Genomic DNA, 121697 nt, shown 5'->3' on the forward strand with positions numbered 1-121697 from the left:
ATCTTGACAATACCTACGCAGTTCAAGTCATGTTGAAATGGGATCTTGTACCTACAAAGTTTTAAAAAATACATATCTCCATAATACTGAAAAGACATAGTTCCCCATATACGTTAAATGACTTCACATACTCAATGTCTCTCTCATCTGTGTATAAGCACATATCTCTTCTGTAATACATATGTGCACGCATATAGGAGAAGTCGGTTTTGAATGAAAAAGTCAAAGAGAACAAAGTGGAATCCCACTTCAAAGGGCATATGATAAGTACGCCCCTGTTAAATGTCTAGGAAAATAGATCAGACCCATTTCTCTTAATTATTTGCCAAGCGCCTAACAGAGCCAAGTATAGTACCAACACTATCTTGTATTTTAACAGCCCTGAGAAATAAGTATTACTGTTATTCCCATCTTACTGATAGAAAAAAGAATGCTCAAGGAGGTGAAGTAACTTAAAGCCCAAGCCACGCAGCTCTAAATAGCTTAAATAAATAGGCCTCGTTCTCCTGAAAAAGACATTGCTCTTTCCAAAACGGTCTAGTGGTTTGTTAGCTGTGTTCCATGTGTAGCTGGGCATTTTTGACTGGATACTGATGGTTTAGACACCATCCCACTCTCCCCACACACATTCATATATATATGCATACACACACAAGCACACACCTTTACAAACATATCTGTTTGACTTCATTTATTTGCTTTTTTCTTTTTTTATGAGGGTGAGAGACAGTAAAAGAAGTTATAGATGGATAGGATGGGATGGTTATCTGTTCCCATCTGGACCAGTAGACTGGATTTTTTAAAAAGGGAATAGCTCTAAGCAGATGGAACTGTTCAGATGTGCTTTGGGTTGTGGAGAAAGGTACGTCAGAGCATGAGAGAGAAGACCCTTATGCCCCCCTGTTGGACACCCCACACTGTTCTGGGGCCCAGCTTAGGGAGCTTGGAGAGTGCCCTGAGACAGTGCCCCTGGTGTGGACATTCGTGATTTCCTGGTAGCAGTGGCAGGTACACTTCCCACGTGGCACCGCCAGCAGCTACCGGAGGCAAAAGAGAAACAAGGAAAACCCACTGGGGAGTACAAGTAAGGAACTGGGGGACACTTTGGAGTGAGGCTGTGGATCTATGGTTACAGACCCACATATGTCTACATACAGATGTCCATTACACCTGGAGCCTTGGGATTCTCAGGAGGGGCCTCAAGGCCCATCTTGGGAATTGAGGAGGAGACCCTACAGGTGGGACTTCTGGCCTCTATGCCTATTTCAGCCAGAGCCTCTCTATCTTCTAATGTTTTATAAACTGGGATTCCACACAATATGTCATTTGAAAAAATACTCTGCTGCCTTAAACATGTAAATTACAAATCTAAACCATGGTACCTCTCTTTTTTCCAATTAAAATTGAGTTTGATTTCCCTTCTGCAAGTTATACAACAAAATGACAGGAAATGGGTGCAAGAGAGAGTGGTTGCTGTTGATATTCCCAAGCATATTTTCTTAAGCCAGCTATTTACTTACCTATAAATCTCAAAGGTGCTTCATCTACTTTGAACACCTAAAAGTCATCCATATCATTCCATCCCTCATTTCTCTGCTCAGATTCAGTTCTACATATGTGACTGCCTACTGGATATCTCCAACTGCACGTTACATTCCATAATTCAACATATATCCAACCCTCTTTAGCTTACCTAGTCAATGGCCCCAGCACCTATGTACCCATCCCTTCATCCAAGCTAGAAGCCTCAAAGCCATCATCAACTTCTCCCTCCGCCCACCTCCACAAGTCAGGAAACCAATACATTTAGCTTCTGGAAAATCTCTCAAATCCTCTTTCCCTCTGTCTTCTTCACTGCCCCTTTCTTTTAAAGCCCTTATTATCTCTCACCTGACCATCACAATAGTCTTCTACCTGGACTCCTTGTCTCCATCCTTCCTACCAATCTTGAGATGGACAACAGAACTATCTTTTTAACATACAAATATGATCATAACATTCCCTATTTTAAAGTCTTCAATGTGAAAAACATATTTGGCATGACATATGAGACCCTTCACACTCTACCCTAACCTTCCTAACTCAAACATGAGTGTTATTGACCTAAACAGGGTCATTTAGTTCCAAGAATTATGGCTGATAAAACAGGAAAGGAATTTATTACAGGATACTTTGAGGAGCTCACAGAAATTTTGGAAGGGTTGAAGAACCAGGCTCAGAAAAGGCAGAAAGAAAGGGAGGCAAAGCAGAAAAACCACAGCCCAAAGCAAACTATACAACCAAGAGAGGAGAGACCACCACTACTGCCACCACAGAACAGTGGTCCTGGGCTTTGAACCTCCACGGCAGCTCTCTCTAGACACTGGGCGTGGCACTGCCCCACAGCCACTGCCTCTGGAAACTGGAACCCCAGTGATGCTGTTAACACCAGAATGATTCTCCATGCAATGTGTTTTTCTGCTTCTGTTGCTCCATCCGACTGGCAGCGCCTAAGTTAGCTATCCATTCCTTGCCAAGAAAGGCGGAAGTGGGAAAGGCTGCAAAAACAAGAGGCAGATTTTTCAGTGTCATAGGGAGAGGCTGGCCACAAAAAGTGGAATCAGATGCTAGACAACAAAAAAATCGACAGAAGTACAATCCATGCTTCAGCTAGTTGGGCTGTGCAACCTTCTCCAAAGGAGACCTGTTCCCTTTGCCTCTTTAAAAATGCTGTTCTCAATATTTGAAAAGAGGATTCCCTGTTTTCTAATGAGGAAGCACCTATCTACCCCTGGTCTAATGTCACCTCCTCTGTGAAGCACTGGCTGGTGTCTTCAGGCAGAGCTGGCGTTTCTTTTGTTTGCGGTCATCACACTTAATTGGAGCACTTCTCACAGGTTGTTGTCATTATTATGTCATTTCACAATTCACATTATTATGTCATTTCACAATTCAATGTCCCATCTCAACAGTAAGTTCCTCATGGCAGGGACTATGTCTTGATGTCTGTGCCTTCAGAGCCAGGCATTGTGCCTGGGACAAAATATATTCTCAGTAAACTTTGTTGAATAATTGTTGTGGCTCCCCTAAGGAGAATGTTTTGGAGTCTATGCGTGATCCCTAGGAGACACTGGCCTTGACTGCCAATAGTAGAGGCACCATCTTCCCCTGGCCCAGAAACTGACAGTTCCCAGAACTTTTCAAGACAATTGCAAGCTGGAAGGCACTCCTGGCATGAACATTGCCCGTCAGCCTCATAATCAGCACTTCTCAACTCGGTTCTCAGCTCTAACATTCATTACGGTGTGGTCTTTGGCATAATACTAAGGTTACAGCTGTACCAAAACTTATATTCGGTTGTTTTATTGCCTAAACTAGTTATAATCTGGGTAGTATAGAAACTGTGAAAAGTTTTCCATTATTTCATAGGTGAAGGGTAAAGTAATTTCAAAAGTAATCAAATCCTGTTGGGTAGGACTCATACACACTAAAATTTATATTGTCTTCCCTCTGTTATAAAGACTGTAAAGAAACCATTTTCTCTGCCTAGATTTCAGATTGCAAATGAGATAAAATTCTTTTGACTTTTTTTTTTTTTTAAAGAAGGCATTGGGTCTTTTTTTTTTTTTTTTGGCTGTGTTGGGTTTTCATTGCTGCGTGCAGGCTTTCTCTAGTTGCGGCGAGCGGGGACTACTCTTCATTGTGGTGCACGGGCTTCTCGTTGTGGCTTCTCTTGCTGCGGAGCATGGGCTCTAGGCGCGAGGGCTCAGTAGTTGTGGCTCACGGGCTCTAGAGCGCAGGCTCAGTAGTTGTGGTGCACGGGCTTAGTTGCTCCACGGCATGTGGGATCTTCCCGGACCAGGGCTTGAACCCGTGTCCCCGACATTGGCAGGAGTATTCTAAACCACTGTGCCACCAGGGAAGCCCTCTTTTAACTCTTTAATGTTGCACAGTATGTCAGTATAACAATATAAAATTTGATAAATTTCAGCATATAGTATAGCTATTAAATTTCTAAAGGCAATAAACTTCATACTAAGTATTAAATTTTTTGATCAATAATATAACTAGAAGATAACATATTCTTTATACTATTAATATTATCTGAAAGGTATCAGAAAGCATTTGTGAATAATGTACATTTTTTTTAGGAATGAGATATTCTACTTGGTATCCACTTAGATGCTGGCCTGAAAGTAACATGTTTCTTCAACAAGCTGAATGTCATTTATCAGCTGAATGTCTCCTGGAGGAACAGAAAACTATTGTTCTTCAGGCATTTGAGAGATAGTGGTCAAAAACCATGGTAATTATTCCACCAACATGCACCATTTTCCTTTGCCAAAAGGAAATTAACCTAAATAGCTAACTGGAAAAAGAAATGATACCATAGTTGAAATGGGAAAATTGTGTGAGGAATAAGTATACATAAATTCGGGGGAAATGTAATTATTCTCTTGTCGTGAGACTGGGTGAGATACTGTTTTTACACATCTGTAAACTTATTTTTTTCATTTCACAGCTTACATCTTTCATCAGTGTGCTTGGGAAGATTTAGCACTCCAGCAGTCCTCTGAAATTTATTTTGATAGAATTTCTTGACCTTGGTTTTTGAGAACCTTTTTATTCCAAATGATCTTGCTTGGGTTCGGTCATAATATGTCGGGCCAATGTAGGTGTGAGGAGTATTCTTATGAAACTATTAACATGTATTGTTTGTCCTTTCCCTACCTCTGTCTATAAACTGCATTTGCTTCTTTACCCTGGGATCCTGTCTTTGGTCCAAGACGCCAAGAAATCAAGAAATCAAATAATATGTGAGTTTCCAGCTTTAAGAGGAAATGCTTAGATTCACCGTGACCTAGATAAACAACAATGGTAGGAGGAAGTTTGTTACAAGTCTCAACCCTCATACCCACCAGTCCTAGTTGAATATTTATTTATTTTGCTATTAGAGCATTATTAATTTGGACCCCTTGCACAACATGAAATCTTTACTACAAACATACAATAACTTACTTTATTTTCATTTAAACTATAAATACCCTTAAAAGTTTACTGATTGTTCAATCTTCTGTGGATTTTTTAAAATATAAAACTCTCACATTAGGAACTGCTCATGGAAGAGGCATAAACATGGGAAATGCAACCATGTTTACAGTAACTTCTCAGAAAATTAAAGCCTTGATTGTTTTTTTAATGAAAAATGTATTTTTAAATATAAATTAAACAGGAACTTTAATTTTATCTGATAATTTTTCTTACCAAAAAATCTCAATCAAAACATTCACAAAATATAAACAAGAGTAATGCATACTTGCATGTTTCATATTTTACTTTGTACTTTCCCTCTTTTTTCAAACTTAAAAAAAAGACTACACTTCCAATACAGATAATTAGAAAAATATAATAAAATACCTAGAAAATTAATCAAATATGTCCCCCAGCCCAGACAACTTTCATGAATGGCCTGTGCATTTTTTTCTATGAGGTTATATGTGTATGTATTTAACAAAATTCAAATTAGAAGTTCTAAATTTGATATTTGAAATACTATCTTATCCTCTGATTTCAGTCTTTAAAGATTAGAGAACTTTTCAAAATTTAAAAAGAAATGGAAAAGAAAATAGTCTTTTGTTCTTGAAGAGTTGCCAGAACTGAAAATGTAAAACAAATTCAGCTTAGTAGTATATTCTGGTTGTGTTACCCAGACTTTAAACGACTGTTGATCTGAGCCAAAAATATATACTTCTCTTCTAATGTCAGATGCTACCTTCTCAGTAGCCTGCCCATAATTGGTTTTCACTCCATTTCCTGCTCACCCTGCCAGCCCTGCCTCTCTACCCCTGTGATTCACCAAGCTTTGGCTGTGCTGCATAAGGCTGGGAGTCCTCGACCGTCCAGTTTCATCCTCCTTGATGGTAGATGTCTTGGCCATTTGTCTGCCATGTTGCCAGATGTTTGAGTTTAAACAAAGTGTATTTGTGATGGTGACATTTCCAAGGTCTATACAGGGTCTACCTCCACAGTTAAAATCATATCTGGGACTCTCATGAGAGGCCTTCCCCCCTAGTCAGCCTAGGGCCTCTTCTTAGATTTACACAAAAAGTATGTTTTTGTGAATATGTGACTTTATTTCTTCTTTATTTCTTGCAGTGTCCATGTTACGTATTTTGAAATAAAAAACTCAATTTCAACTAAAATGAACTCAGATGTGTCTCCTTTTAAAATAGTATCAAGAAATCAGAAACAACCTTGAAATGGTCATCATCTCATGTGTTTTACTTTTTTTTTTTTTTTTTAAGAAAAATAAAGCATTAACACCCCTCTTCCCAGTGGAGAAAAAGGAAGGGGAGCATAAATGCTGCATCTTTACCGATGTATTAGAAAATAGGTTCTCAGAGTAGGTGAACAGCCTAAATGTGTTTACAGTAAGTCCCCTATATACAAACCTTCAAGTCGCGAACTTTCAAAGATGTGAACATGCCCCTGTATGCCAGCTGTCGTACTGTACTGCTGTACTTTTCAAGGTACTGTACTGTAAGATTAAAAATGTTTTCTGTATTTTGTGTGTTTGTTTGTTTTTTATGTATTATTTGTGTGAAAAGTATTATAAACCTATTACAGTACAGTACTCTATAGCCTATTGTGTTAGTTGGGTACCTAGGCTAACGTTGTAGGACTTAACGAACAAATTGGACTTACGAATGTGCTCTCGGAACAGAACTTGTTCGTATGTAGGTGACTTACTGTATTTTTATAAGAGGAAGGAAATAAAACTGCTGAAGTTACTTTAACTTTTTACATTAACTTATGAGAAAAATGTGGCAAAAAATAGCAAAGCTTATTCAGACTTTTCAAAGACATTGGGACAGGGTACCTTATTCCAAAGGTCATCACCAATGGTCATCCTCACTCTAAGGACTCTGAGGGACCCTCTTATGGAGCAGTAAGCAATTAGTCCAGGTTTTTCATTTATTCCAAGTCTCTCAGAATTAAGACACAAAATGAAAGAATTTTTCCACTGATGCGATATTTATCCAGATTAAGAGAAACAATTTATTTATCCATTTACTAGACCCTGGGAGGGTACAGAACATGTGGGATGACTCTGAGCAACTGCTGAGCTGATAGAAGAGATTTTGCAGTTCCCACATCTCTCATTGTGCCTGGACATTTTGTTTTCATTGCTCTCTCTGAAATTAGAGAAAGTAATAATGGATCACCACATTTATAGTGTAATTGTAATTACTCCTACCTAGAAATAATGTGCTTGCCCATGCTCAGGCCAAAGGACAGTCTCTCTATCTAATACACAAGAGTGGGCTAGAAGGGTGGGGGGGCAGCATTACCTCCATACATATGACAGTCATTTTAGAAAAGTTTTAAGTTACAACTTAAACCATTAGACAATAGAATGGAACCAAGAGAATAAATCCAATAGTTTCAACAACTAGCTATTCTACACCTACTTGTGCAAAACATTAGTATGATACAAAAATTCATAACACAACAGCCACCCTCAATGAATTTATGATCTGGTAGGAGAACGAGAAAGAGCAAGTATTCAATAACTAAGTAAGTAAATAAATATTTTAAAACATAAATAACTTCTACTAGAAATATAAGCAAAGAAGAACTATTGTTTCCAACTTGAAGTATCAGAAGGTCACTGAAGGCTTGGGTGTGAGCATGAAATAAAGCTAAATTGGATATTCTTTTCCTCCATATGCAGTTTTCCCGAACTTAAATGGATTCCTTTAATAAGGTGGTGGTGTTATAGAACTAATGCTACTCTCAATATCGTTGATTATGGAATGTGGAACAAGGCAGATGGTGGATTATTCAGGATTTGTCTTCCTTTGGCTTTCACCATGAGAACCAGTTCATTGCTCATAAAAGCTCCTGCAGAGAGCAAACAAGGGAGGGGATGGAGATGAAATTCATTTTGGAACTTGTTAGAAGCATTGGTGAAAGGTTTGGTGGAGTTGTAGAAACAGTCTCTTTATATATATTTTTTCTTTCACAGAAACCTTGTGAGATTTATATGGTGACCGGAAAGTGGTATGTGTGCTTTGGCTTTCTGGACAAAGGAGTTCTTCAAAGAAGGACTTCAAGAAAAAAATTAAAACTTTCCCCCATTTCATATCAAATACTGTTATATTTTTCCTCTTAAGGTTGATTATATAACCCAAACAAACAAAAGACATAGTAAAATATTTCTCAACTAACAGAACACATCAGTATTCACACAAATAGCAGAATCTATTTTCATGTTAAAATTGATAGATGCTAAATTTAATAATGAATCAAGCAAGTATGAGCATCAAAAAAATCTAAAAACAAAATTTTTTTAAACCCAAAGAATGACTTTAAAATAATTATTATTACCAAGGAAGGAGCATGAGTTAAAATAATAAAATCTGTGGTGAAGATTTCTGAAGCTCCAGATTCTACTTGCCCTCCCCTGGCCACCACACACAGATGGTCATCGTATGTAAAGACGATTTCAGATATAAGCAGTATGGAGGCTTCCAGAATTTGAGAGCCAATGGAAGATCAGAGATTAAACCCAGTAAGATAGAACTGACTCAAAAAAGAGGACAAAAATGAGGGGAGGAACAATTGTATGGACATTAGTGAAGACTAACGTTTGGTTGTTTAAACAAATAATTCACAAAAATGAATTCCTCTGTTAGTCACAGACTTGTGGTTTTATTACTTTTAAGGCTTTTTGATAGTTCCGATGCCTCTGGAGCTCCAAGAGACAAATGAAAAATGTCTTTTTATACACTAGATTGAAAAAATGGAACATAATAATGGGTATCAAATCATCGTTGACCGCATACACCGTATGACGTGCTTCATGCAAAACATGACGGCTAACGTGCATTGAGCATTATGACGTACAATCACTGATGAAAATTTTTATATGTTTTGACTCCTTTATTCCTTACAACGCTATGGTGTAGATTCTATTGTTGGATGAATGAGGAATTTGGGATGGATGGTGTCATGTTTTAATCTAAATTTCTTGTGTAAGTCAAATACAATTTCTCTCAACCAGGATTTTGATTGTCTAATGTCAACTCATGTGCCACAGTATTTTTTAGTCCCCATTTTTTTTAATAGTGGTAAAATACACATGAAATTTACCATCTTAACCATTTGAAGTGTACAGTTCAGTAGTAAGTACGTGAATATTGTTGTACAACCTTCAGAACTCTTTTCAAATCTTGCAAAACTGAAATCCCATACCCATTAAATAATCCACAGACCCACCACTTTACATTCTGTCTATATGAACTTGTCTACTCTAGATATTTCATAGAAGTGGATTCACACAGTATTTGTCTTTTTGTGATTCACTTATTTCATGTGCCACAGAATTTTTGAAAACATAAAACTATGCCAATGCAAAAATATTAACAATCATTTTACAAGGAGGTTTTTCATTATTATTACTCCCCAAAAAGGGCAATGACAACTGATGACTTGTGTGTTTTATAATGCCAATGAAAATTATTTTAACTTATTGGTTTTTTGCATTTCTAATAGAGCAAGAAAGGTTTTAGGGACTTCCCTGGTGGTCCAGTGGTTAAGACTCCACGCTTCCAGTGCAAGGGGCACAGGTTCAATCCCTGGTTGGGGAACTAAGATCCCACAGGCTGTTCAGAGCCACCAAAACAAACAAACAAACAAAAAAAACAAAAAACAGGTCCAGCCACCTCACTACAAATAACTCAATTTCGTTTCTTTTTATGGCTGAGTAATATTCCATTGTATATATGTGCCACATCTTCTTTATCTATTCATCTGTTGATGGACACTTAGGTTGCTTCCATGTCCTGGCTATTGTAAACAGAGCTGCAATGGACATTGTGGTACATGATTCTTTTTGAATTATGGTTTTCTCAGGGTATAGAGTCTGTCATACAGAGAGAAGTAAGTCAGAAAGAGAAAAACAAATACCATATGCCAACACATATATATGGAATCTAAAAAACAAAAAAAAATGGTCATGAAGAACCTAGGGGCAAGACGGGAATAAAGACACAGACCTACTAGAGAATGGACTTGAGGATACGGGGAGGGGGAAGGGTAAGCTGTGACAAAGTGAGACAGTGGCATGGACATATATACACTACCAAACGTAAGGTAGATAGATAGTGGGAAGCAGCTGCATAGCACAGGGAGATCAGCTCGGTGCTTTGTGACCACCTAGAGGGGTGGGATAGGGAGGGTGGGAGGGAGGGAGACGCAAGAGAGTAGAGATATGGGGATATATGTATATGTATAGCTGATTCACTTTGTTATAAAGCAGAAATTAACACACCATTGTAAAGCAGTTATACTCCAATAAAGATGTTAAAAAAAACAGACAAACAAAAAGAAACGTTTTAAATCAATGCGTGCTACCTATGACAGACAAAACACATATCGATAGTAGATATTTAAAATAAAATTTATTATCACTAAGATATTTGATACATTTTGCATTGTCAGTTTCTCAGGTGAAAAGTTTATGAGACACACTTTACTATACTTTATGAAGTAGATGCTATGTGCACTAAGAAATGTATTCCTTAACATTTCTAAGTTTTAATTTTATTTCCTTTCTTTTTTTAATAAGTGGAATACTTTTTGTCAATTATAGACCCCACAAACCCAGATGAGATTAAAAATTATATATTCCCAAGACAAGTAGTCACCAACATTTTGCATTTAAAATTTTATTCTTAAACTAAAAATTGAGACCACCAAAGGCAAATAGATCCTCATGTTTTTGTAACCTAGTGGATAATTTTATTGTTAAAAAATATTTTTCTTCCTTCAGAAATGACATTAAGTAGATTGTGGTTTTTCCTTTGTAAAAAGCCTCCTAAGAATGTTACAGGTCAGATTTCAAACTTAAGTTTTTTTCAACAAAGCTCAAATTTTCTGTTCAACATTGTTCTTTCATGACCTCTGATGGTGAAAATGTAAACTGACATTACAAATACTAACAGAAATAATGCCACAAATTCCATTTACCTTTTAGTGATGATCCTTTCCCTTCTTTTCATATTTATTTACTTTGAGAATGTAATGGTATCAATTATTCAACAATACAAAAAGAGTGTTAAGACAATTTCCTACCACTTCAAAGCATAAGAAAGCCCTCTTATTCAGTCTATAAATCTCTGAATGTATGTATATGTATAATGTATGCATAGAAAGAACATTTTTAATGATATAAAAACTTACTACTGTGACTACTAGCTCTCAAATGGAAATGGAATAAAGTTTGGATAAAATTGAAACAATTATTTTAATTTACAAAACCATCACTCTTCCTAAATCTCTGTATATATATGAATAAGACAGCATAATTGCATATTAAGACCTGAATTATTTGGACTTATTACTTCAAGTTCATCAATAAGATTACTGTCTAGACCTGAGCTCCTCCCTAAAAAGCTTCCACACAGGTAATTTATCTGGGAATATGGCCCCAGAGAGCAGGAATAATGAACAGGGGAATCAAAAGAGGAAAGAAGGAAGAGCTGAAATAAGGATGCATTATCAAAATGATTATGGCCAACCTATGCCGGATTCCACAGGCCTTTTAAGAGGCCGCAATGAAATCCATGAAATAAATAGGAGAAGGGGGAATTCGCTGGAGGTCTAGTGGTTAAGACTCTGCACTTCCACTGTAGGGGGCCCAGGTTCGATCCCTGATTGGGGAACTAATCCTGTAAGCTGAGTGGCATAGCCAAAAAAAAAAAGGACAAGGATTTTTCAATGGGCTTTCATCCCCCATGGATTTAGTGGCCCTTGGACTTTGACTACCACATACCCACTTGTAGGTTGCACATGTGTGGCACTTCAGTGGGCATTCCACACCTGCACTTCTTGCCAGAAAATGTCCAGGGAAGGAAGCGGAGGCTCACACCTTGGTCAGAGGTGAGGCACTCCCCAGTTGCACCTGCAGAAAGCTGGTCAAAGTCTATGAGAACTGATTGTAGAAACTGACTTCAGCTGAATGCAGGGCCAAACGAATTTTAAGTAATGAACAAAGTGGTCACTGATGCACTAGAACCTTTGCACTACTCAGATCCACATTTTCTCTCCATTAACTCCTATCTGTCACTGCAACGTGCTAGCCAGCCACAACTTCTGCAAGAGGGTTTGTGAACTAGCTACCATCCCTGCTGCCACAGCTGGTCCCAAAGCCTTGTTGATAGTCATCAGCTCTCTTCTCCGCCAGCGATTCTAAATTGCTCTCATCCGTGGCCAGCATCTCAGCTGATCTAAGGTTGTTTGCCTGGTAGAGTGATCCAGACCTTCTTCCTCTAGGTTGATTTGCTTTGCCTTCATCAGGGCATAGTTGCTGTAAATGCTGATTCACCATTATCACCTGGCACAAAACACCAGGAGATGCATCAATCAAGCTGATGGATATTCCTCCCTGCTTCCATCATAGGGCAGTGACCCAGGCTCTTCGTGTTAATAAGGGTAGGTTAGTCTTGCAAATATACTAACATATTAATTCTCTTTTGCTCGATGATCCAGGAATGAGGAGCCCAAAGAGGTGGTGGTTAAGTTCTGTGGAACTCTTTTACTTTGTCCTCTGGTGGCCCTGGTGAACAGCTATAACGCCCTTTGTGGAAAGATAGGGAGAATGTTTGTAGCTATTCTTACGACATTACAGAGTCCTTCCTCAAGGGCACTCACCCTCCCTTTGAACACTTGGTATCTGGGTCTGTTGAAATTAAATAAATCCAGAAATTGGATGAAGGATCTGGATTTTCCATTGTGATAGCTGATGTTAGTATTCCACTAACTAGATCACTTTTCTTTGTTATACACACACAAACACACATACATACACACAATCAAGTAATCACTCAATCAGCTGTTCATGTATCTCATCCCTCAAAGCACCATGATTTATTAGCTATTGGCACAAATCCCTGCGGGTCAAGGCAACCTGATTGCTACTACAGACTTCTGCCCATTTCAGTAATTACAACCATCTTGCCTTTGATAGTTTTGTATTGCTACATGGGCTCTGCCATTGAGAAATCTCATAACCGCACTGATACTGGGGAGACTAGTTCCACAACAGCATCTCCTGTTAATAACTCTGACCTGTGGAGGACAGACATCACCAAGATTTTTCACAGATGCTGGCCTCTTCCTCACCAGTGAATTCCTTCTTGCATTACTGAAGGGAATGTCCTAAGAATCCTCCTGGGGAGCAAAGTCAGATGCTAGGTTCTAGATATCACAGGTATCTACTCTAACATTCCCATCCCTGTGAGCCTTCTGACATCTTCCTTAGTACTCTGCCAAAGCAATTTTAGCATCTCTACCTCATTTTCCTATTGGCCATTATCACATTCAGGCTTCAAGGAAACATCTCAGCAGCGGACGAGGACGAACGCCAGGTGTTCTCACTAGCATGTTGAACCTGAAGACGTGAGTGAGTGTTCCCATGTCAATAAATCCTTATGCAGCCTCATTTTATTCTCCCTACCAGTTCAACACTCTTCAGGTTCACTCCTACATGTGTTCCCCTGGTTCCTTTTGTATATATAACATGGGACCTGCACTTTCTGTAAACCATTTCCTCCCAGAGCAAGGATTATATTTCTGTGCTCAGAAGGTGTCTGAGACCTGACCTGATCACTGGCATGGAGATGGTGAATAGTGGCAGGGCTGGGTCCTGAAGAGGACAAGTGTCATCTTGTGAGTTGCCTTCTTCATATGACGGTCTCTAAGTCTTTGCAGGCTCTTCAGGCAATAGGACGATGCTGTCTTTTAGCAAAGGGAATGGGACTGCTTCTGCCAGTGAGGAGAGTTCAGGGAAATCTGAGAGTTCAAGAGTCCCAGAATCATTTACCCAAATGTCTATATTCCTGGTTTCAGGATTTAACTGTTTTCAACCAGGGCCCTAACTCAGGACACCCAAAGAGGCTGTTTTCATTCTCCTTTGCACCTATGCTGCAGACAATGATGATCTCCTTAAATGCTGATAGAGGCCCTTGGCATTTACCATGTGCCTTGAATCAATTTTGGCTGACCTGAGCCAGTCATTTTCCTGATTTCAAAGAATTCAAAGAAATCAATAAAAATCCAACCATCCTTATAATGACCACTGCCACCGTACCATTCAAGTATAACAGTAAGTATATGAGTCAACCCTTCACTTTCCACCTGTACCTACGCCCAACGAACCTCATATGAGAATCGTAGAGCTGTGTTCCAATGGTTATCACCACCCCATTTCCCATTAGCAGTGGGATCTTCATTGCCATCTGACTGTTGAGTTACTCAGTTCCTAAATCCCATCCTAATGGTCCATTTTCCAGGGCTAATCCTGATCTATCTATCTTTCCTAGTGTTTGCCTGAAAGCAGAACATGAGACAGAGCTATGCATGAGAGTAATTTACTAAGGAGTGGGTTGCCCAGTAGCAGTAGCCATGAACAAGGAGAATGACGTAGAGAAGGATGGAAAGCCAATACGAGAATGTGCTATCAAGTTGGTCTCTGTTGTGAACAACTTGTTCTGGATCACAGAGGACATTGTGATTAGTCTTATGAAACGAGTATCAACACTGACCAGGGTCAGTAAGGGGTATTGTTTGTTCATCAGCTCCAGCCCCCACTGATCAAGCTTGGGCCTGTAGAGATTAAGTCCCCCACTTCTAAGTTGCAAATGTTGAGTGCTGAATGGTTACCCTCAAGGATCAGAGAAGTCCCACGGATCAGAAAGCAAGCAGTTCACACTGCAAGCTCCAGGCAGGCACACGGAGGAGCTACACCCGTGTGTAGCTAGTGACAGCCTGAGTGGCAGTGGTCCCAGTAGCTGTGGCGAGAGTAAAAAACGAGGCCAAGAAGATCTGAGGCTACTACGTATGTGCGAATTAGTGGGAAGGAGGCTGAATTTGCAAAATGCTTCCTAGTAGGGATGGGTGGAGAAAACTTCCTAGAGGAAATGAGGGCTAAATTGAATCCTAAACCACCCAAAGGATGAGTAGAAGTCAGCAAGGGTTGATAAAGAGGAGACAGGCCATTTTCAGTGAGAAAGAAGCTTTCTCCATCTTCTCAGAGGTTGAGGTGGCTTCTAATGTCTTCCAACCACACCCTACTTCTTCTACAATAGCAGTGGTCATACAGAATTGCAATTGTCCGATCACTTATCTGCTCCACTAGACCAAAGACTCTGTTAGGGCAGGGATTATGACTGTCTTCGCCCACGCAGCACATATTAGAAACAAAAGTATAAACTTAATTGAATTGTCTTGTAGATTGTAAAGATTAAGTGAAGTAATGCATGCACAGCTCCTAACAACTAAAAAATCTCTATTATTCAAATCTTTATCATAGGGCACAGTTCTGGCATGTACACATTTGTATCACAATAAACACTTGCTGAAAGAAAAGCTCAGGCCGGACATGATGAGGTCCTTAACTATGTCTGCCAGCAGCAACGCTTTCAACTGCTGTCGCTTTTACATTTTGTATCCTAAATGCTGTCCTCTGAAACTCCAACGTGCGATGTGTTCTTATTTTTTTAGAGGAAGGAATAGCAAAAATAAAATAAAAATCCAAGAAAGTAATTGTAAGATGCCGCTATAGAAGGGGGGGAAAGGAGGGGTAATGGGAAACCATAGCGATGTTCTGATATGGGTAGGACTTGGGGTGTGTTTGTGTATTTTCAATTTCTTGTCCACTAGATGGTGGAACAGAGTCCCTATCCTGGCAACAGAGTTCTTCATCAAAGGTTACAGGTTCTCTCACAACGCCCACGCAGGGCTTTGCACGTGAAGGAAATCACCCAATAAGTTAAATTTTTTCAAGGCTTCCGCTTGTAAAGCAGAAAGATGAAACGACAAGGGAGGCAAATGTTAGGGAGAGGTGAGAAGGGATGAGAAATGCGGAAAGACAAGGAGCAGGGGAGCTAAACTACATTTCCCAGGAAGCCACGGGCGCACCTGCCACACCCACCACGCCTGTTACGGCGCTCGCGACCCTGTCGTCCATCCACTACCCCAAGGAGCACAGAGAAGGGCACGGAGTCTCCACTGGTGCAGCAGCGGCGGCGGCTCCAACCCGCCAGATCGTCCTGCTGAGCCACTACCACTCCACCCTGCGCTCGTAGAGCCGAAGAGACACTTACCGCTGCCCGTCTGCTCCCGCGAGCCACGTGACCAGCTCGGGTCATGTGACTCCAGAGCCTGGCGGCTGAAGTCAGTTACCCTGGTAACTGCTGGGTCCCCTCAGAACGTCCGGGAAAGCGGGGAATTCAGAAGCAAAGGTAGGTGAGGCGTGGATACTTGCTTTCCACTCGGTTCAGCAGGGCCCAGACTGTGCTCAGACCCGCTGCTCAAGGCTTTAATTTCGGGTCTCTCCCTTTCTCCCCCCGGCTCGGCTGCGGGCGCGTCTTTGTCTTCCCGCCGACTCCGGAGCCCGCGCTTCCTGGGGCCTGGGACCCTCTGAGTGGGACCCGCATTTGACCCACAATTTGGGGCCAAGCCCTTAACCGCCCACACACTGAACTGAACAGAAATGCAAATGAGGGGGAGGAGGTGTTACCGCGCAGGCTGAGCAAGGTATTGTCCAGATCTCCACACCTCCCGCCTCCACAAAAGGAAGCTGAGGTCGGAGCTGCCTTATAGAGTTACGGTCCAGAAGCTGGCGCAGATCCGAAGTTGGGTTCTTTAGGGAGACTGGGGAGAGTTGAGCATTGCAAGTCACCATTGCGTAGTTTTTGTTGACCTTCCCTCCATCCAAGAGAAACATAATGTGTTCTAATTTGCTCCAATGACTTTGTTTTAGGTAAATTCTGAGTCTTAAGGTATTAACCCAGAAATTTGTATCTGGAAACGCCCCCATATCAGGAAACAGTCTATTTTTCAAAACTTTTTAATATGGATTGATAAATAACTAGCTGAATGATAAGTTGGCACAAACTCTGTCCTGCGCTTTGCAAAAGGGAAACAGTCTTTTGGATTTGCTAGTTTTTACTTTTTAAAAGTTTCCTTGAGAAGCCCTGGTTTGTTTAAGGGATGTTAAATAACAAACACACACACACACACACACACACACACACGCTAATATGCATAGATTTAGGAAATATTCTTGAGGCCACTTTTTAACAACTGGATGTTAAGAAAGAAAATGTACTTCTCAACTCTAAGTCAAACTGTGAAAGCTGCTTTTCCAAATCAGTTTTATTAATGAGTTAGAAATCTCTTGTCCAATTTACTGGTCAGCAATTGTGTGTATATGCTAAATCATAAGAGAAATGTCTGAAGTTCAAGTCTGACAGTTTTTATAATGTGATTTGGATTTCCTTAAAGGATGTTTATTATCTCTTGCCATTTAGTGTTTCCAGTGTTGTAAATACTTTGGAATGTTTACTTTGGGAAGGGAAAATTATTGATAATGGCCCACTATTCCAAAGAAGAGCTGGATGAAGAGTTTGAACAGTTCATGAAAGAGGTAAGTTTATATTTTTAAAAGCTATATTGTAAATTGTCCCACAAGAAACTCATTCTTCTAGGATGATATCAGCCTATCATCAAGCTCTGTCATCTGTTTCCAAAATATATCTATCATCCCTCTAGTTCTCTCCCTTTTCACTGCAACTTACCTAATCCAGGACACCATCATCTCACTAGGCTACTGCAACTGTTCCTACGTACTGTCCAAGCGTTCCTTCACCACACTGCTGCCAGCGTGGTTTGTGACCATAACTCAAGACTCTTACTCCCAGTGGAAAACCCTATTGGCCTCCCCTCACATACAGAGTAAAATCCAGACTCCTTTCTGTGGCTTACAAAACCCTGGATGATTTTGCCCATGCCCACCTCACTGACTATACACTGCTCTTCCCCCTTTTCCATTCATGACTTTTTTCTCCTCCAGACACGCCAAGCTCATTTCACATTAGGAGCTTTGTACTGTTCCCTCTGCCAATAATGCTGTCTATTCCTCTATCCTTTACCTGGATGGTGAAGATCTCTTTTTAAAATCACTACCTAAGAGGTTTTTTTCTGTTGATCCAGTAAAAAAGTAACTACCAAGTTCCTTCTTATACCATGTACTTAATTCTCCATGTAGCTCATTCTCCATGTAGCTCTTAGAACCATTCATTATTCCACTTGTTTAGCTCTCTTTTCTGCCTCCCATAAGAATGAATGGTCTTTGACATGACAGCTGTATTTTTTTTTTATTGAAGTATAGTTCATGTACAATATTATATTAGTTCAAACAGTGATTCAATTTCTATAGATTATACTCCCTTTAAAGTTATTATAAAATACTGGCTGTACTCCCTGTGCTGCATGATATATACTTGTAGCTTATTTATTTTATTCATAGTAGTTTGTGCATTTTAATCCCTACCCCTACCCCTATTTTGCCCCTCCTTCCTCTCTTCCCACTGGTACCCACTAGTTTGTTGTCTATATCTGAGTCTGTTTTCTGCGTTGTTATATTCATTTGTTTTATTTTTTTAGATTCCACATATAAGTGATAACATACAGTATTTGTTCTTTTCTGACTTATTTCACTAAGCATAATACCCTCCAGGTCCATCCATGTTGTTTCAGCTGACAAAATTTCATTCTTTTTATGGTTGAGTAACATTCCATCATATATCTGTATACCACACCTTCTTTATCCATTCATCTGTTGATGAACACTTCCATATCTTTGATAGTGTAAATGCTGCTGCTATGAACATTGGGATGCATTTATCTTTTCCAGTTAGTGTTTTTGTCTTCTTAGGATATATATCCAGGAGTGGAATCACTGGATCATATAGTAGTTCTGTTTTTAGTTTTTTGAGGAACCTCCATACTGTTTCCATAGTGGCTGTACCAATTTACATTCCCACTAATGGTGTACAAGGGTTCCCTTTTCTCTGCATCCTCACCAGCATTTGCTATTTGTAGCCATTCTGACAGGTGTGAGGTGATACCTATTTGGGGTTTTGATTTGCATTTCCCTGATGATTAGCGATGTTGAGCATCTTTTCATGTGCCTGTTGGCCATGTGTATGTCTTGTGCCCATTTTTTAATCAGGTTGGGTTTTTTTTTTTTTTGATATTGAGTTATATGAGATGTTTGGATATTAACCCCTTATTGGTCATATGATATGCAATTGTTTTCTCCCGTACTATAGGTTCTTTTCATTTTATCGATGGTTTCCTTTACTATGCAAAAGCTTTTAAGTTTGATTAGGTCCCATATGTTTAGTTTTGCTTTTGTTTCCTTTGCCTTAGGAGACAGATCCAAAAAAATATTGCTACAATTTACGTTAGAGTGTTCTGCCTATGTTTTCTTCTAGGAGTTTTATGGTTTCAGGTTTTATACTTAGGTCTTTACTCCATTTTGAGTTTATTTTTGTATTGATATATGGTGTGTGAAAATGTTCTAATTTCATTCTTTTACATGTAGCTATCCAGTTTTCCCAGCACCACTTACTTCAATAAGAGACTGTCTTTTTTCCAATGTAAATTCTTGCCTTCGTTGTTGTAGATTAATTGACCATAAGTTCACGGGTTTATTTCTGGGCTCTCTATTCTGTTCTGTTGATGGATGTGTCGGTTTTTGTGCCGGAACCACACTGTTGTGATTACTGGAGCTTCCTAGTATAGTCTGAAGTCAGGGAGCTTAATACCTTTAGCTTTGTTCTTTTTTCTCAACATTGCTTTGGCTTTTCAGGGTCTTTAGTTGTTCCATATAAATTTTAGGATTATTTGTTCTAGTTCTGTGAAAAATGTCATACATGTTTTGATAGGTATTGCATTAAATCTGTAGCTTGCTTTGGGTAGCATGGACATTTTAACAATATCAATTCTTCCAATCCATGAACGCGAGCTATCTTGCCATTTCATTGTATCATCCTCAGTTTCCTTCATCAATGTTTTATAGTTTTCAGACTATGAGTTTTTCACCTCCTTGATTAAGTTTATTCCTATGTATTTTGTTCTTTTGGATGTGATTTTAAGAAGGATGGTTTTCTTACTCTTTCTGATAGTTCATTATTAGTGTTTAGAAAAGTAACAGATTTCTGTATATTAATCTTGTATCCTACAAAGCTACTGAATCCATTTATTAATTCTGAGATTTTTGGTGAAGACTTCAGGGTTTTCTATATGTAGTATCATGCCATCTGCAAATACTGACAGCTTTACATCTTCCCTTTCAATTTGGAAGCCTTTTATTTCTTTTCATGTCTGATTGCTCTGGCTAGGACTTCCAATACTTTATTAAATAGAAGTGGTGAGAGTGGACATCCTTATCTTGTTCCTGATTTTAGAGGAAGCGCTCTCTGTTTTTCACCAATGAATATGATGTTAGCTGTGGGTTTGTCATAAATGACCTTTTTTACATTGCGATATGAGTTTAGATACCAAATTTGATGAGAGTTTTTGTCAGGAATGGATATTGAATTTTGTCAAATGCTTTCTCTGTATTTATTGAGATGATCATGTGACTTGTTAATGTGGTGTATCACATTGATTGACTTGCAAATATTGAACCATCTTTGCATTCCTAGAGTAAGTCCTACTTGATCATGGTGTATGATTCTTTTTATATATTGTTGAATTCAGTTTGCTAATACTTTGTTGAGGATTTCTGCATCTGTATTTATCAGAGATATCAGCCTGCAGTATTCTTTTTTTGTAGTGTCTTTGTCTGTTTTTAATATCAGGGTAATGGTGACCTTGTAGAATGAATTTGGGAGTGTCCTCTCCAGTTTTTTGAAATAAGTTGAGAAGGATATTAGCTTTTTATATGTTTGGTGAAATTCCCCTGTGAAGCTATCCTGGACTTCTGTTTGCTGGAAGTTTCTGATTACTAATTCAATTATACTACTAGTGATTGGTCTGTTCAGATTGTCTGTGTCTTCCTGATTCAGTTTTGGAAGATTGTATGTTTTTAGAAATTAATCCATTTCTTAGGTTGTCCAATTTGTTGACATGTAACTGTTTGTAGTATTCTCTTATGATTTTATTATCTGTGATATTGGTTGTTAGTTCTCCTCTTTTTTATTTTTTTTGTTTGGGTCCTCTCTCTTTTTTCTTGATGAACCCCTGGCTAAAGGCTTATCAATTTTCTTAATTTTGGGGGGGACTTCCCTGGTAGAGCAGTGGATAAGATTCCACTCTCCCAATGCAGAGGGCTCGAGTTTGATCCCTGGTCAGGGAACTAGATACCACATGCATGCTGCAACTAGGAATTCACATGCCATAACTAGGGAGCCTGCATGCCGTGACTAAGGAGCTGGTGAGCCACAACTAAGGAGCCCACGAGCTGCACCTAAGGAGCTGGCGAGCTGAAACTAAGGAGCCCTGGAGCCACAGCTAAGGAGCCCGTGTGCTTCAACTAAGGAGCCCGTGACTACACCTGGGGAGCCTGCCTGCCACAACTAAGACACCATGCAACCAAAAAACAAAAAGAAAATTCTTTATTATTTCAAAAAAACAGCTCTTGGTTTCATTGATTTTTTTAATTTATTTTATTTTTTTGGTCTCTATTTTATTTCCTCTCTGGTATTTATTATTTCCTTTCTTCTGCTGACTTTGGACTTTGTTCTTTTTCTAATTCCTTTAGATGGTAGGTTATGTTGTTTATTTGAGATTTTTCTTGTTTCTTAAAGTAGGCCTGTATCACTGTAAACATTCTTAGAACTGCTTTTGCTACATCCCATAATTTTAGAAAGTTGTGTTTTTATTTTCATTTGTCTTAAGGTATTTTCTGATTTCCTCTTTGATTTCTTCATTGACCCATTGTTTTTTTAGTAGCATGTCATTTAGTCTCCACATGTTTGTGTTTTTCCCATTTTTCTTCCTATAATTGATATCTGGTTTATACCATGGTGCTCGGAAAAAATGCTTGATATAATTTCTGTCCTCTTAAATTTGTTGAGACTTTTTTGTGGCCTAGAGTGTGGTCTGCCCTGGAGAATGTTCTATGTGCACTTGAAAATAATGTGTATTCTGCTGGTTTTACATGGAATATCCTGAAGATATCTATTAAGTCCATCTGGTCTAATTTGTCATTTAAGGCCAGTGTTTCCTTACTGATTTTCTGTCTGGATGATCTGTCCATTGATGTAAATTGGATATTAACATTCCCTACTACTTTTGTCTTATTGCCAATTTCTCCATTTATAGCTGTTAACATTTGCTTAATATATTTAGATGCTCCTATATTAGTTGCATATATTTTAATGAATGTTACATCCTCTTTTGTATTGATCCCTGTATCATTATACAATGCCCTATTTGCCTTTTGTTATAGACTTTGTTTTAAAGTCTGTTTTGTCTGATATGAGTATTGCTACCTCTTGTTTCCATTTGCATGAAATAACTTCTTCTAACCCCTCACTTTCAGTCTGTGTGTGTCTTTATCTCTGAAGCGAGTCTCTTGTAAGCAGCATATAGATGGGTCTTGTTTTTTTGTCCAATCAGCCACCCTATGTCTTTTTTTTTTTTTTTTTTTTGGCGGGAGGCGGGCCTCTCACTGTTGTACTGTTGTGGCCTCCCCTGTTGCGGAGCACAGGCTCTGGACACGCGCAGGCTCAGCGGCCATGGCTCACGGGCCCAGCCACTCCGCGGCATGTGGGATCTTCCCAGACCGGGGCATGAACCCGTGTCGGCAGGCGGACTCTCAACCACTGCGCCACCAGGGGAGCCCCACCCTGTGTCTTTTGATTGGAGCATTTAGTCCATTCACATTTAAAGTAATTATTGATAGGTATGTTCTTACTGCCATTATGTTACTTTTTTCTGGTTTTTTACTTATTCTCTGTTCTTTTCTCCTTTTTGTTTCTTCCCTTGTGGTTTGATGATTTTCTTTAGTGTTATGCTTGTGCTCCTTTCTCTCTAGTTTTTGTGTGTCCATTGTTGGGTTTTGATTTCTGGTTACCATGGGGTTCATATATGTTAATCTATGGTTATATCTACTTGTTATAAACTGGTAGTCATTTAAGTTCAAACACATTCTAAAAGTTCGACGCTTTTTCTCCCCTCCCCAACATTTTGTGTTTTTGTGTCATATTTTACATCTTCATGTTTATCCTTTACCTTTTTATTACAATTATAGCTGATTATACAATTTTTGTCTTTGAATCTTTGTACTAGCTTATTTAAGTGGTTGATACACAGCCTTTACTATATATTTGTCATTATTAGTGGGGTTTTTCTTTTCCTATACATGTCTACTTCTTGTAGCATTTTCTTTTCCACTGAGAGAAGACCCTTTAACATTTCCTTTAGGGTCAATTTAGTATTGATGAACTCTTCTAGTCTTTGCTTGTCTGAGAAGTTTTTCATCTGTCCTTTAATTCCAAATTATAATCTTGCTGGGTAGAGTATCCTAGGTTTTAGGTTTTTTCCTTTTGCACCTTAAATATATCATGCCATTCCCTTCTGGCCTGCAAAGTTTCTGCAGAAAAATCAGCTGATAGCTTTTGGGGGGTGGGGTTCACTTGTATGCAACTCTTTGTTTTTCTCTTGCTGCCTTTAGAATAATCTCTTTAACTTTTAACATTTTAATAACACTTTAATTGTGATATGTCTTGGTGTGGGTCTATTTGGGTTCATTTTATTTGGGACTCTCTGTGCCTTCTGTACCTGGATATCTGATTACTCATTCAGGTTCAAGAAATTTTCAGCCATAATTTCATCAAATAAATTTTCAACTCCTTTCTCTCTGACTTTTCCATCTGGGACACCTATAATATGAATGTTGGTACACTTGATGGTATCTCAGAGTTCCCTTAAATTGTTTTCATTTTTTAAATTTGTTTTTTTTTCCATGTCTGATTGGGTGATTTCCATTATTCTGTCTTCCAGATCACTTATGCATTCTTCTGTATCGCCTAGTCTGCTGTTAATTCGTTCTACTGTGTTTTTCATTACAGTTGTATTCTTCAGTTCTGGCTGGTTCTTTTATATTTTCTAGTTTCTTGTTAAAATTCTCACTGTGTTCATCTATTCCTTTTTCAGCATTCTTATTGCTAATGCTTTGAACTTCTTATCTGGTAAATTATTTATCTCTGTTTCATTAGTTGTTTGTCTTGTTCTTTTGTTTGAAACAAGTTCTTCTGTCTTCTCATTTTGTTTAACTTTCTCTGTCTCTATGAAATTAAGTGAAACAGTTACCTGTCCCCATCTTGAAGGGGTGCCCCTTTGTGGGAGTGTCCCTGTGCAGTCTGCATGTGCCTGGTGGCTTTGGTGGGAGAGCTGGATCTGACGTGAGCAGGAGTTGTGTCTTTCTCCAGGGTGTGCTGGCAGCTATCACTTTGGTAAGAGGTGGGACTGGAGAAGAAGGGGCTCAAGGCAGAGCCAGGTGTGAGCCAGGGCTTCTTCTCGCTCAGTGGCCAACACCACCCTATGAGGGGTGGGAGCGAGTCCCAAGGTGCTGGAGCAGAAGCCCTGAGGGTTGGGTCCCAGCTGGTTCTGTTCCCCATAAGCATGTACTCTTTCCTCTCCTAGCACTGTCACATTGTCATCTTTGCCCCAGAGAGGAGTAGTGCTGGAGCAAGAGGGGCTGGAGTAGGGGTTTGGCTTGGGCAAGGGCTTGTGCCAGGGCTTGTGCCAGGGTGGTCATAGGAAACCAGCCAGAGTCCCGTGCAGTTTCATTCTGCTTCCTCCACCTTGTTTCGGGAGTAAGGAAATATGTGCACACTCTTCACAAGCAGAGTCTTGGTTTCTTAGAGCCCCACTGTCGGTCCCAGTGGTTTTATAACCAGTTATGTGGACTCATCTTCCCAGTGGCAGACCCCAGGGCTGTGGCCCCCAATATGTGGTTCTAGCCACCTACTCCCCAGAGTGGGTTTCCAAGCCTTTTAATCCCCTTCCTTTTCTGTGTCCCTTCCCTGGGGAACAGGTCCTGACCTGATCACTTTTCTTCCCTTCCTACCCGATTCCATATGGGTCTTTCTTACAGCTTGTTCCACTTAACGTAACAATTTCAAGGTTCATTTATGTTGTCATATCTATCAGTACCTCATTCCTTTTTTTATAGCTGAATAATATTCCATTGTATGGATTTACCACATTTTGTTTACCTACTTATCAGCTGATGGACATTTGAGTTCTTCCCACTTTTTAGCAATTATGAATAATGCCGCTATGACAATTGTATATAAGTTTTTGTGTGGTTGTATGTTTTCACTTCTCTTGTGTGTATACCTAGGAGTGGGAATGCTGGGTCATATGGTAGCTCTATGTTTTTTGGAGGAACTGCCAGACTGTTTCCTAAACGGCTGTGCCATTTTACTCTCACCAGAAGTGTATTAGTAATATTAGGGTTCCAGTTTCTCCATATCCTCACAAGCACGGTTGTTAACTGAGTGGCCAGCTGTTTTGTTTTGTTTCGTTTCGTTTTTAATGATAGTAGCCTAGAAAGCAGTGTGGAAGATTGTCAGAAGTGAGAATACCTACTATGTATTAGACAGTAGGATGGTCATTCTCTGTTTCTTTGCTGATCTTTGCCACAGCCCTGCAAGGTCAGTGTCACCATGCTTGTTTTATATGTGTATAAACTGAAAAGAGGCGTAATTTTCCCTAAGCAACAGAACTAGCTTATTTTGAAGTTAAAAGTTTGAACTCAGATCTGTCTGGCTCCAAAAACTTACAGTTCTTCTTTCACACTTTTACGTAGCCATGGGTTTAGGAGGAGAAAACTGAATCTGAGGCAGATTGTCAGAGTTTGGTAAACAGCGAGAGGTAGAAAGGAGAGAGAAATGGAACATTTCAGGGTGACAGTGAAGTATAAGACTGTGTGGAAGGCGATGCAACTAAAATTCAGATGGAGTAAAGAATACTCTTTCTTTTCTCCTCCCCTCATCCTGCTTGGTGGTCAAGGAAGACAGTGAGTTCTTTTTGAAGATTTAAAAATGGCATTCTTACAAGTCATTGGGGTAGAGTTGTTTGGTTGGCAGGTGGAAATGTGTGTGTAGTCATCTCAGAAGTTTAAGAAGTGCCCCAGGTACCAAGGTCCTAGTTGGGGCACCATATAGAGTACTTGAAAGTGGACAGGCCTTAGTTAGAGAAACCCAAGTTTGAATCCCAGCTCTGTATCACTTACTGATAGTCGCAACCTGGGCAAGTTGCTTAACTTCTCTGAGCTTAACTTCCCCATCAGTAAATCTCTGCTGGATTATTTAAAGACTGAAATAACCTGAGTATAGATCCTGACATAGAGCAGGCAAGTAATTAATAAATGTTGATTTCTTCTCCAGAAAAAGTGTGTAGAATAAGGATAAAAAGGACCAAGAGTAGCGTCCTGGGGAAGTCTCATGTTAAAGAAAAGGGCAAAAGGGCCAAGAGCTATTAGAGTTGGTTAGGAAAGGTCACAGACGTGAAGTATAGCCTGGAGGAGGTGGTGCTTTGAGGTCAAAGGGAGAGATTTGCCTGAAGTGAGAGTTGGTCACCATGTCAAACTTCATGGTACGATCAGGGAGATGACTGACAGTCATCCTTTATTTGTGGCATGTAGGAGGCCTGTGGTGACTGAGGAGAGCTGTTTTGGATGGGGACCAGATTTTAAGGGGTTTAACAGTGACCTGGAGAAGTTAGAATGTACATAAAGGAAAGATGATAGGTAGAATGAAAGGGAGGTAGGAGTAAGGAACTTTACCTATTTACTTTGTTTTGTTTGTTTGTTTTCGTTTTTTTAAGTAGGGTAGACTTGAGTGTTCATTCTTTTTTTTTTTTTTTTTTCTTTTGCGGTACGCAGACCTCTCACTGTTGTGGCCTCTCCCGCTGCGGAGCACAGGCTCCAGACGCGCAGGCTCAGCGGCCATGGCTCACGGGCCCAGCCGCTCCACGGCATGTGGGATCTTCCCGGACCGGGGCACGAACCCGTGTTCCCTGCATCGGCAGGCAGACTCTCAACCACTGTGCCACCAGGGAAGCCCAAGTGTTCATTCTCATACTATACAATTATGCCAGGTGCTGTGCTAGGCCCTGGGGATGCAGTGATGAGCAAGTTTATAACCTGAGGGAAGGAGGGCAAGGAGATTGAGGAGGGAGTGAAGTGCAGAGATGCATTAGGATAACCCAGCAAGGGAGAACTTGGTGAGGCGGGAGGTGGCCCTTCTGCATGTTCTGGGAATGGAGGAAAGAATTGCTCTTCTGAGAGAGGAAAGCAGTGTCTTAACGGGTGAATTTAGTGGTGGAGTGAGGGGAAGGAGGAGGGTGGTTTTTGACCTAAGGTCTTTATTTTCTCTGTGAAGAGAGAGCCCAAGTTATTGGCTGAGAGTAAGGGTGGTAGATCAGGGTTAGAGTAGGGGTTTAGAATTGTAGTAAGATTTGAACCTGAAGAGTAGAAAAGGACAAATAAAAGTTTATTAAAGTTTATTAATCATTGTGACAAATGCAAATTTCTCTGGTAAACACCTCACACTCAGTTCTTCCTGGTCTTAGAATTTTGTGTCCTTCTAGAGTGATGCTAGGTGATTTTGCTCAATCATTATTTATTCTTAGACCGGAGATAATGTCTAAAAAAGGATTATATCCTTTTATTCCTTCCTGATTAGGTTTCTTGATCAAGTTTTTTATTTCTTTGTTGTTATTGTTGATGTTTTTCTCCTTGGTTCGTCTGCTTGTTTAATTCTGGGTATGAAATCAGTGTTCAGAGATGTATTCTTGATGTTTAAGTTATTTTGACCCCATATATCTAGAAATATATGAATTTATACATAATTGCTGAGAATGTTTAGGTGACAACTGAAATATCAGAGAATGAAGAAACATTTTCAGTGATAAATCTGGGATTCTTGAATTTCAAATTCACTAGCTTATATCTGATTTAGCTTTCAGATGATTCTTTCGAAAGTTCAAATAAAACACCTAGACAACCTAAAGAAGTGAAGAAGAATGATACAATGCCATGGTGGATAACTGAAGATGAATTTGAAGATGGTGGTAAATATTGCTGATTTTTAATTTTAAATTATTTGTCCACAGGGGGGCAGTCAAGACTTTTAATTCTGGATTTTCTTACCATGCTTTTAATAAATATATAAGGAAAATAATACTGATGGTGTGAATTTTTGAAGTTTGACTTGATTTTCATATTACTTTATGATATATTTCTTATATAATAGCAAATCTATGTTTCTGCATTATCAGATTATTTTACATTGAAATAATTTATTGTTACTCAATTTAAGATGGTGAATAATATTAGGTATATTTATATATTATCATGTTTAATGGTAAATTGATTTAAAGTGATTTAATAAAATATTCTGACAATGTATTAATGTCACTGCATTGGGAAGATTTTAACAAATCTGTAGATTTTAGTATTGCTCTCTGTTAATGACAGTAGAAAAAAATAATTTTATTACCTTAATGGTAAATAACTCATTACTGATCCTGTCTAGCACATGGGTTTATCTTTTTTGGAACTATTCCTACTCACATCTTTACAAATAGAAAATTACTCTCTGGGTGTTTTCTTCAGTATAGCTACTATATATGATACTGCTGTACTTGCAAAGATCCTCAGACTACCTCTGTTAAGTACCTACGTTCACACTATTTGTGTTATCACTAAGCACCATTTGATGAACTGATAGGATTTCTATATCTCTTCTTTTTCCTTGTGCTCCTTGACCCTCAACAGTAAATAAGAAATGTGTTTAATAAATAAATGTTACTGTGAATTTGATAGTCAATTCTCTGTTCTTCTTAACACTTTACAGTAAGGAATGGCCTTATTGAGAAGTTCAGTGTGTTTTCATAAATCCATAAACCACTCACAGTGCTAAAGTTTGCATGTGAAGAATTCTTTTTTAGAATCTTTCCCCCATTGATGCTTGAAAAGGATATGATTAAGTGCTATTGAAATAATTGACAATGATTTGTGACTTATTTAGCATTAAAATCTTTTTCTAGAAAGTAATGAATCAGGGGTGGAGTATGCAAACTCACCCTAAAGGGAAAGAATAGGTCCTAGACCAACACTTGAATGTAACCTGACTAAAGCTACTAAAATTTTTTTTAAAAGAATGTATCAATCAGAGTGGATTTGATTAGTAAAGGATGCAAAGGATATTTAGGAAGGAAACTTTGACAGTGTCCATTTAAACACAGGGGAAGAAAGTTTCTCTGCCCAAGGGTATAACCTGGTCCCTGGTTCAGTCACAAACATTTATTGAGTTCATGTTATGTTCTGAGTACTTGGCACTAGTATGCAAAGACAAAATATGATTCCTGCTATCAAGAGTGTAGAAGCTTCTAAGGGAGAATTAATTGAACACCCCTTTTGAGAGGAATGCATTCCCAATCTTACATAGACGCCATTAAACATCAACATTGAGCTACTTCAACCTTATAATTTTGCTTTCTCTTTCAGTTGCCATAAGGACAAAATGTTCTGCCTAGTTAGTGAAACCGTCTAATTCTCCTACTGCTTATACTCTTCATTGTAAATAACTGAATTGGATCTTGGTTTCAGTTGTATTAGTCTCTCATGAGGTTGGTTAGTGTGGGTCACATCCCTGAGTCCATCTTCAGAGCCGGGCTGAGACCCTGGACAGATGCCCCGATGGCACCCTGACCTTGGCATGTATGTTTTCATTTGAAGTGCCTATAGATATATCTCCTGATTTTCTCCAGCTGTGTGGAAGTTATTATTGGATCAGTTAAAACCATTATTCACACAGAGCCATAAACTAATTTGATTCTAAAGCCTTTCCAATAGGATGCTAAGTAGGAAATTGAGATCACAATTTGTAACTTCTCAATAAGGCTTCCTTCTAAGCAAAAGTGGTATTTTTCTAATCTTATTATTTGTATCATATGATATAGTTATTTTTTCCATATATCGGTTTTTTACAACAAGTATATACTGCTAAGATAAAGAAATTTTGATATTGTATAACTTTTCCAGTGTTTTCTAGTGCTTTTAGAATGAAGAACAAAACCCTACCCCCAGCCTATGAAGACGAGCATGGTCTGACCATTGACTCCTGCCCTGGGATTACTTCCCCAAGTGGCATGGTATACTGTATTAAGTACTTGTGCTTCAAAATAATTTTTTAAAAATCTTGTCTCATTATGCAAGTTTTTGAAATATTCCACTGAATAAGATGCACTGCAATCCAACAGAATTGTAATTTTTGTTTTGTGAATTTTTGGTCTGGTGGATTTTTATTTCATAAACCAGATTTATTTCATAGCTACTGTCTACTAGTATAACTAATATAACAGTATAACTAGTCTAAGCTAGTATAACAGTACTACTGTGTTGGCATAGTAGTCAAAACAATTCTCTTAACATTAATATCCAACTATATTAAATCCCATCCCAGGACTACTTGGAACACATGTAAGCTATTTGAAAACAAAGAAGACTCCTCAGCCTATTATGGAAATAGAAGAGGAATCTGCTGAAAGGATTCAGTTTCTTAAGAGCAGTGGAACCTCTATCTTAAGTGTTGACAGCTTAGAGGCCAATGGTAAGAATTGTGAACGATGTGAGTTGACAGGTTCATTATTATGCTTATAATCAGGATTTTTAGAAAAGTTAACTCATAACTATCTTGGAGCCTCCTTTACTGAAGCGTGTAGACAGATTTAATATCTTCCTAGAAGGTTTAGAGTTATATCTCTGGAGAAGCTTCATAGCCTTACGTATTATAATGAATATAAAGCTATATTTGAGTAAGAGATTAAATGAAGTATGTTTCAAATTTTTTGAAGTCTGACTGTGTAATGTCAATAAATGCATCATTAAAATTAATTTTTTCAAAATTCTATGTGTTAATGAAATATATTTGTGCTTTCCATTTAGAGGTAGTAGTTCCTGAGCTCAATCATAGCATTCTTGGATTGGACACATTAGCAGAGCAAGAAGAAAAAGAGCAGTTTTTTGCCAGGCTTGAGAAAGGCTTCACATCTTCCATTGATTACTCAAGATTAAATAAAGAATTGGATTCTAATGACTCCACACATTTTAAAGCTTTACACAGGTAATGTAAATACAATATAAACTAATCATTGAGTGATTTTTGTGTCTTTATATTTTTGAAAGGCTGGTAGATGCATGGAATTGAAGAGGTAAACATATAACAGGCAAAATTTAAATCTTATTTTTAATTCTATTTTCTCTTCATTATTTTGGTCAGGGGTAATGTGTGTGTGTAGAATATGATTTATATATACATATATATATATGTATATATATATGTGGGCTGGAAAACGTTGATGTGTATTTGAGAGCTTCTAGAGATCTGAAATTTCATGCATGAGGTACTTTTGAAATGAATAGCACATTGCCAAATAGACCTAACTAGAAAGGTAATTTATTAAGTGATTTTCCAGAGATAAGGTCAGTAAGAGAGTCCAGGTAGCTATTATAAACTCAGGGGAAATAGGAACAAAAAGGGACGGAGGAACCAGGGAGCAAATACCGATTTGGTTTGTGTCCTACCTTTGTGTATGGTTGACCCTAATGATTATTAGGAGACCTCATTTATCCTGGAAATTCTACTAGTTGACTGAGCTGGTGCCTTGTAAGTGCCGTAGACCTTTGGTATTCTCAAGACTTCTGTGAAACCTGATATCTTTAATTTTCTCAGTTAAAGTTTTCCATTTAATTTTTTAAATTATAAATGGAAGCCAGATTACAATTTTAAGATTTTAAGAACACCAAACTATATTTAAATTAAGGGTCAGGAGACTCATAACCTCTGGTCATTAGAGTGCCTGGTCTCCTCAAGATGCTCATTTTCTTAGACAGTGGACAAAGCAGTGGCCCTTATGAACTGTGCAGGGTCTGAGATTTTTACCCTACTTGCAAGCTAACAAGTCAGCCTGCCAGTTTTATGAATGCTGACAATAGACACAAGATTCCTGGGTCAGAAACAAAAGGACTTTACTTCTCATCACAAAAGCAGGACCTGAGGGTCACGTTTATTTGCCTTAGTTTCCCATGACCCACAAGGTTCACGGGGTCCATGATGGCTGTTTGCCAGTGCAATGGGTTGCTTTACAGGAGAGGGTCACTGAGCTTGGGGAATCTTTGCTTTAGAGTAAGTGGAAACAAGCCTGCTTTGGGGGCAGAAACGTTGCCTCGTCTCTCAAAGTTGCTCACTGCACACAACCCTGAGAAATGACCTAGGAAGGAGGCTCTGTGCTTGCGTTCTTGGCATACCCAGCAAGAACACCTAGGGACCCTCAGGGCCCATGGTGGTTGCCTGTCCTAACAGTGACACAGATTAAACATACACAGGTTTGCTGGCCACAAGTTTTTGCCCCTTTGCAATATTTCTTAACATTTCTTTGTTCTTAACGGTATTCTTAACTACTGATATTTCTACGCAAGAACAGCCTAGTCAGAGTGCAGTAGCGTATTGAGTATGCAATGGTATTTTCTGCTACTGTTATTAGAGTTTATAGTTTCTTGGATCTGCTAATGATCTCACTAAAGACATGGTTGGGGGACTGAAAAAGGTAGAACTGATTCTTTGGTTTGAAGGAAGGCAGTATATGAACTAATATATCCTATATAATTAAAAGTAGCTCTCTTGTCACCTTGCTGAGTATTTACTGGCTCAAGGCTCTCTTTCAGCTTCCATTTCAGGATGAAATTGCTTCTTAGCATGTAAATGCTGATTGTGGCAGTTTTTTTCTGGTCTCCACATAGACTTCACTGATTTTTACAACTTGTGGTCAGCTCCTAATCTTTAGTGTAGAAAGGCTGGCTGGGCCCTGAGAGATGTAAATGCACATATTTTTGTATAAAATTGTGTATATTTGTGTATAAAATTAAGAAAATGGCATTTTTCCCCTTTGTATTACTTTGGCAGCTACAGTTAGTCTTAGATCTTTTATTTTCAAAACATTTCCCTCATAGCTTCCAAATTTTTAGCTTTTGCTAGAAAAAAAGTACTTGAGAAGAAATATGTAATGTTAGAGGTTTTTAAAAAATATACACAAAATATTGCATGGTAATGTATTATTAACATGTAATACTAAATTAAGTAAATATTTTTCCAGTAATCAAGCTAATGTGGAACTGACTGAAGATAAACATGAGGATGAATCAAAACATGAAGAACTGGCAGGTAATTTCATTGGTTCTAAAATTTACAGTATTTGAAAAGATAATATAGCTTTTAATAAAGACATTGATAAGAGAAAAATAAAAGGAAAATCATATTATCTTGGAAAGAGCTTGAACAGGTAGAGTGAGTTGCACACGGCACAGTTGGAGCTACTAAGAAATTGTTGTAAGCGCAGGACTGCTTCGTTTGTTGGGAGTGGGTAGTGGACCCATTTGGAAGACAGAAAAAGGACTTTTGTGCTAGGACCAGAAGAATGTCTGCAGTCAGGACAAATACCTCCAAAGCATGGTGAGGGAGGTGTGTCTTTTTCCATCTTTTGACTTTTAATGTGTCTGTGTTTCTATATTTTAAATGGCTTTCTTTTGGTAGCATATAGCTGAATTTTGCTTTTATATCCAATCTGACAATCTCAGACTTTTAATTGAAATGTTTCTACGCTTTGCAAAAATATATTTATTGGTATGGTTATTTACTGTTTTGCCATTTGTTTTTTTATCTTCCCATCTTTCTTTGGTTATTGCTTTTGTGCTACATTTTATTGGATTGAGTATTTATACCATTCCATCTTAACCCTTCTTTTGGCTTGTTAGTTGTACTTCTTTGCTGTATTTTTTTCTTAGTTGCCCTGTGATATACAATATGCATCTTTATCTTATTAGAGTCCACTTTCAGATAACATTATACCACATTACATGAATCTTAACAGTAAACTCCCCCCAACCTTTTTGCTATTTTTAGTTTATCTTCTACATATCTTAAAAACCCCACAATGCAGCAGTATTATTATTATTATCATTATTATTATTGCTTTTAACAATCTGTTATCATTTTAAAAAATTTTTAAGGAAGGTAAAAAAATTTATACATATGTAAAAATTTATATTTATCCATGTATTTACTGTTCCCAATGACTTGTGTTTCTCTGCATAGATTTGAGTTTCTTTTTTTTAACTTTTTATTTTGAAATGAATTTTAAAAGTTAATTTTAAAATTAAGATATAATCGACATATATAACATTATATTAATTTCAGGTGTAACGTAATGATTCAATATCTATACATTGTGAAATGAGCACCATAATAAGTCTAGTTAACATCTGTCACCTTACACATAATTACAAAAAAATTATTTTTTCTTGTGATGAGAACTTTTAAGACCTCTTCTTTTAGCAACTTTCAAATAGTTGCTATCTAGTATTGTTTTTGTTCATCATGAAAAACCTCCTTAACTTTTCTTGCAGTGCAGGTCTACTAGGAATAATTTCTCTGACGTTTTGTTTATCTGAAAGTATATTTTGCCTTTGTTTTTGAAGAACACTTTTGTTTGATATAAAATTATAGGTAGTTTTTACTTCTTTGAGCTCTTTAATGATTTCATTCTATTGTCCTCTGACATTATTTCTCATGAGCAGTCAGTGGTAATTCCTGTTATTGTGATTTTGTATACATATTGTCTTCTTTTCCCTCTGTTTTCAAATTTTTCTCTTTAGGCCAGTTTTGTGGCAATTTGATGAGGATGATCTTGGTGTGCTTTTCTTGTATTTATCCTGTTTGGAGCTGGTTCAGCATCAATTGATTTGTGAATTTTTAGTTCCCATCAAAATCAAACAATGTTTTTGCCATTAATTATTCAAATATCATTTCTGCCACCCCTTGCTTTCTTATCCTAATTACAAGTATGTTAGAAAGTTAAATTTTGTCCCACAGGTCACTAAGACTATTTCATTTTTTAAACCTTTTCTCCTCTCTGCTTCAGTTTTGATTGCAGGGTCTTCAAGTTCACTGATTTTTTTTCTTCTTTAATGTTTTGTTAATTCATTGAATGATTCTTTTTTCCTTTTACTCTAGAAGTTTCTTTTAGATTTGTTTTTTCATCTCTTTAGTATGTTTCCAAGTCCCCAACCTTGAGCATATTCTGCTGACCCCAGTATTTGTTCATTTCTGGGTCTCTTTCTGTTGGCTGCTTCTTCTCCTAGCTGTGGTCACCTTTTCCTCCTTGTAATTCTAATAATTTTTAAACTGAGTGTTGAATATATTATAGATTTTTTACATTGTTGAGTGTCTGGATCTTGTTTTCTTCTTTTAAGGAGTACTGAGCTTTGTTCTGGCAGATAGCTTGATCCTTTCAAGCCTTTTCTTCTGCTTTGTTAGGAGACATCAATAGGAGCCTTACTTAGTCTAGCAGAGTTTGACCCTGCTACTCACGCACAGCCCTCCTGAGATTTCTACTGAATGCCCCTGCTGAACAATGAGGATTTTTCCTCATAACCAGCTTTTTTAAGCTTGTTAGAGCTTCAGAATCTCCTTACCCTGTGTGAACTCTGGGAATTGTCTGTCTAGCCTGCAGCTTCCCAGTTATTCTCTGCTCTAGCTGCACATACATGACTCAGTATTCAGGAAAGACTCCAGGAAAGATTCAGAAATCTACTCCATGTAGATTTCTAGTGCTCTATTTCTACCTCAGTACCTTCTCTCTTTATCACTGCCCTGCAGCTTCTAATCACCTTGTCTTTTCTGTACTCTTATCTCTGTATGGTTAACACAGTGAGACCGTCCTGATCTCCCCCTCCCTGCTCAGCGCTCCAGGATGTACATACCTTCTAGTGAACGTAGGGCTCAGCTCACTTGTTATCTTTCTTAGGAATCATATTTTTGTGCTGTCGATTGTCCAGTGTCTGAAAACTATTGTTTCATATATTTTGTCCATTTTACTCATTATTTACAAAGTCCTTGATATCCAAGATGGTAGAGGAGAAGGTCCTCTAGATTCCATCATACTTAAATTAAAATTTGCAGCCAAATTTTCCAACAGAGAATGAAAAATGTCTCTAAAATGTCTCTTTTAGATCTTTTACATTGAGAATTGTTTACCTATTTTCTATTTATGCAAATAATATTTTCAAAGTTACAAGGGTATGGAATATAATAGTAGAAACCTATAACATGTGTAACATCTTCCTGTCAAAAGGTCAGAATGATAAAAATTAATATTCTCATTGTTTTCCAAACAGTGTGAAAGAGCTGGATATTATTGTCTCTGATATTTTTCATATGAGAACCACCGTTTCAATTGGGTTTTATTCTTTCATTTTTATATAAACTTAATTTCCCTTGGTGTTTCTTTCAGAAATCTCTGATACGCTGTTTTCCTTCCTGTTATTTCTCGTCCTGTCTGTCTCATTTCTCTCTGTGACTACCAGTGGCATTTCCTTCTTGCTTCAAACCTAGTTTAATCATGACAAATTCCTGCGGAGGAGGTTGGTCTTTTATATGTTGGACAATAGTATTTGCCTACAGACTATTCAGTTAGTAAATGCAACTAACAAAATGTAGTTTTGAAAAATGCACATTAGATTAGCACTTTTCTTAATTAGAAATAATACTTGGCTTTATTAACTTTCAATTCAGAATAAGTGCAACACAAGCTATAATACTAACAGATAATTACTACTGCTAAACATAATGGCTAACACTAATATATAGTACATATTATATAACACTTTAACTCTTAATCTCCTCAGCAGCCCTCTGAAATAAATACTATTATCATCCCTACATTACAGATGGGAAAAATGAGGCAAAGAGGGTTTGTGACCTGCTTTTGGTCCTACAGTTGAAAACAGTAGAACCAGGAATTGGATCCAAGTCTTCTGGCTCCTGGTCATGCTCTAAGCACTATGCCACACTATCCGAACTGTTTCTTATACTGCTTCTTTGCAGTGACACAAACGCTGCATCCCCCTCCATTGATTTCAGATAGTTCCCAAATCCCAAGTAGTTGTCTGAGTTCATTGTCATACCCTCCCTTATCTCCTCTCTCCTTGTTTATCATCTTTACTTAAGAAAGACTAATCACTGAGGTACTTAAAATTCAGTGATTCCCACTAGAATATTAGGATCTTAATCATCTGATATTGGTCCTAGAATCTAGAATTTGTCTAATACAAGGTAATTTCTCAGTAACTGTTTTGTGAATTGAATTATGTCTACTGATATTTAGAAAATCCCAGGCAGTGTTCTTTCTCATATAGAAGAGAAGGAAAGGTGTGCTTCTCATCCTCAGAATGTAGATATTGATGTAGTTAACCAGCTCACCTAGATTATCTACTTAAGTCACAATACCCGTGCTGTTCCACGATTGTATTCCTTATGAACTAACATGGAGATGTTTCTGTAAGTAGATCTCACTGAAAGCATCTTTGTTTAACTTAATTATTTTCAGACTTCCATTGTTAATCACATTCAAGTTGTCCCCTCTCTTCTAAGAGAAGACTGAAGGATGGCCATTCCAGAAGCAGACTCTCTTGTACCTTGTGCAGTCTTTCTCCCATCAGGCCATCCTGTCTCTGAATGTGATCTGACTTTTGAAATACAAATAAGATTATGAATGATCGGTTCCACTCTGAAAAGACCATTCCTGTTCTATAGCCCACAAATCTCAGTCAGTCCTTTGATTTAAGGGCTGTAAACAATGAATTAAAAATTGATGAAGAGATCCTGGCCAGATAGTCCCTGACCACCTTTGCCATAAGTAGCCTGATGGCATCATATTAACATGGACACACCTTTCCCTTCTGCTACAAAGCCATTGAGATATGGCCCAGGATTAAGAAACAGTGGAGGTTATAAGGCTAGTATTTACCTGAGGGAGGAGTCAGAGATAGACCTTTCATAAGTACTGCTTAAGGGTTACAGAAGAGATACCTATAAAGACAAAAAAAATCAACATAAAAAAAATAAGCAAAATCCAACCTTTTGTTTAAGAGTGTCAAGATTTCACAAAAGTGCTCCCTTTTATAAGTAAGCAATTTTGAGATTTTTGTCTTTAAAAAATCAAGTAATTGAAGTTTGTTTTAAAGATATAAAATTTCTTGAACAGCTCTAGAAATTTTCAGTTGGTTAATTATACAAAATGTTAAAAATGTAAAACTGATAACTGTTTGAAAGTACAAAAATAAAACCCAAGTCTTACGAATTGAATTCTCTTTAAATCTTTGCCCAAAAAAGTATGTTCTTCAAGGTATATTTATGTTGACACTTAAATAAATTATTCTTATGTAGACTTCTTTTGGAAATCAGTAATATTTTCATGGAATTTGACTTTTTTGACAGTATGATCCTTGTATTTTTAAAACTATTTTCTTCAGAAAATTATAGTGATGATTTTGAAGATGAGGAGGATGTTGATGCACCTTTGACTCCTAAAGAAGAGACTAATTCCAAAGAAAACTCCAAATCAGAAAAAATAAATGTACCTAAACAGGTATGTATCAATTATATGTTTGACAGTTTGGAAACTTCTTTCATCACCTTAGCTGACTGTTGCTGTATAAAGAGCTCAAAATACAGAGTTCTTTATAGTCTAGCTCATTGTTGTAAAGTTATAGGTCTCTTAATACTCAGACGTTTTCTTAACTTAGGTGTCAATTTAAATCTTAATGAAATACATGGCAGTTGATGATTTTCTGAAAGATTTCTTTTGGCAAGTTTCCTTAAGCTTTAGAAATTGAAAACTTCATTAAAATCTCAAATCTAATTTTTAAACAGGTATATTAAGCTATGCTTTTCTTTGGTAGGTCTTGTCCTTGTGAAGTGCAATACATAGCTACCTCAGTATTTATACTAATAGTGACATTACTGTCTGAAACTTACTGGGCTAAGATTGTAAACTAAATTATTCCATTCACATTAAGTGTTGTTGTACTCTAATTCTCTTGTTTCTCAGTTCTTACCAAGAATTGGCTACCAAGACTGGCTAAGGGTACTACTCCATATTGCCTGCCAGACAGAACTTATCCTTGAAGCTACCTAATAGTAACCAGTAGGACAATTACTATTTGTTATATTGGTTTTGATCTGGATACAGTCTCTTTTGCAACTGTGTGTTAGAACTAGATGTTTTGAACATATATGAAACCATAGACTCTAAATAAAAGGAGGGATCACTTTCTGGGTATTAAGAAATACTCTTATTTTTTAGTTTACCTAGTACTTTGTCCTTGGTATCATTATGTCACTCAGTTTGTGGGAGAAAAGGATATGACCTTAGAAATACATGAAGGTTAATGCAATCTGATAATTATGCTTAGAAAGTTAATGGGGTTCATACTTGGAATATGGCAATTACAATACTTTGTGTTACAGTAATTTCTACTGGAAAAATAAATAGGTCAGTAGAGGGCACAATAGTTTGGTATATTAAGAAAGTACAGCCTGTATAAAAATGTGTCCACCTAAATGTGGAATCCTAGTAGAGAGCCATCTGAGTAAGGGTCAAAATAGGAAGGAATGAAAGCTCTGCTCTTATGGGTGGATCCTATACACTGCCTATCCATGTGGAGAATATAGGTGACACAATTAGAAAACTTACTCTAAGGGAACCTATAATTTTGACAAATTTCAACTATCTTGCCATTTGATGGCCTGCCTTTTTTGAAGATTTTGTCTCAAAATGTAGATGAAATGATGAGTGCAACTTATATTTGATCATTAATTTTGATCAATAGGGAAAATGGTGATATTATAATAGCAGGAATCTTACGTGAACTAGCCATGTTATCTTTGAGTTCGAAAAATAGGAGAATTTCTGAGCAAGGTAGATGAACAGGTGGCATTGAGATACTTTAAACAAGGCTTATAAAGGCCTGAATTAATTGCTGGTGATCACCAAGGTTCTGAAGAGTCTTCTAGAAGTTCTCTCACAGCTACATTCTCTAGTCTTATAGAATTGTTGGTGAATGAGTGTGATGAAAGAAATCTAGAAAGCACGTTTCTTGATCTTTTCATAATGGAGTAAAGCACTGGCTTTCAAATTTTGTTATTCTTTTGCATTGCAGTCATTTTGTGTAACTTCAGTTTCAGATCATGTAACTATTTTCTTTTTTTAATTTAGGAAGAAGAAAAAACTGGCATGCTGGCTAATGGTAAATATTATGTATATTCATAAATTTTCATTGGCAAAAAATTGGTCTGTTCAGAATTATATCTAAATAATTCTGAATAAATTACTATTTTTGTTTCTAAATATTTTCTGATGAATTAAACTTTACGGATTTTCTCAATAATACGTTCCTTATGCCTACCTTAAATTCTTCCTGTTGTATTTAAGGATACTTATTTTTTAAAAGCCCAGCATGACTTTATGGATAAATTATACCAAACATTCAAAGATGTATTGATATCAGTCCTTGTTAAACTCTTCCAAAAAATACAGGAAGAGGGAATTTTTCCAGACTCATTCTGTAAGGCCAGCATCACCTTGATACCAAAACCAGACAAATATTCCTCAGGAAAACTACAAAAAAGCAATTCTATTTACAGTGACATCAAAAAGAATATAATACTTAGGTATAAATTTTATTAACCAGGTAAATTATGCTTAAAACTATAAAACATTGAGGAAAGAAGTTGAAGAACATACAGATAAGTGGAAAGATATTCTGCGCTCATGGATTGGAAGAATTAATACTGTTAAAACGTTCATACTACCCAAAGTGACCTACAGATTCAGTGAAATCCCTATCAAATTCCAATGATATTTTTCACAGAAATAGAAAAAACAATCCTAAAATTTGTATGGAACCACAAAAGACCCCACATAGCCAAAGCAAACTTGAGAAAGAGCAAAGCATGGAGGCATCACACTCCTTGATTTAAGAATATATTGCAAAGCTATAGTAACCAAAGCCGTATGGTACTGGCATAAAAACAGACATATAAAAACAAAAACAATGAAACAGAATAGCCCAGAAATAAATCCATGCATCTGTGTCACCTGATCTTCAACAAGGGTGCCAAGAATTTACAATGAGGAAAGATAGTCTCTTCAATACATTGTGTTCAGAAAACTAGGCATCCACGTACAGAAGAATGAAATTGGATCCTTATCTCACACCACATACAAAAATCAACTCAAAATGGATCAAAGACTTAAATATAAGACCAGAAACTGCAAAACTATGAGAAGAAAACAGGAAAAAACCTTCTTGATGTTGCACTAGGCAGTAATTTTTTGGATATGACCCCAAAAGCACAGACAACAAAAGCAAAAATAGATAAATGGTATTACATTAAACCAAAAAAAGCTTCTGCATAGCAAGGGAACAACAGAGTGAAAAGGCAACCTATAAAGTGGGACAGAATATTTGTAAACCATGAATCTGGTAAAGGGTTAATATCCAAAATATGCAAAAAACTCATGCAACTCAGTAACAACAACAACAAAAAATTAAAAGTGAGCAGAGGACCCAGATAGACATTTCTCAAAAGAAGGTATATAAATGGGCAAACAGGTGTATGAAAAGATACTGAAGTTCGCTAATCATCGGGGAAATGCAGATCAAAACCACAATGAGATATCACCTCACACCTGTTAGAATGACTGTTATCAGAAAGAGGAAAAAATATGTTTTGGCGAGGATGTGGAGAAAAGGGAACTCTAGTGCACTGTTGGTAGGGATGTAAATTGGCACAGCCTTTATGGAAAACAGTATAGAAGTTCCTGAAAAAAATTAAAAGTGGACTACCTTATTATTCAGAATCTCACTTCTGGATATATATCTGGAAGAGATACCTGTACTCCCATGTTTATTGCAGCATTATTCACAGTAGCCAAGGTATGGATACAACCTAAATGTCCATCAACAGACAAATGAATAAAGAAGATGTAGTATATATAATGTTACACATGTATGTAATATGTATGTGTATTTACATGCATAATATTTCGCTTTAAAAAAAGGAGATACTGCCATTTGCAACAACATGGATGAATGTGGAGGACATTTACATTAAGTGAAATAAGCCACGTGAAGAGCGACATACTGCATATTCTCACATACGTGGAATCTAAAAATGTCAATCTCCTAGAAACAGAGTAGAATGTTGGTTACCAGAGGCTGGGGTTGGGGGATATAGGGAGATGTTGGTTAAGGGGTACAAAGTTTCAGTTATGTGAGATAAATAATGCACAACAATGTGCGAGGTCTAATGCACAACAATGTGACTATAGTTAATGTTGTATACTACTTGAAACTTGCTGAGAGGGGAGATCTCAGGTGTTCTCACCACATACACAAAAAAGGATAAATGGATATGTTAATTATCTTGATTTTGGTGATTATTTCACAATGTATATGTTTATCAAATCAGCGAGTCATAGATCTCAAATATATACAATTTTTAATTGGCAATTATACATCAATAAAATTGGAGGAAAAAATTTTTTTTGTTATTTTTTGCAGGCCTTTTGCTTTTTACATATAAATATAAATTAAACTTGTATATAAGCATAGATATGTGTTGATGTAAGCCTACTTTGTTGTATGTAAGAATAAAATCATGCTTGTTTTAGATCTATGATTATGTATTCTTTATATGTAAAAATTTATCTTTGTTTTTATACAGATTGCATATGATTTAAATATTTTGTTAATGGAACCATACAAGCTTCTCTATATTCCTAATATTTTTTTCTTTTATGTTATTCCAGTAGTGCTGCTTGATTCATTAGACTCTGTTGCAGAGGTTAACCTTGATGACCAGGAGACAGCAACAACTAAGCCTGAAGCACTGCCAGATATGACTGATAATGAAATGACAGGAACAGGTAAAAGGGACAAAGTAGCTGTTCTCTAAATATGTAATATTCTATGACTAATTGACTTCATTTCTAGGGAAATGTATGTGATATATAATAATATATGTCATAGTTATAGCAATAAAATTTTACATTTTTTATTGAAGTATAGTTGATTTACAATGTTGTGTTGTATCACTGCTATATTCACTGAATACAGCAGTGATTCAATTATGTGTGTGTGTGCGTGTGTATGTGTATATATACACATACACACGTATGTGTATGTATAACTTTTTCAGATTCGTTTCCATTATAGGTTATTACAAGATACTGAATATAGTTCCCTGTGCTATACAGAAGGTCCTTGTTGTTTGTCTGTTTTACATACAGTAGTGTGTATCTGTTAATCCCAAACTCCTAATTTATCCCTCTCCCCCCTTTCCCATTTGGTAACCAAAAGTTTGTTTTCTATGTCTGTGAGTCTGTTTCTGTTTTGTTAATAAGTTCATTTGTATCAGTTTTTTAGATTCTGCATATAAGTGGTATCATATGGTATTTGTCTTCTCTTTGTGACTTAATTCACTTAGTATGATAATCTCTAATTTCATCTATGCTGCTGCAAATGATGTTATTTTATTCTTTTTTGTGGCTGAGTAGTATTCCATTGTGTGTGTGTGTGTGTGTGTGTGTATACATCTTCTTTACCCATTCATCTGTTGATGGGCAGTTGCTTCCATGTTTTGACTATTGTAAGTAGTGTTGCTATGAACATTGGGGTGCATGTGTCTTTTTGAGTTAGAGTTTTCATCTTTTCCAGATATATGCCCAGGAATGGGATTGCTGGATCATATGGTAACTCTATTTTTAGTTTTTTAAGCAACCTCTCTGCTGTTCTCCATAGTGGCTGGACCAGCTTACATTTCCACCAACAGTGTAGGAGGGTTCCCTTTTCTCCACACCCTCTCCAGCACTTATTTGTAGGCTTTTTGATGATGGCCTCATTTTAGTTTTGACTTGCCTTTCTCTAATAATTAGTGATATTGTGCATCTTTTCATGTGCCTTTTGGCCATCTGTATGGCTTCTTTGGAGAAATGTCTGTTTAGGTCTTCTGCCCATTTTTGATTGTGTTGTTTGTTTTTTTTGATATTGAGCTGTATGAGCTGTTGGTATATTTTGGAAATTAAGCCCTTGTCAGTTGCATGATTTGCAGATATTTTCTCCCATTCCGTGGGTTGCTTTTAGTTTTGTTTATGGTTTCCTTTGTGTACAAAAGCTTATAAGTTTCATTTGGTCCCATTTGCTTATTTTTGCTTTTATTTCTTTTGCCTTGAGAGCCTGACCTAAGAAAACATTGCTATGATTTATATCAGAGAATGTTTTGCATATGTTCTCTTCTAGGAGTTTTAAGGTGTCATGTCTTATAAGTCTTTAAGCCATTTTGAGTTTATTTTTGTGGATGGTGTGAGGGTGTGTTCTAACTTCATTGATTTACATGAGGCTGTCCAGCTTTCCCAATACCACTTGCTGAAGAAACTGTTTTTTTCTCCATTGTATATTCTTGCCTCCTTTATTGAAGATTAATTGAACATAGGTGTGTGGATTTATTTCTGGGCTCTGTTCTGTTCCACTGATCCATATGTCTGTTTTTATGCCAATACCATGTTGTTTTGATTACTGTAGTTTTGTAGTATTGTCTGAAGTCTGGAAGGTATGCCTTCAGTTTTGTTTTTTTCCATCAGATTTGCTTTGGCAACTCTGAGCCTGTTGTGTTTCCATATAAATTTTAGGATTATTTGTTCTAGTTCTGTGAAAATGTCGCGGGTAATTTGATAGGGATCACATTAAATGTGTAAATTGCTTTCAGTTACTAGTATGGCCATTTTAACAATATTATTTCTTCCAGTCCAAGAACATGAGATAGCTTTCCATTTCTTTGAATCATCTTTAATTTCCTTCATCAGTGTTTTATAGTTCTCAGCATATAAGTCTTTCACCTCCTTGGTAAGATTTATTCCTAGGTATTTTTTTAATACATTTTTAAAACAGATTGTTTTTTCATTTTCTCTTTCTGATATTTCATTGTTAGTGTAAAGAAATGCAACAGATTTCTGTGTACTAATCTTGTATCCTGCTACCTTGCTGAATGCATTTATTAATTCTAATAGTTTTGGTGTGGAGTCTTTAGGGTTTTCTATATAGAGTATCATGTCATCTGCCTGTAATGACAGTTTTACCTCTTTCCTTCCAATTTGGATCCCTTTTGTTTCTTTTTCTTGTCTGATTGATGTGGCTAGGACTTCCAAAACTATGTTGAATAGAAGAGGTGAGAGTGAGCATCCTTATCTTGTTCAGATTTCAGTGGGAAGGCTTTCAGCTTTTCACTGTTGAGTATTATGTTGGCTGTGGGTTTGTCATAAATAGCTTTTATTATGTTGAGATATGTTGCCTCTGAACCCACTTTGGTGAGAGTTTTTATCCTGAATGGATGTTGAGTTTTATCAAATGCTTTTTCTGCAGCAGTTGAGATGATCATATCATTTGTCTTTTCTTTTGTTGATGTGGTGTATCACATTGCTTGATTTGCATATGTTGAACCATCCTTGTGACCCTGGGGTGAATCCAACTTGATCATGGTGTCTGATCCTTTTTATGTATTGTTGGATTCGGTTTGCTAATATTTTGTTGAGGATTTTTGCATCTATATTCATCAAAGATACTGGCCTCTAATTTTCTTTTTTGGTAGTGTCTTTGTCTGGTTTTGGAATCAGTGACGGTGGCATCATAGAATAACTATGGGAGTGTTTCCTCCTCTTCAGTCTTTTAGAAGATCTTGAGAAGGATCAGTATAAGTTCTTTTTTGTATGTTTGGTAGAATTCCATAGTGAAGGCATCCAGTCCTGGACTTTTGTTTGCAGGGAGTTTTTTTTTGTTTTGTTTTGTTTTGTTTTGTTTTGCAGTATGCGGGCCTCTCACCGTTGTGGCCTCTCCCGTTGCGGAGCACAGGCTCCGGACGCGCAGGCTCAGCAGCCATGGCTCACAGGCCCAGCCGCTCCGCGGCATGTGGGATCTTCCTGGACCGGGGCACAAACCCGTGTCCCCTGCATCAGCAGGTGGACTCTCAACCACTGCACCACCAGGGAACCCCAGGAGTTTTTTTAATTACAAATTTTATTTCAGTTCTATTGATTGGTCTGATCAAATTATCTATTTGTTCTTGATTCAGTGTTAGTGGACTGTATCAAAAATAAAATTTTCAATCTCATATTTTCTACTATATTTAACAACTTAAATAATCTGAACTTGCTAATTGTGACACATAATGCTAATAGGCTGAGTAAAGTGTGTTTTAAGATATATACTTGTTGATGAATGAATGCTGTTGTTACAAAGTATAGTACTGTAGATGAATATTGACTCATTTTCTGCCCCCCGCCCCAGAGTATTCCATTAAATTTGCCATGGGTCAGAGAACTGAGACTTTGGTCTTGTGCTTTTCCATAGTTCTCTCTGTGTAGGCAAAAGCTAGATCACATCCTAAAATTCTGAAATGTCTAGGACCATCTAGACTTGACTAAAGGTTATAAAGACCTTGAAGATTGTGCCTTTTCAAACTTTTTAAAGCAGTGGAACTCTTACCTCCAAATGGTATCTTATGTAGTACCTCTATATAGATAAAAAACGTATTTTATCAGTATAAATATAAATGTTTACATATGTGACATTTACTTATAAAGTTAGTGAGAGTAGTAATGGTCTTTTGAAATTCTTAAAATTAAAAGTTCTAGATATTTGTTACATTCTTATATCATCACACTTCAATATGTTTGTATATTTTGTTTTTGTTGTATAATATGAACATTTTCTTGGTTTACCAGATAAACAAGTGCAAATGGGAACTTTTCAACTTGCTTTTTTGCAAGTCTCAGTTGACCAGTATGGTCAACTAAACCAACCCAGACACTTGGAAAAAAAAAAAAATAGAAATGATAAATCACTAGCCAACTCTGAACATCTGCTTGCATTTTATTTTTATTTTATTTCTTATTTTTGTTCTACTTTTCTATGGAAGTATAATATACTTGTAGAATAATTCACCTATCATCATAGCTTGATGAATTTTCAAATACTGAACACATCCATGTAACCAGCAACCAGATGAGAAAACCAAACATGATCAAAACCACAAAGTCCACTCAGATCTTTTATTTCTAGTCAGTGCCGTTCCAAGAATCACCACTATCTTGTTTCATCCACTTCCATTTTAAAACATAAAAAAAATTACAACAGAATTTTTCCATCAAGACATGTTGCTCATTTACTTGTTACTACCCAAGTGAATATTCCGCCATGCTGAAAGCATGTGCTGAGCACATGTTCCTCATTCTTACTGCTGTTTTTATTCAAGTACTTGTCACATATGTGCTGTGATGGTCAATCCACTTGCACTTCTTTCAGTAAGCAGTTATGGATTCTTTTAAAAGACCAGTGTAGAGCTACAGCTTTTCTAATCAGTGATGCATAGTAGAGGGTTCTTTTATGTACAGGATGACCAGAGAAGCTTTATTCTAAGATACACATGAAAACAAAGCCAGAGGCAAGAATTATCACTCTCATGCTCTTCAAAATATTACAGTTACATAAATGGCACATTTGAGTGTGCAGATTAATTTTTATTACAGTTTTTGTGTTTTAAAATGAAATTTCGGTCAAACGTCTGTGGAACCCATGATTTTCTCTGAAAACTGTTTTGTAAAACTCAGTATGAAAACCACTGCTGTAGATGATAAGAAAAACTCAGAAATAAAAAATGTATTGCTGGAAGCAAAAATTCTATTAAGATGATCCAGGCCAGTTATATAAAGCTAAATTTTCTTGGTCTTATTTCTTAAATGTTCTTGACTCTGAAATAATTTGGTAAGTCAATTACTAGAAGAGTGTAAGTATAATCTTATTGTCTTGTGGCCTTGGATTCATATTCCCAGCCTTGCCAGTTACCAGCTGCATGACACTGGACAATTAATGCCTCTAAGCCTGTTTCCTCTTCTTTAAAATGAGCTCTTGTGATGATCAACTGAGTTAATATATAGTGCCTAGTATATTGTTAAGATTCAACAAGCAGTGGCAACTGTGTGCTTCTCATCATTATTATTTATATCAATACTCTGTTAAGAATACAAATTATAATAAAGAACCTGAAGGCATAGAGTATAAATACCTTTTGGCTGTGAGGTATTGAATTTACCTAGTATTTCAAAAAATACACTTGAAAATTTTCAAATCAGCACCTGAACTTGGTTTAAAAACTGAAAAGATCAGTGGCTTGTTTTTTGTTTACCAGGTGTCTTCCAGGATTAAGCAGGCTCCGTTTAGATAATATGTTGTCAAAGATTATCTCTTTTTTGATAATACTATTCATGAAACTTGTGCTTTATTGTCTTAAAATGGTTGGTAACTGTAAAATGAGGGCCAGATCTAGCCTTTTGCTTGTTGTCATTTGTCTCAAGGGCAGGTACCATTTTGTGCTGTGGCTGCATGACCAGAGCAGTCACAGGAGGACAGTGTTGCTCCACAACGGGACCCTTGCCTCTGCCCAGTAGGATTTGACCCTTCTCAACCTCCTAAAGTGGAAAAAAACAGGACGTTTTTGACTTGTGGTGATATATAAAATACATGCAGAGAAGTCAGCCCTTTTCTCTATAAAATCCATGAAAAAAGTTAACATATATGACCCTGGAATTATTTTTAACATCAGTTGGGTTAATGACTCAGATTAGGAGAAAAGTACCTTTCCCTTGCTCTGTTTTCTGAGCAGCCCATAATACCACTCGATCTTCCATTTCTAATTTCTGACTTTTAGGTCATTGCTTTTCTGCATGTTTGCTCAGCTGTTGCTTTAAGCCAGAGCCTCTTCTTTCTGACACCTCACACGTGTTAAATTAGGTATGAGCATTCACTGCCGCTGTGCTATTTGCCACTGGGATCATTTCTTTTTTTTTTTTTTTTGTGGTACGTGGGCCTCTCACTGCCGTGGCCTCTTCCGTTGCGGAGCACAGGCTCCGGACGCGCAGGCTCAGCGGCCATGGCTCACGGGCCCAGCCACTCTGTGGCATGTGGGATCTTCCCGGACCGGGGCACAAACCTGTGTCCCCTGCATCGGCAGGCGGACTCTCAACCACTGTGCCACCAGGGAAGCCCGGATCATTTCTTTTATACATACTCTGAAGATACTTAACCATCCTGGTATTTCTGTAGAGGAGACAAAACACCTTGTGCCTTTTCCCTTTCTTCATAAAAATTCATTCTCTCCCTCAGTCATGCTACTCTGAATCTGACAGGTGGTTTAGGGCAGCGGTCCCCAACCTTTTTGGCACCAGGGACCAGTTTCATGGAAGGTAGCTTTTCCATAGATGTGGGGGGGGGAGTATGGTTTCGGGATGATTCAAACACATTACATTTGTTGTGCACTTTATTTCTATTATTATTACATTATAGTATATAATGAAATAATTATACAACTCACCATAATGCAGAATCAGTGGGAGCCCTGACCTTGTTTTCCTGCAACTAGATGGTCCCATCTGGGGGCGATGGGAGACAGTGACACCCTAAGTGTGTTGCTTACGTCCAGCCTACTCCGTAATCTCATTTTGGTTGCTGTCCGGTAGTGGACAGCTAATGTCGCCTCTGATCTGACAGGAGGCGGAGCTCAGGCGGTAATGCCAGCGATGGGGAGCGGCTGTAAATACAGATGAAACTTCACTTGCCCGCCTGCCACTCACCTCCTGCTGTGAGGCCCGGTTCCTAACAGGCCATGCACGGCATGGCCCGGGGGTTGGGGGCCATTAGGCTTAGCTTAGCAGGCAAGGTCTTTTTCCTCAAGTCCTGCTGAATATCCCTGCTGCTAAAACTGTTAGTGATTCTGATCTCACGGTATCCTCCACTTTTTTGTTTTTAATGTATTTAATAAAATCTGTTCCTTTATTGGGCATGCTCCAAATAGCAGTGGTGACCTGAAGCAGTAGATAGAAAGATATCCCATTGTGAGGCATTCTTACACAATCATGTGTGGCACTTGGCTCCCTCTTATGTTTAGAGTTGAAAATAGTTCCTCAGAATTTTATACTATGCAACTTACACATTATATAGAGGAAGAGGAGGCTGTATATGCTCTTGTAAATATTTTTAGGCATTAATTGATTAGTTCATAGGTATCAAGAGAAAAGGAGACTGGTCACTGTATTTCTCTCTTTTTGTTTTTTCCACTCTTCTGTAGTACTTTTTTCTTTTCTCTAATTTTGAAAATTCCACTGTTAGTAGTGAAGAGTACAAAATTAGTAAGAAAATACTCATAAAAGTCTTCGATCATTGTTGTCATTAGATTCTTTGAATTATTTCCTCTAGAGTTTATTAATCAGTTGGTGGGAAGAGGAAGAGGTTAATAGGGAAGGAAGAGTGAACAGTGACATCACGTCTCCTATTTTGGATGACTGGGTGACTGATCATACCATAGCCAAAATAGCAGGTACTAGTAGCAGAACAGATTTTGTTGGGGAATATAATTAATTCACTCGAGGATGTATTAGATATGATTTGCTTATAGAACAGGCTCCTTGTCTGTTAGGAAGTTTAGTATTCAGAAAAGAGATAAAGACAGAAGACATAGATTTGGGAGTCACGTGCACATGGGCAGTTATTAAGTGAAGGGTCTTGATGAAGTTATCCACTCCACTACCACACACCTCCCCCAGAAAAAAAGAGAGGTTTTAAAAAGAAATGGAGGAACCCTGAGATGAGCCATTTACCATACAAGACGGAAAAGCAGCCATCAGAGCAGTGGGAAGAACAAGAAGGCGCTATGCAGAGGAAATAGTCCACAGGAAAATGGCAGGGTCACACATCTCACAGGGTGAAGAAAATTTTTTAAAGTTGAAGAAAATTAAAGGCTGGGTTTGGCTACTAGGATATCACTTTCTATTATAGCAGCTTTAGCAAGCTGTTGGAACATATTGGTTTGCAAAGTTAGAGGATTGAATTTCAGTTGAAGAAATGCAGAGTACAAGACACTTGGTGGCCCCATGAGGCAGAGAGAGAGAGAGGAGAGACAGAATCCTTGAAAAATTGTGTCAATTTGAGAAATTTAGGAATAGTTTTATCCAATGCAGAGAGGTCAATTAAGGGTAATAGGAAGAGACAATAACTAGTAGAGTCAGATTTTACAGTTAGCGCGTCAGGACACATCTCAGCCCGCTACAAGAGTTCCTGAGCCTGCTGTGATTCATGCTGGTAGGCTGTGGCCATGCATGACCCAGGTTTGTATTTCACTCTATTTTGATCATGTCAGTATTGTCCTATACGCTTGTTCACCATTCCTAATAGATTAAGGGACAATGTTAGTGTTCCATATTTCTTAGTTATTTGTGTGAATATACTAGAGATTACATTTAATTCAACAGGTGTTTCTTATGGACAGAGCAATAGTGACATTGAAGCTCTACATCAGGCTTATTGTCATATTGCACATTCTTTGGGAGATGCAGATGAACAAAGACCTGAGCGTAATGCAGTGGAAAATACCAAGAACTCAGCAAAAGATCATCCTCAAGAAAATGAAGAGTCCTCTAAAAACATCTCTACTACAGAATCTGGTAAAAGCTTCTTTGTATGAGACCCTCTCTGGACAGTTTCCAGTGTGGTATAATTTAAATGCAATTTGCTCTAGTGATTGTTTCTCAGTATCTGAATTTAAAGGGTTTGTTTAAATCTGGGAATCACTGGTTTAGCTATAAAGTTAGAGCTGAACATAGGATGAAATTTCAGTTCCTCCTCTAATATGCCTTGACCGAATTAAGAAATCAGTTGTGTACTTTCACATTTTTTACACTTTTCCATGAACATATACTAAAGTTATTTTTTAAATAGAGAACAGTATTTTGGGATCAACTAAATATATAATTAATGTGTGTATGTGTTTGTGGATACACCCATACACATATATTTGATGTGTGTACATATATATAGAAAGAGAGGGATAAAATATGTAAATATATATTTCAAATATAAATATCAAAGAAGATTTTCTTGGTACAAACGAGCTTATAGGGGGAAGCTGGGATTATTGTATGTGCTGTTCTGTTAACTACGTCAATCAGAGAAAATGTGATTTTGGTGGTGTTAGACACTAAGTTAAGCAATTTACATAAGATTTTTGGTTGCTGTTTTAACTCTTCTCCCCTCTCAGATCCGCCCACAGTAGAGGAGCTGATGAAGCCCATCAGAATAGATTCCTTTGGGGTCAGTGATTTCGATTTACAACCTCTCAGGTATGACTTTTTTGGAATGGATTGAACAGGTTGTTTGTTTGTTTATTGTTTTGTCACTGGGAACTTTTAGAATCATTTGTTCTACAAAACCATTCCTAATGAATGATTAACGTGTAGCTGGTATGTGTCTGCCTGTGAGTCACTCCTGTTCTTTTTTTTCACGTTAGTCTTACTCAATTAGTATATCAAAATTCTTCTCATGGTAAAATTAAAAAATAAATGCTACTAAAAAGTTGCTGCCATTAGGTAGGTAGTCTTAAAGCTTTCCACTGAAAAATAAAATCCCTTCAGCTCTAAATAGCTCAGGGACAGTTGATTTGAATGCTGAGAGGGAACATGAATTTTATTCTGTGCGGAGTCATCCATTCACTTCTTTATAAGCCAGTTAGTTTTACACTTCGTCACAGACCACCTGTTGTCTTACAGGGTGAGTTCTTGGATCACAAGAAAAATGGGCTTCATGAAAATGCTCCAGCTCTGGTACATTTTAATGACAGCTTGTGGGACATGGCTGTCATTCACCAACACAGAGAAGCGTATCACAGTAGCCTCGTCGTAAGGCTGCACTTTGCATTCGTGAGGCACTTAGAGTGTCACACCCGTTATCTCCTGAGATCCTCAGAATAAGTAGGTCAGGCATCTTTATCGATGAAACTGAGGTAAACCAACTTAGTGGTGGAGCTCTCACAGGAACCAGTGATGACGACGACGATGATGATGATAACAGCTAGCATTTTAATCACATGCTCACTGTGGGCCAGGTACTCTGCAGGGTTCTTTACATATTAGATTTTTTTAAGGCAATTATTTTATTTTATTTTTTAAATTAATTAATTAATTTTTGCTGTGTTTGGTCTTCGTTGCTGTGCGAGGGCTTTCTCTAGTTGTGGCAAGCGGGGGCCACTCACTATCGCGGCCTCTCTCGTTGCGGAGCACAGGCTCCAGACGCGCAGGCTCGGTAATTGTGGCTCACAGGCCTAGTTGCTCCACGGCATGTGGGATCCTCCCAGACCAGGGCTCGAAACCGTGCCCCCTGCATTAGCAGGCAGATTCTCAACCACTGTGTCACCAGGGAAGCCCCTAGATTTTATTTAATCTTAAAGCAACTCCATGAGGTCTCTTCCATTATTATCCCCATTTCATAGATAAGAAACTGAGCTTAAAGAGGTTAAGTAAATTGTTCAAGATCATATGGCAATAACCCAGGAATGCACTTGGATTGTCAGGTCTTTGATCTCCATGAAATATTTCTGTGAAAAGCCTGTCATCCATGCATTTATTCATTTGTTCATTTGTGTTATCAACAGACAAGTTTTTGAGCCTCCCTTGAACCCCATCCTCATCCTGTAAATCCACTTGCAGTGATTTCTTGGCCTTGTTCCTCCCTTTGTGCTAATTGAGAGAAAGTGATGCAGCGTAGCTTACACTAAACCCCATCGACTTGAATGCTAAGTCTAGTATTCTTCCACTGGTCTGCAGTGCTGGTTAATATTTTTAAAGCGCAGTTATGCTTACTTACCATTGCTGTTTGGGGCTGTGCTGGTGCTGCTGAAGAGATTTTTCACACATCCTGTGTCTTTGTTGGCATAGGTAGCACCATTTTAGTAATGTGAGTTCTAAATATGGATTTTCACATTGTGTTTAAAAGCTGAGAGCCAAGTGTACTTACATTAAAGGCATAACAATAATTATAGAAATGTCAGTAGTATAAACTTTAGTACACATATCAAAAAACTTTTTAGTAAATTAGGATAAGTAATTCTAGCTGCTATAACAAAAAAATCCTTGAAATTTTAGTAGTTTAACATCATCAGAAATGTATTTCTTGCTCACATCATAATTCCATGTGTCTCAGTGGAGTTGAGGCTCCACTGCTCCACATGGTCATTTAGGGACCCAGGCTGCTTCTGTCATCAACACACAGTTTCAAGGTTCTCATGGCCTCATCTAAACAGTCGCTAAGGAGAGAAAAAAAATGGTTTAGCATAATTCCTTTTAACTGCCTCAACACAGAAATGTTACATCACTTCAGTCCACATTCTATCGGTAAGAACCAGCACATCTAGCTAACAGAGTCCAAGAGGGCTGGGAAATATGGTTTGCTTGTGTGCCCAGAAAAAAAAGTTAAATTCGTTTGGTAGGCATCTAGCCAGTCTCCACAAGAATCTCCTCTTTTAATAGCCAAATATCCATTCTACTCTTATGAATACAAAGACCTACTCAGCCCCTCCCCAAAGCGAACAGCTCAAGTCCCATTCAGGACTCTGTCCATCTGAAAGGCCAGGATTTCCAGGTGAAGCACAGTTCTCTTTATCAGGTTTGAATATAGCTCCTCATTGTCTACTAATCAATGAATTAAAGAGACAAGTTACATACTTCATTACCCTCACCCTTCTCATTCAGAAAGGAAAAGTATGAAGAAAATACAGCCATCAGTAATGCAACTTTGAAATCCAGTGAAAGACCTTGTAAAGACCCCCTACCTTGAAGATGGGAATTTTCCTTAATTAGGCCATTATTCTGCTCTTAAGGAGAAACTACCATATATATATATATATATATATATATATATATATATATGGGGGGGGTTGTGTATGTGTATGTATATATATATATATGGTTCCGTATAGCTCCTTGTTCCAGTGCTTGAAGGATTTGTCTTGTATTTCATCACCGTTGGCTTCAACTGAAGGGGCTTTCAGGGGGGAAGGCTGTGCCCATCTTGGAGGATGCACTGGTTTCTCCGTCCACTTTCTGCCTACAGGTGGTTTTAAGGCTCCCAAACAAGTCTCTAGTCTTTTTTTTTTTTTTTTAATAGTAGGGTTGTGGTTTCTTTGTAATTAGTACTTCAGAAAGTTTATTAGGCTTCTGATCTATTTGGTTCCAGTCAGTCCCATGTGCCAGTAACTACGCTTAACACTCTTTGCTACACAAAGGTTTTAAACCTGCTTTATGTCTTTGCTTCCTTGTTCTTTTGTTTTTTCTCTCTCAATTTAATTGCAGCTGTCTGGATATTATTAGGAACAATAACCTTATGTTTGAAGATGACACTTACAATGTGATATTTGCCAAGGGACTGAGTCACTCTTTTCAACCAAGAAGTCCGATGATGTCTTGCTTTTTCATAGCATTTTTCAGTGCTGAATCTTATTGTTTGAGTTCAGACACAGAGAGTGAACCTAAGAGGCCCTGAGCTTCTAGACTCTGTTTCCTGTGTTTTCTTCTTAGAAAAACAGACCATTCTATCTTGAGCTCATCTTTTTCTCATAATATCTTGTCAAAAGTAGCCAGTAGTAGCTAGCACCTAAAAACTGCCTGTTCTCTCCTACCATTTCCTGAGTACCCCAGACTCGGTAGCCATGTGGTCTGCCTTATAAACTGTTATAGGTGACAGTTTAGCAAATGTTTTGTCACTATAAAACATGGGTTGTCACCTCTCCAGCCTCTACTATCAGTTTCCTTGCCACCCAACACCCAACCACTAAGCCACTGACTCATACTTTAGGTTCTTGTTGCCATGGCACTCACATTCTAAAGGCCAGAACTAGTGAATGGCCCCATCTAGATTGAAGGTGTTGAGGAAATGTAGTTTAGTTGGTTCACAGCAAGAACAGGGATCAGTTTTGATGAGCAGCTAGCCAGGTTCTGCTACCATTAAGAAGGAAAGAACTATTATATTTTCTGATGATTCTAGCTACTTCTGTTATTTCTAACAATTATCAAGAAGCCAATCTATCTTACATGAAAATGGTAGACTCTTAAACTTTCCTTTAATCTTATTTTATAAATTACAAAATTAAATGACCTAATTGACCATGATTTAGTAATTTGAAAATGACAATATCCATATTTTGGGAGCTCTTGTAATATGCTGATATTTAACCACATTTATAACATTTCCTTAAGGGACAGTTTCCATATTTTGAAAATCTAATGGTCTGAAATGTGACATTACATTTAAGTGTTTTAAACCACAGAGATGATTTTATTTCAAAATCCTAGTGATTTTTCTTGTTTTACTGAAAAACTTTCCTATATTGTGATGAAATCATGCATTTTAATATTTATATTTTTATGCCTCATTGATGTAAATTATGGTTACTTATTTGGTTTCTTCTAGAAATGTGTAAAATGTTTTTCCTGCTTCAAATGCATGTTGACTTCATGAGATACTATAGATAAAAATATATATTACAAAAAGGCCACTTAGAAATTCATTTTTTAATTTTTCTTAGACAAAAGCAATCTCAGTCTTGTTTGGTTTGGCTTTCCTTTGAAGTAGGTCTCAGAGTCAACCATGAAGTCCTGTATATTATACTTCATTATAATTATCACCTGAAATTTAAAACAATTATGTGATGCTATGTGAGTATACTCTGTTAGCCAGAATTATAAATAATATATTTAACATTAATGACCTAATTTGAATAGTTACAAATACTAGATATATTTAATGCTCTCATATATTAATCATGTAAATGTATTTTATATGTATCACGTGTATGTGTATATTAATAAAACTGATATTTGAGGAGTTATATAGGGTTCATTCTCTGTGTCCTGTTTTGTTTTACAGCTATAAGAAACTGGCTGAGAATAAAGAATCTGAATTTGTTAGACCTTTACCCCTTAACATGACCCCAAATGTTATGTCTCAAGAACCACGAGCTGTGAACCAATTTATGGACAGAAATGAAGAGAATGTAGTTTTAGAAAAGGCAACAAATGAAGGTACAGAAACTAACCATCCAAGAGTAAATACTGTGGAAGAACAGGTAGATAAAATGTACCTTGATATTTTGAAGAAAAAAATATCTGTTGGTCCTTCATTATTACCTCAGGATGACAAAATAAATAAGGTAAGTTTTTATAATTCAGATTGATTTGACGTATTGATAAATGAAGTTATATAAATACTATTGATAAGTATGTACTTCTTAAGCTAGTGGGATTGGTTACATACTAACCTCCACATAGATCCTGGATATCTGTGAGCAGTCTATAACAACACCCTGTAGTCCCCAAATTTAAAAATAGCACCATAGCACTAGCTTTCTTTTCAAAGCCATTCTTTATATTTTTCATTTTTTTAGTAAACGTAGTCCAAGTTTGAGTAACATAAGAAAATAAAGTGTATTCATCATTCTAGTGCTTTCAATCTTTCTAGTACTTTGTGTTCTGCAAAAGTAGGTAAGTTGACATTTCCTATAAATGCTATTAGCAGCTCTTAAGAAACTTATATTTCATTGTTCCTTTTTTCTCTGTTCTTGATTTATTCTGATTATATAGGCTCCATGACCACAGTATTCCATTTTTATTTTACAGTTCTGAGTTATGTGTTTACCATAAACTATCTCCTTGTATCAATAGGGTAAGGCAGGGTACTAATAAACTTTTACTTTGAGAAATCTGGAGAAAAAGGAAGCTAAGACTTTTGTCGTTTCAAAACATGTTCTTCCCTTCTCTCCATGTTGATTCTCGTAATTACATGTCTTGCTTTCTGGCAAGCTTATTTTGTTTTATTATTTTGCTTTGTCTTACTCCTGACTTTGAAGATGTGCTTCCAAACACTAAAATTCTGATGAATTAGAGAACTTTAATATAATGATTTGCCTTCTGTGAACTATGTTCCTTAGTAATCAGTATGGTTTTGCTATCTGTTAAATCTTATTTGCAACTGTAGTCGAAGTTTAAGTACTAAGCTTGTACTTGTATGCAGACTTTTAGATCTCAACTCAGTTCTGGAGAAGAAGGGGCTGGAATTGGTAAACAGCTCCCATACAAGAAGGCCAGAAGTGCACCTCCTTTATTTGAAAGAAAACCCCAGAGTGGATTATATGCATCAGTTAGGAGCTCAGGGTATGGCAAACCCAGTTCACCCTTGAAGACATTTTCTAATCTTGAAAAGAAAACTTCAAAGGACATTATGAAGAGCAAAAGCTTGAGATCCATCCCTACCTCAAAGCAGGCTAGGAAAAAAGGTAATCATATACTCTTTTCATGATAGAATTCTGTACATATAGTGTATTATTTTATTTTCTTTGTTCTCTACTTTCCCTGTTTCCTTCCTCCTTCCATGAACTTTCCTTATTCATAGAAAAAAATTATTCATAAGGTACTGCATTCCATCTTTGAAAGATTCAGTTCACTTGAGTTCAGGAGATTTTTCGTCATAAGTTCTAGGTTTTCCTGAACGAGACCCAGAAATTATGGGAAGTGAATATAAAATAGAAGAGTCAAACTCCTCCTCATCCAGTTGGCTTTGTAATATCCAAAATGTTTGCCAGAGAAGAGCTATGAGTTCAAAATGCAAATGGCAATGTACAAATGAGGGTCAACCATCTGGGTATTAGTTCAGTATAGACCTGGAGAGTAAGGATGTTTTATAGATCAAAGAATGCATACTGTTTTTTTTTTTTTTTGCGGTACGCGGGCCTCTCACTGCTGTGGCCTCTCCTGTTGCAGAGCACAGGCTCCGGACGCGCAGGCTCAGCGGCCATGGCTCACGGGCCCAGCTGCTCCGCGGCATGTGGGATCCTCCCGGACCGGGGCACAAACCCGTGTCCCCTGCATCGGCAGGCGGACTCCCAACCACTGCGCCACCAGGGAAGCCCAAGAATGCATACTTTTATACTCACAGTGTCTCTGTTAGTTACTTCCTAATGTAGTCGCTTACCGCTATATTGGCAGAAGGAAAGGGTAATTTTCCTCTTAGAAGCCCATGCAGCTAGTAAAAGAAATAGAAATGCTCAAGTCAAACCAACATTTCTGTTGCCTTAAGACTCCAGTGGGGAAGGGAGAGCAGTAGAGCCAGAAGCATGTTGTCCTTTTCTTTGTGATTAAGTTGAATAGGTTACCAATTCCATCATTGTTATCTGGTGATAGTTGTCAGAGGAGAACTAACCTCACTGGAAAATTCACTTCTAGCTTAAAAAGTAGGGAAGTGCCTTTCCCTACTACTGTCAATTCCAGGACCACTTTGACTATATTTGAAATTCTTTCAGCATTAAAGACTCTCTTCTTCTGTCTGTATTGGTGTGTATTCACTGCAGCGATCTGTGTGTGTAAGATGGAAAGGCTAGGGCTGATCTGTATGAGAGTGCAGGAGAACAGCAGTGGGGGATGGCTATTCTGGAGAGACAGGAGTATGATTGTTGGCTTAATGCAAGCTTCCTTTCCTCCTGTTCTTAACCTACGGACCTCTGACCCCTTTTCCTAAGAAGTCTCTTTTTTTTTTTTTTAAAAGAAGATGTTGGGGGTAGGAGTTTATTAATTTATTTATATTTATTTTTGCTGTGTTGGGTCTTCGTTTCTGTGCTAGGGCTTTCTCCAGTTGTGGCAAGCAGGGGCCACTCTTCATCGCGGTGCGCGGGCCTCTCACTTTCGCGACTTCTCTTGTTGTGGAGCACAGGCTCCAGACGTGCAGGCTCAGTAATTGTGGCCCACGGGCCCAGCCGCTCCGCGGCATGTGGGATCCTCCCAGACCAGGGCTCGAACCCATGTCCCCTGCATTAGCAGGCAGACTCTCAACCACTGCACCACCAGGGAAGCCCAGAAATCTCTTGTGTTCTCTTATTTTCTCGTTTCTGTGGGACATCTGCTTGTGATGTTGTCATCTACTCATTGTTATTAATAATTAACTACCCATTGGATCTAGTGCTTAATGTTAAGGAAAAACACTTGGAACATTTCCCAAATTTTAGAATCATCAAGAGGAGTGTGAAAATTTTTCATTAATGTTTTAGGAGTATTCATTCTGTACTTCTGGGATCAAGAAAATGAAATTTTGTTTTTAATATTCTCTATTATATGTATTTTAGATAAACTAACCACCAACATTTTTGAAGTTTACTTTATCCAGATCCATTCACATAACAAATATTTTTTGAGCACCGACCTTGGTCCAGGCAATATTAGAGGCCCTTGAGATACATTGGTAACAAAGTAGGCAAAAATATCTCCCCTCCCTCATTTTGTGGAACTTTCATCTGATGAGGAGAGATAGACTTTTAGCAATACGCATAATCAGTAAATGAGGTTAAATGCTAGGGAAAACTAAAGGTAGAGCAAGAACATCAGTGGGGGAGGTCACAGTTTTCAATAAGATAGAGTAGTCCTCCTTGAGAGGGAGCCATTTGAACAAAGACTTGGAGGAGGTAAAGGAATTGGCCGTGTGGATAGCTGGGGGAAGCGTATTGCAGAAAAATGAAATGACTAAAGAGTGCAAAAGTCCTGAAGTACGGAGGGATGCCTGGCGTGTTCAGGGAACAGCATGGAAGCCCATACGGCGTGGGAGGCGTGGGCAGAGAGGGTAGGAGGAGATGAGATCGGAGCGTCAAGGGAGAGGCACATGTAGGCTTTTCTAAGGCATTTTAAAGACTTAGGCTTTCACTCTTAATGTGAAAACATGAGCCACTGAAACGTTTTGAGCATGGGAGTGGTTCATCTAATTATCCTTTAGACAGATTTCTTTGGCTGATACATTATAGACCATATACAGACAAACATATACACACACTGTAGGGGACACAGGAAGAAGCTCAGAGCCCGGTTAGGAGGTGATGTTCGGGATGCAGGCTAGAAGTGATGGGGCTGGAACCAGTGTGGGCAGCAGTGGTGGTGATGAGAAGCGGTTGGGTAAGGGTATATTTAGAAGACAGAACCAAGAGTCTAAAAGATCGGTTTGGGGTTGTGAGAGAGCAGTGGAGGGTGGCAACTGGGAGAATGAAGTTACTGTCTCGCTGGGATGGGGAAGGCTGAGGGGGAGTAAATCTGGGGGTGGAGAGGAGACCAGGAGTTCAGCTGTCGAGCTGATAGTTTTGAGATGTCTGTTCTACACACAAGTAGAGAAAACAGGGAGGCAGTTAGGTAGAAAAGTGTAGAGTTAAGAGGGTGGTGTGAACTGTAGGTTTCAGATGTTAAAGGTGAATATTTTTGAAGCCATGTTTGTCTGGGTTTTTTTAATTGAAGTATAGTTGGTTTACAATATTGTGTTAGTTTCAGGTGTACAGCACAGTGAAATATTTTTTTTGGCAGATTATATCCCACTGTAGGTGATTACAGGATATTGGGTGTAATTCTCTTTGCTGTACAGTGAATGCTTGTTGCTTATCAGTTTTATCTGTCATAGTTTGTGTCTGTTAATCCCACGCTCCTAGTTTGTCCCTCCCACCCCTCTCTCCCCTTGGTAACCACAAGTTTGTTGTCTGTGTCTGTGAGTCTTTCTGTTTTGTATATACATTCATTTGTATTATTTTTTAGGTTCCACGTAGAAGTTTTATATAGTATTTGTCTTTCTCTGTCTGACTTAACTTCTCTAAGCATAATGTTCTCTGCAACTGATGAAGATTATCAAGAGAGCATATCTAGAGGAAAAAGAGCCAGGGCCTGAACCCTGGGCGTGCTAGCCTTAAGAGGTCAGGCGGAAGAGGAGTCGCCTGCAAAGAAGACAGAGCAAGGTTGCAGGAAACCCGAGTATACGGGGTCCTGAAAGCCAGGTGAAGACAGTGTGTAAAGGAGAATCGATCTGCTCTGTCAGTTGCTGCTGAGGGATAAAGAGAGATGGGGACTGACAGCTGGCCTTTGGGTTTAGCAAAAAGGAAGCCATCGGTATTGGACAAGCAGTTTCCGTGGATGTGTGGCTGTGAAAGGCAAGCTGAGTGAGAATAGGAGGAGTGGAGTTGGATACTTCGAGCTCCAGACCCCCCTGGAGGAAAGGGTGTAAGAGGTAGAAAGAAAAAAATGGGGCAGTAGCTGGCATGGAAGTGGAGTTAGGAGAAACCTTTTATTTTGCTTTGTTTTGTTTTAATGGGAGAAATAATAGTTGTGAATGAATAATAGTATGTTTATGCACTTTGGAAAGATGCAGTGGACAGGCGGAAATGCACGATGGAGGGGAGAATTGCTAGAGCAGCGTCCTTGAGGAGCTGTCTTGGGATCCAGTGCACATGGGAAGGGTTGGCTTCAGAGAGGACCATGGACAGTTCGCCTGTGGGCGAGCCGATAGGAAGGGGGGAGATGTGGGTACAGACTGGTGGGTGGGTAGAAGTGGTGAGAGGTTGCTTCCATTTACTGTGAGAAGTAAAGTACAATGTGATGAGGTAGCAGTGAAGTTGGGGCAGGGGTGTTGGAGGAGGGAAGATGTGAAAAGGCAATCCTGGAGGGTTGGACTGCAGCAGGAAGCATCGGCGTGCAGTTAGTGACCACGAGCGTAAGTTGAGACCAAGCAGGGTGTGTGTGTGTGTGTGTGTATTTGTATATGCGTGTGCACAGCCACGTTCTACTGCATGATTGCAGGTGTTGGGTAGTTGTATAGTTAGGGTTATCAAGAGGCGTGGCTTTTGCCAAATGAGTACAGTGAACTGAGACAGGAACAGGAAGGAAGAGACCAACGTATGTGGAATGTAAGTTGAGTCATGAAGGAAGAAAAGACAACGGGGGGCGGGTGATACAGCATGACACAGGCAGGACCACAAAGTGAGTCCCAGGGGGACCTAAGGATGGTGGGAATCCAGGTGGGAAGAAGGATTGATGGAGAGTAAATGCGTTACTGGTGATAGAAAAAGATCTAGAGTGCCAGTGGGAGAGAGCAGCTGGGGCGGAGAGGCATGTATATACAGGGGTTGAAAGGATCTCCTGTGCCTGTATGGAAATTACTGAGAGTGAAGACAAGTAAGGTCATGGGGTGGGAAGGAAACGAGGGGGTTGGTATAGAGGTTGATAGATGAAAGTAATATTTTTATGGATATTTTTCCCTATTTCACAATTTCATAGTGCTTGTGACTACCAAAATAAAAAAGAAAAACATCAGTAAAATTCATATTAAAGTACAGTGGTAAACTGTGACTGTCTATTTTTATACTGAGCTACTTTTTCTCATTAGACTATCCATTAAGTATGATTTTTTAATCTCTATCTTTTTATTGGAAAATTGCCCAGAGTGACTTTAGTTTCATTTCCAAAGAACTGGAATTCCTTTGGGGTGGTTGTCACAGGTTGGGTCTCCAAGAAGCAGACCCTGAGGCAGAGATGAGTGTCCAGAAAGTCTAGAGACTGTGCTTGGGATCCACATTGGGTATGATGAAGAAGAAACCCAATGACTGGGGCTTAGGCAGTTAGAAGGTTTCTTTTTTTTCACGTAACCAAGAAACCAGGGCTCGTCAGTTCATAGCTGGTGCAACTGTGCAAGGACCCTTCTTTCCTGCTGCAAAATCCTTAGTCGGTGACTTTTGTCTTCCTTGTCACAAGATGGCTACACAACCTCCAGGCCTGTCGGGAGGAGAGGTGAAAGGTAAAAGGTCCCTGCCTGTTAACTCAGCAGCTTCTTAATCAGAAAAGTAGTCACTTTCTTGGAAGTGCCATGTAGGAAACTTTTGCTTTCATCTTATTGGCCAGAACTTTGATCCTGTGTTTCCTTCCCACCCCTCTCCCCAGTTGCATGGAGTCCAGGGGGATGGGTGTTTTAAACTGGCACACTGCTGCCCAGGGCAAAATTAGGTTCCTGTTATTAGGGAGGAAAAGGAGATTGGCAGCTAGTGGTGTCTGCAGGTGGTGGTTTTCCTTTTTATTCTGAATTAATTTTCTTGGGCTATTGCCTCTTATATTTTTATCTTTATACTAATACGTTTACTGTCACAAAAGGAATAGTTGCTCATTATTTAAATTTAAAAAACACAGAGAAGTAAAAAGAAAGCAATAATTAGCCAGAAACAACTGAGGTCGCACTGGGTGAGCCTCTTTCCATGCTTCTTGTATGTATGTCCTTGTCCAGATTGAAGGAAGCGGGGATGGGAGCTGGAAGGAAGGAGACAGGCAGGACAAACAGACAAAGCATTTTATAAGAACAGATCACACTTCATAAGTTCTTTTTAAATAAAATATTAGATTGAGTTTTACTTAAATCTGCAAGACGAGAAAGAAACTTCATTCTAAGAAATACATCTCAAAAGATCCCTTTGGGCTTCCCTGGTGGCACAGTGGTTGGGAGTCCGCCTGCCGATGCAGGGGACTCGGGTTCGTGCCCCTGTCCGGGAAGATCCCACATGCCGCGGAGAGGCTGGGCCCGTGAGCCATGGCCCCTGAGCCTGCGCGTCCGGAGCCTGTGCTCCGCAACGGGAGAGGCCACAACAGTGAGAGGCCCGTGTGACACACACACACACACACACAAAATTCCTTTAAGAAAATATACTGTGAAAACCTCTGAAAGGTTGCCAAAACCATGTTGTTTTTACCTACGTTTTATATATTATCTGTTTTCCCTTCTATGAAATTTGTGGTAGTAAAACCCCCAGTCACATGCCTGCTACCCATTTTTGTTGGATTTATTTTTACTTGTTCAGGATATATTTAGTTTTTTTGCTCCAGCGACTGTAATTCTCCACAGCTTTTTTTTTTTTTTTTTTTTTTTGCAGTACGCGGGCCTCTCACTGTTGTGGCCTCTCCCTCTGTGGAGCACAGGCTCCGGACGCGCAGGCTCAGCGGCCATGGCTCACAGGCCTAGCCGCTCTGTGGCATGTGGGATCTTCCCGGACCAGGGCACGAACCCGTGTCCCCTGCATCGGCAGGCAGACTCTCAACCACTGCGCCGCCAGGGAAGCCCCTCCTCAGCTTTTGAATGAGGGTCTTGGTTCTGGATATGAAAGGGCCAGAATGCTTTTCACCAGTCCCTTATCCATCGCTTCTCCATTCTGGAATTATTTTGATTGTTTTCTTATTTGACTGAATTTTCTTAATCCATTGTTTTTTCAAGAAGGGTTCATGGGTTCCAAATTCTGCAGTGTTTTTTCACGTTTGAATTTTATATCCAAGCAAATTTTCTTTTGGGTATAAAGGGAAAAGATACTGTCCATGTACTATTGAAAATAATTGCTTAGAGAAACCAAAATTAAGAACCCAGGAAGGGAGAATTGTGGTATAAAAGCACTGGCTGACTGCAGCTTGAGCAAGAACCACCTGCCACTCTTGGCCACCACATCCTAGGGAGAATCACAATGCTAGCAGAATCACACCCCATTCGTTGGCCATGTTGATGCACCTCCAGTGACCTGGAAGGATTAATGCCTGCTTTTACAGTGATACAAACAGTTCCTTTATGAACACTTTAAGACATTTCTCGAGAAAAACCTTCCACATCAAACAATCCAATTAAATATGATTACTACTCTATAAGGAAAATCCTGCGTGCCCAGAAAAGATTAGAAGGAAATCTTGGGCTGAGGTACTATTGGGGACGTGTTTCTTCTTTTGACTTTTCTGTATTTTCCAAATCTTTTAATGACTGTGTATTTCACTTTAATGAAAAAGTAAACTCTGCATTTGAAAAGTTAGCATCTTGAAAAAATAATATTAAAAATATAAATTTCGAATGCTTCATCTACATCTAAGGCAATCAAATAAATATTTACTCAGTGTGCAGTTCAGGATCTGTAATAATTGAATATGGGCCTCAAGATCTCTTCTAGGTATTTCCCTTAAATGTTTATTTTTATTATTAACTGAATAACTTACTGGCCTTAGAATTATTTCCACTCTTTGAGGATTTATGAGGTACCTTTTAAAAGCTGAAAATCTGACCAGAATATATATACATTAATCACATTTTTCCTAATTTAATAAACGGTATTATAGCAGTATTATCATTTTGTTTTTTAATCAGATTTAAACTACTTGTGATAAAGTTTCCATGTAATCTATATTATTCCAGTGATACTATATCTTGATATACATTACTTATAAAAAATGTGCTCTGAAAGCACACTTAATCTGAAGTAAAATGCTTCATAAAGTTATCAGCTGCTCTTTGATTCATTGTTTAGATATTTTTATTTGTTACTGCTGTGAACATTTGACAGAATAATTACTGAAAAATAATAAACCCTGAAATTATCCCAATCTGCATTTTCCTCACGTTTATTTAGCTCCATTTGTCATTTGACGTGAATCTTGTGTCCTTAGCCTTCTGTGTCAACTTGAGCAGAATGTTGATTATGGACAGGAGTTCGGTGTGCAGTGAAACAGATGTGTTGTACTCATCGGCCTGCTTCGTGATCCTCGTTTGTCTCAGTGTTCTCATTGTATTAGTACTTATTGTTACATAATTGCTGAATACACACTCAACTTAGTTTGTATTTGTGGTGCTTTTATCCATTGTTTACAATCTTTAGAAATCTTATCTGGAACAAGACTCATCAGGCCTGCAGCTCTGGGTAAACCAGCACCCCAAACTGAAAGTTGCCTGGCTACTCCTAAGAAGTCTGAAGGCCCTACAGAAGCCGATTCCTGGGCTCAGGTTCAGAATGTAGGTATTGAATTTCAAAATAATATTCATAATGTTTTTATGTTCTGTAATTATATGTTGAAACTAAATTATAAATAATGAAATATATATATAATTTCTTTTATGTTGACTGATATTCTTGTCACACAAGAACTTATTGATCTTCTTATACATTGTTGACCATGTCATTTTTATTCTTTGTGGTTTTTTTCCCCTAACCACCTGTGTTCAAACCTAGTATTATAACTCTACATAATGAAGTAATGATTTTCCTTTAAAGGATTCTTCAGGATACCATGGTGGGAACAAGGAGACAGAATTGACTATGTTTAAGAGAGTTCAGGAAGCAGAGGAAAAATGGAGGGGTGCCCAAGCCCTAATTGAGCAAATTAAAGTCACATTCTCAGAAAAGGAGAGAGAGCTGGAAACCAAGATGGAGGAACTAAAGAGACAACAGGAAAAGGAACTCTTCAGACTGAATCAAGACAAGTATATTCTACAAGCCAAGGTACTAGACACATTGTCCTACTTCTCCTCTTATTTAATTAAAAAAGAACTGGTACTCCCCGCTAAATGCATTGTCATTTGCTTGTCCCTGGGGCTGCTTCACTTGATATATTTGCTGTATAAAACATGAACATGGTTCCTGAGAGTGCCTCCTTACAGAAGAGCCTACATGGAACCCCTGCGGGGCGGGGGAATTGAAATTGAAATTGGCTCCTTTTGATAATTTTCTTGTTAGCAGTCCTTTTTGAAAACAAATCCCTTGGTTCACTGTGACCTTCATGGAAGACAGAGTTTCAGAAAGAAAGCTATGGAAGGTCTAGATTCAGAAAGTGACACTGTATAGCATTTCTGAGTTAACTTCCATCAGCACAAAGCACACTGAAGTGGTTTAACTGTAGTTGGTGTTAATGATCATTCCACTGTGGTTATAAGGCAGTCTTAGGTTTATGTACCTCGAATTTTTCTGTTATTCTTCCTCACTGCTCACTGTATCATTTCCTTCTCCAAATAAAACACTACTTGCATGGTCTCAAAGTTAAGTGGCTTTGAAGAATCAAACAAAAAACAAAGGTGGTTGTATTTTGGAGAAACAGCTGATCCTGTCACTGAAGAAAAATTGAAGCAAATCCAAAAAGAAATACAAGAACAAGAGACACTTCTTCAAGGATATCAACAGGTATGGCTCTTCAGCACATAGTGAGTTTGTCTTGAGATTCTTTGATTATAAAAATAAGGCATTTAAAAATATTTCTGTGTCCATTTAACAGGTAATGGGAATTCTGGCAATGCGAGGAAGTAATAATTTGACTAGTCAGTACATTTATCATGGGCAGAATTAAAGTGATTAAGGGCATGGGCTCTGGATTCAAAAAATCTGGTTTTAGACTTTGCTTCACTACCTGCTGTGCAGCCTTAGGCAGATCATTTCACCTCTCAGCCAGTTTCCTCATCTGTGAAGTGGGAATGAGGATAAGTACCTGTCTCATAAGGTGGTTGTGAAATTAAAATAAGACAGTACAGATCAACCACTTCGTGCCTTCCACACAGTAACCAGTTACTGCATGTTACTAATTGTAATAGCCATATTTCCTTAGAAACTATCCTCTTTTTCTTTAATTTTCTATAATTTTTTCAGTAGATAATATTGGCTAGTTTTGATATTGTATTGAGAAATATAAATCTGAAATCAATTGCCAATGCCCTGAGAGTGAAAAACAATGGAATTAAATGGGAGAAAATGAGTGTGTCCTATAGAAGCCGTACATTTGTTCTCTGGGATGATGGAGTGTTGGTGGTGTTGACCTGACAGTCAGCCAGGGCAGGTGTGGTGATCCCCAGGATGAGACTTGTCTTAGTTTCTTTCCCATCACTCCTTTTTCTTAACTTCCCTCCCCTTCTTCTTCTGTCTCATTACCTTTTTCTTTTATGACAACAATAGCCTAAGCATCCAGCCTACCGATAACCAGCATTTTCATTCCAGGGACATCCAGAGAAAGCATCACCACATCAGAGATTACAGCTTTTGCTGTAAATGAAATTGTACTGGTTTTGCAGGACATCCCACCATAGAGTTAGTGAGAACCGTCCAAAACCCTTTCCCGCCATTCTGAGCTTGCTGTATAGAACATGGGTTTTAAGGAGGATTTCACAGAGCTATGAGTATGCCAACCACCCACTCTCACAAAGATAATACAAAATTTATGTGTCTGTGTATGTATGTACTTTTCTGAGTTTCATTAATTCTCCAGATAATCAAGCACAGGCTGTGTGCCAGGCACTAGGCCAGACATGGTGAGACAGTTCATAGTTTTCATTAGATCCTCAAAGGTCTGTGGTTTTCATCAGATTCTTGATTTTAAAGAGGTTAATAAGCCAGAGCATCTAAGCACAGATGGGTACTTTCTCCCCCTGATCTCACTGTTTGAGTCCCCCTTCAGCTCAAGTCAGGTGCTGTACTGGGTCTAGTCTCTGCTCTGCTCTATCCTGATCTTCCACAAACACCCAGTCTCTAACTCCCTGCTCACAGAAAGTTCCAGAAACAAACATGGATACCCACCGTGGGTACATCCAATTACCTCACGGCAGAAAGACAGGCCAAAAACAGGAAAAAAGAAGGTGCAAACAGTCCCACTGGCCTTTCCATCCCTGGTGCATGAAGTCAGGATGTGGTTATTCCTGCAGTCTCTCCCCCATTTACTCCTGTGAAATACGGTACATTATACTGACAGGCTCTTTGGCTTTGGGAATTTTTTTGCAACTTCTTTTTCAAGTAAGCATTTTGAGCATTTTAGAAAGAATTGCTTTCAGATAACAGATTTTCTTCTGAGACAAATCAAAGAGTTTGAAAAAGATTTTGCTTACTCAAAAACTGAAGAAATTTAAACGCTTTTAAAAATGTTTAAAGGATGTATCTTTTAGAAGCAGATATACTTATGTAAGTACTACTGATTTTTAACTAAAACATAATTTTCTGTATATAAAAAGGAAAACGAAAAATTGTATAATCAAGTGAAATATCTCCAAGAACAAAACAAGAAAAATGAGGAGCGAATGTTCAAGGAAAACCAGTGTTTATTCAGCGAGTTAGCTGCCTTAAAGTAAGTCCTTTTAAAATTCTTAAAATCAAATATCCTTGGACTATTTCTAAGCATTTTATTGTTATATTAATAAAACATTTAAGATATTAGAAATTTAAAAAATTGTACACTGATTTACAGTTTTGTAACTTTTGTATTTTTAATATTCAGTGGATTTTCTCTTGGTGTTAGATGACTAGTACATGCTTCAGTATTTTCAGTATATTCGTATTTGTGTTTGACATCAATTTCAGGAAATTGAATATTCCTTTTAAGCCTGAGATACTTGGGTAATACATCTTAGTAATAATGCCGTTAGTAATAATAGTAAAGAGAAAATACAGTATTATTTACTATCTTAGGTCAGGTTCCATACAAGTAGAGCCTGAGGTGGGGATCCTCGTGGAGGTGATTTCCCGGAGGATTACTCTCAGGAGAAGGGGAGCCAGAGAAGCGAGATGGGGTAGGGTAGCAGGAGGGAAGGCAAGTAAGAACGTGGTCTCGGCTGGAGGCTGGCTTCATTCTGCTCTCCCCAGGAGGCTCAGGAGAACACCTTGCATTGCAGAGTTGGCCCCTACTTGAGGCAAGTGGGGGGAAGCCTTTTGTACCCCCCAAGAAGCCAGTCCCTGGCTGAGGTGGGCCCCAGGGAGTGAGTGGGGGTATCCTCTGGGCCAGGGGGCAGGGGTTGCTATTTGGCAAGGGCATTTCTCCAGAGGAGAACCTGCGAGTTATTACAACCGGCGCTCACCGTGGCAGGCTGACGGAGCACCAGCACCCACTTAAGAATCAATCATACTTCAGACTGTAAGGCCTTTGGGATGTTATTACATCCGTCTTTAACACACTAAGTGAAAGAGCTGAACCAACAAATGTGGGCAAGCTAGGGTACTGTCTTCTTTTGGGAAGTGACTGCCAGCTATGTATCATTTCACCTAAACACCTAAAACCTCAAATAGGACCGCTATCAGAAGAAATTTATTTGGCTATGAATGCCATGTATGCTTTATTTATTTACATACTTCTTCCATTTTTTTTGTAAGGTAACTTAGGGCATGTGAGGCAGGGCTGCTCTTAGCTCACACTCATCTTTCATGCAAAATAGAAAAAAAGCATATCTTGTAGCAGACAAAGCCGGAAAGTACACGGGTTGGCAAGTGAGGGCACTTTCGTGTAAATTAGGAAGGGGAAAATGCCCCTTTCTCCTGGTAAGTGTGACCCCAAGCCAAGGCTGATAATCTGCACACTTCTGAGGCATGAAGACATTTACACCTGCTTTCTTCCCAGATGCTTCAATAAAGTATTTTAAAATTTCATATCTGATAATGTTACCTGGCTTTTAAAAGAGAAGATCTATTCCAGAATCCAAACCTGAAGCTCTAAATGAATTTTCACAATGGAATAAATGGTTTCTTTAGAAAGTAGGGTTAGATGATTATATGAGTACTCCTAAACTTGTATAATATCTCTGGAAAAAAACAGAAAAATTGATTCTAAGGTACCAGTAGTAGACTGTGTTTGTTTTTGTTTGTTAGTTTCCATGGGTATGATTGGCAATTTGTGTTTCTCAGAAAGGAGTCTAGAATGATGTGACAAGGAGTACAGAACACCACAGGGGAAATGCAGCAAGTCTTTCTGGGAGATGATTTTTTTTTTTTCTGAGAATCAGCAGGAAATATTTTTATATTACAAATAAACCAGTACTCTTAGGGTTTTGGTTCTTTTAGATTATACATAAAAATTTCACATGAAGTATACTTCTCTTTTAGTATTATAATCTTTAGTTTAAATAAACTTTCTCTTCAATGACTCACATAGTTTCAACGTGCGAAGTGTTTTCAATTTTTAAGAATTGAATATTTTGTATTGAAAGGAGTACCTTTTAAAATATATATATTTATTTTATTTTCAAAATAAATCAGAGAAGAGATGCATAAAAGTCGTTTCCTGTCTCAAGTAGTTGAAGATTCAGAGCCCACCAGAAATCAGAACTTTACAGATCTGTTAGCAGAACTACGGGTGGCACAGGTAAGTTGCATAAGGATTTTAACCATTAGCGATAGGAAAGATTGTTATAAAAATCTCTACATGTGTAAAAAAAAAATCTGCTTTTTTAATTTATGAAAAAATAAAATCTTATAAATTTCATACCAATTAAAAATTAGGAAATATCTAAGGTTAGCACTGGGACACATGTGACCTTACTATAGAGGAGACCATGTGATGCTGGTTTTAGATGGCATCCTCTTTATAATCCAACGTCTCATCAGGCATTTATCACGTGGAGCCATGTTGGAGGCATAACCTTATTTAGGGCATGTATACCTAACTTCAAATTCCTCATTGGAAATGTACGGCTAAAATAGGAAAATAATTTGAAGATAATCATTCACCTTAAAAAGTTAGTTGGCTTTTCCTCTGTCTTCCCAAGCAGACTGCACTTCTAGGGGGCGGAGGCTATATCTGCAAATATGTGTGTCTGATGTGCCTAACACAGAGGTGAAATGCAATAGCTACTCTATAACTTTTTTCTTTATTTGTATTGAATTGTTATAAAGAATATGGCCTAGAATTTTCTAAAGCAGTATTTATCAATAGGAGAAGTTTGGGGATTTAGGGCAGATTAATTCTGTCTTAAGCAGAACATTTCTATGCATTGCATGATTTTTATCACTCCTGTCGCCAGGAACTATGCTCATAGCACCCACCAGTCGCTGCAACACTCAAAACCACTGCCACGTTTCCAGACTTCTCCTGTGGGAGGGCAGTCAACTGTCCCCACTTCCTCCCATTAAGAACCACAGCACTAAACTAAAAAGTCCTTCCAATCTATTTGAATGATTATGTAAATTAGAAACATTCCAATTACATATCACTTTTTAATTAGAAATTTATTATATAAAGTTAGGTTATATAGCACTTTAAACATGCCTTAGTTCAATAATTGATGCTTAACAGACTTGTATGTAAAATACAGCTTCAAATATGAATCCATTAGAGAACTTTCTTAAGATGCATGTATGTATAGAATGATTAGATAGGTAGGCAGATATGTAGAAAGAAGGAATAAATGATTGGACACCCGCACTTATCAGTGGGCCTCAAAGACTAGCAAGTTAGGAGAGCAGTTAACATTGCTGAAGTTTATGAAGGCTTGGGAAAACATGGTAAGGTTTCAAGCACAGCATTAGCTTCATTTGAAGGCTGTTATTAGTGACCTTTTAAAAGTGCTACTTTGAACACATCTTTTTCTGACAAATGGGAAACTAAAACTGCCACTGAAATCACTGGAAAATGCTGGCTAAAATATAAGAAACATCTTGTAAATGCATAACCCAGCTCTCAAGAAAGTAAGGGGAATCTCTAGGGGTCAGAAATGAACAGGGATACAAACCTAGCAGTAAACACTGCTCCTAGGCTGCCAGTTCAGTAACCACGAGCCTTGAGCTTTAACAACAAAGTAGAGATAGGACCCCAGGACTTCAAAGGGCCACATCCTTCAGTAAAACAGTGGTCCATGAAAAAATCCACCCACCTTCAGAAGGGGCTGAAATATCGAGAAAGCTTATCTGTCTTAACTTGATTTCTATATAGAGAGGGGGGAAAAAAATCTCTGCTCAGTTGTTCAGTATAAATGTCATCCCCACTGCCTTCATTTGTGTTTTAGTATTTGAATTGACAGTATTTTCAAGGTTTGGTCATACTCAAACTGGAAAAAGAAAATAGCATAAAAGGTGGTCCTGAGTCAGTGATCATCTTAAGTGTGTCTATAAGAAACACATGCAAAACACTCTTAGGGGTATCCATCCTTAACCCAGCTCACATGGTATTCCTTCAGATAAAATCCTGCTGACGGTACGCCCAGAATGCAGAATTACAAACCCCAGGGAAACAACCCACCGTGAGCAGGCATGGGATGATTTTATAAACAGCAGGATTAGAACCCCAATCAAATTACTGAGTAGACTATGAAATAGACTTTAAATGATTTCATATACAAAATAAGTGAGAAATTCAGTGTGAGGAAAGAACAAAACAGACTAGGCAAATTCAGAGAAAAATAAACAGAATAAGTAGAAAAGTTAAATAGATCATACATAACTAAGAAGAAATTGGTAAACTAGAAGATAGATCTAAGGAGCTTAGAGTGAAACACAAAAAAATAGAGAAATGAAAAATATCAAGAGATGTGAGATACTATAGTATGTAATTAAAATTTTTTTTAAAGTAATGGCTAAGAATTGTCTAGAGTTAATAAAAGAGATGAATTCTCAAATTCAGGAAATACAGTGAGTCCTGCTCAGGATACATAATTTAAAATCTACATCTAAACCCATCATGGTGAAAGTACCAAAGGCAGGGAACACCTTAAAAGAAATCAGAAAGGGACTTCCCTGGTGGCACGGCAGTTAAAAATCCACCTGCCACTGCAGGGGACATGGGTTTGATCCCTGGTCCGGGAAGATTCCACGTGCTGTGGAACAACTAAGCCAGTGCGCCACAACTACTGAAGCCCGCGTGCCTAGAGCCCGTGTTCCGCAGCAAGAGAAGCCGCCGCAATGAGAAGCGGTGCACACTGCAACGAAGAGTAGCTCCTCCTCGCCGCAACTAGAGAAAGCCTGCGCGCAGCAGCGAAGACCCAAAGCAGCCAAAAAAAAGAAAGATTAAAAAAAAAAATCAAAAAAAGAAAAAGTGTTAAAGATAAAAGTTATTTAGGGTTGTGTTTATTTGTGCAAATATTGAAAGATGGAATGTCATGCGTTAATTTTCATTCACTTTGGTTTTCTGAGTTTAGTTTTAGAGCAAAAAATTCATACTGAGATAAATCTGTAATACAATATTCATATCAAACCTACTTATGTATAGTCTAATTTGTACCTTAAAAATTAATACCAATTAGTGTAGTCTTAAAATGTGAATTGTTTTTTTGTAAACTATGGATGGACACATACTAAAAGCAAAGGTCCTGAGCCCTGTCCTTCTAGATTCCCAGGGTGGAGAGGAGGATGAGGCTGACTGCAGTTCGGCCAGTCAGTCAGGCAATCATCCTGGAGTTGGAAAAACAGTAGGTAAACAAGACAGACATGGGCCTTGCTCACTAGGAACCTGTATTCTACCAGGGAAGACAGATAATAGGTAAACAAGAAATAGTTACAAATAGAGGTAAGTTCTTTGAGGAAAATAAGGATAGAGACTAACGGTAGGCAGGGCAGGGGTAAGGCAGCTGTCAGCCGTGTGGGCAAGGAGTTGCTGTCTGAGAAAGTGGTGTCTGCATCAAGAGTAGAGGAGAAGCACCAGCTCACTGTGCAAAGACCGAGCCTTCCAGCCAGGGGGAAGCACAGGCCCTGGGTCAGGATTGGGCTTGGTACCTTCCAGATGCAGAGGCACCTGAGGCAGAAGTGGGTGAGTAAAGACAAGAGTGATGGAAGAAAAGGTCGGAGAGACAGGCAGAGGCCTCTGAGCGTCCACACAGTAGGTCCTTGTAGAAATTCAGTGCTCTCCTGAAAAGACATCCACAGATCACACAGAAGATTAAACAATGAAATGATACAGCTAGAACCACGATTATTCAAGCCCTTATGAATGGATTTATTTTCTTCATAAGACTGGATTTTAGATTCTAAGGTAGTGTGATAGAAAGTTTCTAAGAATTTTTATTTTGAAAATAAAATATATACCAACTGTGCCCCAGGAGTTTATCCAGCAGTTATGAGTTCGGTTCAGTATACATTTATTGAGTACCTGCCATGTGCTTGGTGCCATAAAGTAAACAAGTAGTAAAATCAGTCTTGGTCCCCAAAGAGTTTTCAGCCTAATGAAGAGAAAAGGGTTGTACGCAAATAAGTGTTGTATGAAACAAAGTAGTAAATGCTATGCTAGAGGTACACTGAAAGTTTGTGGTAATGCTGGGGCAGGGATTATCAGGAATAGCCTCATCTGAACTACACTTCGAAGGATAAGTATGACTTTGGCAAGGCGAGGAATGAGGGCAGTTGAGAGAGTGCGGCATGTGAGCACATTGAGAATTTAACTTTTTTTAAGATGTGCCAAGCACTTTTTTGCATTTGTGATATAGGGATGAGCAAAGTAAAGTTCTGCTTTCAAGTAAATGTCTTATGTCAGGCGGTGATGAGTGTGTGAGAAGAAAAAAAAGCAGCACACCTGGGGGCCAGGATGAGGGTTGCTGTTTTAGAGTGATCAGGGCAGGCCTTCCTGGGGGCCTCGTTTGAACAGAAATCCTGATGAAGTGAAGGAATGAACCACCTGGGTGTGTGAGGGCAGAGGAGACAGTAAGTGCAAAAACACCTTGGGGTCGGAACGTGCTGGGTGGGTTCAGAGAACAGCCAGGAGGTCTCTGCAGCTGGCGTGGAGCGCGAGGGGGAGATTTGCAGGAGATGTGTCAGAGGAGCGGGCACGACTGGGTTCTGTGACACTGAAGATCATGGTAAGGACTGTGGGCTTCCCCCAAGAGGGGTGGAGCCACCAGAGAGCTTCAGACAGAAAACGGACATTAACTGACTCTTGAAGACAGTTCCTCTGGCTACTGTGAGGAGAAAAGACTGTAGGTGCTGAGAGTGGAAGAGGCAGACTGGTTAGGAGGGTATTGGAGTAACCCAGGGGAAGTGAGAACGGCAGAGTGGAAGGGCTTGGAAGCTGTGTTGAGTTAGGTGATTAGAACTGATTCTAGTAGGATCTGGGGAGCTCGTGATCATTTGGAGGGGAATGGTGATAAGATCAAACTAAAATTTAGAAAAATAATTAGCAGTGTTTATGATGACGTGGGTGAAAGAGACTCTCTACCATAATTTATTGTGGTTGGAAATAATTTGCTTTTGTATTTTTATGAATATCAAGAAAGAAAAAAACAGTTTTTTGGAAGACATCAAAAGACTGAAGCAGGACAAACAGGCTCTTGAAGTAGACTTGGAAAAAGTGAAGAAAGAGAGAGACCAAGCCAAAGACCAGATTGCTTATGCCACAGGTAAAAGTCTGAGCTGAAACGGTTTACCTTTATACCCCTAACTGTTCTAATCTTGAGTTAAGTAATAGCAACTGGATAGTATAATTAAAATGCTATTCCTTGAAGTGTATTGTAATTTTAGAAACTTAAAAAAATTAGTTAATAGGTATATGCATTTGATTGGTTTTAGGAGCAATAATTGCGAGACCAAAGAAAGTCACAGATTATTTTGAATTCATGGCATTGTAAGCTTAGTTGTTTACAGTCATCCCAGCTAAACTGTGACTTTCCAGGGCACGGTCTCCCTTTTTATCCCTGGGTCTGAAACATAAGCTCTCAAGTATTTACCAAATGAACAGATGTTTGTAGAAACTATGTTTGTAGAAACACAAGGATGGATATGGTATGCCCCACCAGGGAAAACAAAGGAGAGTAAGATAAGAAAGTTTAATATTAAAAAAATTAGAAATAAACATGAGGGTGCTAATAAGGGTTTCAGAGAGGAATGGCATTTGAGGGTCCTGACAGATGGAGAGATTCAGGAGTAAACGAATGGAGGGGGCCGCTCAAGAGTGTTTCATGAGCGTGTTTTTGGATACACCTGTGGATTGCAGCTTAGGATGGCAGAACACAGGGCTAGAAAGGTTGATCAGAGAACCCCTTGTTTGCCAAAGTAAGGATCTTTCCTCTGTGATATTATGATCTTCAGTGTAAGATGTGTATAGTAAAATCCACTTACTGTTTGTAAGAAATTTACTTTCTTCATCTGTAAAATAGAATAACAATAGTTCCCATCATATGTTTGTTGTATTAATAAAATCTTACATGGGAAGCACTCTCTAATGTTTGCCATTGTTACTTTTTAATATAATTATAGGAATTCTTCATTTTTATTATCTCCTGAATCCAGCATTTATTTTCATAGAAGAAACTTTACTTTTATAATGAAAGTCAGTGGGAAAACAAGTGATTTATCAAAAATTTCTATATGCCAGCTTTGCTACAAGTTTGAGGATTTGGGCTCGGAACAGTCCTCATCCTCCTTTACTAATACACTAAACTAGACACAGCCTCAGTTGTTTTTGGCCTCTTATTTTTTTCTTAATGCTTTCATTAGAGAGACATTGGTTTTCATTTAAAATCTTTCAATGTTTATTTCCATATTTTGAAAAGTTACAATGGAATTATTGTATTACTTTATCTTATAGGTGAAAAATTATATGAAATAAAAATTTTAGAAGAAGCACATAAACAAGAAATAAGTCGCCTGCAAAAAAGATTACAGTGGTACGCCGAAAATCAGGAACTTCTGGATAAAGATGCAGTTCGGCTTAAAGAAGCAAATGAAGAAATTGAGAAGCTGAAACTTGAGGTGATGATCATTTCAGAATGTATTTCTATAGATGAACCCTATTATCTTCAACACTCCTTCATAGCTTTGTGTCATCAAATCAGTATACTCGAAATTCTGTTCATTAAAATGGCCGGTTTGACTTTGGTTTGTGTTTATTTGTGTAGTCTCTTTTAGATTAGCCTGAGAATACAGTCAGCCGTCTGTATCCACAAGTTCCCTATCCAGCAGATTCAACCAACCGTGGATTGAAAATATTTGGAAGAAAAACAGAGTTTCAAAAGGCAGAACTTGAATTTGCTGTTCACTGGCAGCTCTTTTCATAGCATTTACCTTGTTTTAGGTATTATAAGTAATCTAGAGATGATTTAAAGTATATGGGAGTTACAGGCAAATACTACACCATTTTATACAAGGGACTTGAGCATCCCTGGGGCTTCAGCATGCCCGGATCTTAGTATCTGCAGGGGTCTGGGAACCAGTGCCCCACGGTTACCAAGGGGCAACTGTATATCCAAGCTCCTTAGCACAGCCTGTGAGGTCCCCATGTGGTCTGAACCCTGCCTGTCTCTCCAGCCCCATCCGTACTGCACTCCCTGGTCAGTCTCCTCCCAACCACACGGGCCTCCCTCTGGTTCTTGAACGTGCCGAGCTCGTTCCACTTGTTGCTGTGGCCTAGAGTGTGCTCTGACCTAGCTTCTTCCTGTGTCTCACTCCTTGTTCAAGTCTCAGCTCCGATTTCTACTCCCCAGAAAGATCTTCCTGACCTCTTAATCTTATGTAGCTACCAGTCTCGCCTCCCCTGACTCTTTCTTCTCGTTCCTTGAGTTTATTTTTTTCATAGTACTTGTCACTCTCTGAAGTTATTTAATTTACTTAATGATTTTGTTTATTAGCTGTCTCCTTCCATTAGGATATAAGCACCATGAAAGCAGGGACCTGGCTTGTCTTGTTTGCTCTCCATATCTCCAGCACAGTGCCCTATCTGGGATCTAATAAGTGAATTAATGAACTGCCATTATGCTTCCCTCTTGGTGTTTCTCTGCTGTGTTTTAAATATGCTTCTTAACATGGCCTTTCCTTATTGGTAGGTTGAGAAACTGAAAGCTGAATCTGGAAATCCATCCATCCAGCAGAAGATACGTTTAAAAGAAAAAGCAACTGATGCCAAAAAAATTCAGGATCTAGAGCGACAAGTACGTGTTCAGGGTAAATTTTCATTAAGGTATTTTATATACAGAGCATTTTTGTTTTCTCTTTTGTTTCAGGAGTTCCTACAAGATGTAGTCAACCTGGAAATTTTTGGTTTTATTCATTCATTTTAATATAGAACTGCCTCTGCTTTAAACTTTGAATACAGTATTTAAAGTAACAATAAAAACACAGTAAACAACATCATTTTATATACTCTGTGGCTTTCTGCATAAAGAATTTTTAAGAGTAATGTGCCTCCAGACCTACTTGAGAATGGACTTGAGGATATGGGGAGGGGGAAGGGTAAGCTGTGACAATGCGAAAGAGAGGCATGGACATATATACACTACCAAACGTAAGGTAGATAGATAGTGGGAAGCAGCCGCAGAGCACAGGGAGATCAGCTCGGTGCCTTGTGACTGCCTGGAGGGGTGGGATGGGGAGGGTGGGAGGGAGGGAGATGCATGAGGGAAGGGATGTGGGAACAGATATATATGTATGACTGATTCACTTTGTTATAAAGCAGAAACTAATAAAAAAAAAAGAGAGTAATGTGTCTCATTAGGTGGTAGACCTATTGATGAAAGGTTATTTGCATCCCAGCTCTATTTGACATCCAGGAGGAAGGAAACAGAACTTTGCCACTCTGGGTGTAGAGCTAGGATCCCTTCTCCTGAGGAAGGATAGGTGAGAGAGGAGGGCAAGGAAGGAGACCCTCCAGTTGGGAACATGTTAGTAGTGCTAGGGAAGTCCAGCAGAACACCCTGGAAACTGAACATCCCCTCCCAGAGAGCTGACCATAATTTTGAGCTCTGGCTCACTGTTTAGGCTTAGAAATACTCATTTCATGGTCATTGTGGCTGGAAGACTTTTTTCAAAACCCATATAGTAACACTTACTAGGATAAAGGTTTTTTTTCATTGAAATAGTTGTTTTGTAGGCTGGAATATTAATTGTACCTTATGTTTTTAAAGCCTTCTATAACGTAGTATTTGTATTCATAACTAAATATTAAAACAAAATTAGAATTTCCAGTCCTGTTCATAAGAGAACATGATTCTGTAGTCAAGTCATGACCCTTATGGAATTCCATCACCCTTTGTGATGGAATAACAGCTGTTATTCCATCACAAACCTGAAACTGTGAGGTCATCACTGGACTGCCTATCATCCCAGTTTTATGAGAAGAAGAAAAACTAAGCAAAAAATTAACTTTGTTACTTTACAGGACTTGTTATATTAAAAGGTATGATTTGGTAGTTTGGTTTAGTGGCCAGGAAAGGAACAGGACTGAAGTGGTTTGAAGAGCGAGAAACATTCTGAAATAACTATAGTCTAGGTCGCTTGGCTTTTTTTTTTTTTTTTTTTCCAATGCCTAAGACTTAATTAGCCTATGTAGAAGAAGCTATCCAGAACTGTGAGAGAGGAAAGACCAAAGGAACCACTTCTCCACTAGATGATTTTATTTTATTTATTTATTTTTTTTTGCGGTATGCGGGCCTCTCACAGCTGTGGCCTCTCCTGCTGCGGAGCACAGGCTCCGGACGCACAGGCCCAGCAGCCATGGCCCACAGGCCCAGCCGCTCCGTGGCACGTGGGATCCTCCCAGACTGGGGCACGAACCCGCGCCCCCCGCATCGGCAGGCAGACCCCCAACCACTGCGCCACCAGGGAAGCCCTAGATGATTTTATTTTAAGAGAATAATGTAGAACTGAACGTATGAGAGTAAAAAATAAAGCATGCTTACAAACAAGATTTGAAACGGTGATCCATATGGATCAGAAATATAATGTTTTATCAAAGTAACCTCCCTCTTTTACTAACACTTGCATTAAAAATTTATTGGTTTACTGTCTTAGATTATATCTTTCTAAAACATTGTTAATATTTTGTATAGTTTGCTCACATACATTTCAGATCTTATTCTGTTCCCATGAACAGAACATTTCTATCCTAAGGATTTTAAACCTTAATACATATTTTATAATCAAGGTATATCACAGAATAAGTTTGAGCCATATCCTGAAATAGATTAATTGCAAAATAAAACATCTTTTTTTCTAAATAGCACATAAGTAAAAGTGGTGTTAATTTATATGCATGTTATAGTGAAAATACCCGATTATGTGTGTACATTCGTGCTTTTATTTAATGGAATATTCCATAGTTTAATTTCCAGTGAGATTTAAAAAACAACAACAACAAGAGCCACACTGGTATCAGAGACCAAAGAATAAATTAAAAAGCAAAATGAAAGAAGATAGAAATAAAATTAATTTTCTGCCAAAAATGTAGTATACTTTGCAAAATATCAAAGTCAGATTGAAAATATTATTTAGCATTTTAAATTAATATGTTAATTGTAAATATGTTAAAACAAATTCATTAAAAAAATCTAGTCTCTTTTTAATATACATGGTATCTATGTGTGTGTGTATATGTGTGTGTGTGTATATATATATATATGTACCTTTATATGCTTACATCTAATCTAGATTTTTAATACCAGGGGAAGCAAAATGAAAAATTTTACAGATGAAATGATCCATTTTTGTATCTGGATGTATTCCACTTTATGGTATATCTATGAATGTGCAAGCAGTCTTCAGGAATGGAAATATTTGCTGTTAACTTTGCAAACGATGTGACCCTTAAGTACCTACTAGGAACAATATTCAGTCTATAAACAGGATTTTGAGCAACCCGTCTTGCCTAGGAAAGGTAGTTTTTGGGACCAGATCATATATAATAAAAACCATTATCAGGCCCTCACCACATGCTGGGCACTTGGCTAAGCACTTCACCAAGATAAATGTCATCTGAGCCTCACTTAAATATATGAACACCATGAAATCAGTATTGTTACCTCCCCATTTTACCGATGAGGCGAAAGAGATATATAGATTGAGGAGTTGACACGGGTCACAAAGCTGCTAACACAGTCTTAACTCCAGACATGCTCTAACCTCTGCACTAGACCACCTCTTAGGTGCTATTTTATTTATTTTATTGCATGCTCGCGGGTTAGAGGACTGTTCAACGAAGTTTTAGGCTCTTAATCTATGTTTTTCAAAGGTATCTTAACATAACACCTTAAACAAAAGCAGGTATACACACGTATGTGTATATAATATCAAGCTCTAATTTCTGTGGACCCAGGTGCAGTTTTTCCTTACAGAAAGATTGTGTAGTATGTTATTGTTTTAATAGACTAAATGAAAAGTTGTTTTTATGAGGACTTCATTAAATGTCATCTAATCCTCTTTGCTTCCTGATTGAAAGAAGTCATTTTAAAGTAGATTAAACTTTATTTGGAGGAGGGCTGGGGTAGGGGGCAGATTGTTGCAGGCAGGGGCAGGTGCTTAGGAAGCTGTATGTTTATTATGAAAACTTTGCACATTCATGTGCAGATAAGTAATTTTTCAGTCAGTAGACAGCATAAACACTTATCTGAGGGGTGTCTGTGGAAAAAAGGGAGAGGGAAAGAGCTTTGTCCTCACAAAGATTGGTTGTTACTAGTATAATAGGAAGACCCAAGATCTATTTCAAATAAACATAAGAGGATTTCTGTAAATTAACCAGTATTAGATTAGATATTTTACTATAGTGTGGTTTAATCAGATAGGATATAAAATTTGAAATTAATTTGTGCTGCTGTGCATTTGATTCAGTCTTGAGATGTGATATGAACATCTCTTTGAAACCTATACATGATTGATAGAGCATAATCTAAATTTTTACATTAAGCTGCTTAATTTTAATATATTTGTGACCTTAACATGCATACAAAAATATTTTAATAGGTTAAGGAAATGGAAGGAATTCTAAAGAGACGATATCCCAATTCTTTGCCTGCTTTAATATTGGCTGCATCAGCAGCTGGTGATACAGTGGATAGAAATACAGTGGAGTTTATGGAAAAAAGGATAAAAAAACTAGAAGCTGATCTGGAGGGCAAAGATGAAGAAGCAAAGAAAAGCCTTCGGACCATGGAACAGCAGTTTCAGAAAATGAAGGTAAGTGCTGGGTAGCCATGGAGATGGGGCTCAGAGGTGTACCATGGGGGCTGGGGGCTTCTTAGAATGAGACCGAAGAGTATGTCTTTGGAGGGCAGAGATCAAATAGAGGAATGAATTCCAACCCCCCCCTTTTAATCTATCTAAATGTACCTAACTTTTTCCTTTTTCCAGTCCCTATCCCACCCCCCTCTCCTGCCCCTGCTCACTTCCAACCACTTCCTCCTTTCATTTCTGATGCTCAGTGCACACCAAGCATTTCAGTTGCCTTCGCATGTGCTCTTCCTACTTCCAAAGGACCCCTGCTTCCACTTATCCCCAAATTTACACACATCCCTCAAAGCTGAACTTGAATGTGCTCCCTCTGTGCCATCTTCCCTCCTTCCTTCCCTCAGGCCTCCAGACACACCCGGGTGCCCCTCTGCGCCGTGTTCATAGGCCCATTATCGCAGTTATCATAGGACATTGAAATTTGCCATGTCACTCTCCTCACCGGGCTGTGAACTGTTTGAAGGCAGGAACTGAGTTTATCTCTAGGATCTGGCACAGCTCCCGGCACGCAGTTGTAGTGCAATAAATACATTCAGTGATTGAATGAACAAAGCTCTTTCATGCCTCCCTCCACAGAGTAGACTATTAGGTTAGTTTGTTAATAATAATAAAGCTCCAGTATGCAAATCCTCAGCCAACTTATTACTCCTATGAGATTTCTAAATTGATGTTAGAAGGTTGAAAATGTGCTATTTCTTACAGATAGCAGTAACCCCAACTGCTTTCCCTGTTTATCCTCAGGGAGTATAGTGTGTCAGTTTGCATAGAGAAGGGTACACAATAATAGGTTTGCTTGTGAGGTTAAAGTAAGTTTTGGTGTATAAAAACTTGTAATGTTATGAAGCAACATATAATTAGGAAATTACATAACATATATTGAGAATATATAATGGTATGCCCTTCAAAGATAGGACTTCAACATATTTGACTGACTCAAGGAACACGGGCTTGGAGGCATCAGAATATATGGTGAGTCCCTGAATGAAGGAAAAGGCAGGACCTGGGAGACTGTAGGGCTTCGGTAACTAATGAAATGTTTAGCAGTGGTTTGTCGTTACATGAATTCTTTTCTACAGATTCAGTATGAGCAGAGAATGGATGAGCAGGAACAGCTACTTGCCTGCAAGTTGAAGGAGGCGTCCCAGAACCAACATGACAGCTCCTCCAGAGTTAAAGCACTAGAGAAGGAGCTGGATGACATTAAGGAAGCCCATCAAATCACTGTAGGAAATCTTGAAGCTGAAATAGATGTTCTTAAACATCAGAATGCTGAATTGGAGCTCAAGAAAAATGATAAGGATGGTCAAGGTTTCCAGTCTACAGAATTCCAGGTGGAACAGGCTCATTCTAAAGCTAAACTGGTCAGACTCAACGAGGAGCTAGCCGCAAAGGGGAGAGAGATACAGCACCTTTCAAAAACTGTGGAGAGGCTTCAGAAGGAGAGGAGAAAGATGCTCTCTAATCAGCACTCTAAGGATAGGGAGGAAATGACTGCCAAAAGGGTGAAGAAAGATGTTCTGCACCCAGGTAAAAGAAATGCTAACTCCTCTGGAACCCTGGAGGGCAAGCTTTACCAACCACATACTTTTACTGATTCCGATATTTCAGAGGTTGCACAAGAAAACTGCAGATTGAAAAATGAACTGGAGAGATTAACTGTGGAGAGGAATGAGCTGAAAATGAAATCTGAAGTAGCAGTGAACCAATTTGAAAACTCCATGAAAAGGTAAAAATGTGACTTCGTCAGTATATGGAGACATAAAAAGATAAAAATTTAAAAATCATAGATGTATTTCCCCTGGATTATTAGTTTGACCCTGAACTAAATTCATTACCAAATTTTAAGAACCTGTATTACATTGCTAAGCCCAGATCTGTTTCAGAGTTGGATCTTCTACCTATTGGAAGCTCAGATTCTAATGAACTTGAATCTTCATGTCAACCCAGTTCTTGGGCCGAGCAGTCTTACCTTTCTGCACGTATCCAGATGGTGTTGATAAGCTGACCCACTGGGCCTTCCTGCAAGTGAATATCATCATTTATGGTTGCTGTAGGCAGATAGCTATCAGAAAACAGCTCTTAGTGAAACTAGTTGACATTCTAAGAGGAAAAGTTCCTCTTCCAAAATAACTCTTCAAATTAGTCTTGTGATTACATCTCTTCATGCCTTGAAGAACTTCTGTACTCATCCTTTTCCTTCTCAGAATCTCCAAGTACCATCTCCTGTCTCTTTCCTCTGAGCCTTCTTACATGCTCAGATCTTTTTCACCCGATCAAACCAAGTTCTGGTCCTCTGCCTTTCAGCACCAGTTTTCCCACAAGTAGCCTCTCCTTTTACTTCCTCTAAGCATGGCTCTCATCCTCACACTCTTTTGAACCTGGTCTCTCAAGAATAGCCTTTCTCAGTCAGTGGAGTTTTCTCCATCCTCATTTTCTGTGACACTGTTGACTACACTGCCTTTTCTGAAAGGGTTTCCTCCGTAACGTCCATGACTTGGCACTCTGACTAAAGCTCCTTTTCTGCTCCTTTTGACAGACTCCTGACTCCTTTTCCTTCTCACTCCTCAAAAATCTGACTTTCTACCAAAGTTCAGGTTTTGGCTTTCTGTCTGTTCTCTGCTTTTTCTCCTTTGCTAAACTCATCTGTTCTCTATGGCTTCTATGAACCACGACTCCTAGATTTACTTTTCAAGGCTTGTTCTCTTCCCTGAGCTCAGATGTTAAATCTAAAAATGTGTTGGATTATTCCTCTTGGAATCAGTAGTATCGCAGATTTTCTCTTTTTTTTAACCATAAACTGGCTCCGCCTCCCAACTTCCCCATCTCTGTCTATGACCACATTTTCAGTTGCTAGGCCCAGCTTTACCACCTTTATTCCTTGGGTTGACAGTCTATGGGGTGCTTTCTTATAAGTATTCATTTTGCTTTCTTCCTTTTTTTTTTTTTTTTTTTTTTTTGTGGTACGCGGGCCTCTCGCCGCTGTGGCCTCCCCCGTTGCGGAGCACAGGCCTCGGATGCACAGGCCCAGCGGCCATGGCTCACGGGCCCAGCCGCTCCGCGGCATGTGGGATCCTCCCGGACTGGGGTACGAACCCGTGTCCCCTGCATCGGCAGGCGGACTCTCAACCACTGCGCCACCAGGGAAGCCCTGCTTTCTTCCTTTTTATAGTGTGGTCTACTTGGTTTACTAGACAGTTTTCCCGCCCCACTCTCCTGATTTCAGTTTCCGTCTCCCCCAGTCATCTTGCTTAAAAACCATTAATATTCTTTAAGTACTCCTGTATCTGAGTCACTCTGTTCTCCAGTGACTCCCAACTTCCTAAAGTGTCAAGACTGAATTTCTCTACCTGGCATCTCAAGTCCCATCACCATTCTGATCCTGTGCCATCCGAGTAGTGTTACTTGCCAAATTTCTTTCCTGCCTTTTGCTCACTCATGTTTCATTTTCTAGGAAAAATATTACCTAGAAGTTTTTAGAAGTTTCTTGCTCCCATCTCCAACTCCTGTATAACTTATGTACCAAGAAAGCACTAATTATACACCACCTTATAGCTCCTTGAGAACTGATGTATGATTATACTTCTTTTGCAACCTGTAGGCAATAATAGCTTTGATTATGAGGTTTAAAATAAGGTTTGGGGTGTACAGAACATGTGTAGTTTAATGTTTGTGAAGCAACATATTAATTGTGAAGTTATATATCATATATTGAGAATATGTAACGTCATGCCCTTCAGAGATTAGGATTTCAGCACATTTGACTGACTTAAGGAACCCAGAGTTAGAAGCATCAGAATATGTAATGAGTGCCTGAGTGAAGGAAGAGATAGGACCTGGGAGAGTGCAGGGCGTCTACCAGAGAATGAGGTTAGGAAGCTCCTAACAAATGCTTATTGACTGATTGGCAGCCACATCTAACTGAGTCATCATGGCAGTCATACTGCTTCCAAATTGAAACCTTGTTTCTTTAGTCCTGAATATGATAGTAGTAATGAAGCTATTTGGAAAGAATCATATTCTTTCCTAGAAATAATTTAACATTCAGGTTCTCCTATAAATTTTCCTACACATAATTTATAACTTTTTAGTATTGTTAATCTGTTTTTCAGACAGCTCTGGGCCTGAGAAGTGAAAAGTAATGTTTCCTAGGCCCAGATTTAGGCTGCTTTTTACTATAGTTCAGTTATATCATGGGTGCTTTAGATTTTTATGCTTTTCTAAGGGTCCTAATCACACTTTCCATGAAGAAATGTAGTCAAGTAAGCAACTGATATGTTTGTAGTTTGGGAATTGCCATATTAATAAGTATCAACAGTGATTTACTAAATATCTGCTCTCAGTAAAATTGTCATTTTTTAATAATTTTTCCAATAAGGGGAAATGTTTATAAGAAATGTATCAGCTTTTTAGTATAACTTTACCATTTACTGAACTGCCACTGAATGCATAAATTTTGTCATAGAGACAAACGAGTAGTCTCAGGTTCAAGTTGTCTCAGGTTCAGACTACCCTATGTCCTAAGAATTACCATAAAGATCATTTTATTCTCACAACCAGCAGCCAGCCCTGGAGTCATATGCATGGACCAAAAACTGGTGAGTGTTGCCTAGAAACAAAGCATTGAAGAGTCTAAATAATTGGGGCAAGAAATCTGAGTTTATCTTAAAAGATAAAACGACAAGCTCTTTGCCTTAAATACAAACAGAACATTTAGAACCTTTGTTTCTCTCAGAAAGTGCCCCAGGCTGGGGAGTGTCCAATTCTGCTGGGCTCAAACTCCAGCTCTGCAACTTCCTGATCTGGGACCCTAGATACATCACTCTTTCCTACACTCAAGTTTGCCTTTATAAAATTGAGTAAATAAGAGCAAGCTCATGGAGTGGTTGTAAGAACTCATAGGCAGTAATGTATAAAGCACCAAGCACAGTACAGTAGATATTGGTGCCTTCTCTCCTTTTGCTTCTTTAATTTCCAGGCTTCTTATACTATTTTTGTGCTGACTCTGAATTAGAGGTTGAAGAGCCACTTTTATGTGTGGTGTTCTTTCATTTGCTCTAAAGGTTCAAGGAAGAAACTGCAGCACACATCACATCCCTCAAAGCATCTCATGAGAGGGAAGTAGAGAAACTCCTTTGCCAAAACGCAGTTGAAAATTCTTCTTCCAAAGTAGCCGAACTAAATCGTAAAATAGTAACTCAAGAGGTAGGTGACTTTAATAAACTTTGAGTGTAATGCAATTTTTTTTTCAAGACTGTTGACAAAGTATCTGGAAATATTTTAACTTCACTTCTTGAGGTTGGTGATAGGAATGGAAAATTATTGTCACTTTCTTTTTATTTAATAGAAGACAACACTCTTACCATATGTGTTTAACTATTCTACTTTACAGTTATACCTTTAAATAAGTGTTTTTGCAATTTTGTCCCTATATTTCTCAAATATATCTTCCTGTAAGTAGGTTGTAATAGATGGTTGAGGGATACATCCAATGTGATGGGGACCTTGTACTTAAACCTGAATGCTGAACCACCTCCTTCCACCCCAAGTCCCAGCTGCCAAGTCACTCTTCTTTCCCCATTACCTGTTGTTCATTAAATAATGTTTTGTGGTCATTCAGGCGCTGGGGATAAAATAATGAACAGAGACATGTACACAGCTACAGCCATTATGAAGCATAGTCTTCCGAGTATTTTGACAGGACACGGTGACAGCTCATCTGCATTTCCTCAAGTGTGTCTTCCTTCTTGGATAGTATGTTTGTCAACTTGGAATATTTATGAATATCTATTGTGTGGCCCATCTTCTGTGGTTTTTGCAAGTTGAAAAAACAGCATTAAAATAGAATTTGCAACTTACTTTCAAATGGTGTATCCAAGAAAAAAAAGAAAAGAAAGCAAATGTAGCAAAATGTTAGCAGTCGGTAATTCAAATTGAAGAATATGTGATTGTTCATTGTGCTCTTCATCTTTCTGTAGGTTTTAATACCAAACTGAGGGGGAAAAACTTCAAGAAATAATTATCTCATGATCACCTCCCCCACCCATAATTATTTAATAGGATTTTAATTAAAAACAAGTCCATCAGTTGGGGAAGGTTGAGTATGGACAAGACAGGAGATATTATGAAATTACTGCAAATTTTCTTAGGTGTAAAAATGTTATTGTGGATTTGTAAGAAAATGCATGTTGAAATATTTGATGTATCTAAGGGTGAGATGTAATGAGGTCTGTAATTTAATTTCAGATAGCTCAGAAGTAAAGAACTTTGACTGTTTTAATACTTCACTGAAAAAGATTTAAAGTGCTTTTTTGAAGTAACCATTTTACAGCCTTGCAGAGAGCTTCTCTAGCTTTATTCCCCTCAAAGGAGCGGGGTGTCAGTGGGCAGCAAACATCATATCAAGTGATTATATGATAAGGAGAGGTCTGGGAGGGATGGGGAAAGTAGTCTTATTAGGCCATAGTGCCATAAGTATCAATATGTTATTTTCCCAGAGTTCTAAGTGTAATATTTTAAATTGGGAGTTAAATGAAATCAGCATAGTCCGATTGTAGAAACAGTAAAAGTAAATCATTAGAGAAAAGAAACATGAATCTTTCCTGTTTTTGCAGCTTCTTGATGGAAGTATTTACTTACGTACTTCAGTTTCTTTGTCTAAAAATGAGACTTTTCACAGATGTTAGGTTTTATTATTTTAGTCAATAGCTCTTTAATAAAAACTATCTTAATTACAAAGTATAAAGATAATATTGGCCACGTTCTTCAAAATGTTTAAACTTTATAGAAGTTGATTTTGTGGTATTTTTCAGATCTTCAAAAGAAAAGTATTAGAGATAAAGAAGCCAAGTAGTTACCTAGTTATTAATTTATGTATGTGGTGTTATATATTAAACTTTGAAAGAAACAAAATGATGAATTTATTCAATGAGTTTAATTCATTCAATGAACTTAATTTCTGTGGCAATGATGTTAGATTTTGGCAATTATAAAATATTAGGATCCTTTTTATTTTTTAATACAAACAAGTCATTAGTTCCCTTTCTTATATTTTTCAAATAATGTTCAAGGAAAAGCTTTATTAACTCAGTACTTCTAACATAATTTCCTAGGTACTTATAAAACATTTCCAAAATCAAGTTAACGAGCTGCAGGGTAAACAAGAATCTCTTGTAGTTTCTCACGTTCGAGAAGAAATCCTACAGAAAGAGGTAAGACATAACCAAAATATTCTGCTAACATAAGCTTTTACTTAGCCATTTCAATCATATTCATGTTTCTGTATAATTCTTTAAATTTAAATGTACAAATAGAGATAACCCAGAAATATCTATCACGTTAAGAAAATATTAATAAAAGCCAGCTTTCCCCAGATGAAGCTCAAATGTTAGTTAATTAAGTTATTTATATGTTTGTGTTTGTCATTGTGATTTTCTGGGCAGTAGGGAAATGGGGCGAGTTTGGTTTGACTGTTTTGAGTTTTTAGGAGGTAAAATTGGATGGCTAAGGCCATTTCTGCATTAAGTACTAAGACTATTTAATTTGGTTAAGAAATAGGTAAAGAAATTGTGACAGTGATGCTGGATCACTGAGAAGAAAACCATTATTGGAGATAGATCTTTCTAGAAACTCACCTTTTTTTTTTTTTTTGCCGTACACGGGCCTCTCACTATCGTGGCCTCTCCCGCTGCGGAGCACAGGCTCCGGATGCACAGGCTCAGCGGCTATGGTTCACGGGCCCAGCCGCTCCGCGGCATGTGGGATCTTCCCGGACCGGGGCACGAACCCGTGTCCCCTGCATCGGCAGGCGGACTCTCAACCACTGCGCCACCAGGGAAGCCCCGAAACTCACCATTTTTATTACTCTGAGATTCTTTGATTCTAGGAAGTATGAAAAACCAGATAAGCTGTGTATTCTGTTTGAAGCATATGCATCATTTTTTTTGTTATTCAAGGACTTATTAAATCACATGATAAAAGCAAAACGTAACAACTAATTGCATTATGGAAAGATTAATGTAGAAATACTCCACAGTTATGCAACTATCTGTTTTAAAAATCTTGTTCTAGGAGTTGAAAGGCTATATAGTTCAGCACTGTGCATTCTTTTCAGTGTTTAAGAGGTACATAAACTTTGTTGTATAAGCAGTAAAAATACAGAACCTCACAGACCTCAAGTAAAATTTTTAGGAAAACGTAAAAGGAAGTATGTGTTCATGTTTGCAAGATAAAGAGCAAGGTCAATTTTGGTCAAGTTACAGTGTTCTTAGTTTGAGAATAGCTAAATATTTTGAAAATAGAAAAGCTATAACACATGATCTTGAAGCCTATTTACTGGAAAACTAAGTAAAGCACTCTGTCTCTTGAATAAAGCTAATGATAGTCTGCCTTTTGATATGAACCATATTTATCATAGCTGTTTTACCAGGGCTAATTTATTCCCTCTCTGGTGCCCTGTGTGTTATGAGGCATTCTGTCTCAGGCCAGTGGGAATATAAACCATTCCCAGCCTATATGAGCTCCAAGAATCGTTCAGGCTACTGTTTCCACTGGCTTCGAAACCGCCTCTGGACAACAGACTAGGCAGTTATAGAGCTCATCTTGTTTGTTTCCTTTCTCTCATGAATTACAGCCCTGCAGTGCTATTAGCCAGTTTTGGAAAACAGTTGTTTCCTGTATTGTCTGTTCTTTCTGGTTGTTTAAGAAATCCCTGTTGCTTACTCCACCATGGCCTCAGGTGACAGCTAATAAACAGTGGTGAATTCTGTTTTATGACTGCATTTTTTTCTTTTAATTTATTTATTTTTATTTCTGGCTGCATTGGGTCTTCCTTGCTGCGCGCGGTCTTTAGTTGTGGCGAGCAGGGGCTACTCTTCGTTGTGGTGCTCAGGCGTCTCATTGTGGTGGCTTCTCTTGTTGCGGAGCACAGGGTCTAGGCGCATGGGCTTCGGTAGTTATGGCACGCGGGCTCTAGAGCACAGGCTCAGTAGTTGTGGCGCACGGGGGTAGTTGCTCCGTGGCACGTGGGACCTTCCCAGGCCAGGGATTGAACCCTTGTCCCCTGCACTGGCAGGCGGATTCTTAACCACTGTACCACCAGGGAAGTCCCTGACTGCTTGTTTTTAAAGTAATTTTATAGAGCTACAAGAACACTGAGTGGTTTCAAATTTTTCAGCATAGCTCAAGTTAGTTATTAGAGATTTTTAGTTTTCTTTGATGGTATCATACTTAACCTGGTTTTTTTTGATCCTTGATTCCTGCATTGGTTATCTGTGCATTCGAGTAATTGGTGTCCTCTTCTAGACTTTTCAGGTTTGCTACAGCAGAGACAGTTCTTTACCAGTCAGCTCAGTTTGGGTTTCTGGATGTGTCTGCTGGTCACATCCTTGGGCTTGCTTTCATGGTCTATTTTTGGGCAAGGCCACTGCCTGAGTTCTGAAGTTGGAGAAAGAGGGATGCCACTAGCTGAGGACAGTTGGACAGGATTCCTGGTTTGGTTCCCTACCCAAGTGAAGCTGTTGCCTAGCCTGTATCCAGAGTGCCAACTCTGGCTTATGATCACTGTATGACTCTAAATGTTTACTTGAACCTACATTTTATAATAGAGGAGTCAAAATAGTAATAATAATAGTTACTGTTTATTAAGTGTTTACTAGGCACTGAAGTGTTCTATGTGGTTCTCACAATAACCCAAAAGAGTAGGTACTACTATTCCCATTTTCTAGATGAAGAAACTGATGCTAAGAAAAATGGAATAACTTACCTGATGTAACCAAGCAGAATATAGAAATGCAAGCATTAGGACTCAGAGCCTCTGGCTCCAGGTCCAAGGCTCTCTCTCAGTTACTTTTTTTAAAAAATTTATTTATTTATTTATTTATTTATTTTTGGCTGCATTGGGTCTTTGTTGCTGCATGCAGGCTCTCTCTAGTTCCAGTGAAGGGGCGGCTACTCTTCATTGCAGTGTGCGGGCTTCTCATTGCGGTGGCTTCTCTTGTTGCGGAGCACAGGTTCTAGGCAGGCAGGCTCAGTAGTTGTGGCCCGCGGGCTTAGTTGCTCTGTGGCATGTGGGATCTTCCCAGACCAGGGATTGAACCCTTGTCCCCTGCACTGGCAGGCGGATTCTTAACCACTGCGCCACCAGGGAAGTCCCATCAGTTACTTTTTTACGAATCCCCTATCAGTGGACATTCGGGTTGTTACCAGTTTTTTTCTATAGTATTCAAGTAGCAGGAAGCATTTTTGATCATACATCTTTGCTTGTGTATCCAGTTGTCTCCAATGGATAAATTCACTAAAATATAAGAATTTTTTAAAAGTAAAGATTCAACGTTAATTTATACTCTTAAAGGTACTTTTAAGTAGGTACAAATGAAGGGACGTTATCTCTATTCTTTGTCTAGAACCACATTTCTGAATTTATGTAGTTTACAAATGAATGTTTAACTTCTGAAAGGTGACTCCGTTGATTTATTCATGGATAATTGTTAAACACCTACTCTCTGCTGTGCATGGCTCTAGGTGCTAGGAATACTGAGGAGAACAAAGTTAGACAAAAATCCCTGCTCTCATGGAGCTTACATTTTATTTGGGGAATCAGACAATAAACAAATGTAACTTTTGATAAATCAGATCAACTGAGACATCTGTTAAGTACTTAGCCTAGCACCTAGCACATGATACTGCCATAACTCACTACTGCTTGTCCTTTAAGAGTCAGTTCAGCCACAGCTGCCTCAGGTTGAGAATCCTGCAGCCCACCTCTCCTTCAGGTTCAGGACTCCCTCACTTACCACCTCACTGCTTCTTGGGCATCTCTCCATGGCAGCACATCACGTTAGAATTCTCATTCTCTCAAGTGTGCCTTCTACTAGACCAGAACTTCCCAGCTGGTGGACCTGGAATGGGTTACCTGTAGTCACAAGATGATGATGGCTGGAAAGGTTGTCTAATGACAAACTCAGTCATTTTTCAGTTATTAAAAAGTTTATAGACGATGAAGTGATATTTGACCATTACATGTATGACAATGCCTCTGACAACTTTCTTAGTTCAGTATCATTTTTTGTTTTGTTTCGGGGGGGGTTTGTTTTGTTTGTTTGGTTTTTTGTTTTGTTTTACAATTTTTAGCAATCATTGTTTTGACATACAAGATTTTGTTGCCCAGCACCCATCACCACAGCATGGTATGGATGGCATCTCCCCAACCTTTCTGCAAATCATCCTAATTAAGGTCTGCCTATTTCTTTGGTCACTGATGATATCAAGGATGTCCCACACTTAAAATATTTAGATTTGCCTCTGATTTAATTTGATTGTATTTTCACATTTTTTAAACTAACTTCAGAAGAGTATATGGGTTCTTTTTTTTTTTTTTTTTTTGTATTAGTGTTATTAAGTACTTGGGTGTTTCCATGTAAAGCATGATTGAATTGTTAATTTTATCCATTTTCATTTGCTTGTTAATTATTTTGCCTTTTGATATTAACAGTTGGCAAAGTTATCATAATTTTATGGTATAAATAAAATGCAATTAATTTTTTTATGAAGTCCAATATAAAGATCCCTCATGTCACCTCCATTTCACTCCCTGGTGCCATAAAAGTTTTACCATTTTCTCTGGGTCATGATATGAAAAAGGAGGTACTGCACTAGACTGTCATCTCCATGAGGACAGGGACTGTGTCTTTCATCTCTGCATCCTCAGTACCTAAGAGACAGCCAGCACAGAAAGAGTTCAGTACTTCCTTATCTTTGTTTTATATGCATACATTCACATGTGGAATGAATTATTGTAAGTGACAAAGTGATAAGAACCAGAAGAGAATTACAAATAGAATTATAGGGAGTTGACAAAAGAGGATCCATATTTATTGAACTCTTTCTGTGTATTGGGTGCTTTAAATGTATTATTTAATCCCAAAAGTAATCACACTATTAACAAATACTTTGTAACAAGGCTGAATACATCAAAGAAAGTGCCCAACTTCATTTTCAGCACCACAACCATCCTGGCATACCTGGGAGGGAGAAGGTGGTCCAATCATCTGGAACCTTTTGGAACGTGAGGTCACTTCAGAACAAGGATGAGCCTTTACTTTCTGGACCTAGGGAATGAAAGCTATTATTTTAACAACTCCAGATACCTTTGATGTTAACAAGAAGCCTCTTATCTAGAGAAATTTTATACAAAGAATATGCAGTGACTGTTCTTACTTCTTAAGACTGCCTGTTAAAAATGAATTATTTCCTTGTTATCATAATTTCCCATTTATTTCATATCTCAATTTTAGATTACAAAACTGTTGGAAGAATTGAGAGAAGCCAAAGAAAACCATACACCAGAGATGAAACATTTCATGGTCTTAGAAAAGAAAATTAAACAGATGGAACTGAGACATGAGCAAAGAGAGCAGGAGCTTCAACAGGTGAAGTAGTAAATCACTTTTACATATTTGTACAGTTCTTCACATTTAAGTACCTCCCGTTTGCTATCGTTTTGTCATCCCTAGCAAATTAAAGTATTTCCATTGTATATTGATTTTATTAAAAATAAATGTATAGCTTTTAAGAGAAAATAAGACTTTAATTCTTAAATACCTGAAGATTGGTTTGCCTTATTATATCTACAGAAATAGAGTAACGACTTTTGTATTCTGTTCTTTATTGTTGATGGATGCCTGTAAGTTAGGCATTTTACCTTGGGAACAGGGCTCTTGGGAACCGTGTTCCATATTTAAGTCATTTCAACAAATGTTAGTAAGAAACAGGCTTATATTAAAATGCAATCACTTAAAATCTTATTTGCCTAGCACCAGTAACATTGGGGTTACTACATGTAGCTACAAACAGATACATTAACAGAAATTAAAATGGGCAGAAGGGCTTGATGTGTTTTTAGGCACTAGCCTTGGTCTTGATATTTAGCTTTGCTTGAACAGTGTATTAGTCTGCTTGGACTGCCACAACAAAATATCATAAACTAAGTGGCTTAAAAAACAGAAATTTCTCACAGCTCTGGAGTCTATAAGTTTACAATCAAGGTTTCCAACTGGTTCAGTTTCTGTGAGAGCTCTTTCTGTCTTGCAGATGAACTTTTTTCTCCATGTGTGCTCTGTGGGGTGGAGAGGGGGAGTAGAGAGAGAAAGAGCTCTCTGATGCCTCTTCTTATGAGGACACTAATCCAATCTAACTAGGGCTCCACCCTTATGACTTAAACAATATGTTAGATGAGATGGACTTAACATACATAGTATATAGTATCCAAAAGGAACAAAATACATTTTCGAGCACACATTCTTCTCAAGCACACGTGTATAATTCTCCAGGATAGATCATATATTAGGCCACAAAACAAGTCTTAATAAATTTAAGAGGAGATTAAAATCATATCATCAAGCATCTTCCCTGACCACAGTGGAATGAAACTGAGAATCAGTTGCAAGAAGAAAACTAGAAAATTCACAAATATGTGGAGTTAAATCACATGCTGCTAAACAACCCATGGGTTAAAGAAGAAATCAAAAGATAAATTTAAAAATATCTTGAGACAATTGAAAATGGAAACACAGCATACCAGAATTTACAGGATACAGCAAATCAGTCCTGAGAGGGAAGATAATTGCAATAAATGCCTACATCAAGAAACAAGCCAAAGACAAAGAAAAATTTTAAAGCAGCAACAGAAAAGCAATGTGTCACATACAAGGGAACCCCCACTAGAGGATATGTAGATTTCACAGTGGAGAGTTTGCAGGTGAGGAGACAATGGATTGATACATTCAAAATACTGAAAGAAAAGACTGTCAATCAAGAATACTATAGCTGGCAAAGCTCTCCTTCAGAAACAAATTAAAAAGCGTCAAAAAACTTGAAAAAAAAGTTCAGGGAGTTCATCACCACTAGACCTGCCTTACAAGACTCCTAAAGGGAATTCATCAAGTGGAAATAAAAAGATGCTAATTAACATCATAAAAATATATGAATGTAGTTGAAAAACTCACAGGTAATGCTAAATATATAGTCAAAGTCAGATTCTGTAATATTGTAATGGTGGTGAATAATTCTCTTACAATTCTAGTATAAAAGTTGAAAAAACAAACGTATTAAAAATAACCATAACTACATTAGTTATTGCACACACAGTATTAAAATATGTAAATTGTAACATCAGTAACCTAAAATTGAGGTGGGAAGCAGTAAAAGTGTCAAGTTTAGTATGCTATTGAAGTTTTTATCAACTTAAAATAGGATGTTATAAATATATCACATTTTATGTAGGCCTCACATTAACCACAAAGGAAAAAATCCTGTAATAGTTATCCAAAAGATTATGCTAAAGGAGTCAAAGCATACCACCACAAATCATTAATTCACAAAAGTAGACTGGAAATGTAAGAAGCAAGGATCTACAAGACAGTCAGAAAACAACAAAATAACAATAGTAAATTCTTATCAATAATTCTCTTTAATTTAAATGGATTAAATTTTTCATTCAAAACAGTAGAATTGCTGAATGGATGAACAACAAGATCCAAACAATATGCTACATACAAGAGACACACTTTAACTTTAAAAACACACGTAGACTGAGAATGAAGAGATGGAAAAAGATATTTCAAGCAAATGGTAACCAAAAGAAAGCAGGAGTAGCTGTAGCTATATCAGATAAAATAGAGTTTAAGCTAAAAATCACCAAAAGAGACAGTGAAGGTAATTATATAATGATAGAGGGCTCAATCCATCAGTAAGACATAACATGTAAATATTTATGCATCCTACATCAGAGCACTTAAATATATAAAACAAACACTAACAGAACTAAAAGGAGAAACAAACAGCAATACAGTAATAGTTGGGGACTTTAATATCCCACTCTCAACAATGGATATTTCATCCAGAAAATCAATAAGGAAACAGCAGGGTTTGAGTGATACTATAGAAAAAATGGATCTAACAGATATATACAATACCTCCCCCCCTCCAACAACAGCAGAATATACATTCTTATCAAGCACACAAGGAACACTTTCTAGGGTAGATCACGTTAGGCCACAAAACAATTCTTGGTAAACTTAAGAAGACTGAAATCATAGCAAGTATCTTTTCTGACCTAAATGATGTGAAACTAAGTATCAACAGGAGGAAAACTGGAAATGTGACATATACATAGAAACTAAACAACACACTCCTAAATAAACAATGGACCAGAGAAGAAATTGAAAGGAAAAAAAAAAAGGTATCTTGAGATAAATGAAACATGAAACACAACATACCAGAACTAATGCAGTGCAGCAAAAGCATTTCTAAGAGGGAAGGTTATAGAGATAAATGCATGTTTCAAGAGAAAAGGTATCAAATTTTAAAACCTAACTAACTTTATACCTCAAGGGACTAGAAAAAGAACAAACTAAGCCCAAAGTTAAAAGAAGGAAGGAAGTAAAGATTAGAGCAGAAATAAAGAACAAATAGAAAAGATTAACAGAACAAAGAGTTAGTTGTTTTAAAAAATAAAATTGGGCCTCCCTGGTGGCGCAGTGGTTGAGAGTCCGCCTGCCGATGCAGGGGATACGGGTTCGTGCCCCGGTCTGGGAGGATCCCATATGCCGCGGAGCGGCTGGGCCCGTGAGCCACGGCCGCTGGGCCTGCGCATCCGGAGCCTGTGCTCCGCAACGGGAGAGGCCACAACAGTGAGAGGCCCGCATACCGCAAAAAGAATAGAAAAAAATAAAAATAAATAAATAAATAAATAAATAAATAAAATTGACAAACCTTTAGCTAGACTGAGGAAAGTAAAAGGGGGAGAACTCAAAAATTATAAATGAAAGAGGGGACATTACAAATAATACCACAGAAGTACAACAGATCTTAGGAGACTACTATAAAAATTAAATGCCGACAAACTGAACAACGTAGAGGAAATTGATAAATTGCTAGAAATATACGATCTACCAAGACTGAATCATTAAGAAATAGAAAATCCTGAAAAGAGCATGCTAGTAAGGAGATTGTATCAGTAATCAAAAGTCTCCCAACAAAGAAAATTCCAGGAACAGATGGCTTCACTGGTAAATTCTATCAAATTTTTAAAGAATTAATGTCAGTCCTTCTCAAACTTCCAAAAAGTAGAAGAGGAGGGAATACTCTCAAACTTATTTTACAGGCCAGCATTACCCTGATAACAAAGCCAGATAAGGCCACTACAAGAAAATAAAACAATAGACCAATTTCCCTGATGAATATAGATGCAACAATTCTCAAAAACAAACAAAAAAATAGAGACCCGCAAGCAGGCACCAAGCACTGCCCCCTGTCCTGGGAGTGCACGGGCTGCAGCCACCCCTAGGAGACCCCTGAACAGGCACCAAGTGCTACCCACTGTCCTAGGAGTGCATGGGTTGCAGCTGCCCCAGGAGACCCCTGAGCAGGCACCAAGTGCTGCCCCCACTGTCCAATAAGCATTCAAGGGGCCGTGCATGCGTACCCCATATCAAGGGGATAATGGCCAGCATGCACTGAGGAAAGAGGCAACAAGCATCCGAACTAAAGACAGCCCCTCAATTCTGGACAAGATGGCAGAGTAGAAGGACTTGAGCTCACTTCCTGTCACGAAAACACCAAAATCATACCTAACTGCTGAAAAACCATCAACAAAAAAGACTGGAACTTGTCATAAAGATGTTTTTACATTCAAAGACAAAGAAGAAGCCACAATGAGACAGGAGGAGGGGCACTTTCATGACATAATAAAATCCCATACATACCAAGTGGATAACCCACAAACTGGAGGATAATTATTATCACATAGGTTCTCCCACAGGAGTGAGAGTTCTGAGCCCCACATCAGTCTCCCAAGCCTGAGGGTCTGGCACTGGGGAGGAGGAACCCCCAGAGCATTTGGCTTTGAAGGCCAGTGGTACGTGACTGCAGGAGCTCCACAGGACTGGGGGAAACAGACTCCACTCTTGGAGGGTGCACACAAGTTTTCCCAGCACAAAGCAGTAACTCCATAGAATCCTGGGCTAGACCTACCTGTGGGTCTTGTAGGGTCTCCTGGGGAGACGGGGGTTGGCTGTGGCTCACTGGGGGGCAAGGACACTGGTGGCAGAGGCCCCAGGAACACTGATCAGCATGAGCTATCCCGGGGGTTGCCATTTTGGCACCAATTCCTGGCCCTAGCCAACACCCAACAGCCTGCAGGCTCCAGTGCTGAAATACCTGAGGCCAAAAAAACAGCAGATAGGAGCTTAGCCCCACCCATCAGCAGACAGGCTGCCTAAAGCCATACTGAGCTCACAGCCACCTCTAAACGAACAACTTGACATGGCCCTGCCCACCAGAGGGACAAGATTGAGCTCCACCCACAAGTAGGCAGTCACCAGTCCCTCCCACCAGGAAGCCTGCACAAGCCCCTGGACCAGCCTCACCCACCAGGAGCAGACACCCAAAGCAAGAGGAACTATGATCCTGCAACCTGCAGAAAGGAGACCATAAACACAGAAAGTTATGCCAAATGAGATGACAGAGAAATATGTTCCAGACAAAGGAACAAGATAACTCACAAGAACAACTAAGTGAAGTGGAGATAGGCAATCTACCTGAAAAAGAATTCAGAGTAATGATAATAAACATGATCCAAGATCTCAGAAAAAGAATGGTGGCACAGACCGAGAAGATACAATAAATGTTTAACAAAGAGCTAGAAGATTTAAAGAATAAACAGAGATGAACAGTACAATAAGTGAAATGAAAAATACACTAGTAGGAATCAATAGCAGAATAAATGAGGGAGAAGAACAAATAAGTGAGCTGGAAGACAGGATGGTGGAAATCACTGCTGTGGAACAGAATAAAGAAAGAAGAATGAAAAGAAATGAGGACCGTGTCAGAGACCTCTGGCACAACATTAAACACACCAACATTTGCATTATAGGGGTCTCAGAAGGAGGAGAGAGAGAAAGGGCCTGAGAAAATATTCGAAGAGATTATAGCCAAAAAGTTCCCTAACATGAGAAAGGAAACACTCAAGTCCAGGAAGTACAGTAGAGTCCCATGCAGGATAAACCCAGGGAGGAACACACCAAGACACATATTAATCAAACTGACAAAAATTAAAGACAAAGAAAAAATATTAAAAGCAACAAGGGAAAAGCAATAATTAACATACAAGGGAATTCCCATAAGGTTATCAGCTGATTTTTCAGCAGAAACTCTGCAGGCCACAAGGGAGTGGCACCATATATTTAAAGTGATGAAAGGGAGAAACCTACAACCAAGATTACTCTACCCAGCAGGGCTCTCATTTAGAGTCAACAGAGAAATCCAAAGCTTTACAGGCAAGCAAAAGCTAAGAGAATTCAGCATCACCAAACCAGCCTTACAACAAATACTAAAGAAACTTATCTAGGCAGAAAAGAAAAGGCCCCAACTAGAAACAAGAAAATTATGAATGGGAAAGCTCACCAGTAAAGGCAAATATAAGTAAAGGTAGGAAATCATCCACACACAAATATGATATCAGAACCAGCAGCTGTTGAGAAGAGGAGAGTACAAATTCAGGATATTAGAAATGTATTTGCAATTAAGAGACCAGCAACTTAAAACAATCTTGTGTATATATATAGACTGCTATATCAAAACCTCATAGTAACTGCAAACCAAAAGTCTACAAAAGAAATTGAAGATGACACAACCCGATGGAAAGATATACCATGTTCTTGGATTGGAAGAATCAATACTGTCAAAATAACTATACTACCCAAGGTAATCTACAGATTCATTGCAATCCCTGTCAAATAAACACATTATCAAAATGTGTTTTTCACAGAAGTAGAACGAAAACTTTTAAAATTTGTATGGAAACACAAAAGAGCTCAAATAGCCAAAGCAGTCTTGAGAAAGAAGAACAGACGTAGAGGAATCATGCTCCCTGACTTCAGACTATACAACAAAGCCACAGTCATCAAAACAATGTGGTACTGGCACAAAAACAGACATAGATCAATGGAACAGGATGGAGAGCCCAGAAATAAACCCACACACATGTGGTCAATTAATCTATGACAACGGAGGCAAGAATATACAATGGAAAAAAGAAAGTCTCTTCAATAAGTGGTGCTGGGAAAACGGGACAGCTACACGTAAAAGAATGAAATTAGACCATTCTCTAACACCATACACAAAAGTAAACTCAAAATGAATTAAAGACCTAAATGTAAGACCAGATACTATAAACCTCTTAGAGGAAAACATAGGCAGAACACTCTTCGACATGAATTGCAGCAATGCCTTTTTCAATCTGTCTCCTAGAATAATGGAAATAAAAACAAACCTAAACAAATAGGACCTAATTAAACTTAAAAGCTTTTGCACAGCCAAGGAAACCATAAACAAAACAAAAAGACAACCCACAGAATGGGAGAAAATATTTGCAAACAAAGTGACTGGCAAGGGGTTAATCTCCAAAATATACAAACAGGTTATGCAGGTCTATATCAAAAAGAACACCAACAACCCAATAAAAAAAAACCGGCCAGAAGATCTAAATAGACAAAGAAGACATACAGATGGCCAAAAAGCACATGAAAAGATGCTCAACATGAGAAATGCCAATCAAAACTACAATGAGGTATCACCTCACATCAGTCAGAAAGGCCATGAACAAAAAGTCTATGAACAATAAATGCTGGGGAGGGTGTGGAGAAAAGGGGACAGGACCCTCCTACACTGTTGGTGGGAATGTAAATTGGTACAACCACTCTGGAGAACAGTATGGAGTTTCCTTAAAAAAAACTAAAAATAGAGTTATCATATGACCCAGCAATCCTACTGCTGGGCATATATCCAGAGGAAACTGTAATTTGAAAAGATACATGCAGCCCAATGTTCATAGCAGCACTATTTACAATAGCCAAGACATGGAAGCAGCCTTAATCTCCATTGAGATTACATATATATATAGTAGAATATTAGCCATAAAAAAGAACAAAATAATACCATTTGTAGCAACATGGATGGACCTAGAGATTATCAGACTAAGTGAAATGAGTCAGACAAAGACAAATATCATATATCACTCATATGTGGAATCTAATTTTTTTTAAAAAATGATACAAATAAACTTACTTACAAAACAGAAACAGACTCACAGATTTCAAAAAACAAACTTACGGTTACCAAAGGGGAAATGTGTTGGGGAGGGATAAATTAGGAGTTTGGGATTAACATACACACACTACTATATATAAAATAGATAACAACAAGGACCTACTGTATAGCACAGGGAACTCTACTCAATATTCTGTAATAACCTATATGGGAAAAGAATCTGAAAAAAAAAGAATATATGTATAAATATATAAATGAATCACTTTGCTGTACACCTGAAACTAACACAACATTGTAAATCAACTATACTCCAATAAAGTTAAAAAAATAAAAAAGGAACAGTGAAGTCAAAAGGCTGCTCTAGCAGCACATACAGTGAAACCTTTGCATCTTCTAGTGGAGACTCATTTCCTAGATTAACAGTACAGATGCTTGTAAGAAGCTACAGGGTAATGTGTTTTGGTTTTGTGGGTTTTTTTCAGAATTGAAATTACAGAACAAATTTAATGCTTGTAGCACTTGTGAAAGGGACCTTTTAAACCTGTGTTTTTCCTTTCTATTTGGAAGCTGCTCTCAGCTCTGAGTTCTATTATAGTGAATATGAGGGGCAGCCTTCATGACCCACCTACAACAAGGCATACTTATACTACCAATATTACCACTGTCAATGTATAGAAGATGACCATATCAGGACATAATTATTTCCAAAAAGGCATATATTCCTTGTTTAAAAAAAAAATTAGCAAACCAAATTCAACAGCACATTAAAAGGATCGTACACCATGATCAAGTGAGATTCATTCCTGGGATGTAAGGGTGCTTTAGCGTAAGTAAATCAATAAATGTGATACACCACATTAACTGAATGAAAGATAAAAATCATATGATCATCTCAATCAGTGTAGAAAGAACATTTGACAATATTAAACACTCATTCATGGTAAAAAAAAAAAAAAGTCTTAACAGATTAGGTATAAAATGAATGTACCTCAACATAATAAAGGCCATAGATAACAAGACCACAGCTAACATCATACTCAGTGGTGAGAGGCTGGAAGCTTTTCTGCTAAGATCAGGAACAAGAAAAGAATGCTCACTCTCACCACTTTTATTCAGCATAGTACTAGAAGCCTTAGCCAGAGCAATCAGTGAAGAAAAATAAAGGCATCAGAATTGGAAAGGGTGAAATAAAATTGTCTCTGTGAATGACATTATTTTATATATAGAAAATCCTAAAGACTCCGCCTAAAAACCGCTGGTCAACAAATTCAGTAAAGTTGCAGGATACCAAAATCAGTATACAAAAATCAGTAATGTTTCTATATACTAGCAACAAATTATCCGAAAACCAACACAATTCTATTTACAATAATATCAAAAACAATAAAATACTTGGAAATAAATTTATCTAAGGAGATAAAAGATCTGTACACTGATAACTATAAGACATTGATAAAAGAAATTGAAGAAGACACAAATAGAAAGGTATTCAATGTTCATGGATTAGAAGAATTGATATTGTTATTGTTAAAATGTTGATATTGTTAAAATGTCCAAAGCCATCTATAGATTCACTACAATCCCTGTCAAGATTCCAATGGCATTTTTTACAGTAATAGAAAAAACGATCTGAAATTTGTATGGAACCACAAAAGACCACAAATAGCCAAAGCAATCCTAAGAAAGAAGAACAAAGCTAGAAGCATCTCATTTCCTAATTTCAAACTATATTATACAAATACATAACTGTAGTAATCAAAACAGTATGGTCCTGGCATTAAAAATAGACACATAGACCAATGGAATCAAATCAAGAACCCAGAAATAAATCCATGCATACATATTTGATAAGGGAGCCAAGAATACTCTTTGGACAAAAGACAGTTTCTTCTATAAATGGTTGTGGGAAAATTTGATATTCACATGCAAAAGACTGAACCTAGACCCTTACCTTACACCACACACAAATATTAATCCTAAATGGATTAGAGACTTAAATGTAAGACCAGAAACCATAAAATTCCTAGAATAAAATATAGGGGGACCATTCCCTGACATGTCTTGGCATAGATCCTTTTTGGATATGACACCTGAAACACAAGCAGTGAAATAAACAATAAACAAATGGGACTACATCAAACTAAAAAAGCCTGCACAACCAAAGAAATAATCAACATGATGAAAAGGCAACCTATGAAGTGGGAGAAAATATTTGTAAACCACACATCTGATAAGGAGCTAATATCCAAAATATTCAAGGGACTCACACAGCTCAAGAGCAAAAAAAAAAAAAAAAAAAAACAAAAATTTAAAAATGGGCAAAGGACCTGAATAGACATTATTACAAAGAAGATATTTAAATGGCCAACAGCTACATCAAAAGGTGTTCAACATCACTAATCATTAGGGAAATGCAAGTCAAATCCACAGTGAGCTATATCAAAAAGAATGGCTATTATCAAAAACACAAAAGTAACAAGTATTGGTGAGGATGTGGAGAAAAAGGAACCCATGAGCACTGTTGGTGGGACTGTAAATTGGTGCAGCCAGTGCTCATTGAAGCATTATTTACATCAGCCAAGACATGGAAATAATGTTAAGTGTCCATCAGTGGGTGAATGGGTAAAGAAAATGTGATATATATACATACAATGGAATGGTATTCAGCCATTAAAAAAAAAAAAAAGGAAACCCTGCCACTTGCAACAACATGGATGGACCTTGAGGACTTTATGGACCTTGAGGGCTTTATGCTAAGTCAGACAGAGAAATACAGATTCTATGTAATCTTACATGTATACTCTGAACAACCCCAAACACGCTGAAACAGAGATCAGATTGGCAGTTGCCAGAGGCAGGGTGAGGGGGAACTGGGGGAATTGGGGGAAGGTGGTCAGGAGGTTAAAACTTCCAGTACAAGATTTTGAAGCTTACGTGAGGTGACAGATGTTAACTAAACTTACTGTGGTAGTCATTTCACGGCCTTTACATACGTCACGTCACTACACTGTATACCTTAAACTTATACAGTGTTATGTTAGTTATGGTTAATGCCGTATTTCAATATATAATAGACATCCAAAATTTTCAAAATATAATGTTTAAAACTTAGAATTGAAAATTCGTACAGTATTTTGTATTCCGCTTAACTCAAGCATGTGTTTATACAGTATTTCTGAAATTCTTTTATTTTAGAATTATGAAGTTACTCTGTAGCCAGGCAGAATTATAAATAAATATTTTATTGGGCTTCCCTGGTGGCGCAGTGGTTAAGAATCCACCTGCCAATGCAGGGGACACAGGTTCGAGCCCTGGTCCGGGAAGATCCCACATGCCCACATGCCGAGCAACTAAGCCTGTGCACCACAACTACTGAGCCTGCGTGCCACAACTAGAAGCCACGGCAGTGAGAAGCCCGCACACCGCACAGCAACGAAGACCCAATGCAACCAAAAATAAATAAATTAAAAAAAATTTTTATTGCAGAGGTTCAGCAGGTGTAATGTTTGGCAACATTATTGGCTTTGTTGCCCTAACTAATTGTTTTTGTCTGTCTAGCTTTCTGTGGTTTGAAGTGCCTGTGACTAACGATTAACTTATGATGAGGTATTTTGAAATTATAAGAACAGTATTATAAGTTACTGGACAAGGTACACTCATTTCACAGTTGAAAAATATTGACCCACATAAACAAGGCAGTCTTGTGTGGTAGTTAAGAGCAGGGACTCTGGGGCCACCCTGCCTGGGTGTGAATCGTGACTCTGCCTGCAGTGGGTTCTGTGTGAATCTAGGGCAGATTAATTTTTTGTTTATTTGTGCCTCTCTTTCCCTACCTGTTAAATGGGGATGAATATGTAGAATATCTCCTACTGTGTTGTCAAGATTAAATGTTAACATATGTAAAATGCTTAAAGCCAAGCCTGGCACATGATAGATGTATGTGCTTTTATCCTATGTAATTCCTGCTGCTACAATGTATGGTTCATTAATGACATGTGTTGCATTAAAACTGTCTTGATTGCATCCCAAGTACTGTTCTTAAGAACAGCATTTTAGGGACTTACCTGGTGGTGCAGTGGTTAAGAATCCACCTGCCAATTCAGGGGACACGGGTTCGAGCCCTGGTCCAGGAAGATCCCACATGCCGCGGAGCAACTAAGCCCATGCACCACAACTACTGAGCCTGTGCTCTAAAGCCCGCAAGCCACAACTACTGAGCCCACATACCGCAACTAGAGAAAGCCCACGCACAGCAATGAAGACCCAATGCAGCCAAAAATTAAATTAAATTTAAAAAAAATCTTAAAAAAAACAAAAACAGCATTTTGGGGATGTTTAGATTCATTCCAAGGTATTGGATGCTTTAAATGGTACCCTTCCCCCCTCCCCCCACCATGGTTTAAAAGAAAAAGACTAAACTCCATAACTCCCTATCAGAATTAGATATTAAAATTCCCACTTACTCTTCACTTACAAGCCTGTTTATTGACCCAGCGGGGCCTATTAGGTAATGCTCCCCTCCCTCTGCCTCTCTCCCCTCTGATATATAGGTCACAGGTTTCCGTCATCAGCATTGTCCCACTTGAGCTCTTTGAGGCTATTAGAGGTTCTTCACCCACACTCTGAACTCTAAAAGTAATGCGGCATTTTTTAATTTGCAGATAATACAGCAGACACACCAAGTAGTAGAAACCGAGCAAAACAAAGAAATTGAGAAATGGAAAAGACTTGCGCAGTTGAAGAATCGTGAGCTGGACAAGTTCCGCACAGAGTTAGACTCCATTTTGGATGTTCTCCGAGAGCTGCACCGGCAGGGGTTGGTCATGCCAGTTGCTTTGGCAGAAGAAATGAACGCACCACAGTGTTACTAGAAACTCGCTTGTCGTGTGACCTCACAGAAAGGCCTGAAGATGGACGGTGGATGGGGTCTCTGTCAGAAGGAGGCTTTTGAAAAAAGTGTTACAGTATGTTGCCAGAACACAAAAGCAACATTTCAAAATACCCTTTACCAATTAGGAGGAAAAAAAAAGAGCAGCATTAATGGTGTATTTTACTGAAAATCATTAACCAGTCACATTTTAAATAATTTATGGACAAGTCCCTTTTTGTCAGGTGACTGGAACTAGTGAGATTTATTGCAAAAGGTCTCACTTTCGCGCTAGATATGCAAAGAAAACAAAGTTGCAAATACTTTGCCATCATTGACTAAGTGTGTATTCTTAATTCCTGGCCAGAAGAACAGCTCCTCTTTCCCACAGAGACACAGGGAGGAATGTGGGCACAGAGGCTCGGACAGTCACCAGAGTAGTGGCGCTTCCGTGATCATTTTGATGAGAGTTGTAACTTCTGTACAAGTAGATAGGGAGTGAATTCTCATGTTCTCCCAGATTTCCATTCCTACCTCTAGGTGCCTCATTTTGCACCTGATAAAAAAGTGCAAAATATATTTCACAAGTAATATGGGAATTTGATTTATTCACTGTTTTAATCTTTCATGCTACACGTCTTAAATGTCAGTCCCTTTTTTGTAACTTTAAGGTTATAAACAGAATATAACATTTTTACTTCATTTAAAAAGTAAATATATGTTCACTAGAAAAAATTAAAAGCATGCATAAAGGTAGCCAGATTATTCTTCTGTTTTACAATTTCATTTCCAAAAGCAGATAGTGGGCATATAAGATAACTGGTAAGTTAAAACTGTAGCTATACTTTGTTTTCAAATGTTCTGGCCCAGTGCTGTCCAGTAGAAGGATCGTGTGAGCCACATGTAATTTTAAATTTTCTAGTAGCCACATTTAAACAGATAAAAAGAAACAAATGAAGTTATTTTGGGTAATTTATGTAATATATCTAAAATAACAATATAAAAATTGGGTTTTTACATTCTTTTTTTCATACCAAGTCCCCAGATTCTGGCAAGTTTTCCATTTATAGCACACCTCAGTTTGGACCAGCACATTCCAAGTGCTCAATAACTACATGCCAGCAAGTGCAGTTCTAGAATAATCATTACAAACTGAAATGCTTTATAAAGGACAGTTGAAATAAATCTTAGTGAAATTATAGGTAGCAAATGTGAAATGTGGAAACTAAAGGAATGCTATTAATGTCCAGAATTTTTAATGTCCTTTTCCTAAGAGGGTAGAAAGCATTAATTATAGTTGTTTTTATGTGAAAGAATTTTAAGTTATAATATAAACTATTTTGGTTATTATTTGAATGTGCTTTTGTCTATTTTTTTATCTGCAAACCTGCTAATTTATAACTACACCCCGCCCCCGTTTGTCTTTTTGACTATCCATGGGCCGTTCATTCTAAGCACAAGCATAGCTGATTCTGAAACACAAGAAGTACAGACATTAAACAGATTATCACTTACAGAGAAAGTACATCCTATTTTGATGAGGACTCCATATTCTGTTTTGGAATAAGCGGTGCACATGGCACAGCTTCAATTTTACTTACAGAGTAAAGGTCCATACGTACTATCAGAACTATTAGTTAGAACTAGAAACCTCGGGGACCATACCCCATCCCTTAGTTATTGCACTGAGGGTCTAGGATGAGAACACAGAAGGTGGCCACATTTAGGCCATCTTGAAAAGGAAGGCTTTTATGAAGATTCAAACTCCAGAAATTATCAGTCCTCTTCTCCCACTTCCATCTCCCTCACAGTGTCGTAGGACACCTGCATCCACAGGCCTTCCCTTCAGGAACCTGGTCAAGATACGTGGTTGCTCTCACCGCTGCTTTTGTGCAGAGAGATTTCTGATTGGATCTTTTGTGAGCCCACAACGTTCCATAACTAGTATCTACCCATCAACCCTCAGAAATCCAGGCTTTAGTATTAGGGTCCCATTGTATATTAGAAAAATCTTAAATTTGTGACTAAATGCCAAGAAGATGGAAACATCTATTCCTCTTTCCCACTCATACTTCCTAAGGGCTCTCACTGGGTAGGTCTAACATCTGCAGGCATGTTATATAACAGGTAAACTTACTTGGAATTGGACACTTTGTAGTTACATAACTATTCAATGGCCTCCTACTTTGAAGAGCCCCTTAGCAATGGTTGGAAGAGTGAAGTTTGAAAGTTTTCTAATCCCTGTTACGGATAATTCTACTCTAGTATTTGAACCTGTTAATTATAGCCTTTTTCAGTTTCTATCGAAGAGTCTTTAAAGAAAAGCACATGTATTCCTTCTCAGCACCTGTCCAGCTTGGTAAGGGATTAGTTCCTAGCTCAAATTAACCTATTTCCTCCCCTCTAAACCAAAGTAAGTCCAGTTTTCTATCCAGGTTTGCTGAAAGCTTCCATCACCACGACTTAAATAGTGCAAACGGGGAAAAATGTTTTCCCACCAACACCTACTCCCTAGGATTGTTGTAAGAAATCAGTTTGAAGGGCACTATTAATCTCAGAAGAAAGGGGGAGAGGCACCAAGTTCCACTAGTAGAATAAAATGGGTTGTTAGTAAATTCAGTAACAAGAGACGAGACTTTGGGAAAGGGGCCAAAAAATGGGGGGGGGTGATAATTGTGCCAGGTGTGCATCCTTGGAGCACAAAAGCGAAGAGGCAGGAACACGGCAGGAGTCTGGTCCAGTGGAGCTAGTCTCAGTAAGTTTGCCTGCCAATGGTCCCCACCTTAGGGTATTGATACTACAATGAGAAAGTCCTGATGCAGAGAACAGATCATAGAACTGTACATGGTCTGTGTAACTCCTTGGAGAAGGGTCTAGAAGGTACTTGGGGGAAGGATTTGTGAGGCAGGCAAAAGTGGAGTCATTAGAGAAGGACTTGACAGAAGGGTTAAGTTGAGCCTGTTCATTGGAGAAGCCTGAGTGGAATGAAGCATCTTGGTTTTTTTCTCCCACCAGCTCCAGGCAGTGTCAGCGATCAAAGATATTTGCATGCTCGTGTCTTAACTGTTTTGCTCATTATCAAGCCCACGTGCAAGGAACCCTAATGAGATCAGGCAGGTGCTCACTCCCCTGGCTTCGGGTCAGAGCCTTCGTAGCAGCCTAGTCCCTCATACATAGCAGGGGCTTAATAAATGTATCACCTTCTCTTGTCCTTTGACCTCCATCTACATACAACCCTCTGCTCCCTCCAATCCCCAGAGATCACATCTACTCTCATACTCATGGTATGTACAGCCACCACTACCCAGCAGGGTAACACCGCTGATCCCTACCTTTCATTTCTCCTGAGTGCCAGCCCCTGTTCCTAATTCCTGCCAGAATTACCCACTGTTCTCATAAAAGTCTGCATGTTTGAAACCAGCTGCCCACTCCCCTGAGTTGCAGCATTCTCCAGTGAGTTCCAAACTCTAAGGCATTCTTGACCGTTTTCGTCAATCTGGGATGCTGTAACAAATGACCATAGATCGGGTGGCTTAGACAACGAATTCTGGAGGCTGAGATCAAGGTATCTGGGTGAGGGTTTGCTTCCTGGCTGTCTCATTGTATTCTCACATGGCAGAGAGGAGAGAGAAGCAAGATCTCTTGGGACCTTTATAAGGGCACTAATCCCATTCGGGAGGGCTCTCACGACCGCATTCACACTGGGGAATAGGTTTCAACAGATGAATTTTGAGGGGACACAAACATTCAGTCCATACCTTGAGTAACTTTTCCCGACATGGAGTCATCAAACCTGTAGCCAATTTCTTCAGAATAATGCTTATATCAATGTCCTTCTCCATTCCCATATCCACCACCACTGAAGCCCTGTCACCATTTTACTCCTTATTTTTCTGGTAGAGGTTTAATTGATTCCTCTGTCCCAGTGTTCTCCTCACTCCAAATAGTCCACCAAACAGCACTGCCGGCTCTGCTTGAGCATTTCCCCTTCCCACTTGACTCTTGTTTTTTAGGTGTAAATGTCAGAATCCTTACCCTGGCCTCCCTCTCCCTCAGACTTCTAATCTCTTACACAAATCCTCCCTATGTTACTACTATTTGTACTACTGTAATAGATTTCCACAAACTTAATGTCTTAAACCAGCACAGATTTATCACCTTACAGTTCTGGAGGTCAGAGGTCCAACACAGTTCTCACTGGGCTAAAAGCAGGGTGCGTTCCTTCCGGAGGCTCCAGGAGAGAATGTTTCCTTGCCGTTTCCAGTTTCCAGAGCCCACCCATATCGCTTGGCTTTTACCCTCCACTTCATCTTCACCGCCAGTAAGCTTGCATCTCTCTGAGCGTTCTTCTGCGGTTACATCCCCTTCTGACTCTAAAAGCAGCTGGGAAGTGTTCTCTTTTAAGGACCCATGTGATTAGCTTGGGCCCGCCTGGATAATCCAGGCTACTCTTCCCATGGCCTCCTCTCAGGATCCTCTTTTCCCATCACACTCGGGTATTATGTTGATGTGACGCTCACCTTGGGTAATGTTTCCTCTTGTGAGCAATGTAAGGGTTGAGACACTTAAGAATGACTTTTTTGTTTTTCTCCCTTAGTCTTTCCACATTCATTACACCTGGTGAGATTATATGACTTCCGTTTATTTGCAGCCGAGCACTGATCTTTTTTAAAGGATCACATGTTTAAAAGGCTAATAGACAATTTATTAGAAGGTAAAAATCCTCTTAGATTTTTGTCCTGAAATATCTGTGGTCCCTTTTTCCGGGTACAGGAACATTTTCACAGCGGGCCACCTTGTGGAGGAGGGAGGGGCATTATTTTGCCCACCGCACTCCCCTCATTCACATCAATGTGCTGATCTTCTAACCGAGCCACCTATACTCTCACCTCGGCTCACTTCCTTCTCCTTTCCACTGGCCATCTCACTCCCACCACTTCCTTTGTTCACATCCATATCAGGATTTCATGATCAAATCTTCTCTAAATGGAACTTGTATCCTGCATCTAATGTCTGATCACTGTTCTCATTATATATGCACACAATCACACACATACATCCCCTACCCATCTCTTTATTTTCCTAGAATCTCCTACAGGAATCAGTTCCATAATGATGATATTGACAATGACTGCAGGGGCCTCTCAAGGACTCTGATAAAGAGGGAATCATTTTAAGGCTGCCACAGAAACAGGCTTAACTGCTATAGTGTTTAATGGAATCAACTAATAGTTCAGCATTTAAAAAAAATTTTATATCACTGTATTTAAGATTTTAATGTGAATTTTCTTTAGCCACTTACAAAGATTTTACTTTAAGACAAAACTCTAAGAGGATTTCTATCTTCCAACTAATTGTCTTCTAGCCTTCTAAACATGTGATCCTTTAAAAAATGATTAGTGCTGGGCGGCATATAAACAGGATTCATATGATCTCACCAGATGTAACGAATGTGGAAAGACTAAGGAAGAAAACAAAAAGCCATTCTTAAGTGTCTTGAACCTTACATTACTCACAGGAGAAAACATTACTCAAGGTAAGTGACACATCAACATAAGGCCTGAGCGTGATGGGAAAGCTGATTTCCGCAATCATACAGTATGCCGCTAATTTGTTAGGTGCTAAAACAATTTCCTCATTGTACTTGTTCCTAATAAGTATGGAACAGTTTAGGCTCTACAAAAAGCAGGCTAAACGTTTTCCCCTGTTGCCGGATCTCTGGGTTGAATGTCCGCATAAGAAGGACATGATTATACTTCATACAGAAACTCTTCCTGGGAAATAATAAGCTTTTAGAGGGCATAACTGCTGTTCCCCCAGTGGAGGGCTAGAGTAGGTTTGGAGGGAACCATTAGAAATACAGTAGGTCTGAGTTGAGGTACTGCTGCCCTGGCAGCCAAAGATATCATTGATATCTTTAAGGATAGACATTTTCCCAAAAGTTCAATGAGTGAGGGAGTTATGTGAACAATAAGTAGATTGTTAAGACACAGCTGCATGTAGTTAGCACCACAAGTCAATTATACTATGTTTTGATATTTGGAAAATAATTATCCCATTTTTCTTTGAAAGTGCAGTAGTAGTAATAGAAATGATAAAGAAAGAGCCATCTTGGAGATAAACAATAGAATAAGCAATTCTAAATCTGTTGGATTCCTTGACAATATGCAGGAAATGAGCTAGATGTCTTCTGCAGACATCTGTTAATGCAGGGCTTACACCTGCAACGTATAAAACTAGTTTTTTTCAGCAGACAAAGGGAACAAAGTCAAGATTCCTGATCTTGAAAGGTTTACTATACGGCAGGAAAGATCAGAAACGTACATCTAGCCAAATATGAATAAATGCAATAAAAGCATTATGAAGTGTGAATGGAGCACAGAAGAAAGAGAAATTCCTTTCACCTGGGATCTGGAGAACCTTTTCTGGAAAAGAGATGGCCAAAGAAATGGGTGGAATTTTGGTAGAACAGGATGTAAGGAAGTGAATTTAAAAACTGATTCTAAAATTAATATAAAAATGCAAAAGATCCCAAGTACTCAGAACAACTTTGAATAAGAAAAATGAAGTTGGAGGACTTAGACTATCTGATTTTAAGACTTTTTGAAGCTACAGTAATCAAGAAGTATGGTATTGGTGTAAAACTGGCAAATAAAATAACGGAACAGAATAGAATGTCCAGAACTAAACCAACACATATACGGACAACTGATTTTCAATAACGGTGCAAAGGCAAATCAGTGGAGAAAGGATCCTTCAACAAATAGTGCTGGAAGAATTAGATATCCATATGCAAAAAAAAAATGAACTTTGCTCCATGCCTCACAGCATACACAAAAATTAACTCAAAATGGATTATAGATCTAAATAGAAAATCTAAAACTCTAAAACTTCTAGAAAAAAACGCATCAGATTAAACCTTTATGACTTGGGTTTGGCAAATATTTCTTTGCTATAATACCAAAAGTATGATCCACTTAAAAGAGAAATTGATATACTGAACTTTATCAAAATGAAGACAGTCTTCAAAACTCTTCAAAAACATTGTTAAGCAAGTGAAAAGACAAGCCATAGATAGAAACTATTTGCAGATCGTATATCTGATAAATACTTTATATCCAGAATAAAGGACTCCCAAAACTCAATAATGAATCAAACTCCCCAATATGACAATGAGCCAGACTTGAAAACACACCTCACAAAGATATCCAGATGAATAATAAGCATATGAAAAGATGCTGAATGCCATTAGTCATTAGTGAAATGCAATCGAAAACCACAATGAGATACTACTACACACATACTAGAATGAATAAAATTAAAAAGACTGACCTTACATAGCATTGGCAAGGAAGTAGAGCAATAAGAATGCATATACACTGTGAGGAATTTACAGTAATACACTCATTTTAGAAAACTGTTAAGCAGTTTCTTTAGAAAGGTAAACACCTTGCCGCAAAAAAAAAAAAAAAAAAAAAAGGTAAACACCTATCTACCATACGACCCAGACATTCCTCTTCTAGGTGCTTTAGAAAATAAAAGCATATGTCCATACAAAGAATTGTAACCAAATATTCATTGCAGTTTTATTTACAGTAGCCAAGATTGTAAATAACCCAAATATCCATCAACAAATAAATGGCTAAACAAATTAGGGTTTATCTAAACACTACTCACAATGAACTACTCAGCAATAACTCAGCACTAAACACTACTCAGCAAAAAAATAATAATAATAAACTATTAATACACACAACATAGATGAATCTCAAAATAATTATGCTGAATGAAAGAAGTCAAACAAAATAGAATAGATACTGCATGAATCCATTCATACAGTATCTTGAAAATGCAAACCAATATACAGTGATAGAAAGCAGATCAATGGTTTCCAGGGGAAGAGATGGGGAGGGAGGGACTACAAAAGGGCAGGAGAAAACTTTTGTGTGTGATGGGTGTGTTCATTGTCTTGATTGTGATGATGGTTTCTTGGAGAAACACTTAGGTCAAATGTATTAAATTGTGTACTTTAAAAGTGTTAAAAATTATTTTGCCAAGTATACCCCAAAGCTATTTTAAGAAAAAGCAATTCAGTCCTGACCCACCTCAGTGCCTGACTGGAGTGAGATGATAGCCCCTCATTCTGTCTGCCTAACGGGGCAGGGGAATTTCTCTCATGGAAGATAACATATGTAGCATCAATGGATTTTTCACTCACAATGTCTGCCAAGTAATAAAAAATTTCTAGACATGAGAAGTGTCAAGACTACATGATTGATAATATGAGAATAATAAACATTAGACAATAGATGCAAACCCACAGATGATGTAAAGAGTTAAAAATAAAGACTATACAATAATTACTTTTAATATATTAAAGAAAATAGAGGAAATTATGGGAAAATAGATGACAGTATAAAGATGTTCACCAGAGAAATATACTGGCATCTATTTTTAAGAAAAATCAAACTGATACTCTATAACTGAAGCTTTCAGTTCTGGAAAACATGGCGAATTGAGCTGATTTGGATCTCTTTTAAGTAAAACTTTTAGTAATGCTGGATAAAATACAACAGCAACAAAAATAATATAGAGCTAACTATGAAGGAGAGAGAAGTTCCCAGGTAACATATAAAGAGGACACTTAAAGCCAAAATGGCAAGTTTGTAAGCTGATACCACAACACTCTGGAGGGAAGGGGTTTTAATCTGCAGTGAATAGGGCTATAATGTCTATTTAGAAAAAAAAGGGTTCATACCAGATGTAGAGACTTCCTTTATAGAAACCTCCCTCATAAAAGTTATTGGATGAGCTGCCCCTTCATTGAAAGGGAGACGGAATGAACTACACACACACACACACACACACACACACAGGAAAGGGATGAAGAAACTAGTGCTTCCAGGGTCTCTAGGAAAGAAGTCTCCCATAAAAAATCTAAACTCCAAGCCCATGTTTCATGTGGATATGGAATCCAAATGTATACTCTATTTATGATTCAGGAATTCCCAAGCAAAAAATATAACAATTCCAGATTGATCAAATTACTTGGGGCCTTAGGATAAGCAATACAAAATTGTTCTCTAGGGAAACTTTTATAAAGCAGAATGTATGGGACAATCATAGGAAAAAATAATGCTTGCTGGAGAGCTCACACTACAGTACATGTGCATACATGCACACACACACACACACACACACACGACAAAAAATAGAAGTAAATAATTGGCCATGAGGAAGAAGTAGCTTACCCCAAATACCAGGATGATTAGTATTCTGGAGCCTAAAATTATGAAACAATCTAAAAGAGAGCATAAAATAAATATGAATGAGTCATTAAAAAAATAAAATAAATCATTGAAAACATGAAAAATCAGGACATCATGGAAAAAAGATCAATTTTTTAAAAGAACTAAACAGAACTTATGTAAATAAAATATATATAATATCTGATATATAAAATTCAATGGTTATTGCAGAATATTGAGTAGAGTTCCCTGTACTACACAGTAGGTCCTTGTGGCTTATCTATTATGTATCTACTAGTGTGCATATGTTAATCCCAAACTCCTAATTTATCCCTCTCCCCACCTTTCCCCTTTGGTAACCATAAGTTTGTTTTCTATGTCTGTGAGTCTGTTTTGTAAATTTGTAAAGTTCTTTTTTATCATTTTTTTAGATTCAACATATAAGCGATGTCATATGATATTTGTCATTCTCTGTCTGACTTACTTCACTTAGTACGATAATCTCTAGGTCCATCTATGTTGCTGCAAATGGCATTATTTCATTCTTTTTTATGGCAGAGTAGTATTCCATTGTATATATGTACCACATCTTCTTTACCCATTCCTCTGTTGATGGACATTAAGGTTGCTTCCATGTCTTGGCTACTGTAAATAGTGCTGCAGTGAACATTGGGGTGCATGTGTATTTTCAAATTATTTTTTTTCTGGATATATGCCCAGGAGTTGGATTGCTGGATCATATGGTAATTCTATTTTTAGTTTTTTAAGGAACCTCCATACTATTCTCCATAGTGGCTGCACCAATTTACATTCCCACCAACAGTGTAGGAGAGTTCCTTTTTCTCCACACCCTCTCCAATATTTATTGTTTGTAGACTTTTTATGATGGCCATTCTGACTGGTGTGAGGTAATACCTCATTGTAGCTTTGATTTGCATTTCTCTAATAATTAGTGTTGTTGAGCATCTTTTCATGTGCTTTTTGGCCATCTGTATATCTTCTTTGGAGAAATGTCTATTTAGGTCTTCTGCCAATTTTTTGATTGGGTCGTTTGTTTTTTTGATATTGAGCTGCATGAGCTGTTCGTATATTCTATAATAACCTATATGGGGAAAGAATCTGAAAAAGAATGGATATATGTATATGCATAACTGAATCACTTTGCTGTATTCCTGAAACTAACACAACACTGTAAATCAACTATACTCCAATATAAAATAAAAATTAAATTTAAAAATAAATAAAATACACTAATAATAAAACAATTCAAAGGGTGGGTTAAACAACATTTTAACTTGCAATATCTAGTAAGTTCATTAAAATTCAAGGGTAATCTCTAAAATAATTGTTTAAGAAGAGAATAAAAATAAAGGAGCCAAAATGAATCCTTCAGAGTAGGCCAGTCACTATTCTAAAAGTTCTTTATATATTTCACCACTTAAGGCTCACAAGCTTTGAGGTGGATAGTATCCCTCTTTATATATGAAGGAAGTGAGTCTCACAGAGATTAGGTATCCTGGTGAAGACTGCACAGTTAGCAAGTGATGGAACCAAGCCCAGACAGGCTATCTCTAGACCCCATGTTCTTAACCACAACTGCAAGGTATAAAGCAGGAAAGGAGAAAAGCAAGGTAAATAGAAATCACAAAATAAAATGCTAGAAATAAAACATCATTGGTAATCATGGTATATTTAGATGAAATAAACTCACAAATTAAAATTTATATTTATAAATTTCATTTGTTAATCTGAAACAAAGCAAAATTAAAACTTAAAACAGATTGAAAGTTTAAAAGAGTAACAGAGAGAGGTCAAAAGTTAGAGATAGAGAAAAAGATATACCAGAGAAATATTAACCAACAGAAAGGGAATCATTCAAGCCTTCCCCACATTCACTATTTACTTGACACCCAGCTTAATTGGCCATTTACTGGTTCTGTGCCCGAGCAAAATACTGAATTTCCCAGGTCCTTAGTTCTCTGACCTGTAAATATAAGAAACAGTCTCTCCCTCCATCCAGCCAATTTTTATTGACCACTGACTGTGTCCCAGGCACTGGTCAAGCCACTTGGGACCTATCAGTGAACAAAATAAAGATCCCTGTCCTTGCAGAATTTATATTCTAGTAGGAGGAGCAGAAAATAAACAACAGACATAATAGTCACGTGAACTATATAGTATGATAGGTGATAAGCACTGTAGAGAAAGAGCAATAGAATATGGTCTGGGAGATGGGGGTGCTGGGGCAGAGATAAGGGAAATGCAGTCCACAATTTACAGTGAGATGGCCAGAGTTGGCCTCATTAAGAACATCGAGAAGGGGGTATTTGTTGCTAGGGCTTCTGTAACAAAGAACCACAAACTGGGTGCCTTAAACAACAGAAATTTATTGTCTCACAGTTCTGGAGGCTGCAAGTCTGAAATCAAGGTGTCAGCAGTGTTGGTTCCTTCTGAGGATTGGAATCAACACTGGAAGGGAGAATCTGTTCCAGGTCTCTCTCCTTGGCTTGTAGATGGCCATCTTCTCTCTACATCTTCCCATCCATCATCCCTTCTATGCATGTCTCTGTGTCCATATTTCCCCTTTTTATAAGGATACAAGTCATATTGGATTAAGGCCCACCCTAATGACCTCATCTTAACCAGTTACATCTGCAAAAATCCTATTTCCCAATAAGATCACAGTCTGAAGTATTGGGGGTTGGGACTTCAGCATATGAATTTGGTGCCGGGGGGAGACACGATCTGACCCACAACAAAAAGCATTTGAGGAAAGACTTGAAATAAGTGAGGGAGGAGCCATGTGAATATCTAAGGCAAGAGTGTTCCAGACAGAGAGACCGGCCAGGGCAACAGCCCAAGCGTACATGTCTGCTGTCTTCGCGGGACAGCAGGGAGGCCAGTGTGTCTGGAGCAGAGTGAGCCGGGATGGGGGGACAGGAGATGAGATCAGCCGAGGGGGTGGGGGGAAGAAAGCTTTGAGGTTATTGCAAGGACTCCAGCTTCTTCACTGAGTGGAATGAGAAGCCATTGCAGGATTTTGAGCAGAGAAGTATCCTGACTTAACTCCTATTTAAAAGGATCCTTTAAGCCTCTGTGTTGAGAGTTCTCACCGTAAGTTTACAAAAAATTAACTTAACACAGAGGCCACTTAGTGCCCAATAAATGTCACCTGTTATTGTTTATAAGGGTGCTGGTGGTGTCCTACCCAGATTTTACTATCCAGTGTGTTATTCCCAGCTGCTGGGAATGCTGGCCCACTAGTGCCTCCTTCTCTAGACAATTGCCCTTTGGTCAAAGTAGAAGCTGCCTTACCCTGACTGGCTTGGTTTACCAAAGGTCATGACCCTGCCTCAAGAAAGAATGGCTCTGTGATGCAATTTATGCCTCTTGTCTGATGGAATGAGCACATGTGACATATTGAGGAGACTCACAATGTTCTTGAGAATGTTATACCAGCAGAAACACTGCCAACTTGGGGACAGAGACAGAACAAGAGGAAAGAAGGCTGGCAGATTCCCCCAAATTTTACATTCGGGGAACAGGTTGATAAACTACTCAGTTACAAATACCCTTCAAGAAAAAGGAAGGACGATTTCAAGGGTACAGCTGCAGGCCCAGAGGGCAGCCATGTGCCACAGAAGATGATTTACGGGCCTTGCAACCTAATGGAATTAGCCCAGTTGAATTCTGAAATTGCTTGGAACTGGTGACTCGTTTCTCCTTTCCAGTTTCTCCCTTTTTGAACAGGAATGTCTAGAACTGGTATCCTATGCTTGTCCCACCATTGCATTTTATGAACAGATAACTTGTTTCTAGTTTTACTGGTCCACAGATGGAGAATTTTTCCCCAGGATGGATCATACAAAGGGTCTCACCCATACCTGACTTAGATGAATAAGATGATGTCATTTGGGACTTTTGAGCTGATACTATTTAGACTATATATTGGACTTTGATTTCATGGTGTAATATTTAAGACTTTGAAGGATGTTGGGATAAGATGGATGGATTTTGCATGTGGGATGGACATGAATCTTTGGGGCCAAAGAGAAGAATGTGGTAGGATAATTCATGCCCCACCCCCAAAACATGTCCTTTCCTAATCCCTAAAACTTGTGCATATGTTACCTTGCATGGCAAAAGGAACTCTGCTGATGTGATTAAGTTAAGGATCTTGAGATGGGAGATTACTGTAGGTAATCCAATGTTATCACACATGTCCTTATAGGAGAGAAGCAGGATGGTCAGAGACAGAGATGTAAAGTGGAAGCAGAGGTGACAGTGATACAGGGCCTTGAGCCAAGGAGTGTGAGCAGCCTCTGGAAGCTGAAAAAGGCAAGAAAATGGATCTTTCCCTAGAGCCTCCGTATGGAACACAGCCCTGATGACACCTTGATTTTAGCCCACTGACACTGATCTTAGACTTCTGCACTCTAGAACTGTAAGAGAATAAATGTAGGTTGCTTTAAGCCACTGAGTTGGTGGTCCTTTGTTACAACAGCAACAGGAAATGATTCAGGAACCAATGAACATGATGCATGTGCTGCCTGCTGTGTGGTCATAAAGTTC

At 38.3% G+C, this 121697-nt stretch overlaps 1 protein-coding gene and 1 long non-coding RNA gene across 4 annotated transcripts; one reads left to right on the forward strand and one right to left on the reverse strand.

Annotated features, from left to right (window-relative positions):
- Positions 1 to 16028: 16028 nt before the first annotated feature.
- On the forward strand, positions 16029 to 108002 carry CEP162 (centrosomal protein 162). 3 transcript variants are annotated; one of them, XM_082633336.1, is made up of 28 exons: positions 16029 to 16286; positions 17358 to 17473; positions 27813 to 27924; positions 30321 to 30467; positions 30803 to 30980; positions 33010 to 33077; positions 38225 to 38340; positions 39970 to 40000; positions 42568 to 42684; positions 51112 to 51303; positions 51897 to 51978; positions 56555 to 56837; positions 57698 to 57959; positions 66141 to 66274; positions 66534 to 66761; positions 67296 to 67436; positions 69245 to 69357; positions 71256 to 71361; positions 76189 to 76315; positions 77503 to 77666; positions 78737 to 78841; positions 82644 to 82856; positions 83984 to 84434; positions 84516 to 84633; positions 87968 to 88109; positions 90017 to 90115; positions 95198 to 95332; positions 107672 to 108002. In XM_082633336.1, exons 2-28 carry the CDS (start codon positions 17417 to 17419, stop codon positions 107879 to 107881), a joined length of 4131 nt encoding a protein of 1376 aa, XP_082489462.1. In that variant the 5' UTR covers positions 16029 to 16286; positions 17358 to 17416; the 3' UTR covers positions 107882 to 108002. The 3 variants fall into 3 exon arrangements, with proteins under 3 accessions (XP_082489462.1, XP_082489461.1, XP_082489463.1); XM_082633335.1 differs by having other exon boundaries at positions 83984 to 84633; XM_082633337.1 differs by having other exon boundaries at positions 51196 to 51303; positions 83984 to 84633.
- On the reverse strand, positions 92748 to 94649 carry LOC309810960. Its single transcript, XR_014295082.1, has 2 exons — positions 93698 to 94649; positions 92748 to 93198 (listed from the first exon to the last, which is right to left on the reverse strand). It is a non-coding gene; the product is annotated as an uncharacterized lncRNA (long non-coding RNA).
- Positions 108003 to 121697: the final 13695 nt, after the last annotated feature.

Source organism: Mesoplodon mirus, assembly GCF_964341445.2.
Source record: "Mesoplodon mirus genome assembly, chromosome: 10".
Lineage (NCBI taxonomy): Eukaryota > Metazoa > Chordata > Mammalia > Artiodactyla > Ziphiidae > Mesoplodon > Mesoplodon mirus.

Coding starts and splice junctions, on each gene's coding strand:
- CEP162 (XM_082633335.1), top strand. CDS start 17,417: ATGGCCCACTATTCCAAAGAAGAGCTGGATGAAGAGTTTGAACAGTTC. Junction 51,979..56,554: donor TTCGATTTACAACCTCTCAG/GTATGACTTTTT, acceptor TTTGTTTTACAG/CTATAAGAAACTGGCTGAGA. Junction 76,316..77,502: donor CCAGATTGCTTATGCCACAG/GTAAAAGTCTGA, acceptor TTTATCTTATAG/GTGAAAAATTATATGAAATA.